Source organism: Durio zibethinus, chromosome 10, assembly GCF_047325235.1.
Source record: "Durio zibethinus cultivar Kanyao isolate XHJ-2024 chromosome 10, ASM4732523v1, whole genome shotgun sequence".
Lineage (NCBI taxonomy): Eukaryota > Viridiplantae > Streptophyta > Magnoliopsida > Malvales > Malvaceae > Durio > Durio zibethinus.
The window spans coordinates 805,574-949,752 of NC_143171.1; the positions used below are offsets into that span (position 1 = coordinate 805,574).

At 38.6% G+C, this 144,179-nt stretch overlaps 4 non-coding genes and 11 pseudogenes across 4 annotated transcripts; all 15 read left to right on the plus strand.

Moving 5' to 3' along the window:
- Positions 1-19,232: 19,232 nt before the first annotated feature.
- Positions 19,233-21,678, plus strand: LOC149516296 (25S ribosomal RNA; annotated as a pseudogene).
- A 6,356-nt stretch (positions 21,679-28,034) lies between these two features.
- LOC149516297 (18S ribosomal RNA) lies at positions 28,035-29,839 on the plus strand (annotated as a pseudogene).
- Positions 29,840-30,142: 303 nt separating this feature from the next.
- LOC149516298 (5.8S ribosomal RNA) lies at positions 30,143-30,298 on the plus strand. The gene has a single exon (XR_016346044.1). It is a non-coding gene; the product is annotated as a 5.8S ribosomal RNA (ribosomal RNA).
- A 233-nt stretch (positions 30,299-30,531) lies between these two features.
- On the plus strand, positions 30,532-39,117 carry LOC149516299 (25S ribosomal RNA; annotated as a pseudogene).
- Positions 39,118-44,067: 4,950 nt separating this feature from the next.
- LOC149516300 (18S ribosomal RNA) lies at positions 44,068-45,720 on the plus strand (annotated as a pseudogene).
- Positions 45,721-47,365: 1,645 nt separating this feature from the next.
- Positions 47,366-47,520, plus strand: LOC149516301 (5.8S ribosomal RNA). The gene has a single exon (XR_016346040.1). It is a non-coding gene; the product is annotated as a 5.8S ribosomal RNA (ribosomal RNA).
- Positions 47,521-47,774: 254 nt separating this feature from the next.
- LOC149516302 (25S ribosomal RNA) lies at positions 47,775-49,478 on the plus strand (annotated as a pseudogene).
- Positions 49,479-66,255: 16,777 nt separating this feature from the next.
- On the plus strand, positions 66,256-68,021 carry LOC149516303 (18S ribosomal RNA; annotated as a pseudogene).
- Positions 68,022-68,312: 291 nt separating this feature from the next.
- Positions 68,313-68,468, plus strand: LOC149516304 (5.8S ribosomal RNA). Its single transcript, XR_016346030.1, has one exon. It is a non-coding gene; the product is annotated as a 5.8S ribosomal RNA (ribosomal RNA).
- Positions 68,469-68,700: 232 nt separating this feature from the next.
- On the plus strand, positions 68,701-72,093 carry LOC149516305 (25S ribosomal RNA). Its single transcript, XR_016346035.1, has one exon. It is a non-coding gene; the product is annotated as a 25S ribosomal RNA (ribosomal RNA).
- A 6,465-nt stretch (positions 72,094-78,558) lies between these two features.
- On the plus strand, positions 78,559-80,051 carry LOC149516306 (25S ribosomal RNA; annotated as a pseudogene).
- Positions 80,052-83,556: 3,505 nt separating this feature from the next.
- Positions 83,557-85,280, plus strand: LOC149516307 (18S ribosomal RNA; annotated as a pseudogene).
- A 290-nt stretch (positions 85,281-85,570) lies between these two features.
- Positions 85,571-85,723, plus strand: LOC149516308 (5.8S ribosomal RNA; annotated as a pseudogene).
- A 219-nt stretch (positions 85,724-85,942) lies between these two features.
- Positions 85,943-89,020, plus strand: LOC149516309 (25S ribosomal RNA; annotated as a pseudogene).
- Positions 89,021-110,945: 21,925 nt separating this feature from the next.
- LOC149516310 (25S ribosomal RNA) lies at positions 110,946-112,135 on the plus strand (annotated as a pseudogene).
- The last annotated feature ends 32,044 nt before the right edge of the window (positions 112,136-144,179 follow it).

Genomic DNA, 144,179 nt, shown 5'->3' on the forward strand with positions numbered 1-144,179 from the left:
ATCAATAAGAGATTTAAAAAGTAAATCTATTTACCAAACCATTTTAAATAGTTTTAACTATTTGAATAATTATTTATTCCAAATCATTATAACCTTTTGTTTTGTCATCAAACAATCGGTTCTATTGATACTATTTTATTTGAAATAAAATAATGATAATTTAATAATATTTTGAAACTTAATAACCAAGAAAAATAAAAAATAAATCTAATAGCAAATAAGTTCAAATAGTTAAGACTAAATGAATGATTATTTATTTCAAATCATTATGACCTTTTGGTTTCTCGTAAAATAATTATGTTGTTTGTACAAGCTTATTCGGATTAAAATAATACTAATTTAATAATAGTTCAAAAATAAATAAGAGATTTAAAAAATAAATTTGTTTATCAAATCAGCTTAAATGGTTAAGACTATTAGAATAATTATCTATTTCAAATTGTTTTGACCTTTTGTTTAGTCATAAAACAATTGTTACAGTTCATATAAGCTTATTCAGAATAAATTAATACTAATTTATTAACATTCAAAAAATTAATAAGAAAGAGATTTTAAAAAATAAATTTGTTTATCAAACAAGTTCAAATAGTTATTACAATTTGAACAATTGCTTATTTAGAAGCTTTAAAACCTTTTGACTTGCCATAAAACAATTTTTCAGGTAATACAAGTTTATTTCGAATAAAATAATATAAATTTATTAATATTAAGATAATTAATAGTCAAAGATTTAAAAAATAAATATGTTTACCGAATAAGTTCAAATCGTTATGACTAGTTGAGCAATTATTTATTTGAACTTATTATGACTTTTTGTTTTATCATAAAATAATTGTTTCTGTTCATTCAAACTTATTCAGATTAAAATAATTTTAATTTATTAATATTTTGACAATTAATAAGTAAAAGATTTAAAAAATAAATATGTTTATTGAACAAGTTCAAATAGTCATGACTATTTGAATAATTATCTATTTCAAATCATTATGACCTTTTCTTTTGTAATAAAATAATTGTTTTAGTTCATATGAGCTTATTTGAAGTAAAATAATACTGATTTATTAATATTTTAAAAATTAATGAGTAAGAAAATTGAAAAAGGAATCTGTTTATCAAATAAGTTTAAATAGTTATGACTATCTAAACAATTACCTATTTCAAAATGTTATGGCCTTTTGTTTTATCTTAAAACATTTGGTTATGTTCATGTAAGTTTATTTGAAATAAAATAATATAAATTTATTAATATTTTAGAAATTAATAAGTTAAAATTTAAAAAATAAATCTTTTTTCTTATCTTGTTTAAAAATTTATGACTTTTTGAATAATTATTTATTTCAAATCGTTATGACCCTTTGTTTTGTCATAAACTAATTGTTTCTATTCATACAAGCTTATTCATAATAAAATAATATTAATTTATTAAAATTTCAAAAGTTAATAAGTAAAAAATTTTAAAAATAAATTTGTTTATCAAACAAGTTTAAATAGTTATAACTATTTAAATAATTATTTATTTCAAATCATTATAAACTTTTGTTTTTGTCATAAAATAATTGTTTCTATTCATACAAGTTTATTTGGAATAAAATAATACTAATTTATTAATATAATAAAATTAATGAGTTGGAGACTTAAAAAATTAATCTGTTTACTGAATAAGTTCAAATAGTCACATCCATTTGAACTATTATCTATTTCAAATCATTATGACACTTTGTTTGGTCATAAAACAATTATTTTTATTCATACAATATTATTCAGAATAAAACAATACTAATTTATTAATATTTCAAAAATTAATAAGAGATTTAAAAACTAAATCTGTTAACCAAACTACTTCAAATTATTATGACTATTTGAACAATTATCTATCTCAAATCATTATGATTTTTGTTTTGTTATAAAACAATTGTTTCTATCCATACAAGCTTATTCAAAGTAAAATATTGCTAAACTAATAATATTCTAAAATTAATAAGCAATAGATTTAAAAAGTAAATGTGTTTGTCGAACCAGTTCCAATAGTTAAGAATATTAGAACAATTATCTATTTCAAATCGTTCTGAACTTTTGTTTAGTCATAAAATAATTGTTTTAGTTCATACATGCTTATTCGAAAAAAAATAATATTATTTTATTAATATTCAAAAAATTAATAAGCAAAAAATTTTAAAAAATAAATATGTTTACTGAACAAATTCAAATAGTTAGACTATTTGAACAATTATTAATTTAAAATCATTATGACCTTTTGTTTTATAATAAAACATTTGTTTCAATTCATAAAAGCTTATCCAAAATAAAATATTATTACTTTATTAATATTTTAAAAATTGAGAAGTTGGAGATTTAAAAAATAAATCAATTTATCGAATCAATTCATATAATTGTGGCCATTTGAACAATTATCTGTTTCAAATTGTTATGAACTTTTATTTTGTCACAAAACAATTGTTTTTCATCATATAAGCCTATTTGGAATGAAATAATACTAATTTATTAATATTTTAAAAATTAATGAATAGAAGATTTAAAAAATAAATATGTTAAGCGAACTAGTTCAAATAGTTATAACTATTTGAACAATTATATATTTCAAATCATTATAACCTTTTCTTTTGTTATATAACAATTATTTATGTTCATACAAGCTTATTCAAAATAAAATAATACCAATCTAATAATATTATGAAAATTAATAACTAAGAGATTTAAAAAAAAAAATTGTTTGCCAAACCAGTTCAAATAGTAAAGGCTGTATGAATAATTATCTATTTCGAATCGTTATGACCTTTTGTTTTATCATAAAACAAATGTTTTTGTTCATATAAGTTTGTTTGGAATAAAATAATATTAATTTATTAGTATTTTGAAAATTATTAAGAGATTTAAAATATAAATTTATTTACCAAACTAGTTCAATTAGTTATAACAATTTGAATAATTATTTATTTTAAATTGTTATGACCATTTGTTTTGTCATAAAACAATTATTTCTATTGATACAATTTTATTTGGAATAAAATAATGCTAGTTTATTAATATTCTAAAAATTAATAAGTAACAGATTTAAAAAATGAATATGTTGGCTTGACCAATACAAATAGTTATATCTATTTGAACAATTATCTATTTCAAATCATTATGACCTTCTATTTAGTCACAAAATAATTGTTTCTATTCATACAAGCTTATTCGGAATAGCATAATTCTAATTTATTAATATTTCAAAAATTAATAAGAGATTTAAAAACTAAATCTGTTTATCGAACAAGTTCAAACAATTACGATTATTTGAACAATTACCTATTTCAAATCGCTATAACCTTTTTTTTTGTCATAAAATAAATTTTTTATTCATACAACCTTATTTCAATTAAAATAATACAAATTTATTAATATTCAAATAATTAATAAATAAAAGCTTTAAAAAATAACTATGTTTACCGAATAAATTCAAATAGTTGTGACTATTTGAACAATTATTTATTTCAAATCATTATGACTTTTTTGTTTTGTCATAAAATATTTTTTTTGTTCATACAAGTTTATTCGAATTAAAATAATATTAATTTATTAATATTTTGACAATTACTAAATAATAGATTTTAAAAATAAATATGTTTATTGAACAAGTTTCAATAGTCATAACTATTTGAATAATTATCTATTTCAAATTGTTATGACCTTTTATTTCATCATAAAACAATTATATCAGTTCATATATGCTAATTCAAAATAAAATAATACTAGTTTATTAATATTTCAAAAATTAATGAGTAAGAGATTTAAAAAATAAATTTATTTACCAAACAAGTTCCAATTGTTATGGCTGTATAAATATTTTTCTATTTCAAATCATTATGATATTTTGTTTTATCATAAAATAATTATTTCTGTTCATATAAGCTTATTTCAAATAAAATAATATAAATTTATTAATATTTCAAAAATTAATAAATAAAATTTTAAAAAATAAAATATGTTTTCTGAATACATTCAAATAGTTATGATTATCTGAATAATTATCTATTTTAAATAATTATGACCTTTTGTTTTGTCATAAACCAATTGTTTCTATTCATACAAGTGTATTCAAAATAAGTAATGCTAGTTTAAAAATAAATCTATTTACCGAGCAAGTTCAAATAGTTATGATTGCTTGAACAATTATTTATTTCAAATAGTTATGATCTTTTGTTTTATCATAAAACAATTGTTTCTATTCATGCAAGTTTATTGAAAAGAAAATAATACTAATTTATTAATATTTTGAAAATTAATAGGTAGGAGATTTAAAAAATAAATCTGTTTACCGAACAAGTTCAAATAGTCATATCTATATGAATAATTATCTATTTCAAAATGTTATAACCTTTTGTTTTGTCATAAAATAATTGTTTCTATTCATGCAAAATTATTCAAAATAAAATAATACTAATTTATTAATATTTTGAAAATTAATAAGAGATTTAAATACTAAATCTATTTACCAAAACAGTTTAAATAATTATTACTATTTGAATGATTATCTATCTCAAATCGTTATGATGTTTATTTTGTCATAAAACAATTGTTTCTTTTCATACAAGCTTATTCATATTAAAATAATACTAATTTAATAATATTCCAAAAATTAATAAGAGCTTTGAAAAATAAATGTGTTTGTTGAACCAGTTTTAATAGTTAAGATTATTATAACAGTTATGTATTTCAAATCATTATGACCTTTTGTTTAGTTATAAAACAATTATTTCAGTTCATACAAACTTATTCAGAATAAAATAATTGTAATTTATTAACATTTGAAAAATTAATGAGCAAGAGATTTAAAAAATATAAATTTATTTATCAAACAAGTTCAAATAGGTTTGACTATTTAAACAATTATCTATTCAAAGTCGTTATGACCTTTTGTTTTGTCATAAAACAATTGTTTCTTTTCATAAAAACTTATTTCAAATAAAATAATATTACTTTATTAATATTTAAAAAATTAATAAACAAAAGATTTAAAACTAAAGTTGTTTTTTTGAACTAGTTCAAATAGTTATGAATATTTGAACAAATATCAATCTCAAATCATTATGATCTTTGTTTTCTCATAAAACAATCTTTTTTGATCATACAAGCTTATATGGACAAAATAATACTAATTTAATAATATTCCAAAAATTAGTGAGAAATTTAAAAAATAAATATATTTGCTGAACCAGTTCAAATAGTTAAGACTATTAGAATAATTATCTATTTCAAATCATTCTAACATTTTATTTAGTCCTATAATAATTGTTTCAGTTTATACACGCTTATTCGGAATAAAATAATACTAATTTATTAACATTCAAAAAATTAATAAGCAAGAGATTCAAAAAGATAAATGTGTTTATCGAATAAGTTCAAAGAGTTATGACTATTTGAACAATTATCAATTTAAAATCATTATGACCTTTTGTTTTGTCATAAACAATTGTTTTAGTTCATAAAAGCTTATCCAAAAGAAAATAATACTACTTTATTATCATTTCAAAAGTTAATAACTAAGAGATTTAAAAAATAAATCAGTTGACTAAATAAGTTCAAATAATTATGCCATTTAAACAACTATTTATTTCAAATTATTATTACCTTTTGTCTATCATAAAACAATTGTTTTTAAAAAATAAATCTTTTTACCAAACCAGTTCAAATAGTTATAACAATTTGAACAATTATCTATTTCATATTGTTATAACATTTTATTCTATAATAAAACAATTGTTTCTATTCATACGAGCTTATTCGAAATAAAATAATATTAATTTAGTAATATTATGAAAATTAATAACTAAGAAATTTAAAAAATAAATATGTTTGCTGAACCAATTCAAACAGTTAAGACTATATGAACAATTAATTAACTTAAATTGTTATGACCTTTTGTTTTGTCATAAAATAATTATTTAGCTTGTAGAAATTTATTCGGAATAGAGTAAAACTAATTTATTAATATTTCAAAAATTTATAAGAGATTTAGAAAATAATTCTATTTACAGAACCAGTTCAAATAATTATAACTATTTAAATAATTATCTATTTCAAATCATTATTACTTTTTATTTTGTAATAAAATAATATTTTTATTGTTAATATAAGTTTGTTCAAAATAAAATAATACTAATTTATTAATATTTATCAAACCAGTTCAAATAGTTATGACTATTTGAGCATTTATTTATTTCAAATTGTTATGACTTTTTGTTGTGTTATAAAACAATAGTTTTTGTTCATACAAGCTTATTTGGATTAAAATAATACCAATTTATTAATATTTCAACAATTAATAACTAAAAAATTTAAAACATAAATATTCTTACTGAACTAGATCAAATAGTCGTGACTATTTGAATAATTATCTATTTCAAATTGTTATGACCTTTTGTTTTGTCATAAAAAAATCATTTCGGTTCATATAAGCTTATTCAAAATAAAATAATATTAAGTTATCAATATTTTGAAAATTAATAATTAAGAGATTTAAAAAATGAATTTGTTTAACGAACAAGTTTAAATAATTATGACTGTTTGAACAATTATCTATTTGAAATCGTTATAACCTTTTGTTTTGTCATAAAATGATTTTTTTTCTATTCATAAAAGCTTATTTTGAATAAAATAATACAAATTTATTAATATTATGACAATTAAGAAGTAAAAGATCTAATAAATCTACTCGGCCAAGTTCAAATTTTTAGGACTATTTGAACCATTATTTATTTCAAATTGTAATGATCTTTTGTTTTGTCATAAAACAATTATTTCTATTCATACAAGCTTATTTAGATTAAAAAATATTAATTTATTAATATTTCGACAAGTAATAAGTAAAAGATTTAAAAAATAAATATGTTTACCGAACAAGTTCAAATGGTCTTGAGTATTTGAATAATTAATTATTTCAAATTATTGTGACCTTTTGTTTTGTAATAAAACAATTGTTTCAGTTTATATAAGCTTATTTAAAAAAAATAATCTAATTTATTAATATTCTAAAAATTAATGAGTAAGAGAATTAAAAAATTAATCTATTTACCAATCATGTTCAAATAGTTATGACTATCTGAACAATTATCTATTTCAAAACATTATGACCTTTTGTTTTGTCATAAAACAATTGGTTATGTTCATGCAAGCTTATTTTGAATAAAATAATATAAATTTATTAATATTCTAAAAATTAATAAGTAAAAATTTAAAAAATAAATATGTTTTCTGAACATGTTGAAATAGTTACGACTATTTGAACAATTATCTATTTCAAATTGTTATGACCTTTAGTTTTGTCATAAGCCAATTGTTTCATTCATAAAAGCTTATTCAGAATAAAACAATATTAATTTATTAAAATTCTAAAAATTAATAAGTAAAAGATTTAAAAAATAAATTTGTTTACTGAGCGAGTTCGAATAGTTATGACCATTCAAATAATTATTTATTTCAAATCATTTTGATCTTTAGTTTTGTCATAAAACAATTGTTTCTATTCATACAATTTTATTTAAAATAAAATAATACTAATTTATTAATATTCTAAAATTAATAAGTTGGAGATTTAAAAAATAAATATGCTTACTGAACAAGTTTAAATAGTCATGTCTATTTGAATTATTATCTATTTCAAATCTTTATGGCATTTTGTTTTGTCATAAAATGATTGTTTCTATTCATACAAAATTATTCAGAATAAAATAATATTAGTTTTTTAATATTTCAAAAATTAATAAGAAATTTAAGAATTAAATCTGTTTATCGAACCAATTCAAAAACTTATTGCTATTTGAACAATTATCTATCTCAAATTATTATGATATTTGTTTTGTAATTAAACAAATGCTTATGTTCATACAAACTTATTATGAGTAAAATATTGCTAAATTAATAATATTCCAAAAATTAATAAGAGCTTTGAAAAATAAATGTGTTAATTGAACCAATTCAAATAGTTAAGACTATTAGAACAATTATCTATTTCAAATCATTCTTACCTTTTGTTTATTCATAAAATAATTATTTCAGTTCATACAAGCTTATTCAGAATAAAATAATTGTAATTTATTAATATTCAAAAAATTAATGAGCAAGAGATTTAAATAAAATAAATCTATTTATCAAAGAAGTTCAAATAAATTTGAGTATTTGAACAATTATCTATTTAAAGTTGTTATAACCTTTTGTTTTGCCATAAAAAAATTGTTTCATTTCATAAAAACTTATTCGAAATAAAATAATACTACTTTATTAATATTTCAAAAATTAATAAGCCAAAGATTTAAAACTAAAGTTATTTTCTGAACTAGTTCAAATAGTTATGACTATTTGAACAAATATCATTCTCAAATCTTTATGATTTTTGTTTTCTCATAAAATAATTGTTTCTGATCATACAAGCTTATTCGAATAAAAATAATATTAATTTAATAATATTCCAAAAATTAGTAAAAGATTTAAAAAATAAATGTATTTGCCGAACTAGTTCAAATAGTTAAGACCATTAAAATAATTATCTATTTCAAATCATTCTAACCTTTTATTAATATTTAGAAAATTAATCAGTAAGAGATTTAAAAGGTAAAATTATTTACCAAACCCTTTCAAATAGTTTTGACTATTTGAATAATTATCTATTCCAATTCATTATAACATTTTATTTTGTCATCAAACAATTGGTTCTATTCATACTATTTTATTCAAAATAAAATAATACTAATTTAATAATATTTTAACACTTAATAACCAAGAAAATTAAAAAATAAATCAAATTGCTAAACCATTTCAAATAGTAAGACTATATGAATGATTATCTATTTCAAATCATTATGACCTTTTGTTTTGTCATAAAAAAATTGTTTTTTTATCATACAAGCTTATTCGAAATAAAATAATACTAATTTATTAATATTGCAAAAATTAATAAGCAAGAGATTTAAAAAATAAATCTGTTTACCGAATTAGTTTAGATAATTATGACTATTTGAGCAATTATCAATCCAAATCGCTAAGATCTTTGTTTTGTCATAAAACAATTGTTTCTAATCATAAAGCTTATTTAGTTAAAAATAATACTAATTTAATAATATTTCAAAAATTAATAAGTAAGAGATTTAAAAAATAAATGTGTTTGCCGAACCAGTTCAAATAGTTAAAACTATTTAGAATAATTATATATTTTAAATCATTCTAACCTTTTGTTTAGTTAGAAAATATTTGTTTCATATCTTACAATCTTATTCGAAATAAAATAATCCAAATTTATTAACATTTGAAAAATTAATAAGGAAAAGTTTGAAAAAATAAATCTGTTTATCGAACAAGTTCAAATAGTGATTACTATTTAAATAATTATTTATTTAAAATCAATATGACCTTTTTGTTTTGATATAAAACAATTGTTTCAGTTTATAAAAGCTTATCCAAAATAAAAGAATACTAATTTCTTAATATTTCAAAAATTAATAAGCAATAGTTTAAAAAAATAAATTAGTTTACCAAATAAATTCAAATAGTTATGCTTATTTGAACAATTGTCTATTTAAAATCATTATGACCTTTTGTTTTGTCATAAAACAATTGTTTCAATTCATAAAAGCTTATTCAAAATAAAATAATACTAATTTACTAATATTTCAAAAATTAGTAAGTAAGCGATTTAAAAAGTAAATTGGTTTACCAAATCAGTTCAAATAATTGTGGCCATTTCAACAATTATCTATTTTAAATCGTTATAACCTTTTGTTTGGTAACAATTTTTTTTATTATATAAATTTTATTTAGAATAAAATAATAGTAATTTATTAATCTCTCAAAAATTAATAAAAGATTTAAAAAATAAATTTATACTTCAAATAGTTATAACCTTTTGTTCTGTCATAAAACAATTATTTCTGTTTATACAAGCTTATTCAAAATAAAATAATACTAATATAAAAATATTCCAAAAATTAATAACTGAGAGATTTAAAAAATAAATTTGTTTGCTAAACTAGTTCAAATAGTTAAGACTATATGAACCTTTATCTATTTCAAATCATTTTTGTTTTGTCATAAAACAATTTTTTCAATTCACACTAACTTATTTGGAATAAGATAAAATGAATTTATTCATACTAAAAAATTAATATACAAGAGATTTAAAAAGTAATTCTATTTAACTAACCAGTTTAAATAATTATGACTATCTAAACAATTATCTTTTTCAAATAGTAATGACCTTTTGTTCTGTCATAAAAAAAATGTTTTTGATCTGTAAGTTTGCTTGAAATAAAGGAATACTAATCTATTAATATTTTAAAAATTAATAAGAGATTTAAAAAATAAATATGTTTATCAAACTAGTTCAAATAGTTATGATTATTTGAACAATTATTTATTTCAAATTGCTATGACTTTTTGTTCTATTATAAAACAATAGTTTTTGTTCATACAAGCTTATTTGGATTAGAATAATACCAATTTATTAATATTTCAACAATTAATAAGTAAAAAATTTTAAAAATAAATATACTTACCGAACTAGATCAAATAGTCATGACTATTTGAATAATTATCTATTTCAAATCGTTATGGCCTTTTGTTTTGTCATAAAAAATCATTTCAGTTCATATAAGCTTATTTGAAATAAAATAATACTAAGCTATTAATATTCTAAAAACTAATAATTAAGAGATTTAAAAAATGAATCTATTTAAGAAACAAGTTTAAATAATGATGACTATTTGAACAATTATCTATTTGAAATTGCTATAACCTTTTGTTTTGTCATAAAATGATTTTTTTCTATTCGTACAAACTTATTTCGAATAAAATAATACAAATTTATTAATATTAAGACAATTAATAAGTAAAAAATTTAAAAAATAAATTTGTTTACCGAACAAGTTCAAATCGTTATGACTATTTGTGCAATTATTTATTTCAAATTGTTATGACCTTTTTTTTTTGTTATAAGACAATAGTTTTTGTTCATATAAGCTTATTCGGATGAAAATAATACCAATTTATTAATATTTCAACAATTAATAAGTAAAAAATTAAAAAAATAAATATGCTTATCGAACTAGATCAAATAGTCATGACTATTTGACTAATTATCTATTTCAAATGGTTATGACATTTTATTTTGTCATAAAAAAATTATTTCAATTCATACAAGCTTATTTGAAATAAAATAATACTAAGTTATTAATATTATGAAAATGAATAATTAAAAGATTAAAAAAATGAATCTATTTGTCAAACAGTTTGACTATTTTGACAATTATCTATTTGAAATCACTATAACCTTTTGTTTTGTCATAAAATGATTTTTTCTATTCATACAAGCTTCTTTTGAATAAAATAATACAAATATATTAATATTAAGGCAATTAATAAGTAAAAGATTTAAAAAATAATTCTATTTATTGAACAATATCAAATCTTTATCACTATTTGAAAAATTATTTATTTCAAATTGGTATGATTTTTGTTTTATCATAAAATAATTGTTTCTATCATACATGTTTATTTTGATTAACAAAATATTAATTTATTAATATTTTGACAATTAATAAGTAGAATATTTAAAAAATAAATATGTTTTTTGAACAAGTTCAACTAGTCATAATTATTTGAATAATTATCTATTTCAAATCATTGTGACCTTTTGTTTTGTAATAAAACAATTATTTTAGCTCATATAAGCTTATTTGAAATAAAATACTACTAATTTTTTAATATTCCAAAAATTAATGAAAAAGAGAATTAAGAAAGGAATCTTGTTACCTAACATGTTCAAATAGTTATGACTATCTGAATTATTATCTATTTCAAATCATTGTGACCTTTTGTTTTGTAATAAAACAATTGTTTTAGTTCACATAAGCTTATTTGAAATAAAATAATACTAATTTATTAATATTCTAGAAATTAATGAGAAAGAGAATTAAAAAATAAATCTTGTTACCAAACATGTTCAAATAGTTATGACTATTTGAACAATTATCTATTTTAAAATATTATGACATTCTATTTTCTCATAAAACATTTGGTTCTATCCAGGCAAGCATATTTCGAATAAAATAATAAAAATTTATTAATATTTCAAAAATTAATAAGTAAAAATTTAAAAATAAATATATTTTCTAAACATTTTCAAATAGTTATGACTATTTAAACAGTTATCTATTTAAAATTGTTATGACATTTTGTTTTGTCATAAACCAATTGTTTCTGTTCATAAAAGCTTATTTGAAATGAAATAATACTAACTTATTAAAATTAAAAAAATTAATAAGTAAAAGATTTAAAAAATAAATTTCTTTATCAAGCAAGTTCAAATAGTTATGACTATTTGAATAATTATTTATTTCAAATCATTATGATCTTTTGTTTTGTCATAAAACAATTGTTTCTATTTATACAACTTTATTTGAAATAAAATAATACTAATTTATTAATATTTTAAAAATTAATAAGTTGAAAATTTAAAAAATAATTTTTTTCACCAAACAAGCTTAAATAGTCATGTCTATTTGAACTACTATGTATATCAAATTATTATTATATTTTGTTTTATCATAAAATAATTGTTTCTATTCATACAAAATTATTCAAAATAAAATAATACTAATTTACTAATATTTCAAAAATTAATAAAAGATTTAAAAACTAAATCTTTATATTGAACTGATTCAAATAATTATGATTTTTTGAACAATTATCTATCTCAAATCGTTATGATATTTTTTTGTCATAAAGCAATTGTTTTGTTCATACAAGCTTATTTGGAGTAAAATATTGATAAATTAATAATATTCTAATAAAAGATTTAAAAAATAAATGTGTTTGCCAAACTAATTCAAATGGATAAGAAAATTAGAACAATTATCTATTTCAAATCGTTTTGACCTTTTGCTTGTCATAAAATAGTATTTTTAGTTCATGCATGCTTATTCAAAATAAAATAATATTAATTTATTAGCATTCAAAAAATTAAAAAACAATATATTTTAAAAAATAAATTTGTTTATCAAACAAGTTCAAATAGTTATGACTATTTGAACAATTATCTATTTAAAATAAATATGACCTTTTAGTTTTATCATAAAACAAAATCTTCAATTTATAAAAGCTTATCTGAAATAAAATAATATTACTTTATTAATACTTCAAAAATTGATATATTAGAGATTTAAAAAATACATCGAACTAGTTCAAATAATTATGGCCATTTGAACAATTATATATTTCAAATCATTACAAACTTTTGTTTTTTCATAAAATAATTGTTTTTCATCATACAAGCCTATTTGAAATAAAATAGTATTAATTTATTAAAATTTCAAAAATTAATAGGAAGGAGATTTAAAAAATATATCTATTTTTTGAATCAGTTCCTATTTAAACAATTATCTATTCTAAATTGTTGTAACCTTTCGTTCTATCGTAAAATAATTGTTTCAATTCATATAAGCTTATTTGGAATAAAATAATACTAATTTAATAATATTCCCAAAATTAATAACTAAGAGATTTAAAAAATAAATCGATTTGCTGAAGTAGCTTAAACAGTTAAGACTATATGAACAATTATCTATTTAAAATCATTACGACCATTTGTTTTATCATAAAACAATTGTTTCAGGTCATAGAAGCTTATTCAAAATAAAATAATACTAATTTATTAATATTCCAAAAATTAATAAGTAAGTTATTTAAAAAGTGAATCTGTTTATCGAATCAATTCAAATAATTATGATCATTTTATCAATTATCTATTTGAAATTGTTATTACCTTTGGTTTTGTCATATAATAATTGTATTTGAGCATTCAATTTTATTCAGAATACAATAATACTATTTATTAATCTTTTAAAAATTAATAAGGAAGAGATTTAAAAAATAAATCTATTTACTAAACTAGTTCAAACAACAATGACTATTTGAACAATTATAAACTTCAAATTGTTATAACATTTTGTTTTGTCATAAAACAATTATTTTTGTTCATACAAACTTATTCGAAATAAAATAATACTAATATAATAATATTATGAAAATTAAAAGCTAAGAGAATTAAAAAATAAATTTATTTGCCAAATTAGTTCCAATATTTAAGACTATATGAACAATTATCTATTTCAAATCGTTATGACCTTTTGTTTTGTCATAAAATAAGGTTTTTGAATTCATAATAGCTTACTTGGAATAAAATAAAACAAATTTATTAATATTTCAAAAATAAATAAGTAAGAGATTTAAAAAATAATTCTATTTACCTATCCAGTTCAAATAATTATGATTATTTGAACAATTATCTATTCCAAATCATTATGACCTTTTGTTTTGTCATAAAATAAATGCTTTTGTTCATATAAATTTGTTCAAAATAAAATAATACTAATCTATTAATATTTCAAATATTATAAGAGATTTAAAAAATAAATCTATTTATCAAACTAGTTCAAATAGTTTTGACTATTTGAGCAATTATTTATTTTAAATCTTATGACTTTTTGTTTCGTTATAAAATAATTGTTTCTATTCATACATGCTTATTTGGAGTAAAATAATACTAATTTATTAATATTTCAGCAATTGATAAGTAAAATTTAAAAAATAAATATGTTTACTAAACTAGATCAAATACTCATGATTTTTTGAATAATTATCTATTTCAAATCGTTATGACCTTTTGTTTTGTCATAAAAGAAATGTTTCAGTTCATATAAGCTTATTCGAAATAAACTAATACTAATTTATTAGTAATTCAAAAATTAATAATAAAGAAATTTAAAAAGATGAATCTGTTTACTGAAAAAGTTTAAATAATTATGACTGTTTGAACAATTATCTATTTGAAATCGCTATAGCTTTTTGTTTTGTCACAAAAGAATTTTATCTATTCATACAATCTTATTTCAAATAATATAATTCAAATTTATTAATATTAAGACAATTAAAAATGTAAAAGATTTAAAAAATAAATTTGTTTACCAAACAAGTTCAAATCGTTATGACTATTTGTGTAATTATTTATTTCAACTTGTTATGGCTTTTTGTTTTATCATAAAACAATTGTTTCTGTTCATACAAGTTTATTTAGATTAAAATAATATTAATTTATTAATATTTCGACAATTAATAACTAATAGATTTTAAAAAATAAATATGTTTGCCAAATAAGTTCAAATAGTCATGACTATTTAAATAATTATCTATTTCAAATCATTATGACTTTTTCTTTTGTAATAAAACAATTGTTTCAGGTCATGTAAGTTTATTTGAAGTAAAATAATACTAATTTATTAATATTCCAAAAATTAATGAGTAAGAGAACAAAAAAAGGAATCCATTTACCAAATAAGTTCAAATAGTTATGACTATATGAACAATTATCTATTTTAAAACATTATGACTTTTTGTTTTGCCACAAAATAATTGGTTTTGTTCATGCAAGCTTATTTTGAATAAAATAATTTAAATTTATTAATATTCCAAAAATTAATAAGAAAAAAATGTTTTCTGAACACATTCAAATAGTTATGACTATTTGAACAATTATCCATTTCACATCATATGATCTTTTGTTTCATCATAAACTAATTGATTTTGCTCATAAAAACTTATTCGAAATAGAAATAATACTAATTTATTAAAATTCTAAAAATTAATAAGTAAAAGATTTAAAAAATAAAATTTGTTTAACGAGCGAGTTTAAATAGTTATGACTATTTGAACAATTATTTATTTCAAATCATTATGACATTTTGTTTTGTCCTAAAACAATTGTTTCTATTCATATAAGTTTATTCGAAATAAAATAATACTAATTTATTAATATTCTAAAAATTAATAAGTTGGAGATTTAAAAAATAAATATGTTTACCGAACAAATTCAAATAGTCATATCCATTTGAACTATTATCTATTTCAAATCATTATGGCATTTTGTTTTGTTGTAAAACAATTGTTTTATTCATACAAAATTATTTAGAATCAAGTAATACTAATTTATTAATATTTCAAAAATTAATAAGACATTTAAAAGCTAAATCTGTTTACCAAACCAGTTTAAATAGTTATGACTATTTCAACAATTACCTATCTCAAATAGTATGATCTTTGTTTTGTCAGAAAACAAATTGTTTCTATTCATGCAAGCTTATTCTGAATAAAATAATGCTAAACTAATAATATTCTAAAAATTAATAAGTAAGAGATTTAAAAAATAAATGTGCTTGCCAAACCAGTTATAATAGTTAAGACTATTAGAATAATTGTCTATTTCAAATCATTCTGACCTTTTGTTTTGTCAGAAAATTTTTTTATTTCAGTTCATACAAGCTAATTTGAAATAAAATAAAATAATTTTATTTACATTCAAAAAATTAATAAGAAATTTTAAAAAATAAATCTGTTTACTAAATAAGTTCAAATAGTTAAGACTATTTGAACAATTATCTATTTAAAATTGTTATAAACTTTTGTTTTATCATAAAACAATTATTTTAGTTTAATAAAACTTATCCAAAATAAAATAATATTACTTTATTAATATTTCAAAATTTGAGAAGTTGGAGATTTAAAAAATAAATCAGTTTATCGAATTAGTTCAAATAATTATGACCACTTGAATAATTATCTATTTCAAATCGTTATGAACTTTTTATTTTGTTATAAAAAAATTGTTTTTCATCATACAAGTTTATTTGGAATAAAATAATATTAATTTATTAATAGTTCAAAAACTAATAAGTAGGAGAATTAATAAATAAATATACTTATCGGACTAGTTTAAATAATTATTACTATTTGAATAATTATATATTTCAAATAATAAAATAATTATTTATGTTCATATAAGCTTATTCAGAATAAAATAATACTTATCTAATAATATTATGAAAATCAATAACTAAGAGATTTAAAAAATAAATTTGTTTGTTGAACTAATTCAAATAGTTAAGGCTATATGAATAATTATCTATTTTAAATCGTTATAACCTTTTGTTTTATCGTAAAACAAATATTTATATTCATATAAGTTTGTTTTGAATAAAATAACATTTATGTTTTAATATTTTGAAAATTAATAAGAGATTTAAAAAAATAAATCTATTTACCAAACCAATTCAAGTAGTTATAACAATTTGAACAATTATTTATTTCAAATCATTATAACCATTTGTTTTGTTATAAAACAATTGTTTCTATTGATATAGTCTTATTCAGAATAAAGTATGCTAATTTATTGATATTCTAAAAATTAAAAAATAACAGATTTAAAAAATGAATCTACTTGCCTGACCAGTACAAATAGTTAAACAAATTTATTTTTTAAATCTCTTAGTTATTAATTGTCAAAATATTATTAGATTAGTATTATTTTATTTTGAATAAGCTTGTATGAATAGAAATAATTATTTTATGAGAAAATAAAAGGTTATAACAAATTAAAATATATAATTGTTCAAATAGATATAATTATTTGAAGTGGTTCCATAAATAACATTATTTTTTAAATCTCTTATAAAATTTTAAAATATTAAAAAATTAGTTTTATTTTATTATGAATAAACTTGGATGAGTTGAAATAATTATTTTATAACAAAACAAAAGGTTATAACGATTTAAAATAATAGATAATTATTCATATAGTATTATTTGAAATAAGGTTATAACGATTTAAAATAAGGTTATAACTATTTGAACTGGTTCGACAAACAAATTTAATTTTTAAATCTTTTAGTTATGAATTTTTAGAATATTATTAATTTAGTATTATTTTATTCCAAATAAATTTATATGAACAGCAATAATTATTTTATGATAAAACAAAAAAGGTTGTAACAATTTGAAATAGATAATTGTTCAAACAGTCATAACTGTTTGAACTTATTCAGTAAATAGATTTATTTTTTGAATATCATACTAATTCTTGAAATATTAATAAATTAGTATTATTTTATTTCAAATAAATGTGTATGTTCAAAATTATTGTTTTATGACAAAATGAAAAGTACTAACAATTTTATTTCAAATAAGCTTGTATGTTGAAAAGCAATTGTTTTATGACAAAATGAAAGGTAATAACGATTTGAAATAGATAATTATTTAAATATCCATAATTATTTAAATTGATTCAGTAAACTGATTTATTTTTTAAATCTCTTATTAATTTTTAAAATATTAATAAACTAGTATTATTTTTTTTGGATAAACTTTTGTGAACTAAAACAATTGTTTTATGACAAAACAAAAGTTCATATCGATTTTAAATAGATTATTATTTAAATAGTTATAGCTATTTGAACTTGTTCAGTAAATAAATTTATTTTTTCAAATCTCTTGCTTATTAATTTTTGGAAAGTTAATAAATTAGTACTATTTTCTTTCGAATAAGCTTGTTTGAACTAAAAAATTATTTTATGACTAAACAAAAGGTCAAAATGATTTGAAATAGATAATTATTCTAATAATCTTAACTATTTGAATTGATTCAGCAAACATATTTATTTTTTAAATTATTTATTAATTTTAAAAATATTATTAAACTAGTATTATTTTTATCTGAATTAACTTGTATGATCAGAAACAATTGTTTTATGACAAAATAAAGATCATAATGATTTGAGATTGATATTTATCCAAATAGTCGTAACTATTAGAATTGCTTTAAAAAACAACTTTAGTTTTTAAATCTCTTGCTTAATAATTTTTAAAATATTAATAACGTAGTATTATTTTATTTCAAATACGTTATTAATTGAAACAATTATTTTATGACAAGACAAAATGTTAAAACAATTTTAAATAGATAATTGTTCAAATAGTCATATCTAATTAAAATTTTTCAGTAAACAGATTTATTTTTTTAAATCTCTTGCTTATTAATTTTTTGAATGTTAATACATTAGTATTATTTTATTCCGAATAAGTTTGTATGAACTAAAATAATAGTTTTATGACTAAACAAAAGGTTAGAATGATTTGAAATAGATAATTGTTCAAATAGTTTTAACTATTTAAACTGGTTCGACAAACATATTTATTTTTTAAATCTCTTACTTATTAATTTTTAGAATATTATTAAATTAGTATCATTTTAATCGAATAAGCTTATGTGAAAAGAAACAATTGTTGTATGACAAAATAAAGATCATTACGATTTGAGATAGATAATTGTTCAAATAGTTATAACTATTTGAACCGGTTCAGTAAATATATTTAATTTTTAAATCTCTTATTAATTTTCAAAATATTAATAAATTTGTATTATTTTATTTTGAATAATTCTGTATGAATAGAAATAATTGTTTTACCACAAAACAAAAGGTCATGATAATTTAAAATAGATAATTGTTCAAATGGACATTACTATTTGAACTTGGACGATAAACATATGTATATTTTAAATCTCCTACGTATTAACTTGCAAAATATTAATAAAGTAGTATTATGTTATTCTGAATAAACTTGTATGAATAGAAACAATTGTTTTATGACAAAAAAAAGATCCTAACTATTTGAAATAAAAGATTGCTCAAACAGTCATAATAATTTGAGCTTACTCAGTAAACAGATTCATTTTATAAATCTTTTACTTATTAATTTTTGAAATATTGATAAACTAGTATTATTTTTATTTCAAATAAGCTTGTATGGACAGAAACAATTTGTTTATCACAAACCAAAGGTCATAACTATTTGAAATAAATAGAAAATATTCAAATGAGAACTTTGAAGGCTGAAGGGGGGAAAGGTTCCATGTGAATAGCACTTGAACATGGGTTAGTCGATCCTAAGAGATGGGGGGAGTTAGTCCAACAGCGCATTGAGTGCAAGCTTTGGAAGGGAATCGGGTTAAAATTCCTAAGCCAGAAAGCAGAGGCTAATGGCAACGTTAGGGAGTTTGCAGTCATCGGCAGGGGCCTCAGGAAGAGTTATCTTTTTTGTTTAACTACCTACCCATCCTAGAAACAGCTCAGTTGGAGGTAGGGTCTAGTAGTCGAAAGAGCACCACATGTCACGTGGTGTCTGGTGCACCCTCAACGACCCTTAAAAATCTAAAGTATCATGCTATCTGTGCCCAGTTGTACTTATAACCCCATCAAGTTTCCAAGGTGAATAGCCTCTGGTCGATGGAACAATGTAGGCAAGGGAAATTGACAAAATGGATCTGTAACCTAGAGAAAAGAATTGGCTCTAAAGGCTAGGCATTAGGGTCCCAATGTCAAACCTATCAGCTATTGAAGCACTACTTGAGTTGCTTCCATGGCAAGAGTAGGTCACCGCATGCCAACCAAGGGATAGACTGGGAAAGGCTCCCTCAAGGGCTTTTCTCAGGTGATGAACAGTTGACTCAAAACTGATATAGATAAGGGGAATCTGATTGTTTAATTAAAACAAAAGCATTGTGATGGTCATTATGGATGTTCACGCAATGTGATTTCTACCCAGTGCTTTGAGTGTCAATGTGAAGAAATTCAACCAAGCTTGGATAAACGACAAGAGTAACTATGACTTTCTTAAAGTAGCCAAATGCCTTGTCATCTAATTAGTGATGCACATTAATGGATTAATGAGATTCCCATTATCCCTGTCTACCATCTAGCGAAACCACAGCCAAGGGAATGGGCTTGGTAGAATCAACAGAAAGAGAAGACCTTATTAAGTTGACTTTAGTCTAACTTTGTGAAATGACTTGAGAAGTGTAAGATAAGTGGGAGACCTCGAATGAAATTGAAATACCACTACTTTTAACGTTATTTTACTTATTCTGTGAATTGAAAGTAGGGCACAACCTTTTTTTTTAAAACCTAAGGTCAGCCTCAGTTAGTCAATCAAGGTAAAAAACATTCTTAGGTAGGGGAGTTTGGCTAGGAAGGCAAATTTGTTAAAAGATAATACAGGTGTCCTAAGATGAGCTCAATAAGAATAGAAAACATAAGTGGGACAAAAGGGTAAAAGCTTATTTGATTCTAATTTCCAGTTTGAATATAAATTATGAAAGCATGGCCTATCAATCCTTTATACTTTTGGAATTTGAAGCTAAAGGTGTCAAAAAAGTTACCATAGGGATAACTGGCTAGTGGTAGCTAAGCATGCATAGCAACATTGCTTTTTAATCCTTCGATGCCAACTTTTCCAATCATTGTGAAGCCGAATTCACTAAGTGTTGGATTGTTCACCCATTAATAGAGAACATGAGCTGGGTTTAGACTATCATGAGATATGTTAGTTTTACCTTATTGATGGTAGTGTCACAATAATAATTCAACCTAGTAGAGAGGAACTATTGATTCACACAATTAGTCATCGTGCTTGGTTAAAAGTCAATGGTACAAAGCTACCATGTGCTAGATTATGACTGAACACCTTTAAGTCAGAATCTGGGCTAGAAGTGACGCATGTGCTTGTCACCCAATTATCAACCCATAGTAGAAGCCTATGGCCCCAAAAGGTACATGTTGTAGGTGCAGCCTTTGAGGTGAACAAATTATGCGGGCCTCCTTAGAGCTTAATTCCCACAAAGCAATAGGTAGAATCCTTTACAGATGACTTAATTATGTGATGGAGTACTGTAAGCAGTAGAGTGGCCTTGCTGCCACTCTGCCATGATTCACTAAGATTTAGCCCTTTGTTGCTTCAATTCATCCCTTCCCCTCACACCCATTAAAGTCTATTAACTTTATTTTTTTAAATCGTACCTCTTTGGGTTAGGGGATGAATGGTGTTCTCCATTGCAATCGATTGGGCTGGTGGATGACATCTCTACCTCAAGCATCCAAGTAAATGACAACCAAATGCCTTTGGTATTTGTTATAGGAACAAGCTAACCCTTGGTGTGACTGGCCCTTGGATCAGTTCTGCCTGCACACTATTGACAGCACTTGGCCCTTGGTTTGTGCGGGTAATTACATCCAACACCATTGGTAGATGTTGGCCTATTATTTTCTCGAATACCATCAGCAAATGCTGGCCCTTTAGTTCAGGATGCTACCTCGAACACCATCACTAGATGCTGGCACTTGTAAAAAATTATCAACCTACGAAACTTAAGTGCTTAGCATAATTCTAGCTTGTCAAAGATTATGCTATAGTATTAGGCATTCTAGAAGCCCACAAATTTGATCTTTCCAGGACTATGTTTAGGTAATCCCATGCATGGGTTTGATCGTGTGCTCGCACCTTAATTATCAGTGCCTGCACCTAGGTCTGACTGTGTGATCGCACATTGCTCACAAGTGCATGTACCCGAACCTAGCTCAATTCTACCAAACCTGAAAACCTTGCTTGTGTCTCTAGAGACTTGATTGTTGTCCATACCACTATTTTCAGTAGTTCCCTATGACTTAAGACTCTAGTAAGCCTTATGGCTTGGTTTGCTTAGTAGTCGAACCCTGTCATACTAGAATTGAGACTATTCCTCAGCTTAGAGAGAACCTTTGGGCTTGGACCAACTTACAGACCATGACACATACACATGCCTCAATTCATCTAAGTGCTCACCAATGCCTACACCTGAGCTTGGCTTAATTCTATAAAACTTAAACACTGTGCCTGAGCCTCTAGAGTCTTGATCACTGCCCATACCACTATTCTAGGCTAGTGCCCCTCAACCTGGGCCTCCAGTAACCCTTAAAGCTTAGTCTTCTTGGCAATCAGACCCTTTCCTATTAGAATTGGAACTGTTTCTCGACTTAGAGAAAACATTTGGGCATGTACCAGTGTTTAGACCATGACACATGCACTTGTCTCGACCACCATTGAGACATGTTGGCCTTTAGTCTTTGCATATGCTTTGACCTCTATCGGCACATGCTAGCCTTTTGTATAAGTAGTTCCCTTGAATGTCATTGGCATATGCTAGGCCACACATCGAGCGTGATATCCTAAGCCTAGACCACATACCATGCACACTACTATTGAGCAGTTGGTGGGTTCAAGCACATCTTCACATTTTTGCCATACGAATGCCATTTTAATGGCTTGTCAATTCATCTAAGCGTTCATTAGCACCTACACCTAGGGCTGGCTCAATTTCTTAGAACCCAAACACCGTGCTTGAGCCTTTGGAGTTTTGATCACTCCTATACCACTATTCTTTGCTAGTGCCCCATAACTTGGGCCTCTAGTAGGTCTCAAGGCCTAGTCCCCCTAGTAGTCGGACCCTTTTCTACTAGAATTGGAACTGTTCCTCAACTTAGAGAAAACCTTTGGGCCTGACTAGCTTGTAAACCATGACATAAGTACATGCTTTGACCACCATCAGGATATGTTGGCCCTTGGTCTTAGCACATACTTCGACCACCAATAGCACATGTTAGCCCTTTGTACAAGCAGTTCCCTTGAACACCATTGACACATGCTAGGCCATACACCACACATAAGTATCCTGGGCCTAAGCCTCACACAATGCATACCACAATTGGGTAGTTGGTAGGTTCTTGCACATCTTCACATTTTTGTCAGGCCAATGCCATTTTTATGGCTTATAAACTCACATAAGCACTCACTAGTACTTAGGCTTGGCTCAATTTTGCCAAACCTGAACACCGTGCTTAAGCCTTTAGAGTCTTGATCACTACTCATACCACTATTTTGGGTTAGTTCCTTATGACCTGGGCCTCTAGTAGGCTACAAGGCCTAGTCCCCTTTGTAATCAAACCCTTTTTCTTATTAGAACTAGAATTGCTCATTGACTTAAAGAGAACCCTAGGCTTGGATCAACTTATGAATTATGACACATGCATATGCCTTAACCACCATTAAAAGATGTTGGCCCTTGGCCTTCGTGCATGCTTCGACCATCATTGGCATATACTGGACCTTTGTGCAAGCAGTTCCCTTGAACACCAATGGCACATGCTAGGCCATACACCAAGCACAGATATCCTAGGCTTAGGTCATATACTATGAGCACCATGATCGAGTGGTAGATGGGTTCAGGCACATCTTTATATTTTTGCCATGCTAATGCCATTTTTATGGCTTGTAAATTCATATAATGCTTACTAGCTTCTGTAACTTGGCTTGGCTTATTTCCACTAAACTTGAACATCGTGCTTGAGCCATTGGAGTCTTGATCACTGCCCTTACCACTTTCTGGGCTATTTCTTTATGACCTAAACTTCCAATATGCCACAAGGCCTGGTCTCCCTAGCTATCAGACTTTGTCTCGCTAGAATTGGAACTGTTGCTCGACTTTGGACTAGCTTGCAAACCATGGCACATGCACATGCCTTGACTACCATTGGGACATGTTGGCCCTTGGTCTTAGTACATGCTTCGACCATCATTGGCACATACTGGCCCTTTGTGTGAGTAGTTCACTTTAACACCATCGGCACATGCTAGGCCATGCACTAAGTGCAGGTATCCTAGGCCATAGTCATGCACCATGTGCACCATAACCAAGTAGTAGGTGGGTTTAAGTGTTATGGTTCATAAGCTAGTACAAGCCAAAGGGTTCTCTCCAAGTTGAGTAGCAGTTCAAGTTCTAGCAAGATAGAGTTTAACATTCGAAAGGACTAGGCCTTGAGTTCACTAAATGTTTAGGTCATGGGGAACTAGCCCAAAACAATGAGGTAGGTAGTGATAAAAACTTTAGAGGCCTAAGGAAGGTGTTTAGGTTGGGTAGGATTGAGCTAGGCCCAGAGGTAGGCATTGGTGAGCATTGCATGAGCATCCAATCAAACCCAGGTGAGAGCATTGATGGTTAAAGAATAGGTACACAGTCGAGCCTAGGTGTGGGCACACCTGAACATAATCCTATGAGGATCAATTTTTGGGGCTTCTAGAAGGCTTGATAATCAATATGATTTTAGCAAGTCAAAGGTTATGTAGCAACACCAATCCCTTAAAATCAATAATTGTATCTTATCTCCTAAAATCATAGGATTCAAGTTAGTGTAATCCCTAGAGTTTAGAAATGTATCTTGGCACTAATTGTACGAGGGACTTAGTTATAAATAGAGAGATTCTCATCCTCATTGTACACACACTAGAACCATTGAGTAATAACATCCTTACTTTTGCCTTAAACTTTGTTTTATTCTTTTGTTAGCCTTTCTGCAAGCACTTGTTGTGGCCTTTCATTTCATAACTTACTAGGTGGCCAAACCTTGTAGTCTAAAGTGGCCATGCACCGTTTCTTATGTTAGGCTAATTTAGGATGCAGAAGAGTCCATTCTTGTGTCCTGGAGTTGTGTGAGCCTGAAGCTTGAGTCTCGACTAGTGACATAAGCACATTTTCATATTTTTGCCATGCAAATGCCATTTTTATGGCTTGTAAATTCATAAAACGCTAACTAACACCCGCATCTAAGCTTGGCTCAATTTTACCAAACCTGAACATCGAGCCTAACCTTCTAGAGTCTTGATCACTGCCTGTAAATTCATAAAATGCTAACCAACACACACACACACACCCTTAGGCCTATCTCAATTCTGTCAAACCTGAACACCAGGCCTAAGCCTCTAGAGTCTTGATCACTACTTGTTCCATTGTTTTAGGCTAGTTCCCCATGACTTGGACCTCTAGTACACCTCAAGGCTTGGTTTTCCTAGCTTTCAGACCTTGCCCTACTAGAACTGGAACTATTTTTCTACTCGAAAAGAATTTTTAGTTTTGGACCAACTTGTAGAATGTGACATATGCACATGCCTCAACTGCTACCAAGATATGTTGGCCCTTCGTCTTGGCACCTATTTTGATTACCATCGACACATGTTGACCCTTGGTACAGGTAATTCCCTCAAATATTATTGGCACATGCTGGGCCATGCATCATGCAGACCATGACTGGGCAATAGTTGGGTTCAAGCACAGCTTCATATTTTTGCCATGCCAATACCATTTTTATGGCTTGTAAATTCATATAACAGTCCTTTATGCCTTCATGTGAAGTTTCATGACAAGATGACTCATTTTTTATTTTTCTTGACTTTTAAAATTTTTCATGGTTTGGGATTTTTTAAAATTCTTTTAAAAGGAATTTTGGCCCTAAATTTAGTATACGTGATCCTTGTATTTTTGTAGGCATGCATAAAAAAATTTAGCTAAGAACTGGAAGTGTAGAAGATCTTATGGCCTTTTGAAAAAAGCATCCCCATTTTAAACACTCGAATGGCTACTGGTTGCAAACTTGTAAAAGCTCTTATGCTTTTTTAAGGGGTTGTAAGTTGTTGAGGTTCCTTGGGGGATAAGGGGCCAATATAAGGGCTAAGGACTAGCACCCATTATACATCATGTGCACACACCCCCTGGCCCCCTTCCCTAGTCGTTGGAACCATCAGTGCGATTGACTAGGTTCTCCAACAATCTTTCGATGATGGTGCCCTAGGTAAAAAATGTGGCACCAGTACATGCCCGAGCCTAGCATGTGCATCAGGGCCTAGAATCAAACTTTAGCCAAGGCTTCGACCATCATCAACACATACTAGCACATGGTACATGCCTTGACCATCATCAGCATAAGCTGGCCTTTGGTAAAGGCACCTACCTCACCATCACTAGCACTAGCTGGCTTTGGTATGGGCAATTGCCTTGACCACCATTGGTACATACTGGCCCTTGATGAGGGCACATGCTTCAATTAATATTGATAGAAAATGGCTTTTGGTGTAGGTAGTTACCACAAACACCATCGGCATATGTTGGCCCTTGTTATGGGCACTTGCCTCTAACACCATCAGCACATGTTGGGCCTTGGTATGGGCACATGCCTCAACCACCATCAACACCTACAAACTCTCATGCAAGATATGCCTGTTTGAAAAAAATTCCCCATTATAGACATTTTAATGTCTACTGCTAACATATCTGTAAAATCTATCATGCCTTTTAGGGGTGATTGTCTAGTCCCTTTTTTTCCCCTATGAAGGAGTAGGTGTGCATGATAGGCTTGTTGTTGCAAACATCCATGGTAATGTTCCTAGAGCAAAATCCAAGCCATGCATGTCTTCTGGTCATGTTGTCAAGCAACTAGTTGCTTTGGTGACTTGTAGGAGCTCATGACCTTAACTGGTTGGTGTGCATATAGAAAAAAGGCTCAGTTGTGTTGAGCTCAAGCCCATGCCTATGATTGATGCTGTCCTAAACCCCAAACCAAGTCCTTAAATCAGGCAACAACTTCTTAAAGTGGTGCAAGTAGAAGCTGCAGTCACTGGCTTAGTCTGGCCAAGTTTCTTGAGTATTTGGCAATCTTATGGACCCTTATCATCGACCATAAAAATGCCTTGGCTTGGCCAAGCCCATGCATGTAGCCCATGCTACCAAAGACCCTAGGAACAAATCATTAAATCAAGCAACATCCCTTTAGGGTGGTGGCTACAGAGGTTTCGTGTGCTATCTTGGCTAGGCCAAGCATTGGTGGTGTTGTGCCATTGTTGCCTATTAGATGGCAAGGGTAGTCTTATAGATCTTTCTTGTGTTATTCCCATGCCAAGCGGTTGTGGCATGGCCTCGTACATCATTTCCTTCTCTTGTTTATCGAGTAATTGATTGGGTGGGTTGTGGACTTGTGTGCATGGATGTTGCCACTTGTATGCAATAGACATATGAGTGATGTTTATGATTATGGATGTTGGTAGGCTCCATACTCAATGCATCAAATTGTCAACCCATTATCATCTTTAATCTCCCTCTATGTGGTCATCGTACCTTAGGGGTACAATCGAGATCCTATGCTACATACCTAAATTGATGGTAACTGGATGTCTTGCAATTCATCATTGTTCTTGTATCTTTAAGGGTTATGGGTCAAACCTCAATCATGTGTTGTGTCCTAAGTGTGCCACCCAAACCTCTATAGCCACATTGGTGCACTAGTGTTTGATCGTGCTATTAGATGTGGAATGTTTTATGGGTACAGGCTCTCGACCCTTGCACATCTGTTGCTATGTATTTTACGAGCTTGACATGCATGATGCTTGTGCTTTATATTGGCTATCTCTATTCTCAGTCAGTGCATTGAGGCTCATGCAGTGCCAACATCCTGAAGGAATATTACTTGGTTGATCCTGCCAAGCAGTCATATGTTTGTCTCGAAGATTAAGCCATGCTTATGTAAGTTTGAACTAATTCAGATAGTGAAACTATGAATGGCTTATTAAATCAATTAGAGGTTATCTAATGATATCTACTACCAGGATAATTGTAGTAATTCTAGAGCTAATATGTGCAACAAACCTCAACTTTTGGAAGGGATGCATTCATTAGATAAAAGGTCTACACAATCTTTGTCCATTACTCTGATGATTCATGATAACTAGATAGATCACACAGCCTATATGCCGGAGATGCATCATTCAAATTTTTGCCCTATCAACTTTTGATAGTAGGATAATGGCCTACTATGGTGGTGATGGGTGATGGAGAATTAGGGTTTGATTCCAAAGAGAGAGCCAGAGAAATGTCTACCACTTCCAAGAAAGGCAGCAGGTGCACAAATTACCCAATCCTAACATAGGGAGATAGTGAAAATAAATAACAATACCAAGCTTTATGAGTCTAGTAATTAGAATAAGTACAATCTAAATCCTTTAATGGGGATCCATTGAAAGGTAAGTCTAGTGCTAGTAGCTGCGGCAATTCTAGCTCCAATAGCATATATTTAAGTTGTTGCTGTTAAAAAGCTTATAGTTGAAACTAGGATTGGGTCATTCGGTCCACCTCACAATGAGCACCAAGCTACTCTTCCCTACTACTAGTGAGGCACTCCTAGCTTTAATTGGCCAAGTTGTTCCTCTAACATTGTTACTTTGAAGAAATTAGAGTGCTCAAAGTAGGCTTGTGCTTATATACATTAGCATGGGATAACATCATAGGATTTCAGTCTTAATGTGTTAGCTTTCGAGATAGGAGTAATGATTAACAGGGACAATTAGGGGCATTCAAATTTCATAGTTAGAGGTGAAATTTTTGGATTTATGAAAGATGAACAACTATAAAAGCATTTGGCAAGGATGTTTTCATTAATCAATAATGAAAGTTAGGGCTCAAAGATGATCAAATACCATCCTAGTCTCAACCATAAATGATGTCGGCCAAGGATCGATGGATATTACTTTTAGAACTCCACCAGCACCTTATGAGAAATCAAAGTCTTTGGGTTTTGACTGAGTATGGTCGCAAGGTTGAAACTTAAAGGAATTGACAAAAGGGCATCACCAACAGTAGAACGTGTGGCTTAATTTAACTTAAGAAAGGGAAACTTACTAAGTCTAGACATAGTAAGGATTGATAGATTGAGAGCTTCATTTTTATTCTATTGGTGGTGGTGTATGGCCATTCTTAGTTGGTGAAATGATTTGTCTAGTTAACTTCATTAAAGAACAAGACCTTAGCTTGCTAACTAGGTACGGGGAGGTGATCCTTTGTGGCTAGCTTTTCAGAGGGACTATGGCCACTTAGGCTAAGGAAGTTTGAGGCAATAATAGGTCTGTGATGCCCTTAGATGTTCTTGGCTACAGACTTGCTACATTGATGTATTCAAAGAGTTTATAGCCTTGGTTAACAAGTCTGGGTAACTTTTGAAATTTCATCATGATGGGGATAGATCATTGTAATTGTTGGTCTTTAACAAGGAATTCCTAGTAAGCGTAAGTCATCAACTCATGTTGAGTACATCCCTACCCTTTGTACACCACCTATTACTCCTACCGATTGAATGGTTTGATGAAGTGTTTGAATCACGGTGACATGGACAATTCGTTACTTGTGACATCATAGGAAGTCCACTGAACCTTATCATTTAGAGGAAGGAGAAGTCGTAACAAGGTTTTAGTAGGTGAACATACAGAAGGATCATTGTCCAAAGGATCATTGTCGAAACCTACTTAATGAATGACTCATGAGCACATTAACGAAACACTGAAAGGGTGAAGGTGCCTTCATGCCCTGAGCCCCTTTTAGCCTCAGGCGGATGTGACACTTCATTCTACATCTCGGAGGGGCGAAATGATTGGTATTGCTACTTGCGGCTGAATAACAAAGCCATAGTGTGAATTGTGCCAAAGAACCAAAATGAAAAAGAATGCATGTGCCATCATCATCCTATTTGTGATGTGTGCATAGTTAGTATTGTGACTCTTTTTGTCATGAAAAACCAAAAATGACTCTCGACAATGGATATCTCAACTTTTACATTGAAGAAGAATATAGTGAAATGTAATACTTGGTGTGAATTTCAAAATCCCCTAAACCATCGAGTCTTTCAATGTAAGTTATGCCCTAAGCCATTAGGCTGAGGGCACGTTTGCCTGGGAGTCATGCACTGTCACCCCTTCTAAACCCCTGCCCATCGAGCTTTAGGTGAAGGGGGTGGAAGATGGCATCTTGTGATCTTGTCGGTCATGGTTGGCCCAAAAGTTAGTCCCTGGCAATGATAGCACTGTGACCATTAGTGGTAAAGCCCCTAATGTGCCTCATCTTTGATGACATGTACTTATTGTCCACCCAGACCCTATTAGATCCCCTGCATCACTTGGTCAATGCTTGCATCATGACATTAGGTTAGGCAAGATTACCCACTAAGTTAAGCATATCAATAAGTGAAGGAAATAAAATTACCCAAGATTCCTCTAATAGTGGCGAGAAAACTGAGAATAGCCCAACTTGAGAATTAGACACCTTCAGTGTCCAAATTGTAGTCTGGAGAAGCGTCCTCAATGGTAGACTAGGCCCAAACACCCTAAAAAAGGTTGTCGAGAGGGTGAGAGCCCTGTTGTGCCTAGACCCTTTCATAGCACTAGGCATTGTCTGTGAGTTGGGTTGTTTGGGAATGCAGCCCTAATTAAGGGGTAAATTCTATCCAAGGTTAAATATGGGTGAAAGACCGATAGCAAACAAGTACCATGAAGGAAAGATGAAAAAGACTTTGAAAAAAGAGTCAAAAAGTGCTTAAAATTATCGAAAGGGAAGCAGTTATGGGTCGACAATATGTTTTCATCAGATGTGGAATAGTAGCCGATTCGCTAATTAGCTCAAGGTATGGATCGACATGGGTCATGATGATGGCCCAAGCCTAGGCTTTCGATATGCCTATAGAGATGTTATCACCGTGATCATGGAATGCAACACACATCATCTTAGTGTGCCTTAACACCAGCATGCTCTAGGCATTAGCATGTGGTCTCACCATCTAACCCATTTTGAAACACAGACCACGAAATCTAACATGTGTGCTAGTCAATGAGCTAAAAAACCCATAAGGTGCAAGGAAGTTGATTGACGGGATCTCTCATGGGTGCACCACTGACTGACCTTGAACTTTTTTATAAAGGGTTCGAGTGTGAGCTGCCTATTAGAACCTAAAAGATGGTGAACTATGCTCAAACAGGTAAAGTCAGATGAAACTTTGGTAGAGGCTTGCAGTGAAAATGATGTGTAAATCATTTGTATGACTTGGGTATAGGGGTGAAAGATTAATCAAACCATCTATAGCTAGTTCCCTCTGAAGTTTCCTTTAGGATAGTTAAAGCCCTTGGCATGTTCTATAGGGTAAAGACAATAATTAGAGGCATTGGATGGACAACACTTTCGATCTATTCTCAAACTTTAAATAGGGAAGATGACATGTGTCACTAGCTAAGCTTTCTTTTAATGAAGCAACAAACCATATGGCATTTGGATGGATGCTTCCCCATAAGTAGCCAAGGATAGTTTGATATCTAAATAGGTAACCAACAAGCCACAAATTAATCTCAAGAATATATAATGATATATTGGGCCATATTAGGAGCACACCAAGGCAACCTTCGATGTTCCCATTAGAAAAAAATTGTTTTATTAATATCAAGAAATTACAACAGTATAAAAAGAGCACCGAGTCTTCCCAACATTGTTGGGGCCAGAGAGGTAGCCTTAGATGGGTGGTCTAACATGTACCTTTGTCAGTGAGGTAGCCCAATAATATGTCGATTGCTTAACCCCTTGAAAGAGATCAAGAGATTTTATACCAATGCTACTAAGAACCATTACAAAGTTTGAAATAGGGACACTTTTTCCAACCCAATGAGATCTACCCTCCATTTTGGCACCTTTACTTAGTCATGGCCCTATACATGGGTGACTCATTATATCCTATGCACGGTTATGGCCCAATACAAGGTTGGCTCATGACATTCTTCCCCACCTATTTTGTCGATGACCTCATTGACTTGTTGGCATAGAATTCTTCAATCTTTTGCTTGAATGCTTGGAGGACATGATCTTTCTCCCAACTAGTTTCTTTTAGTCCTAAGCTCTCCCACTCCACTAAATATTCATGAACTATTCTTCGAGATACTCAAGATACCTTGTCAACTAAAATCTTTTTAACTTAATGTTCTGATGGTGGCATCATGGTAATGGCAACTCTAGTTGATTCACCTTAACTTATATCTATGGGGTTTGCATGATAGGGCTTTAAGTTGTTCACATGGAACACTAGGTGCACCTTTATCGATTTTGGTGGGTCAATTTTATAAGAGGTATTCCCAACTTTGGAAATGATCTTCACTGGAGCCTCATACTTATGCTTCAACCTATAATCCTGCTTCTTTAGGAACCTGGTTTGTTCGGGCAGTAATCTGATAAGAACAAGATCACCAACTTTGAATTACTGTGCCTTTCGGCCCTTATCTGCCCATTTCTTCATGTGGTTCGATGCCTTTTCTAAATCTGCTTGCACAATTTGTGTTTTGTATTGATTTTTTGCTAAGGTTGAAGGCTCGTGGATTCTTCCCTCGATATGGCTCAAGGGATGTATGTAGTGGTTTTTGTAGTTGTTCAATGACCACTTCAAATGGACTTTTGTTTGGGGAAGAACACTTGTTGGAATTAAAACAAAACCGAGCTACATCCAACAATAAAGGCTAATTCTTCTGATTGGCTTAAACAAAGTGTCTTAAGTACTCCTCTAATAACCTATTAAATCATTTAGTTTGACCATTAGCTTGCAAGTGATAACTTGAAAAGATGTTGAGCTGAGATACCAAGATCTTGAAAAATTCTCTCGAGAATAACCTAGTGAATCTTGAATCCCTGTCACTAACAATGTTTTAAGAAAGGCCCTAATACTTGATTACATGCTTAAATATTATTCAAGCCATATCTTCCATGATGTAATACTTTTGGGCGAGAATCAATGTAGCATATTTAGAGAAATGGTCAATCACTACTAGAATAGACACAAGATCACCAACCTTAGGAAGGCCCAATATGAAGTCAAGGGAGAAACTTACCTAAGGTTTTATGGGCATAAGTAATGGTTCAAGTATGCTTGTCAATTTCTTCTTTTCAACTTTGTCTTATGGGCAAATGAGGTAAGTCTTCATATAGTCCATCACATCTTGCCATATGTGAGGCCAATAATAACTTTGTTTTAGTAAAGCCAAAGTACGTTGCTAACCAGGGTAACCCACCCATGGTGTATCATGGCATTCCCTAGCATCTATCTTAGACCTCCTACTTTTGGCACAAACAACCAAGGACCTTTTGTCAATAAAACCCCATTTTCTTGCCAAAATACTTGGACTTCCCTTCTTCTACTAGCTTCAGGATGACATTGGCCTATGGGTCTTTCTTCAGATTATCTTTAATTAGTTTACGAATATCTTTTGTGACTTTACTAGTTACCATCAGGGCAATTCTCCTAAGGACAGCCAGTTTTGCTTATCTATTCAGTGCATCTATCACTTGATTGGTTATTCTAGTTATGTGCTCAAAACAAAATTCAAATTCAACTAGAAACTCTACCATCTAGCTTGCTTAGCCATGAGCCTCAGTTGGGTGAGAAAATGACTAACTGTCGCATTATCTATCTTAACTACGAATTATGACCTAACAAATAATGCTGCCATGGTTTCAAACAATGATTACCATTAGAAGTTCTTTCTTTTGATCCATATATTACTTTTTAGCTTTGCTTAACTTTTGACTTTCAAATGCTATAAGGTGCCATTCTTGTAAAAGCAGTCCCCCAATAGGGAAATTAGATACATTTGTTTAAACTTCAAAAGGTTTCCTAATGTAATGGAGAGTTAAGACAAGGTCCTTTATCATGGCTTTCTTCAAGCCTTCAAAAGCCTCTTGACATTCACTTGTCCAACACCATTTATGCTTATTTTTTAATAGCTCTATGAAAGCCATGATTTTACGAGAGTATCTTTCCATAAATCTCTTATAATAGTTGGTTAACCCCAAAAATGTGTGGAGTTCACCTAACATTCTTTGGTGTTGCCCAATCCTTGATAGCCCTAACTTTTTCCATGTCCATTCGAATGTGGCCTTGTTCAACATTATAGCCTAAGAAGTGAATTCATGTTTGAGCAAATGCACTTTTTTATCTTTTAACATACAATTGATGGTCTTGTAGTATTTGAAACATAAGATGTGGGTGCTCTTGGTGCTCTTCCAAGGTAGAACTATAGCCCAGTATGTCATCTAAATAGATGACCATAAACTTGTCAAGATAGTCATGGAACACTTGATTCATCAAGGTAACAAATATGGCAGGGGCATTAGTCAATCCAAAAAGCATAACAAGAAATTCAAATGCACCATACTGTGTTACACAAGTGGTTTTTGGCTCATCTCTTTTAGCAATTCTAACTTGATGATAGCCAGATCTCAAGTCCAATTTGGAGAAGCACTTAGCCTAGCTTAGTTGATCAAACAAATCAGCAATAAGAGGAATATGATATTTGTTTCTCATAGTGACTTTGTATAATGCCCTATAGTCCATACATAACTACAAACTCTTATTAATCCCATCTTTGTAAATTGGCATAGCCACATAAGAAGGCTTCCTTCTCTTTACTCATTTCTTGAATTGTAATGTTGAAATCATTTTCTTCCTACTCTTATAAAGGATTGTGGTTGACACAACACATAAGCTTTCCCCTAAGAACAATAAACAACTAGCAGTAGGGATTGGGATTGCCTGAGCCAACATCATGAAGCCCAATCCTAGGACAATATCAAAGTCATCCATGAGAGAAATCATGAAGTCTACATTTCCATCCCATGGCCCTAACTTGGTCATCACACTTTTGGAGCTTCCACTGATCATAAAGGCTGATGAGTTAACTTTTTTTATTTACCCACAATGTTTATTAACCTAGAGACCATACCTTTTTGCTTTCTCTATTGTGATGAAGGTATCAATTGCACCTATATTTACCATGGCTTTTATGGTTTTACCATTGAGTACTAGGTCCACATACATCGAACCTCTCACAAATCCTTTCTTTATCATGTTTAGTTGGCATTAAGGAACCATATTGAGCCCATCCATGATGGCTTATATTTAACTTTTTCAACAGTTTTGACTACTTTAGAGGACTTTTGAAAGGAGGCTCTCAAAGCATTAAAGGCACTTCTACGTGGGCATTTGGCCACCCAATGTGACCCCTTGCATAAGAAACAAGCTAACAGTTGCTTCGGATTGAAATTCGATACATTGTTTGCCTTGGGTTGGGTATTGTCTCAACTAGAAGGCATCTTATCTAATCCTTCATTGAAGAGTCTATCTACTTTGACCATCTTTCTACCATTCGCAAAGTTGAAGTTATTGCCACCTGATAGAGGGTTCTTTCATTTTAAGGGGGCATTGTTATAGTCATTAAGATGTTTGGTGGTAGCCATGGTCGTGGCCACATCTTGCACCTTTTATCTTTGTAATTCCATCCTAGCCTAAGGTTTAAGGCCCTCAAGGAATTAGAACATCTTGTATTTTTTAGACTTGTCTTTAATGTCTAACATTAAGGTAGGAAAGCTCCTTACAAACTTTTACATTGTTCTTGTTTACACTAATTCTAGAAGCATCATTCGGGCCATATACTCCACATTCTCAAAGAAGAACTCATTTTTCAACTCTTGCTTAAGATTTGCCTAAGTTTTAATAGGGCATTCATTACTTACAAATTTTGAACACCATTATAGCTTGGCATCCATGGCAAGGTATATTGAAGCCATTGCAATCTTATCCTCCTCTGATTATGTGTGCATAGCTTAAAAGAATTGTATTATGTCAAACAGGAAGTTCTCAAGCTCTTTGACATCTCTAGCCCCCTCATTACATCGAGGCTTTAGCACTTTGGCCCTTTTCTCTTTCTTTACGAGCTAAAACTTGACCTGGCCATAGCCATTTGTAGCATACTCACTTGGGCCCTAAACTTTTCAAACTTTCTGTAGAGAACACTTAAGGCATCTTTGGTTTCCTCACCCAAGCTATATAGAGTATCAGACAACTCCCACTGGGATATCTTAATCCCCTTCAGTGGATCATGAGTAACCATATGAGCTTTTAGGGTAGCCACCATGGCCTCAAGCTCCTTGATCCTTTGTTGATCATTAAATTCACCACTCATATCCATTTTATCAATTCTCTAGCATTTTTCAATTGTGCTCTAATACCATATGTCATAGGCTAAGCTTTCTCTCAATGAAGCAATAGACTGTGTGGCACTTGGATGGATACTTCCACACAAGTTAGCCAAGGATAGTTTGATATATGAATAGGCAACCAACAAGCCATAAGTTAATCTTAAGAATACACAACAATATATCAGCGCATAATGGGAACACACCAAGGTAACCCCCAGTGTTCTCATAAGAAAAAAATGTTTTATTAATATCAAGAATAGTACAATAAGTATAAAAAAAGCATTGAGTCTTCCTACCATCGTCGAGTTTAGAGGGGTAGCTCTAAATGGGTGGTCTAGCACATACCTTAGCTAGTGAGATAGCCTAACAATACGTTGACTGCTCACCCCTCTAAAGAGCTTAAGAGATTTTACACCTATGCTATCATGAACCATTACAAAGTTTGAAATGGGGACATTTTTTCCTAGCCCATGAGATTTACCCTCCACCTTGGCACCTCTACTCAATCATGGCCTTATACATGGGTGACTCATGACATCTTATGCCCGATCATGGCCCTATACAATGTTGGCTCATGACAGCGTGGTTGCTTCGTTTAGCCATGCCACAGAATCAAAAGCTCTAAGTAGGCCATTTTTGGTAAGCAGAATTGGTGATACGAGATGAACTAGAAGCCAAGTTATGGTGCCCAATTATGCTCTAACCTATAACCCATAAGGGGTGTTGGTTGATTAAGACAGTAGGGTGGTGGTCATGGAAGTCGAAATCCACTAAGGAATGTGAAACAAGTCATCTGCCGAATCAACTAACCTAAAAAATGGATGGCGCTTAAGCACGTGACCTATTCCCAGCTGTTAGGGCAAAGGCCAAGCCTCGATGAGTAGGAGGACATAGCAGTATCCACAAAACCCAGGGTGTGAACCTAGGTGGAGTGACCATTGGTGCAGATCTTGGTGGTAGTAGCCAATATTCAAATGAAAACTTTAAAGGCTGAAGAAGAGAAAGGTTCCATGTGAATGGCAGAGGTTAGTCGATCCTAAGAGAAAGGGAAAGCTCATTTGATAGCATGTCTAGCATGAGTTTCAAAAGGGATTTAAGTTAAAATTCCTTAATCAGGATGCAGCAGCTAACGACAACATTAGGGAGTTTGGAAAAGTTGATGGGGGCCTTAGGAATAGTTATATATTTTTTTTAATGGCTTGCCTACCCTAGAAATGGCTTAGTTAGAGGTAGGGTCCAACAACCAAAAGAGCACCACACATCTTATGGTGTCAAGTGTGCCCTTGGTGGCCCTTGAACATTTAGAAGACCAAGTGCCATCCATGCCTAGTCGTACTTATAACTGCATCAGGTCTCTAAGGTGAATAGGTTCTAGTAAATGGAACAATATAGGCAAGGGAAGTCGCAAAATGGATCCATAACCTTGGAAAAAGGATTGGCTCTAAGGTTTGGGCATGAGGGTCCTAATCTCAAACCCGTCAGCTATCGATACATTGCTCAATCTACTCCTATGGCAAGAGCAGGTTGCCATGTGCTACTCAAAGGGACTAGGAATTGCTCCTTCGAAGGCCTTTCCTAGGTGAGAGCAGTCAAATTAGAATTGGTATAGACAAAGGGAATCCAACTATTTAATTAAAACAAATCAATGCAATGGTTTCTGCATATGCTCATGTAATGTGATTTCTACCCTATGTTCTAAATGTCAAAGTGAAGAAATTCAAACAAGCGGGAGGTAAATGACAAGAGTAACTATGACCCTTTTAATGTAGCCAAATTCCTCATCATCTAATTAGTGTTTCACATGAATGGATTAATGAGATTCCCACTATCCCTGTCTACTATCCTCAAAACCATAGCTAAGGGAATAGGCTTGGAGGAAATAGTAGGGAAAGAAAACCTTATTGAGCTTGACTATAGGCTGACTTTGGGAAATAACTTAATTGGTGTAGGATAAATGGAAGGCCTTGAGTGAAATTGAAATACCATTACTTTTAATGTTATTTTACTTATTCCATGAATTGGAGGTGAGGCATGACCTTTTCTTTTGGACCCAAGGCTGGCCTTGGTCAATCAATCTGGGCATAAGACATTATCAAGTGGGGATTTTGGCTAGGGTAGCACATTTGTTAAAAGATAACACAGGTGTCCCAAGATGAGTTCAACAAGAACAAAAATCTTACATGGAACAAAAGGGTAAAGGCTCATTTGATTTTGATTTCTAGTACAAAAATGAACTATGAAAACATGGATTATAGATCCTTTAGACCTTTAGAATTTGAAGCTAGAGGTGTCAAAAAAGTTACCATAGGGACAACTAGCTTGTGGCAGCCAAGCATTTATAGCGATGTTGCTTTTTGGATTGTTCACCCACCACTAGGAAATGTAAGCAGGGTTTAGACTGTCATGAGGCAAGTTAATTTTACCCTACTAATGGCAGCATGGCACTAGTAATTCAACCTAGTATAAGAGGAACCGTTGATTTACACAATTGGTCATTGTGCTTGGTTAAAGAGCTAGTGGCACAAAGCTTCCATGCATTGGATTATGACTGAATGCCTCTAAGTCAAAATCTAAGCTAGAAGTGACACCCGTGCCTATCACTCAATTGTCGACCCATCATAGGGGCATATGTTAGCCCTTTGTGTGAGTAGTTACCTTGAACACCATCAACACATGCTGGGTTGCACACCATGCACCCCATAACCTGGTAGTAGGTGGGTTTAAGCACATCTATTGTGGCAATGCACTTTTTATGGCTTATAAATTCATATAAGCACTCACTAGCACTTGCACTTGGGCCTGGCTTAATTTTGTTAAAACTAAACAATGTGCCTAAGACTTTGGTGTCTTGATCACTACCCGTACCACTATTTTAGGCTATTTCCCCATAACCTGAGCCTCCAATAGGCCTTAAGGTCTGGTCTCTTTGGTAGTTGGCCCTGTCTTACTAGAATGCTCCTTGACTTAAAGAGAACCCCTAGGCTTGGACCAGCAGCGGACTATGACACATGCACATGCCTCGACCACTTTTGGGACATGTTGGCCCTTGGTCTTGGCACATACTTTGACCACCATCAACACATGCTGGTCCTTTATATGGGTAGTTCCCTTGGTCACCATTGGCACATGCCGAACCACACACCACATGTAGGTATCCTAGGCTCAAGCTGCTCACCTTGCACACCATGATTGGAAAGTATGAGGGTTATGGAACATCTTAATTTTTCTTTCATGCCAATGCCATTTTTATGGCTTGTCAATTCATCTAAGTGCTCACTAGCCCCCATACCTAGGCTTAGCTTAATTCCACTGAACTTGAACATTGTGCCTAAGCCTTTAAAGTCTTGATCACTGCCCATACCATTGTTTTAGGCTAGTACCTTATGACCTGGGCCTCTAATAGGCCTCAAGGCCTAGTCCCTCTAGCAATCGAACCCTTTCTTGCTAGAATAGGAATTGCTCCTTGACTCAGAAAGAACCAATGGGTTTGGACCAGCTTGCAAATTGTGACACAAGCACATGCCATAATCACTATCAAGACATGTTAGCCTTTTGTCTCTATACATGCTTCAACCACCATCAGCACATGCTAGCCCTTTGTGTGGGTAGTTTCCTCAAACACCATCAACACATGCTAAGCCATGCACCACACATGAGTATCCTAGCCTTGGGCTACTTACAATACGCATCATGATCAGGTAATAGGTGGGTTTAGCCCCATCTTCATATTTTTACAATGCGAATGCCATTTTTATGTTCTGTAAATTCACATAAGCGCTCACTAGGGCCTACACCTAGGCCTGGCTCAAATTTACCAAACTTGAACATCGTGCTTAAGCCTCTTGAGTTTTGATCACTGCCCGTACCACTATTCTAGGCTAATTTCCTATGGCTTGGGCCTCTAGTAGGCCTCAAAGCCTAGTCCACCTGGTAATCAAACCATTTTCCACTAGAACTAGTACTACTCCTTAACTTAGAAAAGACCCTTAAGCTTGGACTAGCTTACGGGTAACACATGTACATGCCTCAACCACCATTAAGACATGTTGAACCATGGTCTTCACACATGATTCAACCACCATCGGCACATGCTGGCCTTTTGTATAGGTAGCTCCCTTGAACATCATTGGCACATGCTAGAATGTACACAAAACATAGGTATCCTAGGCTCGAATCATACACTATGTGCACCATGATAAGGCAATAGGTAGGTTCAGGCACATCTTCATATTTTTACTTTGCCAATGCCATTTTTATGGCTTGTAAATTCATATAATGTTCATCAATGCCAACACCTAGGTTTGGCTCAATTCTGCCAAACCTAAACATTGTGCCTGAGCGGCTGAGTCTTGATCATTGCCTATACCACTATTTTAGGCTAGTTCCCCATGACCTGGACCTCCAGTATGCCTCAAGGCATGGTCCCCTAAGCTATCAAACTGTGTCCCACTTGAATTGGAATAGCTCTTTGACTAAGAAAAAACCTATGGGCCTAGACTAGTTTGTCAACCATGGAACATGCACATGCCTCAAATGCCATTAAAACATGTTGGCCCTTGGTCTCGACACATGTTTCAACCACCATTGGCACATGCTAGGTCGTACACCAAGCACGGGTATCTTGGGCTCGGGCCGTGCACCGTGCACATCATGACTGGGTAATAGGTGCCTATACCACTATTTTAGGCTAGTTCCCCATGACCCAGACCTTTAGTATCCCTCAAGGCATGGTCCCCTAAGCTATCAAACTGTGTCCCACTTGAACTGGAATAGTTTTTTGACTCAGAAAAAACCTATGGGCCTAGACCAGTTTGTCGACCATGGAACATGCACATGCCTCGAATGCCATTAAAACATGTTGGCCTTTGGTCTCGACACATGTTTCAACCACCATTGGCACATGCTAGGTCATACACCAAGCACGGGTATCCTAGGCTCGGGCCATGCACCGTGCACACCATGACTAGGTAATGGGTGGGTTTAGGCACATCTTCATATTTCTGCCATGTCAATGCCATTTTTATGGCTTGTAAATTCATATAAGGCCTCACTGGTGCCAGCACCTAGACCTGGCTCAATTCTGCCAAATCTGAACACCATACCTAAGCCTCTGGAGTCTTGATCACTGCTCATACCACTATTTTAGGCTAGTTCCCCATAGCTTGGGCCCTAAGTAGGCCTTAAGACTTGGTCCCCTTACCATTCATACCCTATCCTATTAGAACTAGAACTGTTCCTTGACTCAGAGAGAACCTCAAGGCTTGGACCAGCTTGCAGACTCTAATGTAAGCCCATCCTTGACAACCATCAGGATATGTTGGCCCTTGGTCTCAGCACATGCTTCAGCCATCATCGGCACATGTTGACCCTTTGTGTGGGTAGTTTCTTCAATCATCATTGATATATGCTAGGCTGTACACCACACGTGAGTATCCTAGGCTTGAGTCGTGCATAATGCGTACCACGATTGGGTAGTAGGTAAGTTTAGGCACATCATATTTCTGCCATGCCAATGCCATTTTTATAGCCTATAAATTCATAAAAATGCTTACCAATGCTGCACTTGGGCCTAGTTTAATTATGCCAAAGCTGAACACCATGCCTGAGCCTCTGAAGTCTTGATCACTATCCATACCATGATTTCAGGCTAGTTCCCTATGACCTGGGCCTCTATTAGGCCTCAAGGCCTAGTCCCCCTAGTAATCAAACCCTTTTCCAGTTGAACTAGAACTGCTCATTGACTCAAAGAGAACCTTTAGGTGTGGACTAGTTTGTGGACTATGACACATGCACATGCGTCAACCACCATTGAGACATGTTGGCTTTGGTCTCCGTATAAGGTTTGACCGCCATTGGCACATGCTAGCCCTTTATGTGGGTAGTTTCCTCAAAAACCATTAGCATATGCTAGGTTGCATACCAAGCATGGGTATCTTAGGCTCGAACTATGCACCGTGTGCACCTAGACCAGATAGTAGGTGGGTTTAGGATTTTTGCCATGCCAATGCCATTTTTATTGCTTGCAAATTTATATAATGCTCACTAGCGCCCGCATCTAGGCTTGGCTTAATTCCGTTGAGCTTGAACATTAAGCTTGAGATACTGAAGTCTTGATCACTACCCATACTACTATTTTGGGGTAGTTTCCCATGACCTAAACCTCTAGTACGCCTTAAGTCCTAGTCCCTTTTGCTATCGACTCTATCTCGCTAGAACTAGAACTGATCTTTAACTTAAAAAAACCCCTAGGCCTAGACAGCTTGTTATCCATGGCATATGGACATACTTAAAATACCATAAAGAGATGTTAGCCCTTGGTCTTGGCATATACTTTAACCACCATCCACATATGTTGGCCCTTTGTGTAGGTAGTTCTATCGAACACCATCAGTACATGCTAGGTCATGCACCAAACGTAGTTATCCTAGGCTTGAGCCATGCACCATGCGTACCATGACTGAGTAGTAGGTGGGTTCAAGCACATCTTTATATTTCTATCATGCCAATGCCATTTTTATGGCTTGTAAATTCATCTAACATTTACCAGCACTCATACCTAGGCTTGGCTCAATTCTATCAAACCTGAACACTGGGCTTGAGCCACTAGAGTTTTGATCACTACCTGTACCACTATTCTAGGCTAGTTACTCATGACTTGGACCTCTAGTATGCCTCCAGGCCTAGTCTCCCTGGTTGTCAGACCTTGTTTTGCTAGAGCTAGAATTACTCCTCGAATCGAAGAGAACCTCTTCGCCTGGACTAGTATATGGACTATGACACTTGCACATGCCTTGACTTTCATTAGGACATGTTGGCCCTTGGTCTCGACACATACTTCGACCACTATCGACACATGCTTTGACTACCATCGGCACATGCTAGCCCCTAGTATGGATAGTTCCCTTAAGCACTAACTGCATATGTTGAGCCACGCACCATGCGTGGGTACCTTGGTCTCGAGCTATGCACCCTGTGCACGATCGAGCAATAGATGGGTTCATGTGCATCTTCATATTTTTGCCATGCCAATGCCATTTTTATGACTTGTAAATTCATATAATGATCCCCTAAACCTTCTTGTGAAGTTTCATGGCACAATGACTTGCTTTCTATTTTTCATGATTTTTAAAATTTTTCACAGTTTAAGATTTTTTGAAAATTTTTTTAAAAGAAGTTTTGGATCAATGTGCATGGATGTTACCACTTGTACGTAATGGGCATATGAGTGGTGCTATGGTTGTGCATGTAGGTAGGCTTCATGCTCGATGCATAAAACTGTTGACCTATCATCCTCTTCAATCTCCCCTCATATGGTCATCATACCTTGGGGGCACAATTAGGATCTTGTGCTACAAACCTAAATTAATAGAAACATGACACCTTTCAATCCTGTATCCATCTTGTGTCTTTAAGGGCTATAGGTTAAACCTTAATTATGCCCCATGTCCTAAGCGTGCCTTCTAAACCTTCGTGGCCACATTGGTGCACTGGTGTTCAATCGTGATCTTACATATGGAACATTTTGTGGGCACAGGCTCTTGGCCCCTATTCATTCGATGCTATGCATTTTACGTGCTCAACATGCATGATGCTTATGCTTAGTGTTGGCTCTTTCCACCACTAAATTAGTGTGTTGAGGCCTATACAGTGCCAACATCTTGAAAGAATGCTACCTAGTTGATTTGGCTAGTAGTAATATGCTTGTCTCAAAGATTAAGCCATGCATGTGAAACTGTGAACTAATTCAGATTGTGTAATTGTGAATGGCTCATTAAATCAATTATAGTTTGTTTGATGGTATCTATTACTCGAATAACCATAGTAATTCTAGAGCTAATATGTGTAACAAACCTTAACTTTTGAAAAGGATGCATTTATTAGAAAAAAGGTCGAAGCAAGCTTTGCCTATTGCTTTGATAATTCATGATAATTTAGCGAATCGCACAGCCTTTGTGCCAATGAGCATCATTCAAAATTTTGCCTTATCAACTTTCAATAGTAGGATAGTGGCCTACTATGGTGGTGATGGGTGACAGAGAATCAGGGTTCAATTCTAGAGAGGGAGCTTGAGAAATTGCTACCACATCCAAAAAAGGCAACAGGTGCATAAATTACCCAATCCTAACATGGAGAGGTAATGACAATAAATAACAATATTAGGAGTTATGAGTTGGTAACTAGAATGAGTATAATCTAAATCCCTTAATGATGATCAATTAGAGGGTAAGTTTGGTGCTAGCAGCCACAGTAATTCTATCTCTAATAGCATTTATTTAAGTTGTTGCAATTAAAAAGCTAGTAGTTAAAACTAGGGTTAGGTCATTTGGTCTGCCTCATAATGAGCATTGATATACTTGTCCCTATATCGGTGATGCATTCCTAACCTTAATTGGCAAGGTTATTCATCTGGCACTATTACTTTGAAGAAATTAGAGTGCTCAAAATAGGCCTACACTTGTATACATTAGCATGGAATAACATCATAGGATTTTGATCCTATTGTGTTGACCTTTGAGATCGGAGTAATGATTAATAAAGACAATCAAAGGCATTCATATTTCATAGTCAGAGGTGAAATTATTGAATTTAAGAAAGATGAACAACTATGAAAGCATTTACCAAGGATGTTTTCATCAATCAAGAATGAAAGTTAGGGGCTCAAAGATGATCAGATACTATCCTAATCTCAACCATAAATGATGCTGACCAGGGATTGGTGAATATTACTTTTAAGATTGCGCCAACATCTTATGAAAATCAAACTCTTTGGATTCTAGAAAGAGTATGGTTGTGAGTTTGAAACTTAAAGGGATTAATGGAAGGACACCACCAAGAATGGAGCCTACAGCTTAATTTGACTCAACATGGGAAAACTTACTAGGTCTAGACATACTAAGGATTGATAGAGTAAGAGCTTTTTTTTAACTCTATTGGTGGTGGTGCATGGCCATTCTTAGTTGGTAGAGCGATTTTTCTAGTTAATTCCATTAACAAATGAGATCACAGCTTGCTAACTAGCTACATAAATGTGATCCTTCATGGCTAGCTTCTTAGAGGGACTATGGTCACTTAGGCCAAGAAAGTTTGAAGCAATAATAGGTCTACAATACCCTTAGATGTTCCAAGCCACATGTGTGCTACACTGATGTATTCAACGAGTCCATAGCGTTGGCCAACAAACTAGGTAATCCTTGAAATTTAATCATGATAGGGATAGATTATTGTAAATGTTGGTCTTCAATGAGGAATTCCTAGTGAGCATGAGTCATCACCTTGCATTGACTACATCCCTACCCTTTGTGTACATCACTCATTGCTCATACCAATTGAATGTTCTGGTAAAGTGTTGGAAAATAAGAAGGTAGTGACAATAAATAACAATACTGGGCTCTATGAGTTTGGCAATTAGAATGAGTATAACCTAAATCCCTTAATAAGGATTTGTTGAAAGGTAAGTCTAGTGCCAACAGCTATGGTATTCTAGCTCTAATAGTGTAGACTTAAGTTGTTGTAGTTAAAAGCTCATAGTTGGAACTAGGGTTGGGTCATCTAGTTGGCCCCACGATGAGCAACGATTTACTCATCCCTATTATCAATTATGTGATCTTGGCCTTATTTGACCAGGTCATTCCTTTGGCACTATTACTTTGAAAAAATCAAAGTGCTCAAGTAAGCCTACACTTGTATACATTAGCATATGGTAACATCATAGGATTTCGATCCTATTATGTTGGCCTTTGAGATCAGAGTAATGATTAATAGGGACAGTTCGGGGCATTCATATTTCATAATTAAAGGTGAAATTCTTGGATTTATGAAAGATTAACAACTATGAAAGCATTTGCCAATGATGTTTTCATTAATCAAGAATGAAAGTTAGGAGCTTGAAGATGATCAAATACCATCCTAGTGTCAACCATAAATGATGCTGACTATGGATCGATGGATGTTACTTTTAGGACTCTGCTGACACCTTATGAGAAATCAAAGTCTTTAGGTTTTAAAGGGAGTATGGTCACAAGGCTAAAACTTAAAGGAATTCATGGAAGGGCACCACCAAGAGTGGAGCTTGCAGCTTAATTTGACTCAATACAAGGAAACTTACAAGGTCCATACATAGCAAGGATTGATAGATCGAAAGATCTTTCTTAATTTTATGGGTGGTTTTGCATGGCCATTCTTAGTTGGTGGAGTGATTTGTCTTGTTAATTCCATTAACGAACGAGACCTCAACTTCCTAACTACCTACATAGAGGTGATCTTTTGTGGATAGCTTCTTAGAATGACTATGGCCACTTAGGCCAACGAAGTTTGAGGCAATAATAGGTTTGTAATGCCTTTAGATGTTCTGGGCTGCATGCGTGCTAGACCGATGTATTCAATGAGAGGTAATCTTGGAAATTTCATCACGATGGGGATAGATCATTGTAATTGTTGGTCTTGAACAAAGAATTCCTAGTAAGCGTGAGTCACTAGCTTACGTTGACTATGTCCTTACCCTTTGTACACATCACCCATCGCTCTTACTAATTGAATAGTTCGGTGAAGTGCTTGGATCGTGGCAATGTGGATGGTTCATTGCTCATGATGTTATAAGAAGTCTACTGAACCTTATCATTTACAGGAAGGAGAAGTCATAACAAGGTTTCTTTAAGTGAATCTGCGAAAAGATCATTGTATAAACTTGCTCAATGAACAACCCACAAATGCGTTAACAAAACACTAAGGGGGTGAGGGTGCCTTTATGCCTTGGGCCTCTTTTGACCCTGGGCATGCATGATGATTGATTTGTTTAGCCTCCCAGGCAAGTGAAATGATCAGTATCATTACTTGTAGCTAAATAACAAACCCCTAGCATGAATTGCACCATGAAATTAAAATAAAAAAGAGAGTATGTGCCATCAACATCTTATTCATAGTGTGTGTGCAAGTGACACTGTGAGTCCTTTTGTCCTAAAAAACCAAAACGACTCTTAACAGTGGATTTCTTAGCTTTTGCATTGATGAAAAATGTAACAAAATGTGATACTTGATGTTAATTGTAGAATCTTGTAAACCATCAAGTCTTTGAACACAAGTTGCACCCAAGCCATTAGGCTGAGGGCATGTTTGCTTAGGTGTCATGCATCGTCTCCCTTTCCTGCCCCTCGCCCATCAGGCTTCAGTGAAAGGGGTGAAAAATAGCCTTCTGTGATCTCATTGATCTTAGTTGGCCTAAAAGTAAGTCTCCAACAATGATAGCACTATGACCATCGATGGTAAAGCTCTTGAGGTGCCTCGTCTCTGGTGATGTGTGCTTATTGTCCATTTGACCCCATCAGACCCCTTACATCTCTTGATCAATACTTGTATCATGACTTTAGGTCAAGCAGGATTACACAGTAAATTTAAGGATATCAATAAGTTGAGGAAAAGAAACCAACCAAGATTCTCCTAGAAACAATGAGCAAATCAGGAAGAAACCAGTTTGAGAATTAAGCACTCACGACATCCGAATTGTAGTCTAGAGAAGCATCCTCACCAGTGGACTAGGCCCAACTCCCTTGGAAAGGGATGTCAGAGAGAGTGAGAGCCCTGTTGTGCCTAGACTTTATCGCACCACAAGGCACTATCGATGAGTTAGGTTATTTAGGAATGCAACCTCAATTAGGCAGTAAATTTTATCCAAGGCTAAATATTGGTGAAAGATCGATAGCAAACAAGTACCATTAGGGAAATATGAAAAGGACTTTGGAAAAAGAGTCAAAGAGTGCTTGAAATTGTTAGAAGGGAAATGGATGGGAGCCAATGATGCACCCCAATCGAATGTGGAAAGGTAAGTGCTGGTCTATTGATTGGCTCTAAGTGTGGACTAATGCAAGTCACAATGATGGCCTAAGCTCAAAGTTTCGATATGCCCACAAAGACATTGTCAGTACGATCATGGAATGCAGTATGCACTATCTTGACATACCTCATCGCCTATGTGCTCTTGACATTGGCCTACAAGCTCCCCATCCAGCCCATCTTGAAACACAAGCCAAGGCATCTGATATGTGTGTGAGTCAATGGGCTAGAAAACCTATAAGGTAAAGGAAGCTGATTGGTAGGATCCTTCATAGGTGCACTACCAATTAACCTTGATCTTCAGAGAAGAGTTTGAGTGTGAACATGCCTGTTAGGACCCAAAAGATGGTGAACTATGCTTGAGCAGGGCAAAGCCAAATGAAACTCTAATGGAGGCCCATAGTGATACTAACGTGTAAATTGTTCACCTAACTTGAGTATAGGGACAAAAGACTAATCAAACTGTCTAGTAGTTGTTTCCCTCTAAAGTTTCCCTCAAGATAGCTAGAGCCCTTGGTGAATTCTATTAGTAAAAGCCAATGATTAGAGGCATCGGGTGTATAATGCCCTTGACATATTCTCAAACTTTAAATAGGTATAATAGCATGGCTGCTTCGTTGTGCCATGCCATGAAATCAAAAGCTCAAAGAGAGCCAATTTCGGTAAGCAAAATTGGCAATGCAAGATGAATCGAAAGCCAAGTTATGATGCCCAATTGCATGCTAACCTAGAACCCATAAAGGGTGTCGATTGATTAAGACAGTAGAACTATCACAAAACCTAAGGTGTGAGCACAGATGGAGTGGCCATCAGTGCAGATCTTAGTGATAGTAGTAAATATTCAAATGAGAACTTTAAAGGCGAAAAAGGGGAAAGGTTCCAAGTGAACGACACTTGCACATGGGTTAGTCAAACCTAAGAGATGGGGGAAACCCATTTGATAGTGTGTCCAGTGCGAGCTTCGAAAGGGAATTAGGTTAAAATTCTTGAATTGGGACACAACGGCTTACAACAATGTTAAAAAGTCTGAAGATGTTGGCAGAGGCCTCAGTAAGAGTTATCTTTTTTATTTATGACCTACCCACCCTAAAAATAGCTCAACCAAAGGTAAGGTCTAGTAGCTGAAAGAACACCGCACATCATGCGATGTCCAGTACACCATTGGTGGCCCATGAAAATTTAGAGGAGTAAGTGCCATTCATGCCCTATCATACTCATAATAGCATCAGGTCTCCAAGGTGAACAACCTTTGGTAGTTAGAACAATGTGGGCAAGGGAAGTCAGCAAAATGGATTCATAACCTTGGGAAAAGGATTGGGTCTAAGGGCTAGGCATAGGAGTCCTAGTCCTGAACCCAGCAACTACTGGTGCAGTACTTGAGCTACTCATCGAGTGACAAACAATCAACTCAGAACTAGTATAGACAAGGGGAATCTAACTTTTTAATTAAAATAAAGCATTGTGATGGTCCCTGCAGATGCTCATAGAATGTAATTTCTGCCCAATACTATGAATGTTAAAGCAAAGAAATTCAACCAAATGTGGCTAAATGGTGGGAGTAACTATAACTCTCTTAAGGTAGCCAAATGCCTTGTCATCTAATTAGTGACGTACATGAATGGATTAACAAGATTCCCACTATCCTTATCTACTATCTAGTGAAACATAGCCAAGGGAATGGGCTTGGCAAAATCTATTGGAAGAAAGGACCATGTTGAGCTTGACTCTAATCTAACTTTCTGAATGACTTAAGAGGTGTAATATAAGTGGGATCCCTTAGGAAAAATTGAAATACAACTACTTTTAATGTTATTTTACATATTTCATGAATCGAAGGCTAGGCACAACCTTTTCTTTTGGACCTAAGGTTAGCCTCAATCAATCAATATAGGCAAAAGACATTGTTAAGTGGGGAGTTTGGCTAGGGTGGCACATTTGTTGAAAGATAACGTAAGTGCCCTAAGATGAGCTCAATTAGAACAAAAAAGTGTGGTTTTTGCAAATGACTTAAATATGTGATGGGATGTTGTAAGTAGCCAAGTGGCCTTGCAACCACAATCCATTGAGATTTAATCTTTTGTCACTTTGATTCATCCTTCCCCCCATGACATTTACTGAAGTCCTCTCACTTGATTTTTTACACCATACCCTTCTAAGGTTAGGGATGAATGGTGTTCTCCATCGCAACTGATTTAGTCAGGTGATGACATTCCTCCCTTGAGCATCTAAGTACATGACAACTAAATGCCCTTGGTGTTTGTTACAGTGACGGGCTTGCCCTTGGTGTGAGCACTTACCTTGAACTCCATCGGCATACCTTGGCCCTTAGTCCAGGTTGTTGCCTTAAACACCATCGACAGCATTTGGCCCTTAGTTGGTACAGACAATTGTATCCAACACTATTAACAAATGCTGGCCCTTTGTTGCCTTGAACACCATTAGTAGATGCTGGCCCCATAGTGTGGGATATTACTTTAGACACCATCACCAGATGCTAGTGTCACACCCTGGGCGGGTGCGCCAGGAACATCAGGCGCACCAACAGGTGAGCCAGAGGTTGAGGCCCGCACACTAGGCATGCGAGTGCATATTTTTGGGGGCAAGGCCTAAGAGACGAGGCCAGAACATCTGCCCAACTTGCAAGCCAACCCGTGAGACCAAGGCCTGGTATGCAGGCTGCCCGTACCACATCCAAAAGGGCCCAAGGTGTTAGACACGCAAGTGAAGCTTCTGGAAGCTTCAGGATCAGTAGGAGTCTCCTGGCAGATTTGGTTGACCCTAGAAATCAAGAGTTAGAATCCTGATTGATTGTAATCTGTATAATCCCTTGATTTTAGCCTTTATTCTAGGGATATTGCCATTAAGTGTAGCTGGAGCCTCAACTATAAATAGAGGCTTGCAAGACTACCATTGGGAATGGCATGTTTGCTGGAGTGTCCAAATCCAGAATGGATATCCCCAAGCCTAAGGAGTTCAAGGGGACTAGGACGGCCAAGGAAGTAGACAACTACCTATGGGGTATGGAGCAGTACTTCCAGGCCATGGGCATGCAGGACGAGGCGATAAAGGTAATCACCGTTGCTATGTATCTCACTGATGTAGCCCTATTATGGTAGAGGCGTAAGTGTGATGATGTCAAGCATGAGAGTGCCAGGATTGGAACCTGGGCAGAGTTCTAAAAAGAGTTCAGAGAACAATTTTACCCAGAGTATGTTGATGATGAGGCACGGGCAAAGTTATGTAGGTTGAGCTGATAAGAGGACATAAGGGAGTATGTCAAGAAATTCTCTGAACTATTGCTATAGATCTTGGATCTAGGTGAGAAGGATGCCTTATTTGCTTTCATGGATGGGCTGAAGTCATGGGTGAAGCATGAGCTACAATGGAGGGGAGTTCATGACTTGGCTAAAGCCATGACTACTGCTGAAACCTTGATAGAGTTCAAGCCTCTGAACAAGTTTGAGTCTACCAAGCCCAAGGCTAAGGGCAGGGATGATAGGGACCGAAAGAAGCAGTCCAAGGGGAAGGACTGTGATCGGGAGTCCAAGGATAGGGATCAAAACCGTTCAACCAAGGATGGCGAGAAGAAGCCACCAGCAGGCAAGTGGAAAGCAAAGAGGAATCGAGAGCCACTAGTGTGCTACCTATGTGGAGGAAGCCACATAGCATGCAATTACCCACAGAAGGGTAAGCTAGTTGCTGTAGACAAGGAGTTTGACAAAGAGCCAGAGTTAGAAGCAGCAAAGCTTGGGTCATTGGTGCTCAATGCTGTCCAAAGTAAGGAGAGCCGTAAGCTAAAGGGCTTTATGTTTATAGATCTTATGGTTGTGGGTCAGAAGGTGAGTGCACTGGTGGACACAGATGCCTCACATTTTTTTATTTCAGGTGATGGAGCCCGAAAGCTCAGACTAAAAGTGTAGAAAAAGACTGGTACCATTAAAACAGTGAACTCCAAAAAAGTTCTAGCCATTGAAGTAGCACGGGGAGAGGAGTTACAGGTTGGAGATTGGAAAGGCAAGGAGACCATAGTGGTAATACCCCTTGACGACTATGAGTTTGTGATTGGGTTGGATTTCCTTGTTCAGATTAACGCCCTCATTGTGCCTTTTGCCAATTGTGTTTGCATCCTGGATGCACGGTGCCAATGCCTAGTGCCATTGAGGAGAGGGTCTGGAGTTAGGTCGTGGGTGGTGTCAGCCATCCAATTTGCCAAGGCAATAAGTAGACAAGAAGACACCTTATTGGCAGCCCTAAAATATGATGAGCCAAGGGAGAAAGAGATCGAGTCACCCTTGGAGGTGCTAAAAGTGCTGAAGACCTTTAGTGATGTGATGCCCGTAAAGTTGCCTAGCCAGCTACCACCTAAGAGGCAGGTAGACCATAAGATCGAGATGGTGTCCGAGGCTAAGTTGCCAGCGAGAGCCCCTTATCGAATGTCCTCACCAGAGTTGGAAGAGTTGAGGAAGCAGCTCAAAAAGTTAGTTGATGCTGGTTTCATTAGGCCATCGAAGGCACCATATGGTGCATCGGTTCTATTCCAATGCAAGCATGATGGGTCATTATGGCTGTGCATAGACTACTGGGCTTTGAACAAGCTGACCATTAAGAACAAGTACCCTATCCCACTCATTGCGAACTTGTTCGACCAACTTGGGAGTGCAAGGTGGTTCACCAAGCTAGATTTGAGGTCGGGCTACTATCAAGTCAGGATCGTAGAGGGAGATGAGCCCAAGATAGCATGTGTCACTCGATATGGTTCGTATGAGTTCCTGGTGATGCCTTTCAGACTCACGAATGCCCCAGCAACATTTTGCACCCTTATGAACAAGGTACTTCAGTCATTCTTGATTGGTTTGTTGTGGTTTATTTGAATGACATTATGATCTATAGCCAAACTTTGGGAGAGCATGTAGACCACTTGAGACAGATGTTCAAGGTGTTGCGGGTGCACAAGCTATTTGTCAAGAGGGAGAAGTGCTCATTCGCCCAGCAAGAGATCCCATTCCTAGGCCACAAAATAGGAGGTGGCAGGATACACATGGATGAAAGCAAGGTGCATGCCATCTTGGAGTGGCAACCACCAGCCAAGGTCACTAAGTTGAGATCATTCCTTGGGCTGCTTAACTACTACAGGCACTTCATCAAAGGTCACTCAGCAATAGCCACACCATTGACTAACTTGCTCAAGAAAGAGAGAGCATGAGAGTGGAGCACAAGGTGCCAGGAAGCCTTTGATAGGTTGAAGTAGGCTGTGATCGAGGAGCCAGTCTTGGCCTTGTCAGACCATGCCAAGCCATATGAGGTGCATACGGATGCATCAAACTTTGCCATAGGGGGCACGTTGATGTAGGAGGGACATCCAGTCGCGTTCGAGAGCAGGAAGCTGAACGAGACTGAGCACAAGTACACAGTCCAAGAGAAGAAGATGACAGCAGTGGTGCACTACTTGTGCACTTGGTGCCATTACCTGTTGGGATCGAGGTTCATGGTTAGGACGGACAATGTGGTGACCAGCTACTTCCAGATACAGAAGAAGCTATCCCTCAAGCAAGTGAGATGGTAAGATTTTCTTGTGGAATTTGACTTTCAGATGGAGTACAAGCCGATGTGGGTGAACCTAGTGGTAGATGCCCTGAGCAGGAAGGCTAACCTTGCTGCCATTAGCCAACCAGAGGGGTCATTGGTGCCACGCATCAAAGAGGGACTTGTGCATGATCCTACAGCCAAGGCTCTTATGGAGTACGCCCAACAAGGTAAGACTAGGGAGTTTTGGGTGCAGGATGGTTTGTTGTACACCAGGGGCAGTAGACTGTTTATGCCACAGCACGAAAAGCTCCATAAGGAAGTTTTGCAAGAGTGTCATGATTTAAGGTGGGCTAGACACCCAGGAGTGAGCCGCACCTTGGCGCTGTTCGAGGATCGATACTACTAGCCACTCATGAGAGACGATGTTGAGGCCTATGTGAAGACTTGTCTTGTGTGCCAACAGGACAAGGTGGAGCTCAAGAAACCAAACAGTATTATGGAGCCATTGCCAGAGCAACCATGAAAGAGTGCTTCTTTGGACTTTATAGTCAGTCTACCCAAAGCAGAAGGGTTTGGAAGCATCATGGTAGTGGTGGACAGGTTTTCCAAGTATGGAATCTTCATTCCAGCAACCAAGGAGTGCCCAGCTGAGGAGACAACTTGATTATTCCTGAAGAACATGGTTAAGTACTAGGGAGTGCCGAGGACCATTGTTAGTGATCAAGAAGGGCGGTTTACGGGTAGGTTCTAGACTGAGTTGTTCAAGCTGTTGGGGTTAGACTTGAACTTTTCCACCAACATGCATCCATAGACCGATGGGCAAACAGAATGAGTGAATAGACTATTGGAGGTCTGCCTCAGGCACTATGTGAGTGCCACACAATGGGACTGGCCAAAGCTGCTAGATGTTGCATAGTTTTCCTACAACTTGCGAAGGAGCGAGGCAACGAACCAGAGCCCATTTAAGGTTGTGACAGGGCAACAACCACTAACACCCGGTTCGATTGCTGCAGGTTATATAGGGCCGAATCCAGTAGCATACAAGTTTGCCAAGGCATGGCAGGAGCAAACTGACTTGGCCAGAATCTGTTTACACAATGCGGCAAAGAGGTTAAAGAAGTGGGCAGGCCAGAATAGGTGGGATGTGCAGTTCCAGGTTGGAGACTTGGTGTTGGTGAAGCTGCATCCCATTATGCACCACAAGGGGCTACACAAAGGCCTAGTCTGGAGGTATGAGGGACCTTTTCAAGTAGTCAAGAGGGTAGAAGAGGTTGCCTATAAGTTGGATATGCCACCTAAGCTAAGAGTACACTCGATGTTTCATGTGAGCATGCTCAAGCCATTCCATGAGGATGAGGGAGATCTAGGATGGGCAGAGTCATAGCGTGCACCATTAGGAGTAAGGGCCTCATATGAGAAAGAGGTCCACAGCATCATAGCTGATCAGGAGGTGAGACGAAAGAACTACCAACCAAGACAAGATTACTTGGTGCGCTGGAAGGGACTTACAGATGGTGAGGTGAGCTGGGAACCAACAAATGACTTATGGTAGTTTGGGGACCAGATCAGGTAGTACCATACAGAAGATGCAACGAGGGCATTGCACAATCAGGTGGGGGAGAATGTCACACCTTGGACAGGTGCACCAAGCACATCAGGCGCACTAGCACGCGACCCAGAGGTTAAAGCCCGCAGACCAGGCGTGCTGACAGGTATTTATGTGCAAGGCTTAGGAGACGAGGCCAGAATGCCCGCCCAGCTTGTAGGCTAGCCCGTGAGGCCAAAGCCTTGCATTCAGGCTGTCCGTACCCCATCCAAAAGGGCCCAAGGTGCTGGATATGCAAATGAAGCTTCTGGAACCTTGCAGGATTAGTAGGAGCCTCTTGGCAGATTTGGTTGACCCTAGAAATCAAGAGTTAGAATCTTGATTGATTATAATTTGTATAATCCCTTGATTTTAGCCTTTATTCTAGGGATATTGCCATTAAGTGTAGCTAGAGCCTCAACTATAAATAGAGGGTTGCTCTACCCTCATTTGTACACCATCAAACACTTCTGTTTCAGTGAATACATAGCATATTCTAGCATTCTGCTTTGTTATTCTATTTCTCTTTAACTTGCATAGTCAGTCTTTCCTATTGTTCTAGTGCCCGCACACTTGTGTTTTAGGCTGACTTAGGCATAAAGGAGTAAATTCCAAGCCTAAGGTCGTACGGATTATGAGTCTAAGGTTGGAGCCTGTGACACTAGTACTTATCTTAACCACTATTAGCGCAGGTAGGCCCTTGGTACGAATTGTTACCCTAACACCTTTTTGGTAGATGCTAGCATTTGATGCAGCATGTGTACCATTAACCTCCCACCCAAGGCACTTGTCTACCCCTTGATCACCATCAGCACCAAATGACGCTAGTGCATGTGTCACAGGCTTTGGTCTTAAGTTAAACTTTGTGTGACCTTAGACAAGGAATTGATTTCATATGCCAAACTTAGCCTACAAAACTCAAGTGCTTAGCATAATTCTAGCTTGTGAAAAATTATGCTATAGTACTAGGCCTTCAAGAAGCCCACAACTTTGATCCTCCCAAGACTGTGTTCAGGTGTGCACACTTTTTGGTATAATTATGCACCTGTAACTCGGTCATCAATACCTACATTTAGGTTTGACCATGCACCTATACCTTGATCATTAGTGCTAACACCTGGGTCTGATTGTGTGCCCACGTATCCCTCACCAATGCCCATACCTAGTCCTGGCTCTATTCTGCCAAGCTTAAACATCTTGCCTGAGCCTTTGGAGTCTTGATCACTGTCCATACCATTATTTTGGGCTAGTCCCTTAAGACCTGAGCCTCTAATAGGCCTCAAGGCCTAGTTCTTATAGCTGTCAGACCTTAACCCACTAGAGCTAGAACTACTCTTTGACTTGGAGAAAACCCTCAAGCCTAGACCTGTTTGTAGATTACGACATATGCACATGCTTTGACCACCATCGGGACATGTTGGCCCTTGGTCTTGGCATATGCTTGGACCACCATCGGCACATGTTAAGTCGTGCATCACATGCGGGTATCCCAAGCTCGGGCAACACACAATGTGCACCACAACTAGGCAATGGGTGGGTTTAGGCACATCTTCTTATTTTTGCAATGCTAATGCTATTTTTATGGCTTGTAAATTCATATAAGTGCTCACCAGCACCTACACCTAGGCTTGGCTCAATTATGCCAAACATGAACACCTGCCTAAGCCTCTGGAGTCTTGATCACTACCTATACCATTGTTTTAAGCTAGTTTCCCATGACTTGGACCTCTACTAGGCCTCAAGGCCTGGTCTTTTTGGTTGTCAGACCTTGTCTTGCTAGAACTAGAACTGCTCCTTGACTTAGAGAGAACCTCAGGGCTTGGACCAACTTACGGACCATGATATATGCACATGCCTTGAGCACCATCGAGACATGTTGGCCCTTGGTCTTAGCACATGATGGGCTATACACCACCACAATTATCCTGGGCCCAGGCTATAGGTGGGTTTAGGTCATATTTTTACCGTGCTAATGCCATTTTTATGGTTTGTAAATTCATATAAGCTCTTACCAGTGCTCAAACTTGGGCCTGACTCAATTCTACTAAACATGAACATTGTGCCAGAGCCTTTGGAGTCTTGATTACTGCCTATACCACTATTATGGGCTAGTTTCCCATGACTTAGGCCTCTAGTAGGCCTTAAGGCCTGGTTCATCTGACTGTTGGACCTTGTCCTACTAGAACTAGAATGACTTTTTAACTCGAAAAGAACCTCTAGACCTAGACTAGTGTGTAGACTATGACACATGCACATGCCTCAACCACCATCAGGACTTATTGTCCCTTAGTCTTGACACATGCTTTAACCGCTATTGGTATATGTTGGCACTTTGTACAGGTAGTTCCCTCAAACACCTTCAGCACTTGCTGGGCCATGTACCATGAACAGGTATCCTAGCCCCTTACTGTACACCATGATTGAGCTATAGGTGGGATCATGTGCATTTTCATATTTTTACAAAGCCAGTGCATTTTTTATGGCTTGTAAATTCATATCAGTGCTCACTAGCATTTGCACATAGGTCTGGATCATTTCTACCAAACTTGAACACTGTGCTTAAGCCTATAGAGTCTTGACCACTACTCGTATGTCATGAGTCAACCTTGTAGAAGGCCCAAACCAGGCATAGGATGTGCCAAGGAAGAGGATAGATGTTATGTGCTAGGAAAAAATGTCTCCATTTCAAACATTGTAATTGTTTTAGGTAGCATAGCTATAAAATCTCTTAAGCTCTTTAAAGGGGGTGAGCAATTGGCATATTACTGGCTACATCATTGGCTAGGATATTGAACTATCCTTGGTTAACTTATGTGGAAACATCCATCCAAGTGCCATATGGTCTATTGCTTCATTAAGAGAAAGCTTAGTCCATGACATGTGGTATTAGAGCACTATTGAAAAGTGCTAGAGATGGCTACAAGTGGTGGATTTAATGACTGACAGAGGATCAAAGAGCTTAAAGCCATAATGGTTGCCCTTAAACTTCATGTGGTAACTTATGGTTGACTGAGGTAGATTGAGACATCCTAATGAGAGTTGTCTGATATTCTACATAGATTGGGTGAGGAGACCAGAGATGCCTTGAGTGTCCTTTAGAGAGAATTTGAGGAGCTTAGGGCCCAAGTGAATGTGCTACAAATGGCTATGGCTAGGTCAAGTTCTAGCTTAATAGAGAAAGGGAAAAGGGCTAACGTGTTGGAGCCTTGATGTTATGAGGGAAAAGAGTACCAAAGAGCTTGCAAACTTTCTATTTGACATAAAAATTTTTTTTAAAATGTACACATAAAATCAAAGGAGGATAAGGTTGCAATGGCTTTAATGTACCTTGATAGGGATGCCAAGCTCTGTTGGCATTCAAAATTTGTAAATGATGAATGCCTTATCAAAACTTGGGTGGATCTTAAGCAAGAGTTGAAAAACTAATTCTTTCTTGAGAATGTGAAGTATATAGCCCAAAAAAAGGTTCAAGAATTTGTGCAAATGGGAATGGTACAAGAGTTTGTGAGGAGCTTTCCTACCCTAATGTTGGACATTAAAGACATCTCTAAAAAAGATAATCTCTAAAAAAGATAAGATGTTTTATTTCCTTGAGGGCCTTAAACCTTGGGCCAAGATAGAATTGCAAACACAAAAGGTGCAAGATGTGGCCATAATGATGGCTGCCACTAAACATCTTAATGACTGTAACAATGGGCCCTAAAAAACAAAGAACCTTCCATCAAGTGGTAGTAACTCTAACTTTGGGAATAAAGGAAAGATGGCCAAAATGGATTGACCCTTCTATGGGGGATCAGATAAGAGGCCCCCTAGTCGAGACAATACCCAACCCAAGGTAAACAATGGATTGAATTTCAAGATGAAGCAATCACTAGCTTGCTTCCTATGCCAAAGGCCACATTGGGTGGCTAAATGCCCACATAGAGATGCCCTTAATACTCTAAGATCCTCTTTTAAAAGTCTTTCAAAGTGCCTGAAACTATCAAAAAAGTTAAGGAGGAGCTTGTAAGAATGGGCACAATATGGTTTCTTAGTGCTCATTGTACCTAACTAAACATGATAAAAAAAATCCTATGAGAGGTCTAATGTATGTGGACCTAGTACTCAATGGTAAAATCATAAAGGCCATGATAGATACGGGTGCAACTAATACCTTCATCACACTAGAGGAAGCAAAAAGGTGTGGTTTTAAGGTTAATAAAGACTGTTGGCAAATGAAAGTGGTTAACTCACCAACCTTTGCAATTAGTGGAAGCTCCAAGAGTGTGATGACCAAGTTGAGGCCATAGGAAGGAAATGTAGACTTTATAGTTCCTTATAGATGACTTTGATGTTGTTTTAGGATTAGACTTCATGATGTTGGCTCAAGCAATCTCAGTCCCCACTACTAGTTTTTTATTGTTCTTTGGGGAGTGCTCGCAAATTGTGCTAGCCACGATCCTCTTTAAGAGTGGGAAGAAAATGATTTCAGCATACAATTCAAGAAAGAGGTAAAGAAAAGGAAGCCTTTCTATGTGGCCATACGAATTTACAATGATGGGATTGAGCTAGAATTGATACCTAATAGGGTGTAGAAAGTATTGGAAGAGTTTGAGAATGTGATGCCAAAGTAATTTCCCAAGGTCTTATCTCTTTGAAGATCAATGGACCATGAGATTAAGCTTTTCTCAAGAGTTAAGCTACTAGCTAGAGGCCTATATTGCATGGCTCCACTAGAGTTGGCTGAATTGAGAAAACAATTAGATGACCCCTTACAAGTCAAATTCATTAGACCATTGAAAGCATTATTTGGGGTACCCATGCTATTTCAGAGAAAGCATGATGGGAGTTTGTGATTATGTGTGGACTACAGGGCCTTGAACAAAGTCACTGTGAGAAACCAATATCCTATTCCTTTTATTATGAATTTGTTTGATCAACTAAGCCAAGCCAAGCACTTTTTCAAATTGGACTTAAGATCTAGCTATCATCAGGTCAAAATTGTTGAAGGAGATGAGCTAAAAACCACTTGTGTAATGTAGTATAGTGCATTTGAATTTCTTGTATGCCTTTTGGTTTGACTAATGCCCCTGCCACATTTTGTACCTTGCTGAATCAGGTGGACCATGACTAATTTGACAAGTTTATGGTCATCTATTTAGATGACATAGTGTTTTATAGTTCTACCATGGAAAAGCACCAAGAGCACCTGTGTCTTGCATTTCAAAGACTACAAGACCATCAACTATATGTTAAAAGAGAGAAATGTTGATTTGCTCAAACCAAGATTCACTTTCTAAGCCAAATTCAAATGGACATGGAAAAAGTTAATGCTATCAAAGAATGGGCAACACCAAAGAATGTCAGTGAGCTCCTATCATTTTTTGGATTGGCCAACAATTATAGGAGATTTATGGATAGGTACTCTCATACAATTACAACCCTCATGGAGCTATTGAAAAAAAATTATAAATGGTGTTGGATAAGTGAACGCCAAGAGGCTTTTGAGGGTTTGGAAAAAACCATGATGAAGGACCCTATCATGGCTCTCCATGACATTAAGAAGCTTTTTAAAGTTCAAATAGATGCATTTGATTTTGCTTTTAGGGGAGTGCTTTTGCAAGAATGGCACCCGATAGTATTTGAAAGTTGAGCGAAGCTAAAAGGATATATATACGTTTTAAGAGAAAAAACTCCAGGTAGTAATCCATGGTGACATTATTTGTTGGGTTCACAATTTGTAGTTAAGATAGATAATGCAACAATTAGTCATTTTCTCACCCAGTCGAGGCTCACAGCTAAGTAAGCTAGATGGTAGGAGTTTCTAGCCAAATTTGAATTTTGTTTTGAACACACAGCTAGAAGAACCAATCAAGTGGCAGATGCATTAAGTACATGGGTAGAGTTGGCTACCCTTAAGAAAATCACCCCCATGGTGGCTAGTAAAATCACAATAGATATTTGTAACCTAATTGAAGATAATCTGAATAAAGACCCATAGGCTAGTGCCATCTTGAAGCTAATAGAAGAAGGGAAGTCCAAGTACTTTTGGCAAGAAATGGGGTTTTATTGACCAAAGGTCTTTGCTTGTTCATGTCAAAAGTGGGAGGTCTAAGATAGATGGTAATGAGGCAATGCCATGACACACCATGGGTAGGTTACCTTGGTTTGCAACATACTTTGGCTTTATTAAAACAAGGCTATTATGGCCCTCACATGTGATAAGATATGATAGACTATATGAAAACTTGCTTCGTTTACCAATAGAACAAAATTGAAAAAAAGAAACTAGCAGGCATGCTTGAACCATTACCTGTGCCCACAAAACCATAGGAAAATATCTCCATTGACTTGCCTTTCTAAGGTTGTTGATCTTGGGTCTATCCTAATGGTGATTGATTATTTCTCAAAATATGCTATGTTCATTCCTACTCAAAAGTATCACATCGTAGAAGATATTGCTCGGCTAATATTTAAACATGTAATCAAGTTTGGGGCCTCCCTTAAACCATTATTAGTGACAGGGATCTGACATTCACTGGGCTATTCTAAAGAGAGCTTTTCAAGATCTTGGGATCTTAGCTCAACATCTTTTAAAGTTATCACCCTTAAACTAATGGTCAAATCGAACAATTTAATGGGTTGTCAGAAGAGACTTAAGACACTTTGTTTAAGCTAATAAAAGGAATTAACCTTCGTTGTTGGATATAGCTTAGCTTTATTTTAATTCCAATAAGTGTTCTTCTGTAAATAAGAGTCCCTTTAAAGTGATCATTGGACAACTACCAGGACTATCGTATACATCTCTTGAGCTATATTGAGGAAAAAATCTAGGAGCCTTCAACCTTAGGAAAGAATGGAGACAAAACACAAAAATTGCACAAGCATACTTAGAAAAAGCATTGAAGGACATGAAGAAATGGGTAGATAAAGGCTGAAGGGCACAACAATTCAAAGTTGGTGATCATGTTCTTGTCAGACTAGTGCTCTAACAAACCAAGTTCCTAAGGAAATAGGATCGTAGGTTGGTGTTTAAATATAATGGTCCATTTAAGATTCTTTCCAAAGTGGGGAATGCCTTTAACAAAATCAACCCACCAAAATGGGTGAAGGTGTATCCAGTGTTCCATGTGAGCAACTTAAATCCTTAACATGTAAACCTCATAGATGCAAGTCACAGTGAATCAACTAGGGCAGCCATTACGATGAAACCACCATCAAAACATTGAGTTGAAGAGATTTTAGCTAACAGGGTATCCCGAGTATCTCAAAGAATAGTTCATAAATATTTAGTGAAGTAGGAAGACGTCGGACCAAGAGAAACTAGTTAGGAGAGATACCATGACCTCTAAGCATTACAACTAAAGATTGAAGAATTTTAGGTGAACAAGTCAACGAAAGTATTGACAGAATAGGTGGGGAAAGATGTCATAAGCCAACCTTGTCTAGGACCATGACTGGGCATAAGATGTCATTAGCCACCCATGTATAAGGCCATGATTGAGTAGAGGTGCCAAGAGGGATGATAGATCTCATGTGCTAGGAAAAAGTGTCCCCATTTCAAACATTGTAATGGCTTTAGGTAGCATAGCTATAAATTCTCTTAAGCTCTTTAGAAGGAGTGAGCAATCGGTGTATTGTTAGGCTGCCACACTAGCTAAGATATCAAACTAAGCTAAATTATGTGAAAGTGTCCATCCAAGTGCCACATGGTCTATTGCTTCTTTTAGTGAAAGCTTAGCCTGTGACACCATACCACTATTTTGGGCTAGTTCTCCATGACTTGGGCCTTTAGTATGCCTTAAGACCTGGTCCCCCTTATTATCAGACCTTGTTTCACTAGAACTTGAATTACTTTTTGACTCAGATAGAACCTTTAGGCTTAGACTAGCTTACAAACCATGACACATGCATATGCCTTGACCACCATCGGGATATTTTGACTCTTGGTCTTAGTACATATGTTGACCACCATCGGTATATTCTAGCCCTAGGGGGTTATTGCCTTAGACACCATTGCCAGATGTTGGCACTTGGTGTAGCATGTATACCATGACCCTCCCACCATTTTTTTATCCTTTTCAAGCCACTTGTCTACCCTTTAAGTGCCATTGACACCTAATGGCACTTGGTGCATGTGTCACAAGCTCTGACCATAAGCTAAACTTCATGTGGCCTTAGATAGGGAATTGACTTTCTATGCCTAAGTAAGCCTATAAAACTCAAGTGCTTAGCATAATTCCAGCTTGTAAAGATTATGCTATAGTATTAGGCTTTCTAGAACCCCTTGATTCTGATCTTCCTATGACTATGTTTAGGAGTGCCTACACTTAGTTTTGATTGTGCTCTTACACCTCAATCATCAGTTCCTAAGCTTGGGTCTGATTGTGTGCCCACACATCACTCACTAGCACCTACACTTAGGCCTAGCTCAATTTTGTCAAACTTGAACACTATGCCTGAACCTCTAGAGTCTTGATCACTACCTATACCATTATTTTATGCTATTTCCTTATGACTTGGGCCACCAGTAGGCCTTAAGGCCTAGTTCTCTTAGCTATCAGACCTTGTCCTACTAAAACTAGAACTGCTCCTTAACTCAAAGAGAACCTTTGGGCTTAGACTAGCTTGTGGACTATGACACATGCACATGCCTTGACCACCATTGGCATTAAATGACCTTCGATGCATGCACCTACCTTAACTAGCATTGGGACTTCTTAGCCCTTTATCTCAACACATACTTCAACCACCATTGGCACATGTTGGCCTTTGTATGGGTAGCTCCCTTGAATACCATTAGTAGATGTTAGGCCATGCATCATGCATACTATGACTAGGCAGTAGGTGGGTTCAGGGACATCTTCATATTTTTGCCATGCCAATGCCATTTTTATGGCTTGAAAATTCATATATGGTCCTTTGAGCCTTCATGTGAAGTTTGATGGCAAGATGACTCGTTATCCATTTTTCATAATTTTTAAATTTTTTCATGGTTTATATTTTTTTGAAAAGTTTTTAGGAGTTTTAGCCCTAAATTTGGTATAATGATCCTTGTATTTTTGTTGCATCCATAAAAAAATTTAGCCAAAAAATAGAAATGTAGAAGATTTTGTTGCCATTTGAAAAAAACATATCCATTTTAGACATTTGAATGGCTATTGGTTGTGAACTTGTAAAAGCTCTTACCCTCTTTAAGGGGGTATGAGTTGTTGAGATTTCTTAGGGGATAAGAGGCTAATATAAGGTTTAAGGACCAGCACCCATCACACATCATGTGCGTACACCACCGACCCCTCACTCCCAATCATCGGAACCTCCAATGCCACCAGCTAAGTTTTAGGTGACGATGCTGTAGGCAAAAAAAAAGTGGCACTAGCACATGGCAATCCCAAAATGTAGCACCAGCACATGGCGAAGCCCAACATGTGCACCATGGCCCAAAATCAAACTTTAGCCAAGGCCGTGACCATTAATGACACATGCAAGTGCATGGTGTAGGCACATACCTTAACCATCATTGGCACAAGCTGGCCCTTGGTACAAGCACTTCTCGATGACCATCGGCACATGCTGGCACATGTCTTGACTAGCATCGGCATAATCTAGACCTAGTGCAAGCACATGCTTCGATTAGCATTGATAGAAGATGGCCCTTGATGTGAGTAATTACCTCGACCATCATCAGCACCTACAGACCCTTAGTCCTGGATATGTTTATTTGAAAAAATGTCCCTATTTTAGACTTTAATGTCTATTGCTAGCATATCTATCAAATCTCTCATGCTTTTTAGAGGGTGGTATAGACCTCCTGTCCCCCCCATAAAGGGAGTAGGTGTGCATGATGGACCTATCATTACGTACATCAATAACAATGTCTTTGGAGCAAAATCTAGGCTGTGCATGCCTTTGGCAGTGTTGTCCAGTGATCGGTTACTTCAGTGACTTATAAGTGCTTATGGCCTCGATCGATTGGTATGCATACGAAAAAAGGGCTCGACTATGCTAAACTTAAACTTATGCCTATGGTTAATGCTACCCCAGACCCCAAACCAAGTCTCTAAATCTTGCAATAGTTCTCTGGGGTGGGGCAAGTAGAAGCTAAGGTCATAAGCTTGGTTTGGCCAAGTCTCTTAGGTATTTGGCAGTCATGTTATCCCTTCTTGTCGATCACAAGCCCTTACATGTAGTTGAGGCTACCCAAGACCCGAGGAACAAGTAATTAAATCAAGTAATTAAATCAAGTAACATCCCTTATGGAGGTGACAGAGGAGTTTGCATGTGTGGTCCTAACCAGACCAAGTATTAGTGGTGTCATGCCATTATTGTCTATTGGATGGCAGGGGTAATCTTATGGCCTTTCCTTGTATTTTCTCATGCCATGTGGTTGTGGCATGGCCTTGTACATCATTTCCTCTACTTGCTCATTGAGTAATTGATTGGGTAGGTTATGGATCAATGTGCATGGATATTGCCAATTGTACATAATAGGCATATTAGTGGTGCTATGGTTATGCATGTTAACAAGGTCCATGCTCATTACATCAAACTATCAACCTGTCATCCTCTTTAATCTCCCCCATATGGCATCATACCCTGGAGGTGCAATCAAGATCCTATGCTATATACCTAAATCGATAGAAACCAAATGTTTTGCCATCTTTTATCCATCTTGTGTCCTTAGGGGCTATAAGTCAGACCTTAATTGTGCCCTGTGTCCCAAGTATGCCACCCAAACCTCTATGGCCACATTGGTGCATTGGTGTTCAATCGTGCTCTCAAATGTAAAATGTTTTGTAGGCGTGGGCTCTTAACCCTTGTTTATTTGATGCTATGCATTTTACATGCTTGATACACTTGACGCTTATGCTTTGTTTTGGCTCTTTCTACCATTCAGTCAGTGTGTTGAGGCTTATACAGTGCCAATGTCCTAAAGGAATGTGACTTGGTTGATCCTGCTAGTAGTCATATGCTTGTCTCAAAGATTAAGCCATGCATGTCTAAGTATGAACTAATTTAGGTTGTGTAATTGTGAATGGCTCATTAAATCAATTATAGTTTGTTTGATGGATCTACTACTCGAATAACCATAGTAATTCTAGAGCTAATATGTGCAACAAACCCTAACTTCTAGAGGGATGCATTTATTAGATAAAAGGTCATTAGGGCTTTGCCCGTTGCTTTGATGATTCATGATAACTCAACAAATCGCATGCCCTTTATGCCAGCGATGCATCATTCAAATTTTTTCCCTATCAACTTTTGATGGTAGGATAGTGGCCTACTATGGTGGTGATGGGTGATGGAAAATTAGGGTTCGATTCTATAAAGGGAGCTTAAGAAATAGCTACCACATTCAAGGAAGGCAGTAGGTGCACAAATTACCCAATCCTAACATAGGGAGGTAGTGACAATAAATAACAATACTAGGCTCTATGAGTCAGGTAATTGAAATGAGTATAATTTAAATCCTTTAACAAAGATCCATATGAGGGCAAGTTTTATGCCAACAACCATAGTAATTCTAGCTCCAATAGCATATATTTTAGTTGCTGCAATGAAAAGGCTCATAGTTGGAACTAAGGTTGGGTCATCGGTCTATCTCATGGTGAGCACCAATCTACTTGTCCCTACTACAAATGATGCCCTCATTACCTTAACTGGCCAAGTCATTCCTCTAGTGTTGTTCCTTTGAAGAAATTAGAGTGCTTAAAGCAAGCCTACACTTGTATACAGTAGCATGGGATAACATTATAGCATTTCAATCCTATTATGTTGGCCTTTGGGATTGGAGTAATGATTAACATGGACAATTGGGGGCATTCATTTTTCATAGTCAAAGGTGAAATTCTTTGATTTATGAAAGATGAACAACTATGAAAGCATTTACCAAGGATGCTTTCATTAATCAAGAATAAATGTTAGGGGCTTAAAGATGATCAGATGCCATTCTAGTCTTTACCATAAATGATGCTGACCAGGGATCGAAGGATGTTATTTTTAATACTTCGCTAGCACCTTATGAGAAATCAAAGTCTTTAGGTTTTGGGGGGAGTATGGTCCTAAGGTTGAAACTTAAAAGAATTGACTAAAGGGCAACACCAAGAGTGGAGCATGCAACTTAATTTAACTCAACATGAGGAAACTTCCTAGGTCCAGACATAATAAGTATTGACTGATTGAGAGCTCATTCTTGATTCTATGGGTAATGGTGCATGGTCATTCTTAATTGGTGGAGTGATTTGTCTAGTTAATTCTATTAATGAATAAGACTTCAGCTTGCTAACTAGCTATAAGAAGGTGATCCTTCATGGCTAGCTTCTGAGAGGGACTATGGCCACTTAGGCCAAGAAAGTTTGAGGCAATAACAGGTCTATTATGCCCTTAAATGTTCTGGGCCACAAACATGCTACATTAATGTATTCAACTAGTCTATAACCTTGGCTGATAGGCCTAGGTAATCTTTGAAATTTCATCATGATAGGGATAGATCATTGCAATTGTTGGTCTTCAACAAGGAATTCCTAGCAAGCGCAAGTCACTACTTGTCACTTCTACAGATTGAATGGTTTAATGAAGTGTTTGGATCGTAATGATGTGGATAATTTTCTGCTTGTGATGTTGTAAAAAGTCCACTAAACCTTATCATTTAGGGGAAGAAGAAGTCGTAACAAGGTTTCTATAAGTGACCCTAAAGAAGGATCATTGTCGAAACCTGTTTAATGAACAACTTATGAATGTGTTAATGAAACATCAAGGGGGTGAGGGTGCCTCTATGCTCAGAGTCCCTTTTAGCCTTAGGCATGCATGATCGTCAATTTGTTTTACCTCTTGGGTAGGTGAAATGATCGATATCATTTTTCATGATTGAATAATGAACCCTCGGCATGAATCATGCAAAGGAACTAGAATGAAAAAGAGTGTATGTGCCATGACCATCCTATTTACGGTGCGTTCATAGGCGTTACCATGACTCTTTTTGTCATAAAAAACCAAAATGACTATCGACAAATGATATCTTGGCTCTCGCATCAATGAAAAACATAGCGTAATGTGATACTTGGTGTGAATTTTAGAATCTCATGAACCATCGCATCTTTGAATGCAAGTTGCACCCCAAGCCATTAGGTCAAGGGCATGCCTACCTAGGTGTCATGCATCATCGCCCCTTCCAACCCCCCACCCATCAGGCTTTGGGTGAGAATGTAAAAGATGGCATCCTGTTATCTCATCGGTTGTGGTTGGCCCAAAAGTGAGTCCTTGAAAATGATAGTGCCATGATCATTGGTGGTAAAGCTTTCGACATGCCTTGTCTCTAGTGATGCACACTCATCATCCATCCAGACCCCATCAGACCCTCTGTATTGCTTGGTTGATGCTTGCATCATGACCTTAGTTAGGTGGGATTACTTATTGAGTTTAAGCACATTGATAAATGGAGAAAAAGAAACTTACCAGGATTCACTTAGTAATGATGAGCGAACCAAGTAGAGCCTAGCTCGAGAATCGAGCACCCACGGCATCTGAATTATAGTTTGGAGAAGCATCCTTAGTAGTAGACTAGGTCGAACTCCCTTGTAAAGGGGTACCAAGAGGGTGAGAGCCCCATTGTGTCGAGACCTTGTCACAGCGTGAAGCATTGTCTATGAGTTGAGTTGTTTAAAAATACAGCCCCAATCGGGCTATAAATTCTGTGTGAGGCTAAATATACTCGAGAGACCGATAACGAACAAGTATCGTAAGCGAAAAATGAAAAGGACTTTGAAAATAGAGTCAAAGAGTGCTTGAAATTGTTGGGAAGAAAGTAGATAGGGCTAGTACACATTCTAGTAAAATGTAGAATGGCAAAAGCCAGTCTATCAATCAGTAAATCTATTGATTGACTCAGAAAGTGGACCAACTTAGGTCACAGCAGCGGCCTAAGCCCAAGCTTTTGATATGCCCTTAGAGAAATTGTCACCATGATTATGGAATGCAACACACACCACCTTGGTGTAACTTGGTACCCACGTGCTTCTGACATCAACCTATAGGCTCCCAATATAGCCTGTCTTAAAACATGAACTAAAGAGCCTGACATGTGTGTGAGTCAATGGACTAAAAAACCCATTGGGTGTAAGAAATTTGATTGGTGGGATACCTCATAGGTGCACTGTCTACCAACCTTGATCTTCTAAGAAGTGTTTGAGTGTGAGCATGCTTGTCAAGACCTAAAAGATGGTGAACCATACTTGAGCAAGGTGAAGCCAAAAGAAACTCTAGTGGAGGCCCACAGTGATATTGATGTTGAAATCGTTAATCTAACTTGGGTATAGGGGCAAAAAACTAATCAAACCATCTAGTAGCTAGTTCTCTTTGAAGTTTCCTTTAGGATAGCTGCACCTTTAGTGAGTTCTATAGGGTAAAGCTAATGATTAAAGGCATTAGGGGTGCAATGCCTTTGACCTATTCTCAAACTTTAAATTGGTAGGATAACGCTGCTACTTCATTGAGCCATGCCATGGAATCAATAGCTCTAAGGGGGCCATTTTTGGTAAGCAAAACTAGCAAGGTGGGTTAAGCCGAAAGTTGAGTTATAGTGCCCAACTACATGCTAACTTAGAACCCACAAAGGGGTTGGTCAATTAAGATAGTAGGATGGTGGTCATGGAAGTTAAAATCTACTAAAGAGTATGTAACAACTCACCTACCAATAAACTATACCCAAAAATGGATGGTGCTTAAGCATGTGACCTATACCTGGCTATCAGGGAAAAGATCAAGCCACGATGAGTAAGAAGGTAAGACGATTGTTGCAAAACCTAAGGTATGAGCTTAGGTAGAGCAATCATCGATGTAGATCTTGGTGGTGGTAGCAAATATTCAAATGAGATTTTAAAGGCTGAAAAAGGGAAAGGTTCTATATGAATGACACTTGCACGTGGGTTAATTGATCCTAATAGATGGGGAAAATTCATCCGATAGCTGTCCAGTGTTAGCTTTAAAAGGGAATTGGGTTAAAATTCCTAAACCAAAATGCGGTAGCTAACAACAACATTAAGGAGTCTAGAGACATTGGTGATGGCCTCAGGAAGAGTTATCTTTTCTGTTTAATAGCCAGCCCACCTTAGAAATGACTCAGCCAGAGGTAGGGTCTAGTAGCTAGAAGAGCATAGCACATCATGCAATGTCTAGTGTACCCTTGATGGCCTTTAAAAATCTAGAGGATTGAGTGCCATCTGTGCTTGGTTGTACTCATAATCACATCAGGTCTCCTAGCTGAACAACCTCTAGTTGATGGAATAATGTAGGTAGGGGAAGTCAGCAAAATGGATCTATAAGCTCAAGAAAAAGATTGGCTTTGAAGGCTTGGCATGGGGGTATTAGTCTTGAACCCATTGACTGTCAATGCACTACTCTAGCTATTCCCACAATGTGAATGGGTCATAGCTTGCTAGTTGAAGGATGGACTAGGAATGCCTCTCTTGTAGGCCTTCATCGAGTGATGAATAGTCGACTCAGAACTGGTATAGGCAAAGGGAATTTGACTATTTAATTAAAATATAGCATTGTGATGGTCCTTGTAAATGCTTGCAGAATATGATTTTTACCCAGTGCTTTGATTGTCAAAGTGAAGAAATTTAACCAAACACGAGTAAATGATAGGAGTAACTATGACTCTCTTAAGGTAGCCATATGCCTTATCATCTAATTAGTAATAAGCATGAATGGATTAACAAGATTCCCACTGTCTCTGTCTACTATCTAGTGAAACCATAGCCAAAGGAATGGGCTTGGTAGATTCTATGGGGAAAGAAGACCCTGTTGAGCTTAACTTTAGTTTGACTTTGTGAAATGACTTAATAAGTGTAGGATAAGTGATAGCCCTCAGGTGAAATTGAAATACCACAACTTTTAATGTTATTTTACTTATTCCATGTATCAGAGGTGGGGTACGACTTTTGGACCTAATGCCAACCTCAATTGGTTGATCCTAGTAAAAAACATTGTTAGGTGGGGAGTTTAGCTGGGGTAGCACATCTGTTAAAAGATAATGCAAGTGCCCTAAGATGAGCTCAATGAGAATTGAAATCTCGTGTGAAATAAAAAGGTAAAAGCTCATTTGATTATGGTTTACAGTATGAATATGAATCATGAAAGCATGGTCGATAAATCCATTAGACCTTCAAAATTTCAAGCTAAAGGTGTAAAAAAAGTTACCTCAAGGATAAATGGCTTGTGGCAGCCAATCGTTCATAGTGACATTGCTTTTTCATCCTTTGATGTAAGCTTTTCCTATCATTATAAAGCAAAATTCACCATGTGTTTGATTTTTCACCCACCAATAAAAAATGTGAGCTTGGTTTAGACCATCATGAGATAGGCTAGTTTTACCCTACTAATGGCAGCATCGCAATAGTAATTCAACCTAGTGTGAGAGGAACCATTGATTCTCACAATTGGTAATCACACTTGGTTGAAAAGTTAGTGGCGTGAAGCTACCATGCACTAGATTATGACTAAACACCTCTAAGTCAGAATCTAGGCTTGAAGTGATGCATGCACCTGTTGCCTAATTGCTAACCCGCAATAGGGGTCGATGCCCCCAAGGGCATATGTCATAGGTGTAGCCCTTGCAATAGACAAGCCGCATAGGCCTCTTTAGAGCTCAATTCCCACCAAGTGATGGGTGGAATTCTTTCTAGATGACTTAAATATGTGATGGGTATTGTTGCTTAAAATGCCATTAATAGATGCTAGCCCCTTGGTATAGGATGTTGCCTTAGACACCATTGTTAAATGCTGGCACTTGGTGTAAGCACTTGCCTCAACCATTATTGGCACAAGTGGGCCCTTGGTATGGGTTGTTGCCTTAGATATCTTTTTGGTAGATGCTGGCACTTGGTGTAGCATGCGTACCATGAATGTCCCACTTAAGATACTTGTCTGCCTCTCGATTGCCATAGGCACCAAATGACACTCAATCTATGAGTCATGGGCTTCGATCTTGAGCCAAACTTTGTATGGCCTTGGATGGGGGATTAACTTTGCCTGCCTAAGTCAGCCTACAAAACTCAAGTGCTCAACATAATTTTAACTTTGTCAAAGATCGTGTTGTAATACTAGGCCTTTCATAAGCCCATAAATCTAATCCTTCTAATACTGTGTTCAAACGTGCCCACACTTGGGTTTGATCGTGCACTTGCACATCGATCATTAGTGCCTGCACATGGGTTTGTCTATGTGCCAGTACCTCCATCATCAATGCCCACACTTTGGTCTGATTGTGTGCTTGAGCATCATTCACCAGTGCCACCACCTAGGCCTAGCTTAATTCTGCTAAACCTGAACACCATGCTTGAGCCTCTAGAGTCTTGATCACTGCCCATACCATTATTCTAGGCTAGTTCCCTATGACCTGGGCCTCTAGGAAGGCTCAAGGCCCAGTCACCTTGGCTAACCCTATCTTGTTAAAACCAAAACTATTCCTCAACTCAGAGAGAACCCATGTGCTAGGACTTGCTTGCAGACTATGATCATCCACATGCCTCGACCACTATCAGGACATGTTGGCCCTTGGTCTTGACACATGCTTCGACCACCATCAGCACATGCTAGCTCTTTGTGTGGATGGTTTCTTTGAACACCATTGGCACATGCTAGGTTGCATACCATGTGTGGGTATAAACAAGGGCCCTTCCTTACATTTATAGTTAATAAGAGATGCAACAAGAGAAAGGTAAGAGGAACCAAGTCATAGACATAGCCATATTAGAGACTTAAGGTAGACATTGGAGTCATTGTATGGTCATTAAGCAATTGTATATAGCATCAAGTAAATAAAAATACAATTGCTTTAACTCTCTTTCTTAGATTCTATTAAGCTCCTTGGAAGCCAATGGAATGCATGGCACAAGCGTTCAGAAAAGAGTCAAAAAAGAGGTTGACTTATGTCTATGGATGGTAGTTTCTAGCCTTTGGCTGCATGGGTGCTAGGCTTAAGCCCCTGGCCCATGACAATTGGTATCAAAGTAGGTTTTGACTAAGGGGATTAGAACTTTTGTTATGACTGGTGTTGATGTTAGTTTGAGTTGTACAAGCAACATGTGTGCTAATGTGCTGCTTATGATGATTGCTTACATGTGGGGTTACATAGTGAGGGCATTGTTGGTTGTTGGTGCCAAGAGTAGGGCACAAGGACACTTGAGTGCTCATAAGGATGTGTGGGAGATCCTTAGTTCTAGCTTTACATTTATGGTTAAATGAACGGGTTATATGCATTAGGGCCACCCACCTATGTGTAAAGAGAGAAAGGCTAGTTCAAAGGAGAGGCTATCATCTATAAAAACATACTTGAAGACACCAAGGATCATATGCAAGTGCTAGACTCAGTATAAGAGGAGTCTAAAAAAAGGTAAAAGCCATAGGTAATAGTTGAGTCAAGTGGTAGAGTATGGAACTTAAAGTAGGAGTATTGCCATTGCTGAGTTGGTGGTCGAGGCTGACTACACTAAGTCTCCACAACCCAACGATAAGAGTTAAGCCCAAGGTCAAGGGCTTAAGTTGGAGAGATAAGAGTAGCAGTTCTTCAAGGGAAGAAGAGGCTAATGAAGAACCACAACATCGAAAGGCAAGGACCAGGGGTTTGGTCCAAGACAAAGGTACAGTGACCATGTCTTTTAACTGCTTATTGTGCTTAGGACCATATATGGCCAATAAACAGCCAAAGTGGAAGAAACCCAGAGCCATTGTAATGATTTAGGGAGAGTCCAATGGCAAGAATTGCAATGGCAATTAAGCCAAGAAGAGGGGATCTCTTAGGCTCTTGATGAGGGTAAGGTAAGTGTGGTTGTAGAGAGCCACTGGCCTAGGAAATGGATAGTTTGTTGAAGGCAGTGTAATGGCCTAGCCGTGAGCATTGCACACCCTACACCGGTGTGCCCTGAACATCTCGAAGGGCCTATTAAGTGTGGGAAGAGGGTAAGGACCCTATGGTGCAAAGGAAAGGGTAATGGCATATCGAACATAAAAGGGCTACATTTTTCAACATGCCAGGATTTGTGGAAGCCTACATGACATGAGTGCTACATGCCCCAAAAGGTCTATTGAGTGTGGGGAGAAGGTAATGGCATGTTGTTAGCTAAGGCATTGTATGCTTTGACAAGCATGGTTTCATGGGAACCACATTAGGATCACAATCAGAGTAAGGGATGACTGTGAAGGTGTGTCAAGAACCATCATGTAGCAATAACTGTAATATGCCAAAGACCATCAAAATAAGAGTGGGACATCGATCCAGCATGCACATACAGTGAAAGAATAAGATCCTTTAGTAATAAGGGCATTTCTAGAATGAGTAGAAGAGAATATCATGGTCTGTATGCAAGTTGTAAGCTAAGAGGGTTAAAAGACGCAGCTTGCTTGAGTTGGTATGGGTGAAAGATTGAGAATGATCAAGACCAAGGTCTTTAAGGCATATATGAGGCCTGAGTGTGTGGACCAAGGCCTAAGCTAAGGTACAGGAGCATGACAAGATGAGCAGCCTAGTGCCAAGAATGGGAATTTCTCATTGGAAGTATCTAAAATGGCCTAAAAGAGTGGCACTAGCAAATAGGCATAGTAGGCTCTAGATTAGCCTAGAGACAAGCCATGTTCATGGGCACAAAAGAGCCTAGAGAAGCATAGAGGCTAGCCAACTACACGGGCACCAAAGGTTCGAAAATAGCCTAGCATGGAAATAGTTATGTGTACTGTAGCCCAGACAAGGAAGGCTCTAGAAGGCCCTAGCTATGGGTAGAATAGTGACCAGACGGGGAAGGTTTTGGAACCCACTAGGCAAGGCACTCAATGAAAGTGCTTGGACTTTTCCAAACCCTAGGCTTAGCAGAGAGCTTAGAATAAGCTTGATTCTACAAAGGCCTTAGTTGACCTAGGATGTGTCTAGAGGCCATGGAAGGCTCTAGAAGGCCTATAAAGGCAACATACTTAGATTAATAAGGGCCATATGTGCTAGGGAGGCCTAGGTATAAATAGAGGCTTCCCCCTTATTTATAGTTAACAAGAGAACTAACAAGAGAAAAGTAAGAGGAACCAAGGCATAAACTTAGCTATATTAAAGACTTGAGGATAGACATAAGAGTCATTGTAAGATCATTAAGTAATTGTACATAGCATTAAGTAAATAAAAATTACAATTACTTTAACTCTTCTTCCTAGCTTTCTCCCAAGCTCTTTGGGAGCTAGTGGAATGCATGGCATAAGTGTTTAGCACAGAGTTAGAAAAAAGGCTAACTTAGGCACATAGATGGTAGTTTCTAGCCTAAGGTCGCATGGGTACTAGGCTTAAGCCCTTAGCCTATGATAATTGGTATCAAACCAAGTTTCAATGAAGGGGGATTAGAACCTTCATTTTGTGCAGCGTTGATATTAGTTTGAGTTGTATGGGTAACTTGCATGCTAGTGTACCGCTTATGATGATAGCTTGCATGTGGCATTGCATGGTGTGGGTATTATTGGTTGTTGGTGCTGAGAGTAGGGCACAAGGATGCTTGAGTGCTTATAAGGATGTGTGGGAGATACTTAGTTTGAGCTTTACATTTGTGGTTGGGTGCAAAGGTGATGTGCATGATGGCTACCCATCCATGTGTAAGGGGAGGAAGGCTAGTTCAAAAGAGTGGTTATCATCCATGAAAGTTAGTTTGAGGACACTAAGGATCATATATGAGTGCTAAACTCTATGTCAGAAGAGTGCATAAAAAGGTAAAAGCCATGGGTAAGAGCCGAGTGAAGTGATAGTGTATGAGACTTGAAGTAGGAGTATTACCATTGCTAAGTCGGTCGTTGTAGCTGAGTGCACTAAGTCTCCATAGCCCAAGGGTAACAACTGAGCCTAGGGGTAAGGGCTTGAGTGAGAGAGATAAGAGTAGTAATTCTTTAGAAAAAGAAGAGGCCAATAAAGAGATGCAGCATCGGAAGGCATAGAACAAGGGTTCGATCTAAGACAAGTACGATGACTATGTCCTTTAACTACTTCTTGTGCTTAAGACTACATAAGGCCAGGGAACACCCATAGTAGAAGAAAATTGAAACCATTGAAAGGATTTAGAGAGAGTTTAATGGCAAGAGTAGCGATGGTGATTGAACCAAGAAGAGGGGATCTCTCAAGCTATTAATGAGGGCAAGATGAGTTATCTACAAAAAGCCACTGGCCCTGTAGATGGAGGGTTTGTCAAAGAAAGGGTAATGGCCTAGATGTGAGTGCTGCATGCCTTGCACCTGTGTGCACTGTACACCTTAAAGGGCCTATTAAGTGTGGGAAAAAGGTAAGGAATGCATGGTGTAGAGGAGAGGGTAATGGCAAATTAGACATAGAGGTGTTAAACATTTCGACAAGCCAAGATTCACGAAAGCCTATGTGACATGACTACTGCATGTCCTGAAGGGCCCATTATCCACAGGGATAAGGTAATGGCATATCACCAACTAAGGCACTACATGTTTTAAAAAGCATGGTTTTGTGGGAACCTCATTGGGATCATGATCGAAGCAAGGGATGACTATGAAGGTGTACTGAGAACTATCATGTACTAAAAACTATCATGTGCTAAGGACCATTGGGATAAGTTGGGACATCAATCTAGTATGCACATGTAGTGAAAGAATTACATCTCCTAGCAATAGGGGTGTTGCTAGAACAAGTAAGGGACAATGTCATGATCCTTACGCAAGTCCTAAGTTTAAAGGATTATGAGACATAGCTTGTTTAAGTTGGTGCAGTTAAAGGACCAATAAGGATCGAGACCAAGGTCCTAAAGGCACATATGAGGCTTGAGTGTGCAGACTAGGGCCTAGGCTAAGGTTTGAGAGCATGGCAAGGTGTGCAACCTAATGTCAAGAATAGGGACGGCTAGTTAGAAAGATGGCTCTAGATTAGCCAGGAGATAGGCTAGGTGCATTAGCATAAAAGAGTTTGGAGAAGCTTGGAGGCTAGCCTAGTGTGCAAGCACTAGAGGTTCTAGAATGGCCTGAAGTAAGAATAGTAGTAGGTATTGTAGTGCCCAAATAAGGAAGGCTTAGGAACACCCTACTTATGGGTAGAGTAGTGACTAGACGAGGAAGGTTTTGGAACTCATTAGGCATATGCACTTAGCAAGAGTGCCCAGACTCTTCTAGACCTGAGGCTCAACGGGGAGCCTAGAACAAGCTAGATTCTACAAAGACCTTAGCCAAACAAGGACACGTTTAGGGGCCATGGAAGGGTCTAAAAGGCTTACGAGAGCTATACACTTAGATCAATAAAAGCCATATGTGTTGGAAAGGCTTAGGTATAAATAGAGGCTTTCCCTCTCATTTGTAATTCAGAGGAGAAGTAACAAGAGAAAAATAAGAGGAACCAAGTTATAGACTTTGTCATATTAGAGACTTGGGGATAGACATAAGAGTCAATGTAAAAGCAATTGTACATAGCATCAAGTAAATAGAAATACAATTGCTTTAACTCTCTTTCCTAACTTTCTTCTAAGCTCTTAAGGAGCCAATAGAGTCCATAGCACAAGCATTTAGCATAGAGTCAGAAAAGAGGCTATCTTAAGCACATGCATAATAGTTTCTAGCCTAAGGCCATATGGGTGCTAGGCTTAAACCCCCAGCCTATGACACCTACTGTTGATGCTACCCCAGACCCCTGACCTCTAACTAAATCCCTAAATCAAGCAATGGCTCCCTAGGGTGGTGTAAGCAGAAGCTACAATCATAGGCTTGGTCTAGCCAAGTTTTTTAGGTATTTGGTAGTCTCATGGCCCTTTCTCGTTGACCACAAAAATGCCTTTGTTTAGCTAAGCATGCATGTGTCATAGGCTAGGGCTTAAGCCTAAGAGTGGAAAGGTCCCATGTGAACAGCACTTGCACATGGGTTAGTCAATCCTAAGAGATGAGGGAAGCCCATCCGATAGTGCGTCCAGCACAAGCTTCGAAAGGGAATTGGATTAAAATTCCTAAATTAGGACATGATGATTGATGGCAACATTAGGCAGTCTGAAGACATCAATAGGGGCCTTAAAAAGAGTTATTTTTTTTGTTTAACAACCTGGCCACCCTAAAAATGGCTCAATCGGAGGTAGGGTCTAGTGGCTAGAAAAAGCACCGCATGTTGGATGGTGTTCAGTGCACCCGCAATAGGCTTTGAAAATCTAGAGGACTAAGTGCTATCTGCACTCGATGGTACTCATAATCGCATCAGGTCTCTAAAGTGAATAGCTTCTTGTTAATGGAATAGTGTTGGCAAAGGAAGTCAATAAAATGGATCTGTAACCTCGATAAAAGGATTAGCTCTGAGGGCTAGGCATGAAGGTCCTAGTCTCAAACCCATTTGGTGTTGGTGTACTGCTTGAACTACTCCCATGGTGAGAGTGGGTCATTACGTGCCAATCGGGGGATGGCTGGGAATGGCACCTTCAGGGGCATTTTTTAAGTGACAAATACTTGACTTAAAATTAGTATAGATAAGGGGAATTTGACTGTTTAATTAAAACAAAGCATTACGATGGTCCCTATGGATGCTTACGTAATGTGATTTCTACCTAGTGCTCTGAATGTCAAAGTGAAGAAATTCAACCATGCATAGGTAAATGGCAGGAATAACTATGACTCTCTGAAGGTAGCCAAATGCCTCATCAACTAATTAGTGATGCACATGAATTGATTAATGAGATTCCCACTATCCCTGTCTACTATCTAGAGAAACCATAGCCAATGGAATGGGCTTGGTAGAATCAATAGGGAAAGAAGACCTCGTTGAGCTTGACTCTAGTCCAACTTTGTGAAATGACTTGAGAGGTGTACGATAAGTGGGAGCCTTTGAGTAAAATTGAAATACCACTACTTTTAATGTTTTTTTACCTATTCGATGAATCAAAGGCAAGGCATGACCCCTTCTTTTGGACCCAAGGCTAGCCGTGCTTGATTGATCAGGGTAGAAGACAATGTCAGGTGGGTAGATTGGCTAGGGTAGCACATCTATTAAAAGATAATGCATGTGTCCTAAAATGAACTTAATGAGAATAGAAATCTCATATGGAACAAAAGGGTAAAAGCTTGTTTGATTCTAATTTCCAGTATGAATATGAACTATGAAAACATGGCGTATCAATCATTTGAAATTTGAAGCTAAAGGTGTCAGAAAAGTTAACACAAGGATAACTAGCTTGTGGTAGCCAAGTGTTCATAGCGACATTGCTTTTTTATCCTTCGATGTCTGCTCTTCCTATCATTGTGAAGCATAATTCACCAAATGTTGGATTGTTCACACAACAATAGGGAACATAAGTTAGGTTTAGACTATCATGAGACAAGTTAGTTTTACCTTACTGATGGCAGTGTCACAATAGTAATTCAACCTAGTATGAGAGGAACCATTGATTCACATAATTGGTCATTGCACTCGATTGAAAAGCTAGTGGCATGAAGCTACCAAGCTTTGGATTATGACTAAATGCCTCTAAGTAAGAATCTAGGCTAGAGCAATGCACATGCCCATCACTTAATTACCAACCTATAGTAGGGGCCTATGGACCAAAAGAACAAATGTCGTAGGTGCAGCTCTCATAGCAGTTGGCCATACAGGACTCTTGAAGCTCAATTCCCATCAAGTAATGGGTAGAATCTTTTGTAAATGACTTAAATACATAATGGGTATTGTAAGGGGTAGAGTGGCCTTGCTACCACAATCCACTAAGATTCAGCCCTTTGTCACTTCAATTCATTCCTCACCCTAGCACACCTATCAAAGTCCTCTCACTTGATTTTTTTACACCACACCCTTTTGGGGTTGGGGATAAAAGGTGTTCTCCATTGCAACTGATTTAGCCAAGTGATGAAATCCCTAGCAGACCCAATAGAGCACAAGCCCAAACAGACATAACAGATAGAACTTTTTAAAAGGATTTGGAGACTACTAAGGATAGTATAGTTCCCTTTACAATTTGAACTCTTGATATATATCTCATGTAATCTCTTTGTAATCTTGGACTTTATAATAGCCATTGGATTGAGTCAATCCTAACCATTGATTCATGGGAGCTTCAACTATAAATAGAGGGCCTTCTCACCCTCATTTGATGTACACACCATAACTTGAATAATACAAGTTTTCTCTTTCCTATCTCTATTGTTCTCTTTAGCTTTCCATTAAACACGTTATGTATAGCCTTGTCTAGTAGCAACTTGGGCAATTGGCCTTAGAGTACTGAGTGTCTGTGTATTAGTTCAATTGAAGGTTGATTTAAGATACCGAATGATTCCATTCTCGAGTCTTGGAGTTGCACGAGTCAAAGCTTGAGTCTTAACCCATGATGGTTGGTATTAGAGCAAGATTTACTTCAAGGTTGTGTTTAGTTCACACTCAAAGTGTTTAAGGAAATGGCATCTCAAAGATATGTTGGTAGCTAATAACTAGAGGTCTAGGAGCCAACCTATGGAAAGGGGAAAAAGGCTACCTTGAAAGACATGATGTCAACCATGATTGGCCATTTAGCCAAGTTGAAAGTGATAGTGTCAGACCTTAGGGAGAGGTTCAAGGAAACTAAAGAGGAGATGAAGGAAGGATTTCATGGTGCGCTCAACAAAACCATCAACATGTTCACCCAGAAGAATGAATCCTTAGAGTTCATGGTTAAGGTGATGTGCAAAGAGATAAATGAGCTCAAAGAAGAGCTCACAACATGCAAGGCAGCCATTGGAAATGGTGTGTTAGCTATAACAACTAAGGCTTAAGTGGCAGTTCCCAAGCCAAAGGAGTGTAAGGGAGCTAGGTCCATAAAATATGTGAAAAACATTCTATGGGGAATGGAGTAATACTTTCAAGCCATGGGCATTGATGAGGATGCCATTAAGGTAAGTATAGCCTCTATGTATTTGGTTGACACTGCATTGTTGTGGTGAAGATGTAGGTGTAATGATGTAAGCTATAGAGATGCTATTATCTAGACTTAGGAGGAGTTCAAGGCAGAGTTTAAGTAGTAGTTCTACCTTGAGTATACTAACGATAAGTCAAGGGTGAAAATTCATAAGCTTAGTCAAAGAGGCAAGGTATGGGAGTATATTTAAGAATTTTTAGAACTAATGCTTCAAATTTCAAACCTTGAAGAAGAGGAAGGTTTTTTTTGTTTCATGGATGGACTTAAATCGTGGGCCAAGAATGAGTTACATTGAAAGGGTGTCAAAGATCTAGCCAAAGCCATGATAGCTACTAAATCCTTGGTAGAGATTTGGCCATAAAAGAAGTTTGAGTCATTCAAGCCAAAATGTGATGGCAGAGGCCGATAGTCCAAGGAGGGAGACAAAGACCAATAGTCCAAGGATAGGAGCAAAGGTTGATAGACCAAGAATGGTCAAGGTAAGCCACCAAATGAAAACTAGAAGCCAAGGTAGTGGAACAATAAGGATCGTGAACCACTGATTTGTTACATTTGTGAAGGTCCACACTTGTCGAGACTTACCCTAAGAAAACTAAGCTATCTACCATCAACAAGGAGGATGGTGATAAGTTAGGGAAAGAAACCATGAAGTGTGACTTGATAGTAATAAATTCAATCTAGGCCAAAGGGTGCCACAAGTAAAAAGGATTGATGTTTGTAGACATGATAATTGAGGGCAAAAAACTAAATGCACTTATAGACACAAGAGTATCTCATTTGCTTATATTTGGAGATACAACCCAAAAGTTAAATCTAAAGGTACAAAAAGAGGCTATTATGACAAAATAGTTAACTCTAAATAGATCCAATAATTGACATAGCACATGTAGTGAAGCTATAACTTGGGGAGTGGAAAGGCAAGGAATTAATCGAGGTAATTCCATTACATGATTATGATCTTGTTGTTGGTTTAGAATTCCTTGACCATATTAATGCACTTGTGGTGTCTGTTGCCATTTGTATTTGCGTATTGGATAGTTGATACCCATGCATCACGTTGATGAGACAAGAATCAAGGTCAAGGACCAAGATGCTGTTTGCCATACAATTGCCTAGGAAAGTGAGTAAAAAAAAAAAGACACTTTCCTTACAGCCTTGAAGATGGAAAAGTCCAAGTAGAATAGTGTTGACTACCCCTTGGAAGTACTAGAGGTGCTAAAGTCATTCAAAAACATGATGCCCATTAAATTGCCTAAGAGGCTATGATAAAAAAGAAAGGTGGATCACAAAATTGAGCCAATGGAATGCACGGCACAAGCATTCAGCATAGAGTTGGAAAAAAGGCTAACTTAGGCACATGGATGGTTGTTTCTACCCTAAGGCCACATGGGTGCTAGGCTTAAGCCCCTGTCAAATGACACCTACTGCTAATGCTGCCCATACCTTAAACCAAATCCCTAAATCAAGCAATAGCTCCCTAGGTTGGTACAAGTAGAAGCTACGGTCATAGGTTTGGTCTGGCCAAGTCCTTCAAGTATTTTGTAGTCTCGTGGTCCCTTATCATCAATTAGAAAAATGCCTTGGCCTGGCAAGCTTATGCATATAGCCAATGCTACCTAAGACCCCAAGAACAAGTCTTTGAATCGAGCAATGTCACCCTAGAGTGGTGATAGTGGAGTTTTTGTGTGCAGCCCTAAGTAGATCAAGCATTGATGTTGTCATGCCGTTGTTGCCTGTTGGATGGTAGGGGTAGTCTCATGGCCCTTGCTTGTGTTTTTCCTATGCCAAGCGATTGTGGCAAGGCCTCTTACTTCACTTCTTATACTCACTCATTAAGTAATTGAATGGGTGGGTTGTGCATCGATGTGCATGGATGCTACTATTTGTATGCAATAGACATATGAGTGGTGCTATGGTTGTGCATGTTGGTAGGCTCCATGCTTGATGCATCAAACTGTTGACTTATCATTCTCTTCAATCTCTCCATCCATATGGTCATCATACTATGAGGGCACAATCAGGATCTTATGCTTCATGCCTAAATTGATGGAAACTAGATGTCTTGCCATCCCTTATCTATCTTGTGTCCTTAGAGGCTATGGGTTGAACCTTAATTGTGCCCCGTGTCCTAAGAGTGACACCCAAACCTCCATGGCTGCATTGGTGCACTAGTGTTCAATCATGCTCTTGAATGCAAAATGTTTTGTGGGCACTAGCTTTTGACCCTTATTTGTCCGATGCTATGCATTTTATGTGCTTGACATGCATGAAACTTGTGCTCTGTGTTGGCCTTATTTGCCACTCAATTAATGTGTTGAGGTCCATGTAGTGCCAATATCCCGAAAAAAAGTTACCTAGTTGATTCTACCAGTAGTCATATGCTTGTTATAGTTTGTTTGATGGTATCTACTACTCGGATAACCATAGTAATTATAGTGTTAATACTTACAACAAACCCACCTTTTGGAAAGGATGCATTTAATAGATAAAAGTTTGACATAGGCTTGGTTCATTGCTCTTATGATTCATGATAACTTGATGGATTGCATGACCTTTCTGCCAGTGATGCATCATTCAAATTTTTGCCCTATTAACTTTCAATGATAGGATAGTGGCCTACTATGGTGGTGACAAGTGACAGAGAATTAGGGTTAGATTCTAAAAAGAGAGCTTGTGAAATGGCAACCACATCCAAGGTAGCAGGCATGCAAATTACCTAATCCTGGCATAGGGAGTTAGTGACAATAAATAACAATATTGGGCTGTACGAGTTTGGTAATTGGAATGAGTACTATCTAAATCCCTTAACAAAAATCAATTAGAAGGCAAGTCTAATGCCAACAACTGTGGTAATTTCAGCTCCAATAGCCTATATTTAAGTTGTTACGATTTGAAAGCTTGTAGTTGGAACTAGGTTGGGTCATTTGGTCCACCTCACTATGGGCACCAGTCTACTTGTCTCTACTATCGATGATGCACTCCTAGCTTTAAGTCATTGGGTCATTCCTTCAATGCTGTTACTTTGAAGAAATTAGAGTGCCTAATGCAAGCCTATACTTGTATACATTAGCATGGGATAACATCATAGGATTTCGGTCCTATCATGTTGGCTTTCAAGATTAAAGTAATGATTAACAAGAATAGTCAGGGACATTCGTATTTCATAGTCAAAGGTGAAATTATTGGATTTATGAAACATGAACAACTACGAAGGCATTTTCTAAGGATATTTTCCTTAATCAAGAATGAAAGTTGAGGGCTTAAAAATGATCAGATACCGTCTTAGTCTCAACCATAAACGATGCTTACCAGGGATCGACAGATGTTACTTTTAGGATTTTGCTAGCACCTTATGAGAAATCAAAGTCCTTAGGTTCTGGCACAAGTATGGTCGTAAGGCTGAAACTTAATGGAATTGATGGAAAGGCACCAATAGGGGTGGAGCTTGCAACTTAATTTGTTTCAACATGGGGGAAACTTACTAATTCTAGACATAGTAAGGATTGAAAGACTGAGAGCTCTTTCTTGATTCATGGGTGGTGGTGCATGACTGTTCTAAGTTGATAGAGTGATTTGTCTAGATAATTCCTTAATGAACAAGACCTCAACCTGCTAATTAGCTATGTAGAGGTGATCTTTTGTGGCTACCTTCTTAGGGGGACTATAGTCATTTAAGCCAAGGAAGTTTGAGGTAATAACAAGTCTATGATACCCTTAGATGTTCTAGGCCTCACGTGCACTACATTGATGTATTCAATAAGTTTATAGCCTTGGTCGATAGGCCTAGTTAATCTTAGAAATTTCATCATGATGGGGATAGATCATTGCAATTATTTGTCTTCAAAAAGGAATTCCTAATAAGTGTGAGTCATCAGCTCACATTGACTACATCCCTACGCTTTGTACTTACCACTATCACTTATTCTGATTGAATGGTCTAGTGAAGTGTTCAGATCATCGCAATGTGGATAATTTGCTATCCATGATGCTGTTAAAAGTCCATTGAACCTTATCATTTAGAGGAAAGAGAAGTCGTAACAAGGTTTTTATAGGTGAACCTGTGGAAGGATTATTGTCGAAACTTGTACAACGAATGACCCATGAAAGCATTAAGGGAACATCGAGGGGGCAAGGGTGATTCCATGCCTTGAGTCCGTTCAAGCCTTGGGCATGCATGATAATTGATTTGTTTTGCCTTTTGGGTGGACAAAACGATTGGTATCATCAGCCATGGTCGAATAATGAACCCTTGTGTGAATCGTGCCAAGGAACCAGAATGAAAAAAAGTGCATGTGTCATTGCCATCCCATTCACGGTGAGTGCACAGGTGGCACTGTGACTCTTTTTGTCATGAAAAACCAAAATGACTCTTAGCAATACATATCTTGGCTTTTTCATTGATGAAGAACATAGCGAAATGCAATACTTGGTGTGAATTATTGAATCCTATGAACTATTGAGTCTTTGAATGCAAGTTGCACCCCAAGTCATTAAGTCAGGTGTCATGCATCATTGTCCCCTCCAACCCTTTACCTATTAGGCTTCGGGTAAAGGGGTGAAAGATGGCCTCCCGTGATCTTATCGATCATGGTTGGCCCAAAAGTGAGTCCCTTGTAATGATAGTTTCATGAGCATCAGTGGTAAAGTTTTTAGCATGCCTTATCTCTAGTGATGCATGCTCATTGTCCATCTAGACCCCATTGGACCCCCTACATTGCTCAATCGATGCTTGCATCATGGCCTTAGGTTAGGTAGGATTACCTACTGAGTTTAAGTATACCAATAAGCAGAGGTAAAGAAACTTACCAGGATTCCCTTGTAACAACGAGCAAATCAAGAAAAGCCCAGCACAAGAATCGAGTGCCTACAACATTTGAATTGTAGTATGGTAAAGCATCCTCCATGGTAGACCTGGCCTAAGTTTCCTGGAAAGGGGCACAGAAAGGGTGAGGACCTCATTGTGCCTGGAGCCTATCACATCATGAGGCATTGAATGTGAATTGGGTCGTTTGGGAATGCATCCCCAATTGGGAGGTAAATTCTATCTAAGGTTGAATATAGGCAAGAGACAAATAACGAACAAGTATCGTGAGGGAAAGATGAAAAGGACTTTGAAAAGAGAGTCAAACAGTGCATGAAATTATCAAGAGAGAAGCAGATAGGGGCCAGCAATGCACCCCAGTTGGGTGTGGAATGACAAAAGTTGATCCACCGATCGACTTGAGGTGTGGACCACCTAGGTTATGGTAGTGGCCCAAGCTTGGGCTTTTGATATGCCCGTAAAGATCGTCATTGTAATCATGGAATATAGCATGCATTGTCTTAGCATGCCTCAACACTTGCATGTTCTTGGCATCGGCCTACGAGCTCCCCATTTGGCCTGTCTTGAAACATGGACTAAGGAGTCTAACATGTGTGTGAATCAATAAGCTAGGAAACTCGTAAGGCATAAGGAAGCTGATTGGCAGGATCCCTCGTGGGTGCACCATTGATCAACCTTGATAGTCTAAGAAGGGTTTAAGTGTGAGCATGCCTATCGAGACTCAAAAGATGGTGAACTATGCTTGAACTAGATGAAGCTAGAGGAAACTTTGGTAGAGGGCCACAGCGATATTGTCATACAAATCGTTCGTGTGATTTAGGTATAGAGGTAAAAGACTAATCGAACTGACTAGTAGCTAGTTCCCTTTGAAGTTTCCCTTAAGATAGCAAGAGTCTTTAGCAAGTTCTATAAGCTAAAGCCAATTCATAGCTAAAGCCCTCGACCTATTCTCAAACTTTAAATAGCTAGGGCGGTATGGTTGCTTCATTGAACAGTGCCATAGAATTGAGAACACCAAGTGAGCAATTTTTGGTAAGCAAAACTGGCAATGTAGGATGAATCAAAAGCTGGGTTATGGTGCCCAACTATATGCTAAACTAGAACCCATAAAGGTGTTGGTCAATTTAGACAGTGAAATGGTGGTCATGGAAGTCAAAATCTACTAAGGAGTGTTAACAACTCACTTGCCAAATCAACTAGCCCCAAAAATAGATGGCGCTTAAACGTGAGATCTATACTTGGCCATTAAGGTAAGAGCCAACCCTCGATAAGTAAGAGGGGGCGACGGTGCCATAAAACCCAAGGTGTGAGCCTAAGTAGAGTAGCCGTTGGTATGGATCTTGGTGGTACTAGCAAATATTGAAATGAGAACTTTGAAGGCCAAAGAGGGGAAAGGTTCCATGTGAGTGAGTCCAACATGATCTTCGAAAGGCATTTGGGGTTAAAATTCTTAAACCAAGATGCGATGATTGCTGGCAACATTAAAAGTCTAGAGACATTGGTGCCCTTTTGTTTAATGACCTGCCCACCTTAGAAATGCCTCAATTTGAGGGAAGGTCTAGTGGCTAGAAGAGCATCGCATGTCATTTGGTGTTTGGTGCACCTCTAGTAGCCCTTGAAAATCTAGAGGATCGAGTGCAGTTTGTGCTCGGTCATACTCATAATCATAATAGGTCTATAAGGTGAACTGCATCTGGTTGGTGGAATGCAGGTAAGAAAAGTTAGCAAAATGGATCTGTAACCTCAGGAAAAGGATTGGTTGTGAGGGCTGGGCATGGGGTCGCAGTCCTGATCCCATCAGGTACCAATGCACTACTTATACTGCTCTCATGGTGAGAGTAGGTCGATGCATGCTAGCTAGAGGATGGACTAGGAATGGCTCATTCAAGGCCCTTCCCTGGGCAATGAACAGTCAACTCAGAACTAGTTCAAAGAAGGGGAATCTGACTATTTAATTAAAACAAAGCATTGCAATGATCCTTGTGAATGCTTATGCAATTTGATTTCTACCTCTCTGAATGTCAAAGTGAAGAAATTCAACCAGGCACGAGTAAATGGTAGGAGTAACTATGACTCTCTTAAGGTAGCTGAATGCCTTTTTATTTAATTAGTAACATGCATAAATGGATTAATGAGATTCTTACTGTCCCTGTCTACTATTTATCAAAACCATAGCCAAGGGAACGAGCATGGTCGAATTAGTGGGGAAAAAAGACCTTTTTAAGCTTAACTTTAGTATGACTTTGTGAAATGACTTAAGAGGTGTAGTATAAGTAGGAGCCTTCAGAAGAAATTGAATTACCACTATTTTTAACATTATTTTACTTATTCTATCAATCAGAAGTGAGGAATGACCCCTTTTTTGGACCCAAGGTGAGTTTTAGTCAGTCAATCTAGGCAGAAGACATCGTCAGGTAGGGAGTTTGGCTACAGCGGCACATTTGTTAAAAGATAACACAAGTGTCGTAAGATGAGCTTAATAAGAGCAAAAATCTCATGTGTAACAAAAAGGTAAAAAGCACTTTTTATTCCGATTTCTGGTACAAATACAAACCATGAAAGCATGGCCTACCGATCATTTAAGCCATTGGAATTTAAAGATAGAGATGTCATAAAGGTTACCACAGGGATAACTGGCTTGTGGCAGCCATGTGTTCGTAGTAACTTGCTTTTTAATCCTTCGATGTCGGCTCTTGCTATCATTGTGAAGCAAAATTCACCAAGTGTTTGATTGTTCACCCACCAATAGGGAATGTGAGATGGGTTTAGCCCTTAGTCAAATGAATAGCCACCTGTTTTGCCACACATTGTTACACCTTGCTGGAAGGGACCCATCACACCAATCACATGCTTGCGGCACTGACTTTTCAATGCACCTTTCTGGACATGGTGCTTAGGTCAACCACATTCAAACAGCACCACCCATAATAGACCTTAACATGATGGCATTCAAACAATTCAATCATCTCACAAGTTGGGTCTTTTCAGCCCTTCCAAGGTCACCTCTCTAGGTGTGGTGCTTTAGACAATGGCCCTCGTGGTGACACCTTAATGCTTGCTATCTCATACTTAAAACTTAATGCTCAAATATCTCATGGGCTTCACTACCTTGGCTTAGTACCACCAGAAATCACAAGTCTCACCCATTTTACATGAAATCAATTTGGCTCTGCATGCAACAATATCTTCACGATGGTTCCATAACTTGTTTACCTTGACTCTGGCATAGCTCTTAGGGCATCTCAAAGTCCACTCAGTGTTGAAGATCCATTGATCCAACTATAAACATAGGATCTCTTGACCAGCTCTATCTTAGGGTTCACCAACCCACTCGGTACTCAAAGTCCATTGACCTACTCAAACTGGCCATCCCACTCACCGCATCTACTCAAAAATTCCATATTTGGCTTAACTTAATTGACTTTTCTTTGCCTTGCTCAAAGTCATCCAGTTTGCTGACTGGATGCAAACTTAAATGCCAATACCATTTGCTTTGCTCAACTTAATTGGTCCTCACCCAATGCCTTATCAACTGGCCCAATCCCACTTGCTCGTTCCACTAAACTGCACAATGTTTGTGGTCTGTTCAGTGCCACACCTTATAAGGCCTTCTTAGCATACTCTAGTGATCTTTTTGACCACCATAACTCATGGTTCATTGACCATTACAAACTCATGGCTTTAATCCTCAACCAACTTAAACTCATCTGCCTCTGTAGAATGGCTCCACACTTAGACCCTAAATACTCAGCTTGTAACCCCGGTTAGGGCACCTACACCACACAACAAGTGCACATGTTAGTCATTGATCTCAACACCTAACTCATTTCCCTTAGGACCACATACGTCTTGGTCCACATGGGCTTGCTCAAACACCATTCCAAGGTGTAAGCCCCTTTTGCATTTTAGTCTCATCTATTGTCCACCACTCAATAGGCATCACATACTCGTATGAGCCAACACCATTCACTAGGTGAGGCTAAACTCCTATGCCTTTTTGCTTAGCATCCAAGAGTTAACTCAAAGGCTTTCCACCTAGGCCAATTTTTTCCACAACACACATCAATGGCTTATTCTCTAGTCCCATAGCCATATTATCTCAATGGCACCTCGATAGCTCTCTTTGAGCTTAGCACTTTCTTGGTCTATAATTATCATGCTCATACCTGAGGCCACCTTGGACACACTACTAAGCCAAACATGGCTCTGATACTAAAATGTCATGAGCCACATGTTCCTTATATCAAAACCATGCATCCATGTGGCACCAAGACTACTCTTAGTTGAGGTCAGCCTTTCTCAAGTCCATTTCTCCATGGATAGATCATTTCCAATCGTTTAAGCCATATACTTGTGAGCCCTTCCTAGTTTAGACCCTATAAGGTCACCCACAACATTCTCAAACCCAATAAAGAGGAACCCAACTCCCCTTATCTTATCAGCCCATAACTCTCAAGGTGGCCACAACCACTTATCTCTATCCACAGGCATCAAGGTCTTGAGCATCGACTTGCCTTGCACATAAGGGCTCACAACCCAACACATTACTTACCCATATCATACACAAGCTCTTGTGCCTAGAACCCAAAGGCATAACACTAATGCTAGTCAGCAGCCAACCCCGAGCCATATTAAGCTCATCTCATCCCATGAAACTTATATCCTAGGGCCTCAGTCCTTAGCCTTATTTTGGGTTGCCTGAACTCATGATGGACACCTGATATCATCCCTATCAAGCCTAGGGAAAACTTGGGTGTGCTACCTACATGTAGCACACCTCTATCGATTGGCCACAAGGGTCTAGCAACATGTTTGCCTGCTAGCCCACTTATACCTAAGGCTTAATGGTGCCCCTCCTACATAAACACCATCTCACGATCCTTTCACCTCAAGGAAGGAAAACCAAGGCGCATAGCAAATGATATTGCCTAACCCTATGGTTCTAAGCAAAGGTACGATACCAGGTTCACCAACCCTAACCATCCTTAGATTTACCATGACTCGAGGAGACATTATGCCACACTCGTGACCTGATGATGCCTGCCCACCTAAACACCACATGTGCCTAGGAGTAGCTCACTTTAGACTACCTAGGCCCCTGTCTGTCTGCTAGCGAAGGGGGTGCTGGAGAGTTGCCACAATTCATCCCTTTATAAAGAGCATATAAGATTTCCTAGCCATCCTACTAGGAACAAAAAGACTATCTAAAATATGGACACTTTTTTCCCTAGCCATCTCAGGGCCTTTTTTCAACCAACTTAGTGCCTGGTGACTTGTCTCTTAGCCACCATAATTCCAAGATTCTGCTCATTTCTCCACCAACCCACTTGAGGGTAGCCACTTATAGCTTTGACTAACAGTAGCTCATTGGCTACTCAACTCTAGGGTGCCCGCCCATTGGCTCATACTCGCCCGTGCATCATGGTGCCTAGGGCTCAAACCCCCTGTACACATTACCACCAACATGTTTCAAGGCTTACACTACCCGTGCATAGCTCTTGGACCACTGTTTCAACCATAAGGCTTTGTCTATTGCTTAGCTCAAGGTCAGTCATGGTAGGATAGAGGCACACCAGGGCTAGACCATGACACTTTCCCATACTTACTATGTCGATGCCTTCATCGATGCCAAGATCGCACCCAACTCTTTTGTTTCACACAGTTGACATTTTCTCATATGTCTCTCACTTATGCCCTCAAAGATTGGGTAAAGATGCCATCACATGATGCACTACCTACAATACTCATTCATTGCCAATGTAGATGGGTCTCATCCCTACTTCATTTAGCTGTTGTGCTAGTTTCATTTTTGCTTGTCAGACTCAATCTCAGTTTCTCATTAAATGCCACTACACAGCTTCACCCTTGATCACTCCAAGTTGTGACCTTGAGGTAACCTTGTCAATCATGACCCTCAATAGAATGAATGGCCACTTGCTTTGCCATACATTGGTGCACCCCACTAGATATGACCCATCACACCAATTGTGTGCCTACGGCCCTGAACCTTTGATGCACCCCTCTAGATATGGTGTTTAGGTCAACTGCACTTATGAGGCACCACCCATAATAAACCTTAACATGATGGCTTCAAACGCTTTGGTCATCTCACAACTTGGGTCCTTTCGGCCCTTTCAAGGTCACCTCTCTAGGTGTGGCCCTTTGGCCAACTGTTCTTATGGTGGCACCTTAATGCTACTATCTTAGACTCAAACTCAATCTCAGATATCTCATAGGCTTCATTGCCTTGGCTTAGTACCACTAGAAATCACAAGTCTCCCGTACTTTTACTTGAACTCAACTTAACTTTACATGTAACCATATCTTTATGATGGTTCCACAACTCATCTGCCTTGACTCTAGCATATCTCATAGGGCATCTCAAAGCCCACTCTGTGCTTGAGAATCTAATGATCCAACTCTAAACATAAAGTCTTCGACTGGCTTGATCTTAAGGTTTTCCAACCCACTCGGTACTTAAGGTCCACTACTTGAACTCATAGCCATCCCTTTAGACACATCTACTCAAAGACTCCATATTTGGCTCAACTCAATAAGCTTTTCTCTAACTTGCTCAAACTCATCCGATCTGTTGACTAGAAGTGACCTTGAATGCCAATACCATTGACTTTTCTCAACTCAATCAGTCCTCTAACCCACATAACTTAAGGCTTCATCAACTAGCCATCTCCTGCTTGTTTGTTCCATTGAACTGTAAATTGTAGTGGTTTGCTGAGCATCACATCTCGTAAGGCCTTCTCTTTTAGCCAACACAAGCATGGCCCACTGACTGGCACACTCTCATGATCCTCTTACTACTAGAACTCATAGTTCATTGACCACCACAAACTCATAGCAATCTTTGGCCAACTCAAACTTATCTACCTTTGTAAAATGGCACCATGCTTGGATCCTAAATACTTGGCTTATACCCTCTCTAGGGCACCTGCACCCCAAAACAAGTGCATCTGTTAGTCACTAATCTCAATGCTCAACTTATGTCCCTCAAGACCACATGCATCTTGGCCCATATGGCCTTGTTCAAACACCATTACAAGGAGTGTGGCCCTTTTACATTTTGGTCTCATCTATTGTCCACCACTCAATGGGCATCGCATGTTCGCATGACCCAACTTCATTCACTAGGTGAGGCTAAACTCTCGTGCCTCTTCTTTTGGCATCCAAGAGTCTACTCAAAGGCCTTCCACCTTCGTAAATTTTTCTCATAGCACATATCAATGGCTCATTCTCTAGCCTACATAGGCACATAATCATAATTGTGCCTTGATAGCTTTCTTTGAGCTTGGCATCACCTAAGTCTATCATTATCATGCCCACTCTTGGGGCCACTTTAGTGCCAGTGCTAAGCCAAACATAGATCTAATACAAAAATGTCATAGGCTATGCATTCCTTAGACCGAAACCACATGTCTATATGGCACCAAGACTACTCTTAATCGAGGTCAGCCTTTGTCAAGTCCATTTCTCCTTGGATAGATTATTTTTGATCTTTTAAACTGCATACTCATAAGTTCTTCCTAGCTTAGATGCTGTAGGGTCACCCATAACATTTTCAAACTCCATAGTGAGGAGCCTAACTCCCCTTATCTCATCAACCCATGATTCTCGGTGTGGCTCGAAGCACCCATCTTTACCCATAGGCATCAAGGTGTCGAGCATTGACCCACTTTGTACACAAAGGCTTATAGCCCTGGTTCTCATGATACTATCTCATTTTGGCATTTTGAGAATCCAACACCATGCTTACCTACATCATACATAGCTCTCATGCCTAGAACCTAAAGGTACAATACCAATGCTGGTCAGCAACTAGCCTTAAGCCATAATAGGCTTCTCTCATCCCATGAAACTCATATCTTAGAGCTTCAGCCCTTAGCCTGATTTTAGGCTACCTGTATGCATTAATGACACATGATATCATGCCTATCTCACCTTAGGAAACTCAAGTGTGCAACCCACCTACAATATACATCTACCAATTGGCCACAAGGGTCTAGCATCATACCTGTCTGCTAGCTCGCTCATCCTTCAGGCTCGATGGTGCCTTTCTATGTAGATACCATCTCATGATCCTTCTAGCTAAATGAGGGAAAATCGAAGGGCATAGTGAATGTTATGGCCTAACCCCATGGTTTAATGCAAAGGTGTGATACAAGGCCCGTTGACCCCATCTATACCTAAGTTTACAATGACCTGAGGAGACATAGTGCCATAATCATGACCCAATAATGCCCGCCCACGTAAACACCATAAGTGCCTAGAAGTAGCTCATTTCAAACTAGTTAGGCCCTTGCCTACCCACTAGCTAAAGGGGTGGTGGAGAGTTGACACCAGTCATCCCCTTTTAAAGAGCGTAAGAGTTTTCCTAGCCATCATACCAAAAACTGTAAGACCATCTGAAATAGGGAAACTTTTCTCCTAGCCACCGTAGGGCCTTTTTTTAATCAACTCAATGCTTGGTGATCTGTTTCTTGACCACCATAACTCTAGCATCCAACTTTTTCCTTCACCAAATCACTTGAGGGTGCCCACACATGGCTTCAATCGATAACACCTGATTGGTTACTTAGCTCCAAGGTGCCCACCCATTGGCTTGCACTTACTTATGCATCTTAGGGCCTAGGGCACACATTGCTTGCACTCACTACCACCAACATGTTTCAGATCTTACATTGCTTACGTATAGCTCTTAGACCATTATCTCGACCACAAGGTCTTATTCGCTACTCAGCTCAAGGTTAACCATGGAAGACCAAGGCACACCAAGGCCTGACTATGACACTCTCCTACACTTACTATGTAGATGTCCTCATCGATGCCAAGACCATACCCAGCTTTCTTGTTGCATGCAGTTGACATTTTTCATTTGTCTCTCATTTGTGCCCTTAAGATTTGGGTTGAAATCCTGTCATATAAGACACAACCCAAAGTACTTGTTCATTGCTGATGTAGATGGGTCTCATCTTTACTCCACTGCACCTCTTGTTTTGTTTCCAATTCTGCCTATCAAACTCAATCTCAGTTTCTCATTAAGTGCCATTGGATTACGTCACCCATGATTACACCAAGTTGCAACCTCAAGACACCTTTGTCGATCATGACCTTTAGTTAAATGAATGGCCACTTGCTTTGCCACATATTGGTGCACCCAGCTGGATGTCACCCATCACACCAACTACATGTCTGTGGCACCGACTCTTTGATACACCCCTTTAGACATGGTGTTTAGGTCAACTACACTCATGTGATAGCACCTATAATAGACCTTAACATGATGGCATTCAAACACTTTGGTCATCTCATAACTTGGGTCCTTTGAGCCTCTCCATGGCCACTTTTCTAGGTATGGCCCTCCGGCCAACTATCCTTATGGTAGCACCTTAGCAGTTTCTATCTCGGACTCAAACTCAATGCTTAGATATCTCATAGACTTCACCACCTTGGCTTAGTACCACCAAAAATCACAAGTCTCCCCCACTTTCACTCAAACTCAACTCAGCTTTGCACATAACCATATTTCTATGATGGTTCCATAACTCGTCTACCTTGACTTTATCATAGCTGATAAGGCATCTCAAAGCCCACTTAGTGCTTAAGGATTCATTGATCCAACTTTAAACATAGGATCTCCTAATTGGCTACATCTCAGGGTTCACCAACCCACTCAGTAGTCAAGGCCCATTGACTTACTCGAACTCATAGACATCCCATTGGCTGCATCTACTTAAGACTCCATATTTGGCTCAACTTAATCAGTTTTTCTTTACCTTGCTCAAACTTGTCCAATTTGCTAACGGATGCAAAGTTGAATACCTATATCATCAACTTTGCTTAACTTAATCGATCTTTTGATCCACAGAACTTAAGGCCTTATCAATTGGCCAACTCCTACTTGTTAGTTCCACTGAACTACACACTATCGTGGTTTGCTGAGCACCACATCTTATAAGGTTTTCTCTCTTGGCCAACATAAGCATGGTCCACTAACTGGCACACTCTCATGATCCTTTGACCACTAGATTTTAGGTTTATTGACTATCATAAACTTATGGTTTCAATCATCAGCCAATTTAAACTCATCTGCCTCTATAGATTGGTTACGCGCTTAGAACCTAAATACTCAGCTTCTACCTACACTAAGGCACCTACACCACATAAAAAGTGCATATGTTAGTCATTGATCTTGATGCTCAATTCATGTCCCTTGGGATAATATGCATCTTAGCCAACATGGCCTTACTTAAAAACCATGTCAAGATGTGTGCTTTTTTTGCATTTTGGTCTCATCTATTGTCCACCATTTAATAGGCATTATATGCCTACATGAGCTAACATCATTCACTAGGTGAGGCTAAAATTTTGTGCTCTTTTGCTTGGCATCCAAAAGTCCACTTAAAGGCCTTCTACCAAGGCCAATTTTTCCCACAGCATGCATCAGTGGCTCATTGTCTGGCCCACATAGCCATATTACCATAATCACACCTCGATAACTCTCTTTGAGCTTAGCACCCCCTTGGTCTATCATTATTATGCCCACACCTGGGGCCACCTTAGTCTAACCACTAAGCAAACATGGCTCTAATACTAAAATGTCATGGGCTATGTGCTTTTTGACCCAAACCACACATCTGTGTGGCACCAACACTATTCTTAGTTGAGATCAACCTTTTTTAAGTCCATTTCTCCAAAGATAGATCATTTTTAATCCTTCAAGCTACATACTCACCTCTTAGGGTCACCTACAGTAGTCCCAATCTTAATAAGAAGGAACCCAACTCTTTTTATCTCATTATGCCATGATTTTCAAGATGACCTCAAGCACCCATCTTTGCCCGTAAGCATCAATGCCCTAAACATCGACCCACCTTGCACATATGAACTCACGTCCTAGTTCTCATGATATTATCCCATTCTAGCATGGTGAGAACCTAACACCATTCCTGCTTGCTTCATAAGCAAGCTCTCATGCCTAGAACCTAAAAGTGCAACACCAATACTGGTAATAGCCAATGTCAAGCCACACTAGGCTTGTCTTATCCCATGAAACTCATATCTCTAGGTCTTAGCCCTTAGCCTCATTTTAGGCTACTCACACACATGATAAAGACTTGACACCATGCCTATCCCATCTCAGGGAACTCACATGTGCTACCCTCCTATAGCACACCTCTACCTATTGGCCATAAGGGTCTGGTAACGTGCCTGCTTGCTAGCCCACTCATCCATCAAGCTTGATGGTGCCCTCCTATGCAAACACCATCACATGATCTTTCTAGCTCATGGAAAAAAAATTGAGAGGCACAGCGAATGCTACCACCAAACCCTAGAGTTTAACATAATAGTGTGATACGAGACCCATCAACCCTAAACATCCCCAAGTTTACAATGACCTAAGGAGACACCATGCCACACTCGTGACCAGATGATGCCTACCCACCTAGACACCACATATGCCTAGGAGTAGCTCATTTCAAACTAGCTAGACCCTCACTTGCATATTAGCCAATAGGGTGGTGAAAAGCTGACACCAGTCATCGCCTATAAAAGTGTGAGAGATTTCCCAACCATCTTACTAGGAACCATAAGAGTATCTATAATGGAGACACTTTTCCATAGCCACCTCAAGGCCTTTTTTCAACCAAATTAGTGCAAGGTGACCTATCTTTTAACCACCATAATTCCATCATTTCACTTGTTGCTCCACTAACCCCCTCAAGGGTGCTAGCATTTGGCTTCGATTGATAACACTTGATTAGCTATTTGGCACCAAGGTGCCTACCCATTGGCTTACACTTGCCTACGCATCTTGGGGCCTAGGGTTTACACCACCCATGCACACTATCACCAACATGTTTCAAGGCTTACGCTATCTGTGCATAACTCTTAGACCACTGTTATGACCATAAGGCCTTATCTATTGATTAGCTCAAGGTCAGTCAGGGTAGGACTAAGGTACACCATAGCCTGACCATAACACTAGGCACATTGGCATAGAACCTTATAGAAGAGTTAGATACAAAAATAGGTATGATTACTGTAGCATCAAGTAGAAAAGCTTCTAGAAGGTCTGAGGCATGGGCATTCTACAAATGAGCCTAGAACCTTATAGACTCGATGGGCCATAAAGTGTCTAGAACCAACTCTTTTCTTAAAATTCCCTAATCAACCTTATATGTATCTAGGGGCCTTGGAACCTTCTAGAATATATATAAGAGCCAAACACTTAGCTCCTTACTTTGGCTCCTTAGTGACCACATAAGCCATAGGGGCTTAAATATAAATAAAGGTGCCATATTCCCCCTAAGACCAACTTATGAACTTTTGAACTTTTGAACCAATAAGCTATTCAAGCACATTTGTACATAGCCACATTGTTCCAGCAATAGAAATGATTTTGTGTTCTTTCACTAATGCCTTTTTAGTGTGCTATAGTGTTCGATTATCTTTAGGGCCTGACTAGTCTTGGTGAGTGGCACACTCACTTGACTAGGTTAAAGGCTAACTTAGGCATATATGAATAGTAATTTCCTATCTAAAGCCATATGGTTACAAGGATTGATGCCCATGACAGTTGGTATCAAAGCACAGTTTGGTATGTAACCCTAATCTAAGACAATGTCTACTTTTGAGATGAGCCACCAACACATTGAAAAGAAAATAGCTTGTAAGACATGCATTATTGGAAAGGGCAAGAAAAGCACCAAAAAGGACATGATCTCAGCGTTTGATGCTCAGTTGGCCAAGGTTGAGTTGGCCGTGGCTAAAATGTGAGACAAGTATGAAGACTAAATGGAAGAATTGGTTTTAGAGAAGATCACAAAAGAGTTAAGGCAAACTTTTTCCAAAAAGATTAAAAGCCTTACCCATAAGAACTTTACCTTATAAGCCTTGGTGGAGGCCACGAAGGAGGAGATGGAATAGCTTAAGAGAAAGCTCTCCACATGCAAGGCAACCATAAGGGGAGGTATACTCATAAGGACTAAGGTCAAGGTTCCTAAGTCGAAGGAGTACAAGGGAACATGGTTCATAAATGATGTAGACAACTTTTTATGGGGCATGGAGTAGTATTTCCATGTACTAGGCATCAAAGATGATGCTATTAAGGTAAGCACCACCTTTATGTATCTTATGGACATTACACCTCTATGGTGGCATTATAGGTTTGATGATGCCAAGCGCAGGGGTGCTACCATTGGTCGTGGCAGTTACTTCGACCATTATCAGTACATGCTTCAACCACCATTGACACATATTGGTTGTTTGTGAAGGTAATTCCCTTAAACACCATCGACACATGTTGGGCCATATACCATATACGGGTATCCTGGGTCGGGGCCATGTACCATACATACCATGACTGAGTAGTAGGTAGGTTCAGGCACATCTTCATATTTCTACCAAGTTAATGCCATTTTTATGGCTTGTAAATTCATATAAGTGCTCACTAGTGCCTGCATCTTAGCCTTGCTCAATGCTACCAAACATGAACACTAGTCCTAAGTATCTAAAGTCTTGATCACTACTTGTACTACTATTTTAGGCTAGCTCCCTATGACTTGGGCCTCTATTATGCCTCAAGACCTAGTCTTCTTAGCTGTCAGACCTTATCCTACTAGAACTGAAACTGCTTCTTGACTCAAAACGTACTTTTAGTCCTAGACCAGCTTACAGATCATGACACATGCACATGTCATGACCACCATCGACTCCCAATGACCCTTTGAACCACCATTAAGACATATTAGCTCTTAGTCTCAGCACATGCATTAACTATCATCGACATATGATAGCCCTTAGTATAGGTTATTACCTCAAACACCATCACCAAATGCTGACACTTGGCATGGCATGTGTACTATAACCCTCCTATCACTCTTCTATCCCTTCCAAGGTACTTGTCCACCCCTCAAGCTCTATCAACATCAAATGACTCTTGGTGTATGTGTCATAAGCTTTAGTCTTAAGCCAAACTTTGTATGTCCTTAGTTAAGGAATTAACTCAATATGCTCGAGTCAGCATATGAAACTCAAGTGCTCAGCATAATTTTATCTTATCGAAAGTTTTGTTGCAATATTAAGACTTTTAGAAGCCTTCAATCTGATCCTTCCAAGATTATGTTTAGGCATCCTCCATTTGGGTCTAACCATGCACTCGCACCTTAATCATCAGTGCCCTTGTGTCATGGTTAGGCCCTAGTTTACCTTGGTCATACCATGATTAACCCTGAGCTGAGCAGTGAATGAGGCCTTATGGTCAAGATAGTGTTTCTAAAGCTATGCGTGGCTAGTGTAAGCCCCAAAACATGTTAATGATAGTGTGTGTAGGTGGTGTGAGCCCTAGGCCCCAAGACATATAGGTAAGTGTGAGCCAATGGATAGGTGCCTTAAAGGCAGGTAGCTAATCGAATGTTATTGGTCAAAGCCATGCACAGGCATCCTTAAATGAGTTGGTGGAGTAACGAATGGAATGCTAAAATTATGGTGGCTAGGAGATAGGTAATTAGGCCTTGAGTTGGTTGAAGAAAGGCCTTGAGATGGTTAGGGAGAAAAATGTCCCCATTTCAGATAGTTTTATGGCTTCTGGTCAGATGGTTGGGAAATATCTTATGCTCTTTATAGGCAGACACTGGTGTTGGCTCTTCACCCCTTTTGGCTAGGATGTAGATGAAGGCTTGGCTACTCTAAAATGAGCTACAAGATATATATGATGTATAATTGAAGGGGCATTATTAGGTTATGAGTATGGCACGATGTCTCCTCAAATCATTGTAAACCTGAAGATGATTGGGGCTAGTAGGCCTCGTATCATGCCATTACATTAAACCATGAGTTAGATGTTAGCGTTTACCATGCCCCTCGATTTTTTCTCCTTAAGCTAATTTGATGAGTAACCAAGGATCATGAGATGGTGTTTGTGTAGAAGGCACCATTGATCTTAAAGGATGAGTGGGCTAGTAGGAAAGCACACTACTAAACCCTTAAGGCCAATTGATAAATGTGTGATGTAGCTAGGATAGCACACTAGATTCCCTTAAAGTGGGATGAGCATGATGTAAGGTGCCCATCATATAGGTAGGCAGCCTAGAATGAAGTTAAAGGCTAAGGCCTTAAGATATGAGTTTCATGAGATGAGATAAACCTAGTGTGGCTTTGAGCTAACTATTGACCAACATTTATATTGTGCCTTTAGGTTCAAAGTACGATATAGGCTGGCATGGTGTTGGGTTCTTCCAGGCCATAATAAGATAAAATTATAAGAACAGGGCTGTGTGCCCTTATGAGTAAAGTAGGTCACTACTCTGGATCTTGATGTATATAGGCAGAGATAGGTGCATAGGGCTACCTTAAATTTCATGGACTAAGAATTGTGATGGGAGTTAGGTTCTTCCTTATTAAGTTTAAGAATGTGCATATGACTCTATGTGGCTTGAGGTAAGAAGGGTTCACCAGTATGCATTTGAAGGATTAAAAAATGATTTATCCATGGAAAAAGGGACTCATAAGAGGTTAACCTCACCTAAGAGTAGTCTTGGTGCCATATATACATATGGTTTCTGTCTAAATAACACGTGGCCCATGACATATTGTATCAGTACCTAGTTTAGCTCAACTATGGGACTAAATTGGCCTCAGGTGCGAGCATGTTAACGATATATTGAAATGGTAAAAAGCTCAAATAAAGCTATCAGGTTGAGAATGTGATAAAATGGCTATGTGGGCTCAAGAAGGAGCCATCAATGTGTCCTATAGGAAAATTGGCTTTAGCGCAAGGCCATTGAGTAGGCATTTAGATGCCAAGTGAAAGAGCATGAGAGTTTAGCCTCACCTAGTGAATGGCATTGGCTCGTGCAGACATGCGATGCCCATTGAGTGGTGGAGAATAGATGAGACCAAAATATGAAAGAGGCATAGACCATGGAATGATGTTAAGCAAGGTCATGTCGACCAAGATGTGTCTGGTCTTGAGGGATTTGAGATGAGCTTATTGAGATTAATTACTAAAATAAGTGCACTTATTATGTGGTACAGGTGTCCTAGCAAGGGTACGAGCCAAGTATTTGGGTCCAAGCATAGAGTGACTTTATAAAAGTAGAGGAATTTAACTTGGCTAAGGATTGAAGCCTTGAGTTTGTGATGGTCAATAGACCATGCTTATGTTGGTCGAGAGAAAAGGCTTTATGGGTGTGGTGGACAGTGAACCACAATTGTGTTTAGTTTGTAAAGCAAACTAGCAGGAGTCAGGCAGTTGATAAGGCCTTACAACTTGTCTAGGTTAAAAAACTAATCAAGTTGAGTAAGCCAATGGTACTGGCAATCAAATTGCATTTGATTAGTAGACTGGATGAGTTTAAACAAGTCAAAGGACTTGGTGCTTAAAGTAGTAAAATGGATCTTAGAGTTTTGTGTAAGCCTTAAGTTGGCCTTTTGAAGATAAGTTATGGAACCATCATGGAGACATGGTTGCATGTAAAGTTGAGTTGAGTTCAAGTAAAAGTTGGGAAGATGTGTGATTTCCTACGAAATTAAGACAAGGTGTGAAGCTTATAAGATATAAGAGTATAAGTTTGAGTTCAAGATAATAAGCATTAAGGTGCCACCACAAAGGTGGTTGGCTAGAGGGCCACACTTAGAGGGTTGACCATGAAGGGGCCAAAATGACTTGAGTTGCAAGGTGACCAAATCGTTCAAATGCCACCATGCTATGGTTTATCATGGGTGGTGTCGTATGAATGTGGTTGACCTAAACACCACATTTAGAGGGGTGCATCAAAGAATTGGTGCCATAGGTATATGGTTGGTGCGATAGGTTACATCGATGTGTGGCAAAATAATTGGTCATTCATTCTACTGAAGGTTATGATTGACAAGGGTGCCTCGAGGTCAAAACATGATATGATCATGGGTAAAGTAGTACAATGGCACCAACGACATGAAACAACTGTAGACTAGAGGTGGAATCAATACAATGATGCATTAGAGCTATGATGATCCCTTTACATCGATAATGGATGAGTACAATAGGTGGTGCCTCATGTGATGAGATCTTAAACCAATCTTTAAGGGCATAAGGGAGGGACATATGAGAAAATGTCAATTGTGTGCAACAAGAGAGTTAGGTGTGGTCTTACCATCGATGAGAGCATCGACATAGTAAATAAAGGAAAATATCATGGTCAAACCCTATTATGCCTTGGTCCTGCCATGATTAACACTGGGCTGTTTAGCAAACGAAGCCTTATGGTCAAGAAAGTGGTCCTGAAGCTATGTGTAGGTAATGTAAGCCCCAGAACATGTTGTGCATAGTGTGTGCAAGCAGTGTGAGCCCCAAGCCTTAAGATGCACGAGCAAGTGTGAGCCAATGGGTGGGTGCCCTGGAGTTGGGTAGCCAATAGGATGCTATCAGTTAAAGCCATGCACGAACACCCTCGAGTGGGTTGGTGGAGCAACAAGTGGAACGCCAGACTTATGGTGGCCAAGAGACAGGTTATTGGGCCTTGAGTTGGTTGAAGAAAGGTCCTAAAGTGGCTAAATAGAAAGGTGTCCCCAATTCAAACAGTCTTATAGTTTTTAGTAGGATGGCTAAAAAACCTCTTATGCTCTTGCTGGGTAAGTGAGGGCCTGGCTAGTCTGAAATAAGCTATTCCTAGGCATATATGGTGTCTAGGTGGATAGGTATCGTTGAGTCATGAGTGTGGCATGATGTCTCCTTGAGTCATGGTAAAACCAAGGATGATTAGGGCTAATAGGCTTTATATTGTGCCATTGCAATAAACTATGGGGATAGATGTTAGCATTTGTTATTCCTTTTATTTTCCTTTCATTGTACTAGTTCGATGAGCAACCAAGGATCATAAGATGGTGTTTATGTAGGAAAGGCACCATTGAGCCTAAAGGATGAGCAGGCTAGTAGGTAGGCACACTGCTAGACCCTTTTGACCAATTGGTAGAGGTGTTCTGTAGTTAAGGTAGCACACCTAAGTCCCTTGAAATGGGATAGGCATGATGTAAGGGGTCCATCATGCATGCAGGTAGCCTAGAACGAGGCTAAGGGCTAGGGTAAAAAAATATGAGTTTCATAAGACAAGAGCCTAATGTAGCTTTAGGCTCGCTACTAACCAGCATTTGTGTTGTGCCTTTGGGTTCAAGCATGGTGTTGGGTTCTCACCAAGCCAGAATAAAATAAAATCATAAGAACTGGGGTTGTGCACCCTTATGAGCAATGAAGGTCGCTGCTTGGGATCTTGATGCCTATAGGTAAAATAGGTACTTAGAGCCATCTTGAGATTCATAGACAAAGAATTATGATGGGAGTTGGGTTTCTCCCTATAGAGTTTGGGAATGTGCATGTGACCATATGGGTTCAAGCCAAGAAAAGCTCATGAGTATGTAGCTTGAAGGATTAGAAAATGATCTGTCCATGGAGAATAGGACTTGAAAAAAGGCTAACCTAGACTAAGAGTAGTCTTTGTGCCGCATAGACATATGGTTTTAGACCAAGGAATGTGCAACCTATGACACATTGCCTGTGTCTAATTATGTGCTTGACATCACTCACTAGTGCCTATACGTGGGCTTGGTTCAATTCTACCAAACCTAAACACCTTGCTTAAGCCTTTGGAGTCTTGATCACTGCCCATAACACTATTTTGTGCCAGTTCCTTATGACCTAGGCTTTAAGTAGGCCTCAAGGCCTAGTCTTGTTGGCTATCAGCCTTGTCTCGCTAGAACTAGAACTACTCTTTAACTTATATAGAACCCCTGGGCTTGGAATAGTTTGTGGATCATGACACATGTACATGCCTTGACCACCATCGACACCGAATGACCATCGATGCATGCACAAGCCTTTACCACCAATAGGACTTATTGGCCCTTTGTCTTGGCACATTTTCAACCAATATCAAGACATGCTAGCCTTTGGTATAGACAATTCCCTTGAACACCATAGGCACATGTTGGGCCATGCACTACACACGGGTGTCTTGGGCTCGAGCTGTACACCATGCATTTCATAATTGCACAGTAAGTGGGTTTAGGCACATCTTTATATTTCTGCCATGCCAATGCCATTTTTATGGCTTGTAAATTCATATAATGGTCCACTAGGCCTTTATGTGAAGTTTGATGGCAAAATGACTTGTTTTTTATTTTTCACAATTTTCATAATTTTTAATAGTTAAGGATTTTTTGAAATTGTTTTAAAAGGTGTTTTGGCCTTAAATTTAGTATACGTGATCCTTGTATTTTTGTTGGCATCCACAAGAAAATTTAGCTAAAAAAATTGAAGTGTAGAAGATTTTGTGGCCATTTGAAAAAGGCATCCTTACTTTAAGCACTTGAATGGCTACTAGCTGCTAACTTGTAAAAGCTCTTATGCTCTTTAAAGGGGTGCTAGTCATCGAGGTTCCTTAGAGGATAAGAGGACACTATAAGGGCCAACGATGAACACCTATCACACATCATGTGCATATTGCCCCTTGGCCCCCCACTTCCAATCATTAAAACCCTCAATGCCACCGGATAGGTTCTTTATTGATGCTTTAATAATGGTACCCTAGGCAAAAAAATGCAACACCAGTACATGCTTGAGCCTAGCATGTCCACCATGGCCTAAAATCAAACTTTGATTGGCATGTCCACATACCTAGATCAACAATAATAGAAGATGGCCCTTAGTGTGGGAAGTTACCTCGAACACTATTGGCACATGCTGACTCTTGGTGTAGGCACTTACCTTGAACACCATCATCTCATGTTGGGCCTTGTTGTGGTACATACCTCAACCACCATTAGCACTTGCAGACCTTTAAAGTAGGATATGCCTGTTTGAAAAAAGTGTTTCCTTTTTAGACACTTTAATGTCTACTACTAGCACATCATAAACTCTGTCATGCTCTTTAGTGGGTGTTTTTCGGGCCCCCCTCTCACCCTATTAGGGGAATAGGTGTGCGTGGTGGGCCTATCATTATGTACATCCATGACAATGTACATGGAGCAAAATCTAAGCCATGCATGCCTTCTAGCCATGTTATCTAGTAGTTGGTTTCTCCGATGACCCATAAGCACCCATGGCTTCGACTAATTAGCATGCATATGGATAAAGGGCTCGACTGTGCTGAGCTCTAGCTCATGCACATGGCTGATGTTGCCCCAAACCACAAACCAAATCCTTATGTCATAGCCAAGACTCAAGCACCAAGCTTGTGTGACTCCAGGGCATGAGAATGGACTCTTCCACATCCCAGATCAGCCTAATACAAGAAATAGTGGATAGACACTTTAGACTATAGGGCTTGGCTGCCTTCTATGCTACAAAATGAAAAGACACAATAAGGCTAACAAGAAGAAAGGCTAACAAAAAAACCACAAAAAGGTTCAAGGTAAGAGTAAGGATGTTATTACTCAATGGTTCTAGTTTGTGTACAATAAGGGTGGGGGACTTCTATTTATAACTGAGTCCCCCTTATAATCCCTTGATTCTAAGAGCTAAGATACAATCCTTGATTCAAGGGGATTCAATGCTAGTACACAATCCTTGACTTGTTAAAATCTTGCTAGGCACCGAGCTTTATAGAAGCCTTTAAATTTGATCTTCTCAAGATTGTGTTCAGGCTTGCCTACACCTGTGCCGGATCATGCACCCACACCTTGATCATTAGCACCCATCACTAGGCTTGGCTCAATTTTGCTAAACCTAAACACCTTCTTAGAGCTTCTAGAGTCTTGAACATTGCCTACCCCATTGTTCTAAGCTAGTTCCCCGTGACTTGGACTTCTAATGTGCTTTAAAGCTTGGTTCACTTGGCTGTCAGACTTTGTCCTATTAAAACTTTAATTGTCACTTGACTTGGTGAAAACCCCTAGGCCTAGACCATCTTATAGACCATGACACTCTCCCCTACTTATTTCAGCAATGCGCTTATTGCTAGGGGATGATGCACCCACCTTGCATGCCGATTCTGACTCATACCCCATGAACTAGTTTTATAACATTTTGATTCCATACTCAAACATGTACTTTGCTAGCTTTCATTGTTTTCAATCTTTTATTCCTTAGCACTCTACTATAATGGTCTTTTTCACATGCACTACCAATGTTTTAAGAGCTTCCTCTAAGTTACTTATGGCACACTCTTTTGTAGGAATGTTGCTGTACTATAGCATTCATGTTATGGCACTCAACTACCGATGGTTTCCCTTTATTGACTTCTTTAGAGGTCCCAACCCCTCAGTAGTCTTGACTAGCACTTGGTCGTTCCTCCTTAGGCTCCTTCTAGTGTTATTTACCATTACCACTCTTACCTTCGAATAGCCCTTTTGCCCACTTGATTGTTGAAAGCTTCGGGCACTCCTTGACCTAATGTGGACTAGCACAAAAATAGCAACTCAAGAGCCACTTGCTCTTACTGGTGGCTCTATTGGTCTTGAGAAATTTGGGCTTCCTTATAGCCTTTTCCTCCTTTAAGGAACAAACATTGGTGTCTCCCTCACTCTGGCCTTTTCCCTTCAACCTTGGAGACTTAGTGCACTCAACCAAAGTAATCAATTTGTAGCAATTCTAGCCTGACTCGACTCACGCACGCCTCTTCATTATAGATTGGCCTTTACCCATGGCTTGACTCTATCAATGAAATGCTTAGATGCCTCCACTCTAGGTCCTAAGCCCACACTAGCAACCATAGTAGCTCGTAATACAGCATGGTCAACCTTAAGCTTGGCTAGCTCCTCTTGCAAGGTTGTCAACTTAGACTCCAATGCCTTATTATGATGCATAAGCTTCTTCATTACCTTATTTGAGGATCCCTCAATGTCCTTGAACCAATTTTTTCTTTGAAGAATGGCCTCCTCACATTTCACTCATTGAGTGCTTATCGACACATATCTTGCTAATGCTTTCCCCCACTTGTCTGTAGTTTGGTGCTCTCATTTTAGCCCTTTGTTTGGCTTTCCCTAGCCATGCCATAGCCCAAAACACATAAACTATTAGACCATAAATGACAAACCAAAGGATTACCTCAACTCTAGTAAGCACTCAAGTAATTTGGTTTTGGTTCTCGTAAACTAGCACACCAGTCTATCAGCATGTTACATTAGCATAGCATGCCTAGCACACTCACAGCACATAGGAACAATTTGTCGAGCACCTATCCTACACTCTAGCATGCATACACCTACCACACTAAGAGTGTTTCACTAGTACATGAGCATAATAGCCCTTCTAAGATGCCTACAGCAAGCAGTAACCTATCTACACCACATAGTCAAATGTCTACACACATAGTAGGATGCCTACACAACTCACCATAATGCCCACACACCACACCAAGATGCCCTCATGCAAGTCCCTTAACAAGCACTGACACTAACTCTAGCTTTCCATACTCTGAACTAAGGCTCTAGTCACCACCTTTGGTTTGATCTAAGTTCTGATACACCCTAGTATTTGGTTCTACTACCTACTCTAAAAGCTCCCTCAAACTAGCCTCTAATACCACTTGTCATAGGCCAAGACCCAAGCTCCTGGCTCATGCAGCTCCAAGACATGCGAATGGACTATTTCACATCCCAAATTAGCCTAACAAAAGAAACCATGCACGGACACTCTAGACTACGGGGCTTGGTTGCACAATACATTGCACAACAAAAGGGCATAGCAAGTTCTAAAAAAATGGCTAACAAAAGAACAATAAAAAGGTTTAATGTAAGAGAAAGATGTTATTACTTAATGGTTCTGGTGTGTGTACAATAAAGGTAAATGACTATTTATATTAGTCCTTCTCACAATCAGTGTTTGAGATTCATTCCTAAACTCTAGAGATTACAATGGTTTGAATCGCTTGATTCTAGGAGCTATGTTACAATCTTTGATTCTAAAGGATTTGGTGCTGCTACTTAATTTTTGACTTGCTAAAATCATGCTAAGCATCAGGCTTTCTAGAAACCTTCAAATCAGATCCTCCTAGGATTATGTTCAGTCATGCCCACACTTAGGGCCAACCATGCACTGCACCTTGATCATCAATGCTTTTCTAGGTTTGACTAAGTGGCCATGCATTGCTCACCAATGCTGCCCCCATGCCTGGCTCAATCTTGTCAAACTTCAACACTATCCCTAAGCTTTTGGAGTCTTGATCACTATTTGCCCCACTATTTTGGGCTAGTTTTCCATGACCTAGACTTTCAATGCACCTTAAGGCCTGGTTGCCTTAGCTATTAGACTTTGTCTCGCTAGAACTTGAATTGTCACTTGACTTCGAAAAACCTCTAGGCCTGGACTAGCTTGCAGATCGTGATACTTAGATTAGGTAATGGCTTTTCGAGATGGTACAAGTAGAAGCTATACTTGTAGGCTAGGTTTGGCCAAGTCTTTTAATTATTTGGCAATCTTATGATCCCTTGTCATTGACCATAAAAAATGCCTTAGCCTGGCCAAGCCTATTCACGTGCCTGGCCAAACCCGTTCACGTGTCATGGGCTGATTGCTTAAGCCTAGCACCCATGTGGCCTTAGCTTGAAAACTATTATCCATGTGCCTAAGTCATCATTTTTTCTCACTCTGTGCTAAACACTTATGCTGTGCACTTCATTGGCTTCTTAGGAGCTTGGGAGAAAGCTAGGAAAAAAAGTTAAAGCAATTGTAACTTTTATTTACTTGATGCTATATACAATTGTTGAATGCCCAAGTCTATGACTTGGTTCTTCTTACTTATGGTTACAATGAATGTAAGTGTATTGCCATTAAAGGCCTTCTAGACAATTCTAGGGTGCCTAGGCTCTAATAAGGTTGGCTAAGGCCTTTCTAGAGATATGCTAGCTTCAAGCTTCCTATCAAGCCCCTGGGTTTGAAAGAGTCTGGGCACTCCTACTAAGTGCCCATGTCTAGCATGTTCCAGAGCCTTCTCCATCTAGATGCCCATAGCTAGGGTCTTTTAGAAGCTTTTTCATCTAGGCGCTATTGTGCCCATCACTATGCCTGTGTCATAAACTCCAAACTTAAGCCTAAATCCATGCAACTTTAGGGCTTGGAATTAACTCTGTATGCCTAAGTTTAGCCTTAGCAACTAGCATGTAGGCAAACAAGAACAAGAAAAGGTGGAATATGCAAGTTAGAGAACACAACAAAATGCTAGAATATGCTTTGTGTATTACTAAAATAGAATGTGAAGATGTGTGTACAATTGAAGGTAGGGTGACCTTTTATTTATAATTGAGGCCCTTAACTCTACTTGCAGCTATCTCTTAAAATAAAAAGATTTACAAGATTCCTAAAAATCAAGTATTACATAGATTACATAGATTATATGAGGCTCATCCTGATTTTTAGGGTCAACTAGATCTTTCTACTGAATACTACTAATCTTGGATGCCTCTAGAATATTTTGGATTAGCATAGTTCTCCTAAGTCCACCTGGGTGAGGTGTGGGGATGTTGTGAGCCTGGCCCTAGCTGTGCAGGTAGGCTTGCATGTTGTGCGAGAAGTCTAAACTTTTTCCCATGCTTATTGTGCCAACTTGCACAACTGTCTTTGGTGCTCGACCCTTAGTCCTTAGTGCTCGGGTCTATGTACTTAGTGTATCCGCTCTGGGCATAAGGGAAAGATGAAAAGGACTTTGAAAAGAGAGTCAAAGAGTGCTTGAAAATGTGGGGAAAAAAGTAGATGGGGGCTGGCAATGCACCCCAGTTAGATGTAAATAGGTGAAAGTTGGTCCACCAATTGGCTTAGGGTGTGGACCGATGTAGGTCACAATGATAGCCCAAGCTCGGGCATTTGATATGCCCATGGAGATGTCATCACCATAATCATGAAATGTAGCACATGCCATATCAATGTGCCTTGGCACATGTGTGGTCCTAGCATCACCCTAAATTTCTTTATCTAGCCCATATTGAAAATGGACCTAGGAGTCTAAATGTGTGCTAGTCAATGGGCTAGAAAACCCATAAAGCATAAGGTAGCTAATTTGCAAGATCTTTTATGAGTGTATTGCCAACTGACTTTGATCTTTTAAAAAGGGTTTAAGTGTGAGCATGCTCGTAGAGACCCAAAAGATGATGAACTATACCTAAGTAAGGCGAAGCCAGAGGAAACTTTTGTGAAGGCCTATGGCACTACTGACATGCAAATCTTTCATCTGATTAGGTGTAAGGTCAAACGACTAATCGAACCATCTAGTAGCTAGTTCCCTCCAAAGTTTCCCTTAGGATAGTTGGAGCCCTTAACAAGTTCTATTAGGTAAGGCCAATGATTAAAGGCATCGGAGGCATAACATCCTTAACCTATTCTCAAACTTTAAATAGGCAAAATGGCATGGTTGCTTCATTGAGCCGTGCCATAAAATCGAGAGCTCTGAGTGGGCCATTTTTGGTAAATCGAACTATCAATGTGGGATGAATCAAAAACCAGGTTACAGTGCCCAACTATGTATGAACCTAAAACCCATAAAGGATGTTGGTTGATTAAGACAATAGGATGGTGGTCATAGAAGTTAAAATCCACTAAGGAGTGTGTAATAACTCACCTACCAAATCAAGTAGCCTCGAAAGTGGATGGCACTTAAGTGCATAACCTATACCCAATTGTTAGGGCAAGGGCTAAGCCCCAATGAGTAAGAAGGTGCAACGGTTATTGTAAAACTTAAGGTACAAGTTCTAGTAGAGTAGCTATCAGTGCAAATCTTGGTGGTAATAGCAAATATTCAAATGAGAATGAAAAGGGGAAAAGTTCCATGTGAATGCACTTGCATAAGGGTTAATCAATCCTAAGAGATGAAGAAAGCCCATCTCATAGCGCATCCAGTGCAAGCTTCAAAAGGGAATCAGGTTAAAATTGTTGAATCAAGATGCAACGACTAATGGCAATGTCAGAGAGTCTAAAGACATAGGTAAAGGCTTTAAGAAGAGTTATATTTTCTCTTTAATGGCCTACCCATCTTGAAAATAGCTCAGCCAAAGGCCAAAAGAGTGCCACATGTTGTATAGTGTTTGGTTCACCCTCGATAACCCTTGAAATTTGTAGGACCAAGTGCTGTCAGTGCCCTATCATACTAATAATCATATCGAGTCTTTAAAATGAACAGCCTCTAGTCAATGGAACAATGTAGGCAAAAGAAGTCAGCAAATTATATCTGTAACCTTAGGAAAATGATTGGCTCAAAGGTTGGACATAAGGGTCCCAATCCTAAACCCATCAGCTACCATTGCACTACTTGAGCTATTCCCACAGTGAGAGTGGGTCACCGTATGTCAGCCAGAGGATGAACTAGGAATAGCTCCCTTAAGGGCCTTCCCTGGGCAATGAACATTCGACTCAAAATTGATAAGGAGAAGGGAAATCCAACTATTTAATTAAACTAAAGCATTGTGATGGTCCCTATAGATGCTCAAGTAATGTGATTTTTGCCTAGTGCTTTGAATGTTAAAGTGAAAAAAATTCAACCAAGCACAAGTAAACTGTAGGAGTAACTGTGACTCTCTTAAGGTAGCCAAATGCCTTATCATCTAATTAGTAATGTGCTTGAATGGATTAATGAGATTTCCACTATCCCTATCTATTATCCCACTTATGGCAGCCGAGTGTTCATAGCAATGTTGCTTTTTGAACCTTCGATGTCAGGTCTTCCTATCATTATGAAGTAGAATTCACCAAGTGTTGCCAATAGGGAACATAAGCTAGGTTTAGACCATTATGAGATAGGTTAGTTTAACCCTATTGATGGCAGCATCACAATAGCAATTTAACCTAGTATGAGTGGAACCACTGATTCACACAATTGGTCATTATGTCATGGGCTCTGAACTTAAGCCTGAATCTGTATGGCCTTAGGGCTTGGAATTAACTCCGTATGCCTAAGTTTAACCTAAGCAACTAGTGTACAGGCAAACAAGAAGAAGAAAGGTTGGAATATGCAAGTTAGAGAACACAACAGAGAATGTCGGAATATGCTGTATATTACTAAAGACAGATTGTGTCTAAGGATGTGATGATGTATAACTGAGGGTAGGGTGACCCTCTATTTTTACTTGAGGCTTCTAACTTTATTTATGGCTAACTCCTAAAACTAAGGGATTTACAAGTTTCCTAAAAATCAAGGATTACACATTATTACACAGATTACATGACGCTCCTCTTGATTTTCAGGGTCAACTAGATCCTTCTACTGAATGCTACCAATCTTAGATGCCTCTGGAAGATTCTAGATTGGCTAGGCTCTTTTGGGTCCACCTAGGTATGGTACGAGCATGTTGCGAAGCTGGTCCTAGATATGTGAGTAGGCCTGTATGTTGTGTGGACAGTTTGGACTTATCTCTCATGCTTACTGCACCAACCCCTACAACTATCCCTAGTGCTTAAGCCTTAGTCCCTGATGTTTGAGCCTGAGCGCTTGGTGCACCCATCCAAGGCATGACATTCTCCCCCACCTAATTGTTCAATTCCTTTGTTCCATCTTTTATGTGAAACTGCCTATTCTGGTCTTGGAACTATAAGTCTTTTACTGGCTTCCAACTCACCTCACTGTTTAGAAGTCCCTTCCAATGTACCAAGTACTCCTATCTTTGCTAGTAGTTTTTTGTCTCACCTCTCGATTAGCAATGATGCTATGGACCTCCATTTTATATAAGGCCCTGGCTCTCAATGGTGCACACTTCAACTTTGCCCATCCTAGATCTCCCTCATCCTCATGGAACGGCTTAAGCATGCTAACATGGAACACTAGGTGTACCCTTAGCTTGGATGGCATATCCAGCTTGTAGGCAACCTTGCCTGCCCTTTTAAAAACTCTAAAAGATCCTTCGTACCTCTGGAATAAGCCTTTGTGTAGCACTTTATGGTGCACAATGGGGTGCAGCTTCACCAAAACCAAGTTCCCTACTTGGAACTATATGTTGCTCCTATTCTGGTCTACCCACTTTTTTGACCTCTTCGTGACTTTGTGTGGACAAACTCTGGCCAAGTTGGCTTACTCTTACCAAGCCTTGGCAAACTTGTATGCTACTAGATTGGGCCTTGTATAACCTGTAGTGATCAAACTAGGTGTTAGCAATTGCTAACCTGTCTCAATCTTAAAAGGACCCTGGTTCGTTTTTTCACTCCTCTGCAAGTTGTATGAAAATTAGGTGACATCTAATAGCTTTGGCCAATCCCTTTGCATGGCACTTACATAGTACCTCAAACAATCCATTCACTCACTCAGTCTACTTATCAGTCTATAGATGTATGCTAGTGGAAAAGTTCAAGTCTAACCCCAATAGCTTGAACAACTCAGTCTAGAGCTACCCTATGAAATGGCCATCCTAATCACTAACAATGGTCCTCGATACTCCCTAGTACTTCACTACATTCTTCAGGAACAAACAGGGTTTCCTATTTGGCTAAGCAATTTTTGGTTGCTAGAATGAAAATCTTATACTTGGAAAACCTATCCACCACTACCATGATGTTCCCAAACCCTTTTATTTTTGGTAGATTGACTTTGAAATCCAGAGTGATGTTCTCCCATGGTCGCTCTGGTATCAGCAATGGCTCTAAGAAACCACCTAGTTTCTTGAGCTCTACCTTGTCCAATTAAGACAAATGATAAGTCTTCACATAGGCCTTCATATCCTTTCTCATGTGCAGCCAGTAGTACCATTCCTCTAAAAAGCCTAAGGTGCGACTCACTCCTAATTGACTAGCCTACCTCAAAACATGGCACTCTTGCAAAACTTCCCTACAAAGCTTCCCATGCTATGGCACAAATAGCCTATTGCCCTTAGTGTACAAGAAGTCATCTTACAACCAAAACTACCTAGTCTTACCTTGCTTGGCATACTCAATGAGAGACTTGGCTATAGGATCATGCGTGAGCCTTTCTTTGATGTGTGGCATCAAAAACCCTTCTGGTTGGCTAATGGCAGTAAGGTTTGCCTTTCTACTTACGGCATCAGCCATTGTGTTTGCCTACCCTAGCTCATACTCTAACCTGTAATCAAATTTTGCTAGAAAATCCTACCAATAGGCCTACGTAGGGGACAACTTCTTCTGCATCTAGAAGTAGCTAGTTGCCACATTATCCATTTTAACCATAAACCTTGACCCTAATAGGTAATGCTACTAAGTGTACAAGTAGTGCACCATTGTTATCATCTCTTTTTCCTAGATGGTGTACCTGCACTTAGTCTTATTGAGCTTTCTACTCTAAAACATGACTAAATGGTTCTCCTACATCAGTACGCCCCCTACCGCAAAGTCTGATGCATTTGTATGCACTTCATATGGCTTAGCATGGTTTGGTAAGGCCAACATTGGCTCCTTGGTCACTATCCATTTCAACTAATCAAAAGAATCCTAGCACTCAATGCTTCACTCCCACACTCTCTCTTTCTTAAGCAAATCTATCAATGGTGTGGCTATAACTGAGTGGTCTTTGATGAAGCATCGATAGTAGTTGACTAGCCTAAGGAACGACCTCAACTCAATTACCTTGGCTGATGATTCCTAATCTAGAATGGCATACACCTTGGATGCATCCATGTGTATCTTGCCACCTCCCACTATGTGGCCTAAAAATGGTACCTCTCACTAGGCAAATGAGCACTTCTTCTTCATATACAGTTCATGTATCGATAACACCTTGGACACCTGTCTCAAGTGGTCTACATGGTCTTCTAATGTCTGGCTCTATATCACAATGTCATTAAGATAAACCATAATAAAATGATCAAGAAACGATTGAAGTACCTTGTTCATAAGAGTGCAAAATGTGGCCAGAGCATTGGTGAGTCCAAATGGCATAACTAAGAACTCATAAAAACCATAACAGGTGACACACTCTATCATGGCCTCATCTTTTTATTTGATCCTGACCGGGTAATCACTTGACCTCAAATCTAGCATGGTTAACCACCTTTCACCTTCAAGTTGGTCGAATAAGTCCGCAATGAGTGGGATAAGATACTTGTTCTTGATGGTTAACTTGTTTAGTGATCCACACACAACTGCAAGGATCTGTCATGCTTGTGATGGAAAAAAACTAAAGTATCGTACAAGCTCTTTGATGGCCTAATATAGCAACCTTAATCAACTCACCAAGTTACTTCCTCAGCTCTTTCAACTTTAGGGATGACATTCTATAAGAAGCCTTGGCTGATGGCTTCGCCTCAAGCACCAGTTCAATCCTGTGATCCACCTCTCTCTTTGGTGGTAACCTACTAGGTAGGTATATAGGTATCACATCGTTAAAGGTTTTCAGCATCTCTAGCACCTCCAAAGGGGTGTCAATCTCTTTCTTCTTTAGCCCATCATACTTTAGGGTAGCCAAGAAGGTGTCTTTATTCTTGCTCACGACATTGGCAAATTGTATGACGGATAGCACCTTGGTTCCAATCTTGGACCCTCACCTTAATAGTAGAAATGATTAGCACCACTCATCCATAATACAAATACAATTGGCAAAAGGCACAAGACGGGTGTAAATTTGAACAAGGAAATCTAAACCAATCACAAACTCATAGTCATCCAAAGGTATTACTTTGTTGGTTTCTTTGCCCTTTCAGTCTTCGAGTTGTAACTCTACCCTATGAGCTAGTTGAATGGTTGGCACTTCTTTGGAATTCACCATCTTGATGGTACCAATCCCTTTTTGCTACTTCAGTTTGAGCTTGTAGGCTTTATCACCTGAAATAAACAAGTGTGATGCTCTTGTGTCCACTAGAGCATTCACTTTTTGTCTTACAACCAATAGATCCGCATATATCAAGACCTTTGGCTTATGGCTACCCTTGTTTTAGATAACATTGAGCACTATCGGGCTAAGCTTTGCTACTCTTTTTTCTATCTCCTCATCGAACACCTTGTCTATGATTGCCAGCTTACCCATCTATGGGTAGTTTCATGCTATATGACTTTCTCCACATAGGTAGCATGAGATTGACTCTTAGTCCTTCTTAGCCTTTCGTTTCCCTACTAGTGGCTTCTCTTAGCCATCTTTCTCCAAACAATCTCAGTCCCTATCCTTGGGCTATAGATCATAGTCCTTTCCCTTGGACTACTTCTTCCAGTCCCTATTGTCCCTACCCTTCCCCTTAGGCTTGGAAGACTCATACTTGTTCTATGGCCTAAACTCTACTGAGAACTCAATTGTAGTCATGGTTTTGGCTAGATCACGAACTCCTCACCTTTGTAACTCATGCTTCATTCATGGCTTGAGCCCATCCATGAAGGTAAATAGACCCTCAACCTTAATCAGATCTAAAATCTAAATCATCAATTCAGAGAACTTTTAGACATACTCTTTTATGTCTCCTTACTGAGTAAGCCGACGTAACTTTGCTCGTGCCTTATTATTGGTATACTCTAGGTAAAACTGCTCTTTGAACTCTTTTTTGAACACATCCTAGGTTCTAATCATGGTGCCCTTATGCCTCACATCATCATACATGTACCTCCACTATAATAAGCTAACATTATTAAGATACATGAAAGTACTGCTTACCTTACTAGTATTATCCTGTATGCTTGTAGCTTGAAAGTACTATTCCATCTCTCATAGAAATTTATCCACTTTCATTGCAGTATTAGTTCCCTTGAACTCTTTTGTGCTTGGAGATCTCCATATGAGACTTTGGCACACCAGCAATCATGCCATTCCTAATGGTTGTCTTGCAAGTAGTGAGCTCCCCCTTAAGTTGCTCAAACTCGTTATGCTTGGTCTCCATAATGGCCTATAAGGCTTCATTCCTCTAGGTGAGGATGTTGATTATCTCATTTAGGGTAGCCTACATCTCACCTTTGAGCTCTTTTTCCCTGGAGTCCATATCCTCAAAGCAAGCCTCCACCTCATCAAGCTTGTCTCTCACATTGGCCACTATCACTTCTACCTTGGCCAACCTCCCATCCATGGTAGACCAGATGTCTCTCAAACTAGCTTTCTTCTCTTATCCATGGCCTTGCACCTGGACCTTTGGTTGTTAGCTAGCAACATCTCTCTAGGATGCCATCTTCTCAACTGCAATCTAGCAACCTACACATAAAACATGCAGGTAACACCTACTCAGATACCAAATTCGATTGGAACCTGCTCTGATACTAACTATCACAAGCTCTTAACTTAAGCTTGAATCTGTGCAACATTAGGGATTGGAATTAACTTCATTTGCCCAAGTTCAGCCTATGCAACTAGCATGTAGGCAAATAAGAATAAGAAAGGGTTGAATACGCAAGTTAGAGAACACAATAGAGAATGCTGAAATATGCTATATATTACTAAAGACAGAATGTGTTGAAGGATGTAATGATGTACAACTAAGGGTGGGCCAACACTCTTTTTATAGTTAAGGCCCCTAGCTCTACTTATGGCTAACTCCTAAAATTAGGGCATTTACAAGATTCTTTAAAATTAAGAATTACACATTATTACACAGATTACAAGGCTCCTCCTAATTTTCAGAGTCAATGGGATCTTCTTACTGAATGTTACCAATCCTAGATTCCTTTGAAAGATTCTAGATTATCCAAGCTCTCCTAGGTCTATCTAGGTATGGTACGGGCATGTTACGAATTTGGCCCTGGCTATACTAATAGGCTTGTATGCTATGAAAGTGGTCTGGACTTATCTCCCATGCTTATTACACCAACCCTAACAACTGTCCTTAGAGCTCAAGCTTTGGTCCTTGGTGCTCGGGCCTGAAAGATTGAGAGCCTGGTGTGCCCATCCAGGGCATGAAAATTGTGCTTAGTTGAAAAGCTAGTGGCATGAGGCTACCATGTGCTAGATTATGATTGAATGCCAATAAGTCAAAATCTGGGCTAGAAGTGATACATGCACCTGTCGCTCGATTGTCGACCCACAATAATGGCCATGTCCCTCAAAGGCAGGTGCTGTAAGTGTAGCCCTCATGGCAGACAAGCCACGCGAGCTTTCTTGGAGCTCAATTCCCATTGAACAATGGGTAAAATTCTTTGTAGACAACTTAAATATGTGACAGTGTATTGTAAATAGTAGGGTGGCCTTGCTACCACGATCCACTGAGATTTAGCCCTTTATCGCTTTGATTCATCCCTCCCAAAAGTCCTCTCACTTTATTTTTTTACACTACACCCCTCTGAGGTTGGGGATGAACAATGTTCTTCATTACAACAGATTTAGCCAAGTGATGACATCCTTCCCTTGAGCGTCCAAGTAAATAAGAATTGAATGCCATTGGTATTTGTTACAGCGATAGGCTTACCTTTGGTGCGGGTGTCACGGGCTCCAACCCTAGACTCAGAATCTGTGTGGCCTTAGGCTTGGAATCACTTACTTGTAGCCAAAGTCAGCCTAAAACACTAGTGCACGGGCACTAAAACAATGAGAAGGGCTGAATGTGCAAGTTTGAAAGAAATAGGGAAATAAGATAACTTGCTAGAATATGCTTTGTATTCACTGAAATAGAAGTGTATGATGGTGTACAAACGAGGGTGGAGTAGCCCTTTATTTATAGTTGAGGCTCCTAGCTACACTTATGGCTAAATCTCTAGGATCAAGGCTAAAATCAAAGAATTACAAAGATTACAATCAATCTAGATTCTATCTCCTGATTCTAAGGGTCAATCAAATCTACCAGAAAGCTCCTACTGATCTTGTGATTTTCAAGAAGATCCCCTTATGTATCTCCCATCTTGGGCCCTGCTGGATGTGGTGTGAGCATAATGTAGGCTAGACCTTGGCCTTACGAGTTGGGCTGCAGGCTGTGTGGGCATTCTAGCCTTGCCTCCATGGCCTTGTGCGCTAACTCCAGCCAATGCGCTTGGTGTGCGGTCCTCAACCTCTGGCTCACATGTTGGTGCACTTGATGTGCCTGGCATGCCCACTAGGGCATGACATTCTCCCCCACCTGATTGTGTAACGCCCTCGTTGCATCTTCTGTATGGTACTGCTTGATTTGGTCCCTAAATTGCCATAAGTCCTTTGCTGGTTCCCAACTTGCCTTACTATCTGGAAGTTCTTTCTAACACACCAAGTACTCTTATCTTGGTTGATAGTTTTTCTGTCTCACCTCCCGGTCAGGTATGATGCTGTGGACCTTCTTCTCATATGAGGCCTTTGCTCTCAATGGTGCACACTTTGACTCTACTCATCTTGGATCTCCTTCATCCTCATGAAATGGCTTAAGCATGCTTACATGGAACATCGGGTGTACCTTCGGCTTGGTTGGCATATCCAGCTTGTAGGCAACCTTGCCTAGCCTCTTGACTACTTGAAAAAGTCCCTCATACCTCTGGACTAGGCCTTTGTGTAGCCCCTTGTGGCGCACAATAGGATGCAACTTCACCAACACCAAGTCTCTAACCTAGAACTGCACGTCCCTCCTATTCTGGTCTACCTACTTTTTCGACCTCTTTGTCGCCTTGTGTAGACGACTCTGGCCAAGTCAGTTTCCTCCTGCCATGCCTTAAGAAACTTGTATACTGTTGAATTCAACCCTGTATAACCTGCAGTAATTAAACCAGGTGTTAGTGGTTGTTGACCTATCATAACCTCGAATGGGCTCTAGTTTGTTGCCTCACTCATTCGTAAGTTGTAGGAAAACTACGCAACATTTAGCAGCTTTGGCCAGTCCCTTTGTATGCCACTCATATAGTGCCTAAGGTAGACCTCCAATAGTCCATTCACACATTCAGTCTACCCATTGTTTGTGGATGCATACTGGTGGAAAAGTTCAAGTCTGACCCCAACAGCTTGAATAACTCAGTCTAGAACCTACCCGTGAAACGCCCGTCTCGATCACTAACAATGGTCCTCGGCACTTCCCAGTACTTAACCATGTTTTTCAGGAACAATCGTCCTGCCTCCTCGATTGGGCATTCCTTGGTTGTTGGAATGAAGATTGCATACTTGGAAAACCTGTCCACCACTACCGTGATGCTTCCAAACCCCTCTGTCTTAGGTAGACCGACTATAAAGTCTAGAGAAACACTCTCCATGGTTGCTCTAGCATTGGCAATGGCTCCAAGAGACTGCTTGGTTTCTTGAGCTCCACCTTTCTATTGGCACACAAGACAAGTCTTCACATAGGCCTCCACATCATCTTTTATATGTGGCCAGTAGTACCGATCCTCAAGCAACGCCAAGGTATGGCTCACTCTGGGTGTCCAGCCTACCTTGAATCATAGCACTCTCGTAAAACTTCTTTGTGGAGCTTTCCATGCTGCGGCACAAACAATCTGCTGCCTTTGGTGTACAACAAACCATCCTGCACATAAAACTGCCTAGTCTTACCTTACTGGGTGTACTCTATAAGAGCCTTGGCTGCAGGATCATACGCAAGTCCCTCCTTGATGCATGGCACCAATGACCCCTCTGGTTGGCTAATGGCAACAAGGTTAGCCTTCCTGCTCAGGGCATCTGCCATCAGGTTTGCCCACCCTAGCTTGTACTCTATATGGAAATCAAATTCCTTAAGAAAATCTTACCATCTTGCCTGCTTAGGGGATAGTTTCTTTTGCGTCTGGAAGTAACTGGTCACCACATTATCCATCCTAACCATGAACCTCGACCCCAACAGGTAATGGCACCAAGTGTGCAAGCAGTGCACCACTGCAGTCATCTCTTTCTTTTGGACTATGTACTTGTGCTCAGTTTCGTTCAACTTTCTACTCTCGAACGTGATTGGATGTCTCTCTTACATCAACACACCACCTATGGCAAAGTTTGATGCATCCATATGCAGCTCATACGACTTGGCATGGTCTAACAAGGCCAAGATTGGCTCATTGGTCACAGCCTACTTCAACTTGTCAAAAGCTTCTTGGCACCCTACGCCCCACTCTTATGCTCTCCCTTTCTTGAGCAAGTTAATCAATGGTATGGCTATTGCTAAGTGACATTTGATAAAGGGCCTATAGTAGTTGACCAACCCAAGGAATGACCTTAACTTGGTGACCTTGGTTGGTGGTTCCCACTCTAAGATGGCGTGCACCTTGCCTTCATCCATCCGTATCCTGCCACCTCTCACTATGTGGCCTAGGAATAGGATCTCTTGCTGAGCAAATGAGCACTTCTCCCACTTGACAAATAGCTTGTGCACCCGTAACACCTTGAACACCTGTCTCAAGTGGTCTACATGCTCTTCTAAAGTCTGGCTGTAGATCACAATGTCATCCAAATAAATCACAACAAACCGATCAAGGAACGATTGATGTACCTTGTTTGTAAGGGTGCAAAATGTTACTGGGGCATTCGTGAGTCCGAATGGCATAACCAGGAACTCATACAAACCATACCGAGTGACAAATGCTATCTTGGGCTCATCTCCCTTCGCGATCCTAACTTGGTAGTAGCCCGACCTCAAATCCAACTTGGTGAACCACCTTGCACTCTCAAGTTGGTCAAACAAGTCCACAATGAGTGGGATAGGGTACTTGTTCTTAATAGTCAGCTTGTTTAAAGCTCAGTAGTTTATGCACAGCCACAATGACCCATCATGGTTGCACTGGAATAGAACCAGTGCACCATATGGTGCTTTCGATGGCCTGATGAAGCCAGCATCAACTAACTCTTTAAGCTGCTTCCTTAACTCCTCCAACTCTGGAAGCACATTCGGTAAGGGCCTTTAGCTGGTGGCTTGGCCTCAGACACCAGCTCGATCTTGTGGTCCACCTCATTCTTAGATGGTAGCTGGCTAGGCAGCTTTACGGGCATCACATCACTAAAGGTCTTTAGCACCTTTAGCACCTCTAAGGGTGACTCGATCTCTTTTGCCCTTGGCTCCTCATATGTCAGGGTTGCCAAGAAGGTATCTTCTTCTCTGCTTATCACCTTGGCAAATTGGATGGCTGACACCACCCGTGACTCAACTCTAGACGCTCTCTTCAATGGTACTAAGCATTGGCATTGTGCATCCAAGATGCAAATGTAATTAGCAAAAGGCACAAGGAGGGCGTTAATCCAAACAAGGAAATCCAACCTAATCACAAACTCATAGTTGTCAAGGGGTATTACCTCTATGGTTTCCTTGCCTTTCCAGTCTCCAAGTTGCAACTCCACTCCCCGCACTACTCTAATGGTTGAAACCTCCTTGGAGCTCACCATTTTAATGGTACCTATCCTTTTTTGCACCTTTAGTCCAAGCTTCTGGACTCCATCACCTGAAATAAAAAGATGTGAGGCACCTATGTCCACCAGTGCACTCACCTTTTGACCCATAACCATTAGATCCACAAACACCAAGCCCTTTGGCTTGTGACTCCCCTTACTCTAGATAGTATTGAGCACCAACGACCTAAGCTTTGCTGCCCCTAACTCTGGCTCCTTGTTAGACTCCTTGTCTATAGCAACTAGCTTGCCCTTCTGCGGGTAATTGCGTGTTATGTGGCTCCCTCCACATAGGTAGCATGCTAGTGGCTCTCGATCCCTTTTTGTTTTCCACTTGCCTACTAGTGGCTTTCTTTCATCATCCTTGGTTGAACGGTTTCGATCTCCATCCTTGCACTTCTGATCATGATCTTTCCTCTTTGACTGCTTCTTTCGGTCTCTTTCATCATTACCTTTACCATTGGGCTTGGAAGACTCGAACTTGTTTAGAGGCTTAAACTCTATCAAGGACTCAGTAGTAGTCATGGCTTTAGCCAAGTCATGAACTCCCCTCCGTTGTAGCTCATGCTTCACCCACGGTTTCAACCCATCCATGAAAGCTAATAAGGCATCATTCTCGCCTAGATCCGAGAACTGTAACATCAGTTCAGAGAATTTCTGGACATACTCCCTTATGTCCCCTTGTTGGCTCAACCTACGCAACTTTGCTTGCACCTCATCATCGGCATACTCCGAGAAAATTACTCCCTGAACTCTTTTTGGAACTCTACCAAAGTTCCAATCTTAGCGCTCCTACGCCTAACATCATCACACCTGCACCTCCACTATAATAAGGCTACATTATTAACATACATAGTAGCGGTGCTTACCTTTATTGCCTCGTCTTGCATGCCTATGGCTTGGAAATACCGCTCTATACCCCATAGGTAGTTGTCTACTTCCTTGGCCGCCCTAGTTCCCTTAAACTCTTTAGGCTTAGGGACATCCATCCTGGCCTTAGACACTCCAGCAAACAGGCCATTCCCAATGGCAGTCTTGCAAGCAATGAGCTCGCTGGTGAGCTCCTCTATCCTCTTACTTAGGGCCTCCAATACAGCCTCAAAGGTTTCATTCTTTTAGGTGATCATGTCTATGCCTTTATTGAGAGCAGCTTGCAACTTACCACTAAGCTCCCTCTTTATGGAGTCTAGTGCTTCAACGTGAGTCTCCACATCCTCAAGCTTCTTTTGCATGTCACCTATGCTTACCTCTACCCTGGCCAACCTACCATCCATGGTAGACCAGTTGTCTCTCGAGTTGGCCTTCTTGCCTCTTCCACACCCTTGCTCCTGGGCCTCTAGTTGTTGGCTAGCAACGTCACTTTGGGATGCCATCTCCTCGACTGTGATCTAACTTGGACAACACAAACATGCAGAACCAAACTTGCTCTGATACCAACTATCACGGGCTTCGACCTTAGACTCAAAATCCATGTGGCCTTAGGCTTGGAATCACCTCTTTGTAGCCTGAGTCAACCTAAAACACCAGCCTACGGGTACTAGAATAATTGAAAGGGCTGAATGTGTAAGTTTGAAGAAACAGGAAAATAAGCTAACCTACTGAAATATGCTTTATATTCACTGAAACAAAAGTGTGTGATGGTGTACAAATGAGGTTGAAGCAGCCCTCTATTTATAGTTGAGGCTTTCAGCTACACTTATGGCTAAATCCCTAAGATCAAGGCTAAAATCAAGGAATTACAAAGATTACAATCAATTAAGATTCTATCTCCTGATTCTAAAGGTCAACCAAATCTGCTAGAAGGTTCCTGCTGATCTTGTGATCTTCTAGTAGATCCCCTTACGTATCTCCTATCTTAGGCCCTGTTGGTGCAGGCATCATGCAGGCCAAACCTTGGCCTTACGGGCTGGCCTGCAGGCTATGCGAGCATTCTAGCCTTGGCTCCAAGGCCTTGCGCGCTAACTCCAGCTAGTGCACCTGGTGTGCGGGCCTCAACCTCTGGCTCATGTGCTAGTGCGCCTGATGTGCCTGGCGTGCCTGCCTAGGGCGTGATATGTGCACTTACCTTAAGCTCCAGCAGCACACACTGGCCCCTAGTGCAGATTGATCCCTTAAACACCATTAATAGCATTTGGCCCTTTATTGTTGTGGGCAATCACATCCACACCATCAACAGATGCTAGCCTATTGTTGCCTCAAACACCACTAATAGATGCTGGCCTATTGTTGTCATAGACACCCTCAGCAGATGCTAGTGTCATTGGCTGAGATCAAACTCTAGGTTCGCATAGCTTTAAGACATGGGAATGGACTCTTCTATATCCTAAATCAACCTAACATAGGAAACCATGTAGAAACCTCTAGACTATAGGGCTTGGTGCCCAATACATTGCAAAATGAAAAGGCACAAGTGCTAGAAAAAAGGCTAAAAGAATAACAAAAAGTTTAAGGCAAGAGTGAGGATGTTATTACTCAATGATTCCAATGTGTGTACAATGAGGGTGGGGGGCTTTCTATTTATAGCTGAGTCCCCTTACAATTAATGTTAAGATACGTGCCTAAACTCTAACGATTACACTAGTTTGAATCCCTTGATTCTAGAAGCTAAGTTACAATCCTTGATTCTACATAATCTTTGACATGTTGAAATCATGCTGAGCACCAGTCCTTCTAGAATCCTCAAAATTTGATCCTCCTAGGACTATGTTCAGGCATGCCTACACCTGGGCCTGACCATGCACCTGCACCTCAATCATTTGTGCTCTTGCTTGGGTTTGACTAGGTTCTCGTGCATCGCACATCGCACCTACCCCTAGCCCTACCTCAAACTTGCTGAAACTGACCAACTTTCCTGAACCTCTAGAGTCTTGATCACTACCCACCCCATTATTGTAGGTTAGTTCCTTATGACCTGGATCTCTAGTGCACCTCAAGGCTTTGTCCCTTTAGCTATTAGACTCTATCTTGCTAAAACTTGAACTATTACCCAACTCAAAGAAAACCCCTGGGCTTGGACTAGCTTGTGAATTGTGACACTAGCACTTGGTGTAGGCACTTACCTTGACCACCATCGGTGCAAATGGGCCCTAGATGTTGGCACATGGTGCACCATGTGCATTATGAACCTCCCACCCAAGGTACTTGTCTGCCCCTCAATTGCCATCAGCACCAAATGATGCTCGATTCATGGGCCACAGGCTCCAGTCTTAAGCCAAACTACATGTGGCTTTGGACAAAAAATTAACTCCATCTACCTAAGTCAACCTATAAACACAAGTGCTTAGCATAATTTTAACTTGTCAAAGATTAAGCTACAGTATTAGGCCTTCTAGAAGCCTACAAATTTGATCTTTCGAAGACTATGTTCAAGCGTGCCCACACCTTGATCATTAGCACTTGCACTTGGGTCTAACTGTGTGCTTGTGCATCACTCACTAGTACTTGCACCTAGGCCTAGCTTAATTTTACCACACCTAAATGCTATGCCTGAGCTGTTGGAGTCTTAAGCACTGCCCATACCACTATTCTAGGTTAGTTCCCCATGACTTGGGTCTCTAGTAGAACTTAAAGCTTGGTCCCTCTATCTATCAGACCTTATCCCACTAGAACTAGAACTGCTCCATGACTCAGAGAGAACCCCTGGGCCATGACTAGCTTATGGACTGTGACACATGCACATGCTTCAACCACCATCGAGACATGTTGGCCATTGGTTTTGGCATAGGCTTTGACCACCATTGGCACATGCTGGCCTTTTGTTTAGGTAGTTCCTTGAACTCCAGTGGCACATGTTAGGCTATGCACTATGCATGGGTATCTTGGTCCTGGGCCATGCACCATTCGCACCATGATCAGGTAGTACATGGGCTCAAGCACATTTTCATATTTTCACCTTGCCACTATCATTGTTATGGCTTGTGAATTCATATAAGTACTCACCGATGCTTGCAATTGGGCCTGGCTCAATTATGCCAAAAATGAACATCATGCATGAGCCTCTAGAGTCTTGATGATTGCCTATACCACTATTTTAGGCTAGTTCCCCATAACTTGGGCCTCCAATAGGCCTCAAGGTTTTGTCCCCCTGGCTGTTGACCTATCCCACTAGAATTGGAACTATTCCTTAACTCAAAGAGAACCCTTAGGCTTGGACTAGCTTACAGACTATGACACATGTACATGCCTCAATTACCATCGAGACATGATGGCCCTTGGTCTTGGCACATGGTGGGCCACACACCATGTACGGGTATCCTAAGCCCAGGCTGCACATCGTCCGTATAATGACCGAGCAGTAGGTGGGATCTAGCACATCTTCATATTTTTGCCATGCCAAAGCCATTTTTATAGCTTCTAAATTCATATAATGGTCCCTTAAGCCTTGATGTGAAGTTTCATGGCAAGATGACTCACTTTCTATTTTTCAAAATTTTCAAAATTTTTCGTTGTTTGGGATTTATGAAAGTTTTTTTAGGAGTTTTGGCCCTATATTTGGTATATGTGATCCTTGAATTTTCATTGGCATCCACAAAAATATTCAACTAAAAAATCAAACTGTAAAAGATTTTGTGGCCATTTCAAAAAAACATTCCCATTTTAGACACTTGAATGGTTACTGGCTGTGAACTTGTAAAACTCTTATGCTTTTTAAGGGGGTGTGAGTTGCCAAGGTTCCTTGGGGAATAAGGGGCCAAAATAAGGGCCAAAGACCATCACCCATTGTACATCATGTGTGCACACACCCTAACTCTAATCCCCAATCATCAGAACCACTAATGCTACCAGTCAAGTTCTCCGATGATGCTTCGGTGATGGTGTCCTAGGCAAAAAAAAATATAGCCCCAGCACATGCTGAATCCTAGCATGTGCACCATAGCCCAAAATAAAACTTTGGGCAAGGCCTCGAGCCTCAATGGCATATACCGACGCATGGTACGACCATATGCCTCAACCATCATTGGCATAAGCTGACCATTGGTATGGGCACATGCCTTCATTAGTATTGGCATAATCTAGACTTGGTGCAGGCACATGCCTTGATCAGCATAGGCAGAAGATGGCCCTTAGAGTGGGCAGTTGCCTTGAACACCATTGGCGCATCCTGGCCCTTGCTATAAGCACTTGCCTTAAACCCTATCAACATATGTTGAGTGTTATAGGTCGCATATTCTTTAAACTAAAACCACGTGTCCATGCAGCACTAAGATTACTCATAGTCTAGGTTAGCCTTTTGCAAGTCCATTTTCTGATGGATTGCTCTATATCGATCCTTCAAACCATAAGGCTACACATTCCCAAGCTGAATAAAGAGGAATCCAACTACCATCAAATCATCAGTCCATGATTCTTAGGGTGGCCTCGAGCACCCATCTCTGCCCACGAGCATCAAGGTCTCGAGCACCGACCCACCTTGCTCATAAAGGTAGACATCTTTGATTCTCATACTATTATCTCATTCTAGCATGGTGAGAACCCAACACCATGCCTACTCAAATCATCTGTAAGCTCTTGTGCCTAGAATGCAAAGGCATAACATAGATGCTACCCAAAAGCTAGCCCAAAGCCATACTAGGCTTATCTCAGCCTAAGAAACTCATATCTCAAGGCCTTAGCCCTTAACCTCATTCTAAGCTACCCCCATGCATGATGGACACCTTATATCATGCCGATCCCACTTGAAATGACTCATGTGTGTTACCCCAATCGTAACACACCTCTACCGATTGCCCATAAGGTCTAATAGCGTGCCTGCCTACTAGCCCACTCATTCCTTAGGCTCGATGGTGCCCTTCTTATGTAAATACCATCTTATGATCTTTGGATACTTATTGATCTATTTCAAAAAGGAAAAATTGAGGGGCATAATGAATGCTAGCACCTAACCCCATGGTTTAATGTAACAGCATGATACAAGGCCCACTAACTCTGACCGTCCCTGACTTTACCATGACCTGAGGAGACACCATGCCACACTTATGACACAATGATGCCCACCCACCTAAACACCATATTTGCCTAGGAGTAGCTCATTTCAAACTAGCCAGGCCTTCACTTGCCCATTAGCTAAGGGGGTGGTGTAGAGCTAACACTAGTCTTCGCCTATAAAGAGTGTAAGAGATTTCCTAGCCATCCTACCAGGAACTATAAGAATGATTGAAATGGGGACACTTTTCTCCCTAGCCACCTCAAGGCCTTTCTTCAACCAACTTAGGGCCAAATGACCTGTCACTTGGCCACTATAATTTTGGCATTCCACTTATTGCTCCACCAACCTACTCCAAAGTGCTCGCACATGGCTTTGACGAACAACTTGATTGGCTACCTAGCTCCAAGTGACCTATCCACTCACTTGCACTTGCCCATGCATTTTAGGGCCTTGGGCTCACACTACTTGCACACATTATTAGCAACATGTTCTTGAGCATGCAATGCCTGTGCATAGCTCCAAGACCACTATCCTGACAACCAGGCCTTGTCTGTTGCTTAGCTCAAGGTTAGTCATGGTAGGATTGAGGCACACTAAGGCCTGACCATGACATTCTTCCCCACATACTATGTTGATGCCCTCATCGAGGCCAAGACCACACCTAACTCTCTTGTTGCCTATAGTTGACATTTTCTCATATGTCTCACACTTGTGCCCTCAAGGATTGGGTCAAGATCCCATCACATGAGGCACTGTACATAGTATTCATTCATTGATGAAGTAAAGGATCTTATCCTAGCTCCACTACACCTCTATGCTGTTTTCATTTTGAACCATCAAACTCTATCTATGTTACTTAATATGTGCCACTACGTGGCTTTCTCTATGATCTCATAATGTTGTGACCTTAAAGCACCCTTATTGATCATGACCCTTAGTCAATTGAATGACCACTTACTTTGCCATACATTGGTATGCCCCTACTGGACATGACCATCGCACCAATTGCATGCTTGTAGCTCCTACTCTTCGATGTGCCCTTTTGGACATGGTGTTTAGGTCAACCACACTCATACAACACCACCCACAATAGACCCTAACATGATGGCATTCAAACATTTTCGTCATCTTACAACTTTGGTCCTCTTTGCCCCTTCAAGGTCACCTCTCTAGGTGTGGCCCTTTGGCCAATCGTTTCTCATGGTAGCACTTTAATGCCCACTATCTCGGACTCAAACTCACTCAAATATCTTATAGGCTACACTACCTTGGCTTAGTACCACAAAAATCACAAGTCTCTTCCACTTTTAATTGAATTGAACTTAGCTCTGCTTGCAACCATATCTCCATGATGGTTCCATAAACTCATCAGACTTGACTCTAGCACAGCTCATAAGGCATCTTAAAGCTCACTCGATGCTTAAGGATCCATTGATCCAACTTTAAACACAAGGTCTCCTGACTGGCTCAATCTTAGGGTTTACCAACCTATTTGGTAATCAAGGTCAACCAACCTACTTGAATATATGGCCAACATGGATTTTTCCATACGAAGGGCATCACAAGCCCGCACAAGCCAACACCATTCACTAGGTAGGCTAGACTCTTATGCCCTTTCACTTGGCATCCAAGAGCTTTCTCGAAGGCCTTCCAATTGGGCCAATTTTTCCCACAACATGCATTGATGGCTCATTTTCAAGCCCACAAAGCCACTATATCACTATCTGTCTTGATAGCTTTCTCAAAGCATAGCACCACTTTAATTTATCAATCTTATACCCATACTTGGGGCTACTTTAGTCCCACTACGGAGCCAAACATGGCTCTGATACCATATTGTCACATGCTACATGTTCCTTGAACTATAACCATGCATCTATGTGGCACCAAGACTGCCATAGTAATGGTCAGACTTTTGTAAGTTTATTTTCCCATAAATAGCTCGATATCAATCCTTCAAGCCATATACTCATAAGCCTTTCTTGGTTTTAACCTTGTAAGGTTGTACATTTCCAAACTCAATAGTGAAGAACCCAACTCTTATCAACTTAATAGCCCATGATTCTCAAGGTGACCCCGAGCACCTATCTTTGCCCATAAGCATTAAGGTCCCAAGTGTAGACCCACCTTGTTTATAACGTCACACACCCTTGGTTCTCATACTATTATTTCATTCTAGCATGGTGATAACCCAACACCATGCCCACCTAGATCATCTATAAGCTTTCATGCATAGAACTTGAAGGCACAACACAGATGCTAGTCAACAACTAGCCTAAAACCACACTAGGCTCATCTCTTCCCATGAAACTCATATCTCAAGGCCTCATCCTTTAGCCTTATTCTAGGTTATGTGCATGCATGATGTACACCTTACATTATTCTGATCGCACTTCAAAGGACTCAGATGTGTTACCCCAACCACAGTATACCTCTACCGATTGGACATAAGGGTCTAGTAGAAAGCCTACCTGCTAGCCCGTTCATCTTTCAGGTTTGATGGTGCCCCTTCTTTGCAAACACTATTTTATGATCCTTAGATCTTTATTGATCTAACTGAAGAAAGGAAAGCTAAAAGGTATAGTAAATGTTAGTGTCTAACCCCACAGTTTAATACAATGGCATGATATGAGCCTATCGGGCCTAACTATCCCTAGGTTTACTATAACCTAAGGAGATACATGCCACACTCATGACCTAATGATCCTACCCTTCTAGACACTACATGTGCCTCGGAGTAGCTCATTTCATATTAGTCAGGCTCCCACTTACCCATCAGCTAAGAGGGTGGTGGAGAGTTGACACTAATCATCCCCCTATAAAGACCGTAAGAGCTTTCCTAGCCATCCTACCAAGAATTGTAAGAATGTCTAAGAAGGTGACACTTTTCTCCCCAGCCACCTTAGGGTCTTTTTTAAACCAACTCATGGCCTAGTGACGTATCTCTTAGCCACCATAATTCTAGCCTTCCAATCATTGCTCCACCAAGCCACTTGAGCATGCTTGTGCATGACTTAAACTAATAGCACCCGACTGGCTACTTAGCTTCAGGATGCTTACTTATTGGCTTGCACTTGCCTATGCATCTTAAGGCCTAAAGCTCACACCATCGACACACACTATCAACATGTTTTCGGGCTTACATTACCCATGCACAGCTTTAGGACCACTATCTTAATAATAAGGCCTTATCCACTGCTCAGCTCAAAGCTAGTCATGGCATGATCAAGACACACTAAGGCCTGACCATGACACTGAGCCTTGGTGTGGGCACATGCCTCAACCACCATCGGCACCTATGGACCCTTAGTGCAGGATATGCCTGTTTGAAACATATGTCTCCATTTCAAACACTTTAATGTCTACTACTAGTATATCTATAAAATCTCTTATGCTCTTTTGAGGGTGGTTTTCGGGCCCCCTTTCCCTCCCATAGGGGAAATGGATGTGTGTGATAAACCTATCATTGTGCACATCTATGGCAACTTCCCTGGAGCAAAATCCAAGCTATGCATGCTTTTTGGTCCTGTTGTTTAGTGATCGGCTGCTTCGATGACCCACAAGTGTCCCAAGCCTAAGGCTTAAACCTAGCACCCATACAGCCTTAGGCTAAAAACTACTGTCCATGTGCCTAAGTCAGCCTTTCTTTTTACTCTATGCTAAACACTTATGTCTTGTATTCTATTGACTCCCTAGGACCTTGAGAGAAAGCTAAAAAAAAGAGTTAAAGCAATTGCATTTATAATTACTTGATGCTATGTACAATTGCTTAATGACCTTATAATGACTCCTATGTCTATCCCTAAGTCTCTAATAACACTAAGTCTATGACTTGGTTCCTCTTACTTTTCTCTTATTGCTTCTTTTGTTAACTACAAATGAAAGGGAGGGCCTTTATTTATACTTAAGCCTCTCTAACATATATAGCCCTTATAGATCCAAGTGTCTAGCCTTTATAGGCCTTTTAGACCTTTTCATGGCCCTTAGACACTTCCTAGGTTGGCTAAGGCCTTTGTAAAATCTAGCTTATTAAAGGCACCCTGGTGAGCCTTGAGTTTGGAACAGTCTAAGCACTCCCACTAAGTGCCTATGCCTAGCAAGTTTTAGAACCTTTCTCATTTAGTTGTTACTCTACCAGCAGCTAGGGGCTTCCAAAGCCTTGTTTGAAAATTACAGTACTTGCTACTATTTTTGTGCCAACCCTTTTGGAACCTTTGGTGTCATGCACCTAGCTGGCCTCTAAGCTTCTTTAGACTCTTCTGTGCTCGTGCACTTGGCCTGTCTCTAGGCTAATCTAGAGCCTTCTATGCCTATTTGCTTGTGCCATTCTTTTATAGTATTCTAGATCTTTCCAACAACCAGTCACCATTCTTGGCACTTGGCTGCTCACCTCGCCATGTTCTCATACTTTAGCCTAAGCCTTGGTTTGCACACTTGAACCTCTTTTATGCCTTTAAGGCCTTGGTGTCAATCTTTCCCAATCTTTCATCTATACCAACTCGAACAAGGTATGTCTCCTGACCTTCTTGGCTTTGAATTTGTGCATGAACCATGACACAACCACCCATAGCCTTTACTGGTTAACGTGCATGTAAAAAAGGGGCTTGAACTCGTGCCTATGGCTGATGCTGCTTTATACCCCAAACCAAGTCTCTGAATTGGGTAATAGCTCCCTGAGGTGGTGCAAGCAGATGCTACAATTCTGTGCTTGCTCTAGCCAAGCCTTTTAGGTATTTGATAGTCATATGGTTCTTTCTCATCGATCGTACAAATGCCTTTGCTTACCCAAAACCCTAGGAACAAGTCTCAGAATCAAGCAATGTCCTACTAAGGTAGTGATAGTGGAGTTTACATTTATGACCCTAGCTAGATAAAGCATTGGTGGTGTCATCCCATTATTACCTATTGGATGGCAGGGGTAGCTTCATAGCCTTTGCTTGTGTTTTTCCCATGCCATGTAGTTGTGGCATGGCACAAGGGCTTGGCTTATTTGTTGTGTAATCGATTGGGTAGGTTATGGACCAATGTGATGCTACTACTTCTATGCAATGGGCATAAAAGTGGTGCTATGATTATGTGTTAGTAGGTTTCATGCTTGATGCATCAAACTATCAACCTATCATCTTTTTCAATACTGGGCCTTCTAAAAGTCTACAAATTTGATCCTCTCAAGATTGTGTTCAAATATGCCCACACTTAAGTTTGATTATGTGCCCATACCTCAATCATTAGTACCCACACTTTTGTCTGACTGTATGCCCAAGCATCACTCACCAGTCTTGAAGCTAGGCCTGACTCAATTCTATTAAACCTAAACACTATGCCTGAGCCTCTAAAGTTTTGATCACTATATGTACCACTATTTTGGGCTAGCTTCCATGACTTGGGCCTCTAGTAGGCCTTAAGGCCTAGTCCCCCTAGTTGTTGGACCCTGTCCTACTAGAACTAGAATTGCTCTTGACTCGGAGAGAACACTTAAGCCAGGACCAACTTGTGAACTATGACACCTGCATATGCCTTGACCACCATTAGGACATGTTGGCACTTGGTCTTGGCACTTGCTGGCCCTTTGTGCAGGCAGTTCCCTCATACACTATAGGGCACATGCTAGGCCACACACCCTATATGGGTATCTTGGGCCTAGGTCATGCACCATGCACACCATTATCAGGCAGTAGGTGGGTTTGGGCACATCTTCATATTTCTACCATGCCAATGCCATATTTATGGTTTATTAATTCATATAAGCACTCACCAGTGCTCACACCTAGGCCAAGCTCAATTTTGCTAAACATGAACACTATGTCTAAGCCTCTAGAGTCTTGATTATTGCCTAAACCATTGTTCTGGGCTAGTTCCCCAGGAACTTGGCCTCTAGTAGGCCTCAAGGCCTAGTTCCTTTAGCTATGGGACTCTATCTCGATAAAATTGGAACTACTCTTCAACTCAAAGAGTAACCCTAGGCTTGGACCAACTTGCAGACTGTGACACATACATATAACTCAACCACCATTGAGACATGTTGGCCATTAGTCTAGGCACATGCTTTGACCACTATCGGCACATGTTGGGCATGCACCCCACATGGGTATGCTAGGCTCGGGCCATGCACCATGTACACCATGATCGGGCAATAGGTGAGTTCAAGCACATATTCACATTTTTACTATGCCAATGCCACTTTTATAGCTTATAAATTCACATAAGCACTCACCAACGCTTGCACCTAGGCCCAACTCAATTCTACTAAACTTGAACACTATGCTTAAGCCTTTGAAGTCTTCATCGCTGCCCAAACCACTATTCTGGGTAGTTCCCCACAACTTGGGCCTCTAATATGCCTAAGGCCGAGTCTTTCTAGCTATCAAACCCTATCCTATTAAACTTGAATTACTCTTTAACTTAGAAAGAACCCTGAATTTGGACCAGCTTGTAGACCAAAACACATACACATGTATTGACTACCATCTAGACCTAATGACCCTCAGTGCATGCATATGCCTCAACCATGATTGGCACATGTTGGCCCTTAGTGTGGGTTGTCACCTTAGACACCATAGCCAGATGCTAGCACTTAGTGTGGCATGTCTACTATGACTCTTCCACCACTCTTTTGTCCCTCCCAAGGCACTTATTTGCCTTTCAAGTGCCATCAGCACCAAATAATGCTCAGAGATGTGTCACGAGCTTTGGTCTTAAGCTAAACTCTGTGTGACCTTAAATAGGGAATTGACTCCATATGCCTAAGTTAACCTATAAAACTCGAATGCTCAGCATAATACCAATTTCTTAAAATTACATTGCAACATTTAGCCTTCTAGAGGCCCCTAAATCTATTCCTCTCAAGGTTGTGTTTAGGTGTGCCTGCACCTAAGTTTGACAATGTGCCTATACCTTGATCATCAATGCCCTTGCCTAGGCCTAATTATGTGCCCTCATATCACTCACCATTACCCACCTCTAGGCCTAGCTCAATTCTATCAAATTGAACACCGTGCTTAAGCCTTTAAAGTCTTAATCACTGCCCATACCATTGTTTTGTGCTAGTTACCCATGAGCTAGGCCTTTAATAGGCCTCAAGGCCTTATTTCCCTAGCTATTGAACCATGTCTTACTAGAACTAGAACTACACCTTGATTCAAAAAGAATAATTAGGCCAGGCCCAATATGTGGACCATGACACAAACAGATGCCTCAACCACCATCGAGACATGGTCTCTGCACATGTTTCAACCATCATCAGCCATGCTGGCCCTTTCTGTAGGTAGTTTCCTTAAACACCATCGGTACATGCTAGGTTGCACACCGTGCACTGGTTTTCTAGGCTCGGGCTACACACCATGCACACCATAACTATGTAGTAGGTGGGCTTATGCACATCTTCATATTTTTACTATTCTAATGCCATTTTTATGGCTTGTAAATTCATATAAGCACTCAACAATGCCTGTGCCTAAGCTTGGCTCAATTCTGTTGGACATAAATATCATGCCTGAGCCTTCGAAGTCTTAATCACTACCCATACCACTGTTCTAGGCTAGTTGCTAGCAATCTAGGCCTTTAATAGGCCTTAAGGCCTAGTCCACCTAGCTGTTGGACCCTATCTCGCTAGAACTACAAATGCTCCTCAACTCAAAGAGAACACTTGGGCCTGGACTAGCTTGCGAACTATAACACATGTATATGCCCCGACCACCTTCGGGATATGTTAACCCTTAGTCTCGCATGTGTTTCAACCACCATTGGCACATGCTAATCTACACACGCCATGCGAGTATCCTAGCCTTGAGCCATATACCATGATTGGGTAATAGCTAGGTTCAAACACATCTTTATACTTTTACCATGCTGATGCCTTTTTTATGGCATGTAAATTCATAGTGCCTGCACCTGGGCTTGGCTCAATTTTGCTGAACATAAACATTGTGCCTGAGCCTATAAAGTCTTGATCACTACCTAGACCATTGTTCTGGCTAGTTCTTCAAGACTTAGGCCTCTAGTAGGCTTCAAGGCTTGGTCCTCTTGGCTATCGGACCTCCCCTACCAGAACTGTAGCTATTCTTTAACTCAAAGAGAAACCTCGAGCCAAGACTAGTTTACGGACAATGACATATTCACATGCCCTCGATCTTGACACAAGCTTTAAGCACTATTGGTAGATGCTGCCTTTTTTATGGGTAGTTCACTTAAACACCATTAGCACATGTTAGGCCCTGCGCCACTTACGGGTATCCTTAGCCTGGGCCACATACCATGTGCACCATGATTGGGTAGTAGATGGGTTCAAGCACATCTTCAAATTTATGTCATGCCAATGCCATTTTTATGGCTTATAAATTTATTTAAGTGTTCACTAGCACCTGTACCTAGGCTTGGTTCAATTCTGTCAAACATGACCACCATGCTTGAGCCCCTTGAGTCTTGATCATTGTCCATAGCATTGTTTTATGCTAGTTCCCCATAACCTAGGCCTCTAGTAGGCCTCAAAGCTTTGTCCCCTTAGTTGTCAGACCCTATACTGCTAAAACTAAAACTACTCCTCAACTCAAAGAGATCCTTTAGGCTTGGACTAGCTAGTGGATGGTGACACTTGCACATGCCTAGACCAGCATTGGGATAAGTTAGCCCTTGGTCTTAGCAAAGGCTTTGACCACCATCGGTACATGCTAGTCCTTTGTGTGGGCAATTCCCTTAAACACCATCGACACATCCTAGGTCACTCACTACATGCCAAAATCCTGGGCATGGGCTGCACACCATGCACACCATGACTAGGTAGTAGGTGGGTTCCAGCACATCTTTATATTTATTTTATACTAATGCCATTTTTATGGCACGTAAATTCATATAAGCACTCACTAGTGCTCGCACCTGGTTCTAGTTCAATTTTATCAAACATGAATAATGTACTTTAGCTTTTAGTCTTGCCCATACTATTGTTCTGGGCTAGTTCCCCTCGACATAGGCCCTTAGTAGGCCTTAAGGCTTGGTCCCCCTAGTTGTCAAACCTTGGCCCACTAAAATAGGAATTGCTCTTTAACTCGAAGATAACCTCTAGGCTTGGACCAACTTATAGACCATGACACATCCACATGCCTCGACCACTGTCAGGACATGTTGGCCCTTGGTCTTGGTGCATGCTTTGACCATTATCAGCATATGTTGGCCCTTTGTGTGGGTATTTCCTTGGACATGCTAGGCTACTCACCATGTGCAGGTATCCTATGCTTAGGCAGTGTACCATGCATACCACAACTAAGCAGTAGGTGGGTTCAGGAACATTTTCATATTTTTGCCAAGTCAATGCCATTTTTATGTCTTTTAAATTCATATAAGCACTCACCAGTGCCTCACAGTTGGGCTTGACTCAATTCTGCCAAACTTAAACACCTTGCCTAAGCCTCTAGAGTCTTGATCAATACCCGTATCACTATTTTGGGCTAGTTTCCTATGACCTAAGCCTTCAGTGTGCTTTAAGGCTTGGTCCCCTTGGCTATTGAACCCTGTCCCACTAGAACTAGAACTATTTCTTGACTTGGAGAGAACCTTTAGGCTTAGACTAGCATGTAGACTGTAATACATACACATGCCTTGACCACTATCGAGACATGTTGGTCCTTGTTGAGAGTTGTTACCTTTGACACCATCTCTAGATGCTGGCACTTGGTAGAACATGTGTACCATGACCCTTTCACCACTCTTTTGTCCTTCCTATTGCACTTGTCTGACCCTCGAGTGCCATCGACACCTAATGGAACTCGATGCATGTGTCACACACCCCAATCTTAAGCCAAACCCCAGGTAGCCTTAGAGAAAGAATTAACTCCATATGCCTAAGTCAGCCTACAAACTCAAGTGCTCAGCATAATTCTAGCTCATCAAAGATTATGTTATAGTGTTGAGTCTTCTAGAAGCCCTCAAATTTAATTTTCCTAGGACTCTGTTTATGTGTGCTTGTACCTAGGTCTGACTACCTGCCCTCACCTGAGTTTGACTATATGCCTGTACATCACTCACCAGTGCCTACATCTAGACTTGGCTTAATTCTACCAAACCTAAACATTGTGTGTGAGCCTCTAGAGTCTTGATCACTACCTAAAACAATTCTAGGCTAGTTCCCTATGACTTGGGCCTCTAGTAGGCCTTAAGGATTGATCCTTTCAGCTGTTAGACCCTATCCTATTAGAACTGGAATTGCTATTCGATTCAGAGTGAACCTTTAGCCATGACTAGCTTATGGACCATGACACATGTATATGCCCCGACCACCACTGGGACATGTTGGCCATTGGTCTTAGCAGATGCTTCAACCACTATTGGCACATGCTGGCACTTTGCACAGGCAATTCCCTTGAACACCATTGACACATGCTAAGTTATGCACCATGTACGAGTATCTTGGGCTTTGGCCACGTGCCATGCACATCATAACTAGGCTGTAGGTGGGCTCAGGCACATCATCATATTTTTTTCATGCCAATGCCATTTTTATGGCTAGTAAATTCATATAAGCATTCGTCATTGCCTGCACTTAGGCTTGGCTTAATTCTGCCAAATGTGAACACCGTGCTTAAGCCTTTAGAGTCTTGATCACTACCCATACCACTATTCTGGGCTAGTTCCTCTAACTTGAGCCTTCAGTAGGCCCTAAGGCCTGGTCCTCTTAGCTGTCAGACCCTATCTTGGTTAAATAGGAATTATACCTTGACTCGAAAAGAACCCTTAGGCTTAGACTAGCTTATGGATCATGACACATAAACATGCCTCAACCACCATCATCACATGTTTCCCTTAGTCTTGGCACATGCTTTGACCACTATTAGCACGTGCAGGGCCATGTACCACATGCAAGTATCCTCAGCTTGGGTCGTGCACCACGATCGAGCAATCTATGGGTTCATGCAAATCTTCATATTTTTGCCATGCCAATGCCATTTTTATGGCTTGTAAATTCATATAATGGTCTCCTAAGCCTTTATGTGAAGTTTCATGGATAGATGACTCATTTTCTATTTGACATGATTTTTATAATTTTTCTCGGTTTAAGATATTTAAAAATTTTTTAGGAGTTATGGCCCTAAATTTGGTATATGTGATCCTTTTATTTTTGTTGGCATCCACATAAAAATTTCAGCTAAAAAAATCAAAATGTAGAAGATTTGGTGGCCATTTGAAACAAGCATCCATATTTCAAACACTTCAATGGCTATTACTTATGAACCTATAAAAACTTTTATGCTCCTCAAGGGTGGGTGAGATGTCAAGGTTCCTTAGGGGATTGGGTGCCAATATAAGGTCCAAGGACCAACGCTTATTGCACATCATGTGCGCACACCACCCAGCCTCCTACCCCTAATCATTGGAATCCTTAATGCCATCGGACGAGTTTTTCATCTCAAGCCAACATGTACATCATGGCCCAAAATTGAACTTTGGCCAAGGCCTTGACCATCAATGGCACATACTAGTGCATGGTATGAGCACATGCCTCGTCCATCATTTGCATAACTTAGCCTTTGGTTTAGGCATTTTCCTTAACCACTGATAAAAGATGACTTTTGATGTAGACAGTTACCTCAAACACCATCGACACATGCTGGGCTTTGGTGTCAACACATGCCTTGACTGTGGACCCTTGGTGTGGTATATGCCTGTTTGAAAAAAGTGTGCCCATTTCAAACACTTTAATGTCTACTGTTATCATATTTGTAAAATCTCTCATGCTCTTTAGAAGGTGGTTATCTGAGCCCTTTTTCCCCTCATAATGGACATAGGTATGCTTAACAGGCCTATCATTGTATACATCTATGGCAACATCCTTAGAGTAAAATCTAAGTCATGCATGCCTTCTGGCCATGTTGTTTGGTGACTAGTTGTTCCAGTGACTTATAGGTGCCCATGGCCTTGATCTGTTACTATGTATGTGAAAAAAGGGCTTAGCATGCTGACCTGAAGCCTTTGTCTGTGTCATCCAAAAAGGTCAAGAGATGTAGCTTGTTTGAGTTGGTAAGGGAAAAAGACCTGGAAGGATCAAGACCAAGGTCTTAAAGGCACATACAAGGCTTGAATGTATGGACCAGGGCTTAGGCTAAGGTGCAAGAGCATGATGAGGTGAGCAGCTTACTGCCAAGAATGAAGACTACTCATTGAAGGATCTAGAATACGCCAGAAGAGTGGCATGGGCAGACAAGCACAAAAGGCTCTTGATTAACATGGGGATAGGCTAGGTGCGTAGGCACAAAAAAGTCTAGGTAAGCCTAGAAAACAACCAAGTATGTTAGCGCTGAAGGTTCTAGAATAGCCTAGCACAAGAACAGTGGTGGGTACTATGGACCTAAATGAGGAAAGGTTTTAAAGGCCCTAGCTGTAGGCAAAGTAGCGACTAGGTGGGAAAGGTTTTTGAGCCTGCTAGATGCAGGCACTCAGCAGGAGTGCTTAAACTCTTCTAGACACAAGGCTTAGTAGGGAGTCTGGAATAAGTTTGATTTTACAAAGTCTTTAGCTGACCTAGGAAGTGTTTTGAGGTTGTGGAAGGGTTTAGAAGGCCTATAAAAGGCCACACATGTAGATCAATAAGGGCCATATGTGTTGGTCAGGCTTAGGCATAAATAGGGACCCTCTCCTTAATTTGTAGTTAAGAAAAGAAGCAGCAAGAGAAAAGTAAGTAGAATTGAATAATAAACTTAGCCATATTAGAGACTTGGGGATACATATATGAGTCATTGTAAGGTCATTAAGCAATTGTACATAGCATCAAGTAAAAAGAAATATAATTGGTTTAACTCTCCCTCCTAGCTTTCTCCCAAGTTCCTAGGGAGCCACTGGAATGCATAGCATAAATGTTTAGCACAGAGTCAAAAAAGATGTTGACTTAGGCACGTGGAAAGTAATTCCTAGCCTAAGGTCACACAGCTGCTAGGCTTAAATCTCCAACCTATGACAGTTGGTATCAGAGCAGGTTTCAACCTAGGGGGATAAAAATCTTTATTACGATTGATGTTAATGTTGATTTTAGTTATGTAGGTAGCTTGCTTGCTAGTGCACCATTTATGGTGATAGCTTGCATACAGGGTTACTTGGTATGGGCATTACAAGTTGTCAGTGCCAAGAATGGGCATAAAGATTCTGGATTACTTATAAGGATGTCTAGAGATCCTTGGTTTGAGCTTCATGTTTGTGGTTGAATGCATTAGTGATATGCATGAGAGCCACCCACCCATGTACAAGGGGAGAAATGCTAGTTCCAAAAAGAGGTTATCATCCGTAAAAGCTAGTTTGAAGACACCAAGCATCACATACGAGTGCTAGACTCCACACACGAAGAGTCTAAAAAAAGGTAAAAGTCATGGGTAAAAGCTAAATTAAGTTATAGGGTACAAGACTTGAAGTGGGAGTATTGCCATTGCTAAGTTAGTGGTCAAGGCTGAGTGCACTATGTCTCCATAGCCCAAGGGTAAGAGCTGAACCTAGGGGTAAGGGCTTGATTGGGAGAGACAAGGTAGCGATTCCTTAAGGGAAGAAGAGGCCAATGAAGAACCACGGCATCAAAAAGTAAGGAACAAAGATTTAGTCTAGGATAAAGGTACGATGACCATGTCCTTTAATTACTTCTTGTGCTCAAAACCATATAAAGCCAAGGAACACCCACAACAGAAGAAGCCTAGAGCCATTGTAAGGACTTAGGGAAAGTTTAATGGTAAGAGTCATGATAGTGGTTAAACAGAAAAGAGTGGATCTCTTATGCTCCTGATAAGGGCAAGGTGAGTGTGGCTATGGAAAGCCAACTGCTCTGAAAATGGATGGTATGTTAAAGAAAGTGTAATGTCCTTGACATGAGAGGTGCATGCCTTACCCTTGTGTGTGCTGCACACCCCGAAAGGCGCAGTAAGTGCTAAAAGAGGGTACAAACCCCATGTTGCAAAAGAGAAGGTAAAGGCACATTAGACATAGAGGCATTGCACGCTTATACAAGCCAAGATTTGAGGAAGTCGATGTGATGTGTAGTGAAAGAATGACATCCGCTAGCAACAAAGGCATTAATAGAATGAGTGGGGGAGAAAAACACTGTCTGTGCACAAGTCCTAAGTCAAGAAGGTTGAGAGACACAGCTTGTTCAAGTTGGTGTAGGCAAAAGATTGAGAAAGATCAAGACCACGATCCTAAAGGCACATACGAGTCTCGAGTGTATGAACTAGGGCCTAGGTTAAGGTGCAAGAGCATGGCAAGGTGAGTAGCCTAGTGTCAAGCATGGGGATTGCTTAATGAAAGGATCTAGAATGCCTTAGAAGAGTGGTGCAAGCAAATAGTTAGAGAAGGCTCTAGATTAGCCTAGAGACAAGCCAGGTGCATGGGCATAGAAGAGTTTGGAGAACCTTGGAGGCCAGCCAAGTGCATAGGCATAAAAAGTTCTAGAATAGCCTAGTATAGGAATAGTAATAGGTACTGTAATACTAAAACTAGGAAGGCTTTTAAAGGCACAAGCTACAGGCAAGGTAATAACTAGATAGGGAAGGTTCTGAAACCTACTGGGTATAGGCACTCAATGGGAGTGCCCAGACTCTTCTAGACTCAAGGCTCAATAGGGAGCCTAAAATATGCTGGATTTTTGCAAAGGCCTTAGCTGACCTAGGAAATGTCAAAATGCTATAGAAGGATCTAAAAGGCCTATAAAGGCCACTCACTTAGATCAATAAAGGCTATATGTGCTGGGAAGGCTCAGGTATAAATAAAGGCCTTCTCTTTCATTTTTAGTTAACAAGAAAAGTAACAAGAAAAAAGTAAGAGGAACCAAGTCATAAACTTTGCCATATCAGAGACTTGGGGACAAACATAAGAGTTAGTGTAAGGTCATTAAGCAATTGTACATAGCATAAAGTAAATAGAAATACAATTGCTTTAACTCTCCTTCTTAGCTTTCTCTCAAGCTCCTAGGAAGCCAATGGAATGCATGGCACAAGTGTTTGGCATAGAGTCAAAAAAAAGGCTAACTTAGAAACATGGTAGTTTCTAGCCAAGGCTACACAGGTGCTAGGCTTAAACCCCTAACCCATGATAGTTGCTATCATAGTAGGTTCTGATCGAAGGGGATCAAAACCTTTGTTATGATTGATGTTGATGTCAATTTAAGTTGCATAGGTAGTTTACATTCTAATG